This window comes from Carcharhinus amblyrhynchos, chromosome 3, assembly GCF_965287045.1.
Source record: "Carcharhinus amblyrhynchos chromosome 3, sCarAmb.v2.hapA, whole genome shotgun sequence".
Classification (NCBI taxonomy): domain Eukaryota; kingdom Metazoa; phylum Chordata; class Chondrichthyes; order Carcharhiniformes; family Carcharhinidae; genus Carcharhinus; species Carcharhinus amblyrhynchos.
The window spans coordinates 92,817,721-92,930,523 of record NC_137326.1 but is presented as its reverse complement, the minus strand read 5'-3'; the positions used below and the strand labels follow the sequence as shown (position 1 = coordinate 92,930,523).

The 112,803-nt window shown below is 42.6% G+C and overlaps 1 protein-coding gene across 1 annotated transcript; it reads right to left on the bottom strand.

Annotated features, from left to right (window-relative positions):
• Positions 1-8,736: 8,736 nt before the first annotated feature.
• prss59 (serine protease 59, putative) lies at positions 8,737-71,399 on the bottom strand. Its single transcript, XM_080186403.1, has 9 exons — positions 71,214-71,399; positions 66,798-66,979; positions 64,556-64,788; positions 54,805-54,940; positions 36,711-36,825; positions 31,218-31,419; positions 27,516-27,606; positions 23,830-24,026; positions 8,737-8,846 (listed from the first exon to the last, which is right to left on the bottom strand). Exons 1-9 carry the CDS (start codon positions 71,397-71,399, stop codon positions 8,737-8,739), a joined length of 1,452 nt encoding a protein of 483 aa, XP_080042529.1.
• Positions 71,400-112,803: the final 41,404 nt, after the last annotated feature.

Here is a 112,803-nt window from a genome sequence, read left to right as displayed (position 1 = left end):
CACCCGTGTGAAGGTTTACGCAGAGGAACACTATTGATCACAAGTCCATAAAGTAGTGGTCTCCACATAATGTCCTAGAGGCCCTATGGGCAAAGGTGATGATGTGTCCTGGCGGATGGTTCCCTGAGCAGACTGTCAGAATCATTTGGCAGAATGCAAGACCTGGCTTGGCTGACGGTGAGAAAGGTCCTCCCCATCAGATCCTTCTTATAAGCCTGGAGTCCCACCATCTGCACATTGCCCTTGTGGTGACTTGTAGCGGGGAAGAGACTGTTGGCCATCTCCTTACGGAATGTAGTTTTCCAAAGATGATCTGGAGAGAAATGAGGTGTTTTTTGTTAAGGTTCATCCCGAGCAGCTCCATGATGCAGAATTCTGTGCTCTACGCGTTGTTCCCAGGGATGCACCCTGAGACAGACATCAACTGTTGCTGGAGGATCATCAACTCAGTGAAAGACACTCTTTGGTCTACCCAAAATATTTTGGACTTCCAATGCAGGGAGTTGGCTTCGACCAAATGTTGCAGACTAGCACATTCCAAAGCCCAGAACCATGGCCTGAGGAATGCACTAAAGCTTGGGGCAGCTGCCACAGAGACGGAATGGGGAAGGTCACTGTCTATGTCCTTTTCAACCATATTGAACTGAGGGGGAGCAGAATCCCTTTGGGCTGAATGACTCACTGAATTTGTACCGTGAATATTACACATATCCCAGCTATACTGAAGAACCTCAGAGTGCAACTTGTTCCATGCAGACAACCTTTAAAAACCTTTGCACCATTTTTAAGTACCATTGTAAAATGTCTGTAACATTTTCTTAACTGTATTGAAACATCGCAGGGTGTCACTAGATGTATGTAAAGAACCAGAATATTATTGCGCTGTGCATGACGGTCATTCTGGAAGGTTTGTAATGTTCTGGCAGAGATTATGAGTGAAGTATATTTTTGGAAAAAAAAGCAACATGTCAATTGACTCATTAATGAATCAATTCACATCCATTATCATGAGCCCACTGCAACTTAGCAGTGACTCAGGAATTTAATCAATGCTGCTTGACATTCCTGCACTCTTGGAAAACTATCCTGTGGCCTCTCGGGAGAGAGAGGACACTTATTATCAAGTAATCTGTCAGCAACAGGTCATTGCCTGACATTTTCTGTTTTTGTTTCAGATTCCAGCATCCACAGTATTTTGCCCTTACACAAATCTCACTTCCCCAAAACAGATACCAATGTCCTGGGAATCGAAAATCCACTTATCAGCACTGTCTCTTCAGCCAGACTTTCAGCTGCAATTTGCTATTTCCTCACTGACATGCGGCATCAGCAGTAACGTAGCAATTATGATGTTTACCGATTGTGATTATCCAGGAATGCCCTACATCAAACAGAGATTTCTTCAAATAATCCAACCCAGCACTACTCTCTGGCACGGTGGCATAGTGCTTAGCACTGTTCCTCACAGTGCTAGGGGCACAGGTTCAATTCCCAGCTCAGGTCACTGTCTGTGCGGAGTTCGTCCATTCTCCCTGTGTCTGTGTGGGTTTCCTCAAGGTGCTCCGGTTTCTTCCCACAGTCTGAAAGACGTGCTGGTTAGGTACATTGACCTGAACAGGCGCCAGAATGTGGCACCTAGGGGAATTTCACAGTAACTTTATTGCAGCGTTAATGTAAGCCTTACTTGTGACCCTAATAAACTTCAACTTTAACAACCTGAATCATCTACATCTTCAAACTGGAAGCATTAAGATTATGGAATTCAGTCTAAAGCCAATTAAATCACCAAACTACTCTTTTAGTTTTTTTTTCTGGACTTTAATTTGGTGAACAATGCCGCTGAGTGCCATGGCCTCCTCATATCTCCAGCCACTAGATTTCCAGCGTCATCAGCTCAGCGCTAGAAATTGGCGCAGACCTGATTAAAATAGTTAAAATCAAATTTACATCTCAGCAGCAGGCCCAGGATTGAAGTCTCTGAGCCTGCTAGCCAACCCACCCCTGCGAGATACACCCCCACCCTCCTCCTCCCCCCACACCCCCCATGCCCCCCACGCACACCGCCCTCCAACCCCCCTCCTCCCACGCACCCCCAGGAGTGGATCAATCCAGTGGGGTTTACAACAGCTCCCTACTAATGGGGAGCTGGCGATCTGACACGGCTGGAGTGAAGGGAGGCCAAGGAGGTCCCCCAGGAGGTCTGGGTAAGGGGGGGTGCCCCTGGGCATTGCCAGTCTGCCCCCTGTACTGCCAACCAGGCATGTGGCCTTTGTGGGGGGGAGGAATTTATGAGGGTGGGAGATCCTACTGCCACTCTGCAGTTGGGATCGGTGACCGAGGGAGAATGGACATTGATTGTGGCTGGCCATTGGGGTGTCTGGGGGATGGCAAGGGGGTGGTCAGGGCTGCTAGGGGGAACCAGGACTGAAGGGAGGGGTGTCGGGGCTGCAGGGGGTGGTTTGGACTACGTGGGGAGGTGGGGGGGGGAATCAAGGCAGGCCGGGGATGGAGGGGGGGAGATTGAGGCAGGCCGGGGGTGGTGTGGTGTCGGAGCTGGCCCGGAGACATCTGGAAGGCCAGTGATCTGACAGTGGGGTCGCACAGCCAGTGATGGGCATTTGCTGTGCTGGCCAGCGATCAGGAGGCCAGCAGTGCAGAGCTACAACATATGTGCCAATCTCCACTATGACAGATCAGCACATATGCAGTGACCCTCTTAGAGCTATGCTGCCAGCCTCTTGGGCAGGAAAGGCCCCGCTCCCAGATTTTATCGTGATTCACCCTAGCACACTGTGTAATGCAGAGTGTGGCAGATTCATTTTGAAAATCCCACTAAAGCAAACAATGGGATTTACTCCAGTTTTTACGCAAATACGGCACTTAGAATATTTTTGTAAGAATACCGGCCAAGGAATATCCTGGAGTTCCCAAATGGAACAAGACATGCAACCCACAAGACTGAGGTGCCCTGCCATGCCTCTATTTGTGAGACTAACTAAACTTAGCAGAAAAAACCTAAAAATTAGTTTTAAAAACATCACACTAGCTACACATCAATCAACATCTTCCCTTGTGTTGATATCACTATAAGTTTTATTCCACCTCACTCCTGTATTTGCAGATTTGATCTGATTTATTATCGTCACATGCATTAGCAGCATGCAGTGAAAAATATTGTTTCTTGCACGCTATACAAAGCATACCATACACAGAGAAGAGGGTGCAAAATGTAGTGTTACAGTCATAGCTGGGGTGTAGAGAAAGGTTGGCTTAATATGAGGTAGGTTCATTCAAAAATCTGATAGTAGCAGGGAAAAAGCTGTTCTTGAGTCGGTTGGTACGTGACCTCAGATTTTTGTATCTTTCTCCTGATGGAAGGAGATAGAAGAGAGTGTGTCCATGTGTGTGGGATCTTTGATTATGCTGGCTGCTTTTCTGAAGCAGCGCAAGTGTAGACAGACTCAATGGATGTGAGGCTGGTTTGCATGATGGACTGGGCTTCGTTCATGACCTTTTGTAGTTTCTTGCAGTCTTGGAAAGAGCAGGAGCCATACCAAGTTGTGATACAAGCAGAAAGAATGCTTTCTATGGTGCATCTGTAAAAGTTGGTGAGTCATAGCAAATGTGCCAAATTTCATTAGCCTCCTGAGAAAGTGGAGGCGTTGGTGGGCTTCCTTAACTATAATGGAGGGATCAGGACTGGTTGTTGGTGATCTAGACACCTAGAAACTTGAAGCTCTCAATCATTTCTATTTTGTCCTCATTGATTTAGACAGGGGCATATCTTCCATTACACTTCCTGAAGTCAGTGACTATCTGCTGCTCTGGTTCCGAACCCTTTCAAATCCCTAATCTCTCTAAACTCTCCAATTCAAGGGAGCACATTAAGAATCAGGATGGGATCAATTTGTGAGTATAATTTTATCGATTGAAGGTTGAAACATCAAATAACATGAGTCGCTTTTGAACAAATTTTGCCTTCTTTGTGTTGATAAAGATCAAACTATAGTGTCAATCGTGACAATTCATTCATTCTGATATTTATCATTTTTGTGAAGAAATTCAAAATGTTAAAGAAAAAAATGCATTAATATAACAAGTTATCATGTCCACTTTTAAAATACTCCATTTGATTATTATTATTGACCTGCTGTGACTTATAATGTAAGCAAACGTGGAAGCTAAGATTTCATAAATCTCAATGAAACAAATGACCATTTTGTCTGACCTATTGAATATTTCCAGAATTTTCTCTTGTTATTTCAGATTTTCAGCATCTGTATTATTTTGTTTTGCTACCGGTGTTTAATTCCATGCCAGTTCTCTTTCAAGAATGCCCATCTTGAAGTAATTCTATTCTTCCTTCCTGAAGGATTTGTTTTTCATTACTTTTTTTTCATCTTCAGTCCTTTCCGTTGTCCTATTTGTGTTTGATCAGTAATCCACTAAACCTCCATTTTCACAACCACATTCCTCTCCTCTGCAAGTTTCCTCGTGGCTGATTTGCGGTTATAAAATCCAGCCTCTTTTTAATTAGTTTGACTGGCTTTTGGCAGATTTCTTGCCTGCATTCAAAATTCCTCCACAGATGGGTGCAAAAATGCACCTATAGGCCTCCAGTGTGACCTGGCAATAATTGTAATTACTCGTAATTGATTACTCTATCTTATACATTTAAATTTTAAATCCCTCTTCCCCTGTCAGAGATGTGCCTTTCGGGCCCAGAATGATGGGAGGTACGTTGTATGTCTGCCTGTCACGAGCAATAATGTGGAGATGCCGGCGTTGGACTGGGGTGGGCATGGTAAGAAGTCTCACAACACCAGGTTAAAGTCCAACAGGTTTATTTGGTAGCATAAGCTTTCAGAGTGCTTTCATTATGAGAGTGGGTGAGTCTTCGAATTCACTCCCTAATGACAGTGCAGATCAACCCACAGCACATGGACTGCAGCAACTCACCTGATGAAGGAGCAGTGCTTCAAAAACTCATGCTACTAAATAAACCTGTTGGATTTTAACCTGGTGTTGTGAGACTTCTTACCGTATCATGAGCAAGTCATTGGAAAACACTCACTTGTGTTTAAACAGACAACAATGACAATCTGCATTCATTAGAGTAAAATAGTCCAAAGTGCTTAAGAAACATTTTTTGATGCCAGGCTAAAAGAGATATCAGGATGGATTTCGGTTTTAAGGAGCATCTTATAGGAGGTCAGCACATTTGAGAGATAGAGAAGTGTAGGGCTGGTGATTCTGCTGCTGGGAGAGTTGAAATTCACAGACGCTATTCAGGAATACCGCTTAAGGGTGGATTCCCACACAGTCACAATTTTGAGGCTGGTGGGAGATAAGAAGCTTGGGGGGGCGGGGGGAGTGAGGGTGGGGTCTTGGAAATAAAGGAAGTTCAATCTTGGGTAGATGGTGGAATTTGAATTCAATAAAAAATATCTGGAATTACGAGTCTACTGATGGCCATGAAACCATTGTTGATTGTTGAAAAACCCATCTAGTTCAATAATGTCCTTTCGGGAAGGAAATCTTCTGTCATTACCTGGTCTGGCCTACATGTGACTCCAGAGCCACAGCAATGTGGTTGACTCTCAACTGCCCTCTGAAATGACCTAGCAAGCCACTCAGTTGTATCAATTGCTACAGAGTCTCACCAAAGAAATGAAACAGGATGGACCACCTGGCCTAGGCACCGGAGAAGACAATGGCAAAACAAACAGCCCTGTTGACCCTGCAAAGTCCTCCTTACGAACATCTTGGAGCTAGTGTCAAAATTGGGAGAACAGACTAGTGAAGCAACAGCCTGACATAGTCATTCTCACAGAATCATATCTTACGAACATTCATTCAATCTCTCCACCACCGATGCTCAGTAGCAGCCATCTGTACTATCTGCAAGATGCACTGCAGCAATTCACCAAAGATCCTTAGACAGCACCTTCCAAACCCACGACCACTTCCATCTAGAAGGATAAAGACAGCAGACACATTGGAATAGCACCATCTGCAAGCTCTCCTCCAAGCCACTCACCTTCCTGACTTGGAAATATATCGCTATTCCTTCGCAGTCACTGGGTCAAAATCCTGGAATTCCCTCCCTAATGGCATTGTGGGTCAATCCACAGCACATTGACTGCAGCAATTTAAGAAGACAGCTCACCACCGCCTTCTCAAGGGCAACTAGGGATGGACAGTAAATGCTGTAAGAAGTCTCACGACACCAGGTTAAACTCCAACAGGTTTATTTGGTAGCAGAAGCCAATAGTAAGTGGGAGTTCTGTTCACAGACAGAGCATATAAAGACACAAACTCAATTTATAGAATAATGATTGGAATGTGAGTCTTTACAGATAATCAAGTCTTAAAGGTACAGACAATGTGAGTGGAGAGAGGGTTAAGGACAGGTTAAAGAGATGTGTATTGTCTCCAGCTAGGACAGTTAGTGAGATTTTGCAAGCCCAGGCAAGTTGTGGGGATTACAGATAGTGTGACATGAACCCAAGATCCCAGTTAAGGCCATCCTCACGTGTGCAGAACTTGACTATCAGTCTCTGCCCAGCGACTCTGTATTGTCGTGTGTCGTGAAGGCCACCTTGGAGAACACTTACCCAAAGATTAGAGGCCGAATGCCCGTGACCGCTGAAGTATTCCCCAGCAAGAAGAGAACAGTCTTGCCTGGTGATTGTCAAGCAGTGTTCATTCATCCGTTGATAGCACAAGCTAGTGACTTGTGCTACCAAATAAACCTGTTAAGACTTTAACCTGGTATTGTGAGACTTCTTACTGTGTTTACCCCAGTCCAACGCCAACACCTCCACATCATAGCTACCAATAAATGCTGGCCAGCCAGCAACACCCATGTCCCATAAATGAATGAAACAAAACCCAGTTGGACAATGAAGGAGGCATTGGAGGAAGATGAAATGATCCACTGTGTCAAATGTGCCAGATACTGAGCAGCATGATGATGGATAGTTTATCCCAGTCTTGTCACAAAGAATGTCAATAGTGACTTTGATAGGGGTTGATTCAGTACTGAGGTAAGAACAGAAACCTGATCAAGGGCTTCAAGTGTGGAATTGTGGAGAAGAGAACAGATATAGAAGGCAACAGCTTGTTCAAGGAATCTGGACTGACAAAGGTGGCTGGAAATTGGGTAATTGTATGCAAGGACAGAAAGGTCAGGGAATGTGTTTTCAGGAAGGAGATGATGACAGCTGTTTTGAAGGAAGGTGGCAAGGCAGGGAGATGGGGGGTTTAGTGGTGGGTAGGAAGTGGAGTATATGCAAAAACTAAATTTTGGTTTGGAAAATGGAGGGTGGGTTTTCCACACCACCCACCTCCTTCCCTGCAGCATGTTTTGCAGTGCCAGAGGCAGCCTGCCATTGGCAGACAGTGAGATCTTCTGACTCCTTCCTGTCAATAACGAAGGAGCTGCACTCCAAAAGCTTGTGCTACCAAATAAACATGTTGGACTTTAATCTGGTGTTGTGAGACTTCTTACTGTGCCTACCATAGACCAAGGCCGGCGTCTCCACATCATGCTGTCAATGGGATTTCATGTTGCTCACACCTTCCGCTGCCAGGGGAATATCTGGAAAATCATGCAAGAATGGCCGGAAAATCCCACCTGGGGTTCATCTTAAATGCTGGATTGGTTTATATTGCAAATTAACCGCAGACCTAATGGAGCTTTCAAAGAATAGGAAAACAAATATAATTTACAATTAATGAACGCTTTCAGAATCTAAAATTGTGTCTTACCACCATGTGACATTTTATATCAGGAGACAGAATATCACTAGTATAATTGCTTCAATTGTGAGGTCCAAAAGATGTTGCTGTCAGCTTAATTTCTCTTATATAAATAAATATGCTTAACTTGTAACAGTCAAAAGTTTGTTCATATGATTTATACAAAGAAACGTTTATTGCACAGCAACTCAGAACAAAATACGGCAACAATAACTGGACTTGTCTGCCTTGTTGGATGTGTTGAAACAGCCGATTCCTGGATGCATGACTCATCTCAACATGTTATTCTCGAATTAGAATTGGAAGCTAACCTTTTACAACCAAATGGCTTACAATCTGTTTTATCCTGAATCCCTTCCATGTTCTTAGATATACCAGTGCACATTATCCTCGATTACTTAAATATCTACCCTATTTTTCTTCCTGGTGTCTAACTACTGAAAACCTGGTCGACAATTTAGATTCCCCTTCGTCCAGACAGCAAATATTTTTTCTGATTAAAGCGGGAGATCAAAAGACCTTCATGCCCATATATGTAATTTTAACCTCTCTCACATCTGGGGCTTTGATTATACCATCCTCATCTGGATAATATGAATTTCTTAGACCCAAAATATCAAACTATAAAAATTGTAAAAATGTACAATAGCAGAATAGCACACGCTGACTGTTTGACAGTTCCTTTACTTGTAGAATTCTGCAAGTATGGGTTAACACGCTTTCTGCTGACCAAACCATAAATCAATATGGTTAGAAGATATATTGAGAAAAGCATTTTAATATATCATTACCAGTAATAATACAGTTTATACAGAAAGGCATTGCATTAACAAATTTTGGACAGGAAAAATGTAACTAGCACTTTTTTGTGACATTCCATACGACCACATCGAGCGGAGAAAAAAAGTACAGCTAAATCCCTGAAGTTCTGAATCCTTTTATAAAGTTTCATTCTCACATAGATAAAAGATTTCATTCTCTAATCCAGGTTTTGAGTCGTTGAAAGATTTCTTTTCTTGCTTCAACGAGTTGTGGTAAATCATTTTGTTTTTCTGGGTACATGTCAGCACAATGGGCTGTACCTGTTTGAGTGATTAAGAAAAGGACACAAATATGAAAATCCCAGAAAAACATCTTACATGCATTGTACTTTCACAGAACTCTCATTTATATTTCCTGATTTAAAAACATGCCCAGCATATCAAGCATGCAGATATTATTTTAATGTCAATTTATTTTAATGTCAATAATGTCAGTGAACGTATACATGCAAGCATCACTTATAAAACACCTATTTGCCTTACTGGAGCTCATAATATTTTAATAAGTCAAACAAGATGCAGACTTATATTCAACAGTTAGTGTGTTAGGCACAACAAACCCATCTTCAAGATTAAAAAAAACTAAACACATTTTCTATAAAGTTTTTAACCAATCCTTTTTTTGACAGTGTTGTGAATCTTGTTCAGCTGCTTTTTTCATTATAGCTGTTAACTATTTTTCGGAAGTCTTTGGTTGTTCTTTATTTAATCAGTTTGGAAATTAGTGTTGAGTTATTCAAATTTTAGTCTCCCTTCCTAAGAACTGGATAAGAGCATCTGAAGCATCATACAGATCAGTTCAATATTAAACCTACAATAAAATGATTAAATATACCACGTTGCATATTTCTACATTTCTGTCTTTAAAGTTTATTTATTAGAGTCACAAGTAGGCTTACATTCACACTGCAATGAAGTTAATGTGAAAATCCCTTAGTCGCCACACTCTGACGCCTGTTCGGGTACACAGAGAATTTAGCTTGGCCAATTCACCTAACCTACACATCTTTGGACTGTGGGAACAAACTGGAGCATCTGGAGGAAACACATGTAGATTCAGGGAGAAAGTGCAAACTCCACACAGACAGTGACCCAAGCCAGAAATTGAACCCAGCCCCCTGGCACTGTGAGGCAGCGGTGCTAACCACTATGCCACGGTGCCAGCTCTTTATTGCAATACTTTAACACTTAATTGATAACCCCATATGAACAATTATAATTTTGTTGACATAGCCCTGAGCACCTGTTCAGCTAAACAGCGTTACATCTGGAATCATTTTTTTTTCTGCTTTTTCTCATCTTGGTTGGCTAACTCACAAAGTGAAGCTGAAAGTTGTAAAAGGACCTGATCCAGGATTACGTTACATTGTGGATGATGAAAATGTGAAATATTTGTAAAATGATTACAGCAGACCTGAGATGTGCAAAGCTATCAGTTTGAGACAGTACAATCACCTGGAAACAATTTTAATGGGAAGAATAATTTCAGGTCAAATGAGCAAATGCTGTGTTGGGGATAAAAGATGGGTTTGTCTGCACAGTGATTAGCATTGCTACCTCAAAGGACCCAGGTTCAATTCCTGACTTGGGTCACTATCTGTGTGGGGTTTGCACATTCTCCCGGTGTCTGCGTTGGTTTCCTCTGGGTGCTCCGGCTTCCTCTCACAATCTGAAAAATGTGCTGATTAGATGCACTGGCCATGCTAAATTCTCCCTCAGTGTACCTGAACACATGCTGGAGTGTGGCGAATGGGGGATTTGCACAGTAAGCAGTATTAATGTAAGCCTACTTGTGAAACTAATAAATAAACTTTAACATTATGGGGCAGTGAGGCTGTTACAATCCCAGGTGATGTTATGACTGGACAACCGGATCCTAGAATGGAATCTTGGCTCAATAGACTGTAATATTTATTTTTTGTTTAGAGACATGGGTGAACTGAGCTACAGGACTGCAAATTAACTTTTAAAAAGTAATTAAAACATTTATTAAATATGAAAAGATTACTATAGTACAATATTTTTCACCCCACCTATATCTTCACAGAGGTACACAGATTTTTAAGGACAACTCAGTTTATAAACTATATCTTACAATAACATGTTCTTCGGAAGTATACAGTCCAAGTAAACCAACGGGCCAACTGTAGTCAGACACACCACACTCTGAAACCATGTAGTAGATGCTACCCATTACACGGTCTGTGGATTCCTTGTCAAATCCCTTCAGGTGCTTGTTACACTGTGAGCATTTTCTCTACTTTTCATTTGAATTCTCCTGAAAGGACCTTGTTTAACATTTTGTTCTTCGCTCCTGTAATGTAACTGTCTTCCTGAGATTTTCCTTCTGTTGCAACTCCCTGGTTTCTGGACTTTCTTTTGTGCTTCTGGGGAGTCTGCTTTTTCCAACAGCTCCCTTGTCTTGTCAAACCTTTATGGGTGCAGTATAAACTAAACTCAAAGTGGCCCTTGTTTGCTCAGCAACAACATAGTCTTTCTATGAACCCTGTTTGTTTTCATGTCATCAACCTTTAATTGCAATGCAGGCACAGTTTAAAGTGGGCAAAACCTACAGCCAAGCGGGCATTTTTTTAACATGAAGCTACCTCAAAGTTTCATCCTTTCTTGTGCAGAAACATAAAATTACTTAAAGCTTTATCTTGTTTCTAATACCCACAACTGTAACTATAGATAAGTTAAATCTGTTTCCAACAGAGGCAATGAGACAGAATGCTGCACACTCATGAATTGTAAGAATCTGAAATTACAATACGCAAGAAACAATACACATTTCTAATACTGCAACCAAATACAGCGTCACTCCATTGATCCCACCATGTGTCAAGACTGTTAGGACAATCAAAATCACAGATATCATTGTGATAGCTATCTACCTAAAGCTGAATAACATGCAACACATTTAACTGGGCGATAAAAGGATGTGGCATCAGCGAGCTAGACAACATGGGCCACTCAGAGTCTGGTCTTCTACCTTGCATTGTGTAGTTTCTTCCACAAAGATGAGATAACAGATCTATGAATGAATGAAGATTATCAATTAACCTAATGCAATCAATACATTTTGTGAGGGGAACTGTAAAACACTTGCATCAGGTTGCATAAGGATTGAGGTAAGTGACAGGGGTGAATGGATAAACGAGGAGGTAAGGAATTGCATAGAAAGTAAAGGATGGGTGTTGCTGAAACATAAGGAGTGATGAGATGAAGCAACTGAAGAGAGGAGAAAGGGTTAAACCACAGGAGGTAGATGTATCAGCAAATGCATTAAACTTAATTTGCTTTGGTTAGTTCATTAAACTGTTTCCTGTGTAGCATCCAAGGCCAGGTACAATTGTCTTTCCGTTCACTTCCTTGGTCACCTCCATCCACACTGTCTTGATATGAGCCATAGTTTCCTTTATCCCATTCTTGGAAGGAAACATGTTCCTCCTGCACCCGGCTGCAATGTCAGGGAAGTATCATTGATTGAGGGTGCTGCCATACATTATAAACAATGTAGAAGCTCCGTTTCTACATTGTCTCTTTAATTAAAGTTGAGACCACATCATTTTGACATGTCATACTGTACAACTTGGAGGTATTGAACTTGAAAGTCAAAGCTTATTGCCTCAATCAAGTAGAAATCAAGGAATCCAACCCACAGTCTTGATTTCTAAGTTTTGCCTATGTAATTCCACCCCCTCCCTATTATCTCCCTCTGCTCCCACCCTAAGTACATGATGCATGTCAAGCACTATTCAAAAGCCAAACAAATGGGGACATCATGAAGAGATTAAAGGTATACTCCATTAATGTTATTACTGTCCACACTGCATTATAAATCCATACTATGGGTACCCCAGCCAGTCTTAGTTGGAGGAGTGTCAGAGAGTTCCTGCAGTAATACAAAAAGTGACCCTTAGCCTGTTGACCACTGGATCACAAAATCATTGTCCCTCTGGTTTACCAGGGGAAGTTCCAGCTTCTAGATGGCCACTTCCATACTTAATTGTCTTTCAACCCTTCAGTTAACTTTCTTTTCTTACTACCATTCTTACTTCTTTGTTCTGAATGGAAGAAGGCATAGAAGAGGAGCAACAGCTGTAGCCTTATAACCATCAGTAACCAGATGACTAGAGTGTCTCAGAAGACTAGGAGTGTGAGAGAGAGACTGTGCTCAAAAGGCCAACCTAGTACTTAGGCTCATCTTCATTGGCTTCTCTATGGAGTCATAAAGCAGGAGGTTTCACATCAACAAGCAGGTTGTCACAGTTGTCCACATCTCCTGGAACATGATGAGCTACCTGCTGGACCACTGAATTCTTTGACTGGACATCAGCTGTATCTCCCTGTCTAAAGTACACAGCAGTTTATCCAAAGCCCTTTTTGCCAGTACCAACATATCACCTTCCTCATGAATCTCAACAGTCAGCAGGACAGAGCTTGTTCCCTTATGTATAAGATGTGGTTTACCATACTTATATGGGTATCACCAGGGCAGGAGTCAACAACATTTTTTAAAAAATTCAAGGGATGTGGACTTTGCTGGTTTGGGTGATGATATAGCTAGATCATAAGTGGGGGTGATGTCTACTGTGGCTGAAAAGCCAGTGGAAAGTCAAACAGCTGAGGTGTTGCAGGAAACATATCCTGGGATGTTTTCCGATTGATAGCAAAATCACAAAACCACAGGTTGAGACAGAAGAAGAAATCAAGGAGTAAAGATAAGGAGACTGAGTTTCAGTTATCATTCAAGTGAGCTGCAATGATTGGAGCTCAACTATAGTGATGGTGTCAAAACCAGATGGCAGACAATAATTATGTACAGACTATAGAAGTCAGATTTGTATCCTATTTCTCGACTGAAAGGTGGGATAAAGCACGTTTTATTATCAAACTGAATTCACTTAGGGGATACTGAGAAGTATCTTTGTCAGAAAGGGCAAAGGGCGTTTCAGCTTTTGTGAAGCCAAATGATCTGCATCAATTTAAAGTCATACCATTTGGAATGAAGAATGCCACAGCAACATTCCAAAGACTAACAACAAGGTAATTTCTAGACTAAATAATTGTGCAGCATACATAAATGACCTGATGGTTTTCAGTCAGATTGGAAAGGAGCATTCAAAACATTTAAAGGAACTATTTGTTCAGCTACAGGAAACAGCTTGGTGGTAAACTTGGCTAAAGGTGAATTCGCAAAAGCCCAAGTCACATTCTCAGGCCTAACTGTAGACATGGAATGATGGTCCTGTGGAATGTGAAAATGGAAGTTATTAGGATGTTCCCAATACTGTTAACAAGAGAAGTGCTGAGATTCCTGGGCCTGAGTGGTCTGTACAGGAAATTCTTGCTAAATTTTAGCAATGTGGTTGCTTCATTGACTGAACTGTTGAAAAAACACAGGGAATTTCAATGGGTGTCTGAATCTCAGGAGGCATTTGACAATCTGAAAACTGTATCAGTTTTGGTGACACTGAATTCTCCAAAGCAATTCAAGGTGGCCATCGATGTAAGTGATGTGGGCATTGGTGCTGTACGGTTACAAGACAATGATGAAACAATAGAAAGACCTGTTGGTTATTTTTCAGAAAATTAGCTATTAATGAACTATTAATTATTAAATTAACTATTAATGAAAAGAAATATTTGACCATCAAGAATTAAGTTTGGTACCGGCATTGCAACATTTTAACATTTATGTTGCGAGCCAATAATCAGGGACAATTATTTACACTGACAATATTCCGGGTTTCTGGAGAAGTTTAAAGATAAAAATGCAAGATCGTTTAGCTTGTTATTACAATCCATTAATTTCAAGATTATATGCGTGACAGGAAGAGAGAAAGTGATTGCGGATGTTTTATTTTAATTTGATTTATTATTGTCACATATATTAGCATGTAATGAGAAGTATTGTTTCTTGTGCACTATACATACTCGTCTTATCATGACTTCAATGTAAAAGAAGAGGGGAACGTATAACATTGGAAAAGAAAGATTAAACTGAATGATATTACTGTAAAAGTTGCAATGTAATAGAGTACTAATAGAGTGCAAATTAGAGACTTCGGAAAAATGAAGACATCTTTTCATTTTTTGGTTCATTTTTAAGGGTGAGGTGTGATGATACTGTTATTGACATATTTTATATTTAAGGAGACAGTTGTAATGTTCAAGTGTTTCCTATAGGCAATCAATATATCTGGAGGGAATATTGTTTAAATGCTGGAGAAACAGGATAATTACTCATTTTAGCCATGTAGTACTTACTTAGGAGAGGGCTAATGTTTCTTGATTCAAAGAATGGAAAGTGGGTTTAGGTATGCAGGGTATGTGATAATGGGCAGAATTTTCCCTCAAAAATTTGAAGTGTTGAATTTGTGTGAAAATTAGAGTAATTCATGCTGATTTTTTTGAGTGGGAATTCAGAGAAGAATCTCTCACACTCTGTGCACTGCAGAGGCTACCAGTATGAATATCATTAAATTTCAGGGGGTGGGGCCTTTTTCGATGGAGGCGCTGAAATCAGTGCCGAGTGGGCCACTGCACATGCACCAATCTGTCAGTGCCGAGATCGCCACATTCTCAGTAGCCCTGCACTGACAGGACACACCAATTGCTGGCCAGTCCTGTGACCCCACTTCCTTTCATGGCCTGATCGCTGGCCTCCGATCATATCCAGGCCCAGCCCCAGCCTCCCCTCCCCTGGTCTGTCTCAATTGCCAGCCCCTCCCCAACAGTAACTCCACAGTCCTGACACCCCTGCTGTGCCGACACTCCCAGCAGGCTGCACCACCTGGCTTAGCCCTCCCTCAGCGATCCTTAGGCAGTGGCAGGGGGACACTCCCCTCCCATCACCCCGTAGGTTCACCTAGGCCTCACAGCCCCATCCCTTGGCACTGGCTAATGCTCAAGGGACAGTGCCAGGTGCCCCTGGACATTGGCATATTTCCCCTTGAGCACTGCCAGGACAGGCTGGCACTGCCACAGTGACCATGCCCGGGGCACCATCCCTCTGCCACCCGGTTTTCATGGGGAGGCCCTGATTGCCCTCCCCTTTCAGCCCACTAATTTCCCGAAAATGAGGAGCTAGTGTAATCCCTGCTGGAGTGAAACACTTTGGCAGAGCAGGAGACGCTAGCGGGCATGGAGACTTCAATTAACCTAATACAAAGTATGTGGAAATGATACTTGCATCATTTCCGTGTCTCCCCACTGATTTCTGGAATGGAGCAATTGCTGCTGGAAATCTGGCAATGGGAGATGCTAACAGAACGCAACAAATTGGCTGATGGGGATTCTCCCAGCCCACTGTGCTATAAAATTAGCATAGCAGCAAGGGAGAATCACGACCAATGCGGTTAATGGGAGGAGCTAGATCTGTAGCAAGGATTTGGGATGATTTAATTTCAGTTTAGAGTTTGGTTTCCAGCTGGGATTGTTTAAAGATTGAAGTTTGCCAGCTACTCTGAAAATTAAAACCTCTCTGAAATCCTCAAAGGTGATAACCCAATTTATAGCAAGTATGCTGGGGTTTGCCAACTGTTGTTAACCTGTTATTTGAGTCTAAGAGGACAGATGCTTATTTGGAACTGAAATAGTGATAAATTAGAAGTTAGCATTGTTTCCTTTCATTTAATCTAACTATTGTTCAACTCTTAAAGGTTAAGCTTCATTTTGTTAGAGTTATATTTAAACTATGTTATGAATAAAACTTGTTTTGAAAAGCCTGGGTGGGATTGTTGTTGGTGTAGACACAATGGGCTGAATGGCCTCTTTCTGCACTGTAGGATTTCTATGGTCTCTTCTATGGATAAAATATCCCTAAATGGTGAGTAGATTTACTCCTGGACCAAAGCATCCTGTCCTCACATTTATGCCAAAGTAGAAAAATTGTTAAGCTCTAGTCTGGTTTCATAATATAGCTTGGGGTTCAGGTCCAGAACCTAATACCTTGTGTAAGTGTTTGTGTGTGTGAGGCCCACTATTTGTTCCCCTGAAATTTCTCATCACTGTCACTGAAGAAAGATAGAAGGATGAAGAGTTAGGATAGGAAAGGAAAGCTGCATTTGATGTTGACTATACAGGTTAAAGTTGTTAACTTTATTGCATCTGTTCTACATTAAATGAAGTGCTGAACAAAATGCACTTAGGTACACCTTAATGATGTAATAATGTCCTTCCTTAATGATCATGTCCCTTGCCTAGGCTAGTGCTATCCAGGGTTTCTTGTCATAGCTTAGGTGAGGCCAATCATTTTGGGGATTCCTCCACATGTCCTCTTCTTCTCTTTAGATTTGAGAATAGTTTCTTCTACGAAAAGGGTGTGTTGAGAAATGAGTGGAGATGTATGGGGATGGTGCAGATAGTATATGTGGTGAGAAGTGTAGGAAAAGCAACTTGGGATGATGATGAGGTGGTGATGAAAGCAGAAGGAAGTATGTGACGCAGATCACTGCTTCAATTTCAAATCTGGGCTTAAGTATATTAAGAATTAAAGTGTCTTCTCTCCATCTTGATTTATACAGTATTATTTGAGAAGCTGTAAAATATATACAGTCGCCCTTCCTTGTTTTTTAATTTTTGTTTAATTTATTAACTTCTAGTCTAACTAAAAAGAGAATATACTGGATGTTGTATTGATGCCAATGTCAGCTACATATTAACAAACCATTTGGATTCTGGTCTCACCTTCGACAGAAACATAGGCTTGGATTCCACACCTGCCTCCCCTGGCACTGCTGCCCATGGGTTTTCTGGTGGTGGTTTTCTTGTCAAGGTAAGTCCCCAAATAATCTATTCTCTTGAAAACGTAGGCAGGCTAAAGTAGTAGCCAGCTACTGTGGTGGCACTGTATAGATTCCAAAAAAATAGGAGTGCAGGGCGATATTCTATTTGCCCTATTTAGTCACAACTAAAATTATTAAATTGAGCACTTTAACAGCAGCCAAGTGCTAAATACATGTCAAAAGGAACTATTTGCCTGCAGGCTAAAGATTATCAACAGTCTTTACAACAACAGTTTATGTATTTGTTAGTGTCACAAGTCAGCTTACATTAACATTACAATGAAGTTAGTTACTGTGAAAATCCCCTCAGGTATCGATTAAATAATAGATTCCAATTTATAAAAGTAAGAATGACTTATTTTAGTGGTTACATCAGGACATGATTAATAAGAATATGAGAATCACCATTAAATGCTTCACAGATTTCTATGAAATACTCAAATCTATTATAATGGACGTTATTCCTTCAGCAGCATAGTTCATGTGCTTAAAATTCACTAATAGAAGAAAAATCATTGTTGGCTAATAGGGATAGTATCTGTGAACAATGACTGGCTTGTTCATTCCCACCTTGCAGAAGTAATAGTAAAGTTTCAGCTTTCAACAGAATATAAGACAATTTGCAGTGAAAGATGTTGCTGTCCAGTATTTAATCATCTTTACTGATGATTAAACTGAATCATTCATCAACCAAAAAATTGGTAAAGGTTTTTTTTTAGGAGAGAATAAGAAAGTTTAATGCCTTGAAATTGGATCAGTGGGTAACATGAATCAACCCTTAATCCTTGCAGAATGCAATCAAGTTGATAGAATAACATAGTAGAAATCCATGCAGTTAGCACTAGTTTATTATTCTGCATTCTTTGTTCAAAATTCTTTAAACAACAAACTAACAAAGTGGATCCCTATTATGATATCTTAATGTGTTGCAGAGAATTTGGAGTGTCGTTTCTATATTTACTTTTGTCACTCAAACATAAAACCTTTGCAGAAATTTAGCACAACCATATGGATCCTGATATTCCTTCAACCACAAAAGCAAAAGCAAAGTACTGTGGCTGCTGGAAATCTGAAATAAAAAATGATTCAAGTCACAGAACCAGAGTTTTGTGAATTTTGTAGGCACCCTATGGTGGGTTTAATGGTGGGTGAGGGAGGATATAAAGCAGTGGGAGCCAAAAAGACAGCTTCTCACTGGTATAAAATGAATGGTGGAAAAGTGCGTTCCTGCTCATCATGGTAGGTCACCATTCCCACCAGAGGTCTGCAGATGAAGGCCTGATAAGAATCATTGCCGTTGCCCAATTACTTATATCACCAGCAGCTTTTCACGCCAGTCTACAGCATGTCTGGACCAACATGGCTTGCAAATATAAACTTCTCTGCAAGAAGGCCCGGGGCAGCTTGCAGAGATCAGAAGGGAAGGTAAAGTCTCCAGCAAATGGACCCTGGAACATCATGTGCAGCAGTACGCAGCAGAGTATTACAATGTGAATATTCTAAATTCAGGAACATTCTGGAAATGGATCTTCTCCATGTTGATGTCCGGGTGCCTTTTAAATATGGTGCCTGGATTTGATGGTGGAGCCTGTGCACCTAGCCCACCCTACCATGCAAAATGTTGAGAAACCCCCAACTAATAGTTAGGTCAGCAATACAACACAAATTCCCACTGGCGACCATGGAAGAGACTCTCTCCATTTCCTCACCGTGATGGGACCTTGACCCAGAATGGAAAATTCCACTCTCTCTACAAATGCTGCTGGATCTGCTGATTACATCCAACACTTGCTCTCAATGAATGTCTCAGTTGCATGTATTGTCAGTGCCTTCATACTCATATTGTCATGGAGATGACCTTTGAGAAGGGAAAGGTCCACAGGAAGACACTGTACGATTGGGTTGCAGGTTTGCCTAATTATCCCTGAGCTTCACAAACGCAATCAGTCAGCAAGAATTTGAGAGAGGAAGGGAGTGTAGAGAGATAGAAGCAGCAAGTTTCTGCTGTTCATTATTAAGAGTATGGGAGTTTGTGCTTGAATTCAAGAGACAAAGTTTGTGAGGATTTAGATGAGGCTGGAAGATTCATCTGGTTTTGGCTAGTGAGAGGGATCTCTAGCGATCTCATCCCTCACCATGAGAGTCAGTCAGGGATTGGGATTCACCTGGCTGAAAAAAGGAAAAAAAACAAGCCATCAGGAACTAAGAATAGCTCTGGGCTGTTTCCTGAAAGTTTTTATCAAGACTTGAACTTTTCAAGCATTGTCTAACCAAAGATACCGAAAAGTAGCTTTACAATCATTATACTGTGGTAGCTGATGAGGACATATATAGTGAGATTTGCAATCTGAATGAAGTTGATGAATGTATAGTAGAATTTTCAGCAAAAGATGAACTCAAAAAAGTCATACACTTAAATCACACTTTTCTCTACCTCAAGGAAACTCAAAGCACTTTCAAACCAATGAAGTACTTTTCTAATATAATCACTGGGCTTAGTTTTTCAGGAGAGAGAATTTCCTGCCTGCCGCATGAAGAGTTAGTGAAAAAGGCATCCATAGTGAACACACAGTTGTCCTGCAGCCAATTATCATTCCCAGGAATGCCAAGTAGCTGGAGTCAGGATTTCTGTCAGGAGGCAGGTTTACCTCAGACACTCTGTAGTCCCAGTAGCACAATATTGAGCAGTGTGCACTGCTGAATTTGCATGCAGAAACTGTCTAAATGTCTGAACTCTAGGACCAGATAAATGTGGGACTTCATAATAGGTACTCGAGTAGAGGCTTGAGCGCAGTGGGAGAAGTGGATGAGGGTCATGATATTAAGGCAGGGAGGGGGCACCCAGCAAAAGGGGTTGGACATTAGAGGAGAGGGGAGTGGGTGAAGATGGTCAAATGCAAAAAGATCCAATGATAGATGCAACATCCTCTTTTCCCATCTGACGCCCAAGCAGGGAAATGTGCTGGTCTTCCCTGAACTCCTCCAGCCCACTGAAAGATTATGGGAGGGTGGGATGTGGCCCTTAAGTAAGCAATAACTAGGTTTCAAATGAGATGAGGGTGGCTGCCATAGGTCTTGCTTGTACCCTGTAAAACTGCAAATGGGAAAAAGGCTGCCTGAGGAATTTTTCACTCTCCCCCTCCTTCACAAACCCTCCAGCAGTGAGAGTATATATCTGCCTCTGCCCATTGTCCCAATCCCCAGCCCCACCCTTGTCTATAAACTGTCCAGCAGGTGACCATATATGTATGCCAATAGTTTCCACCCCCGCCACCTAATACACCTTTGCTTCAATTTATGAATAAAAATCTCCTACAACCAGCAACGAAATGAATGATTAGACCATCTGTTTTAAGTATTGGTTGAAAGAGGAATGTTGGCCAGGAAGGCTCCTAAGTGGTAGCACATGATCTTTTACATAAACCTGACAGTCCTCATTGGGCTTCAGATTAATTACCCATCAAAACATGGCACATCAGTTCGCATGATATTTTCTAAATATTGCACTGAAGTGATATTTCTAGATTGGGGTAATGAGTGGGAAAATTAATGATATGAAGAGGGAACAGAATTCGGGATAAGACAGGACCTCAGGGAATCCCAGATCAGTGGTGGATTAACAGTTATTATAGGGACCCATGCTCTGCTTCATTTTGCCCCCCCACCCCGCCCCAACACCAACCAGCTCCCCCAGCCGGGATCAACCCTTCTGCCATTGAGTAATAAATAGTTTAATTGAAAAGGTCCGATGTTTGGCTTTGGCACATCTGGCCTTTTAGAAATTCTTATCCTCAGTCTTCCTCCCATTGGTAGAGAAATTCAGGATCCACCAATAGGAACAAACAATTAGCATGTGTTCTGCTAAACTGAGAGGGAGATGAGCAGTAAGTGAAAAAGAGTTTAATACTGTGGGCTCCGCTGAGACAGACCAATCGGATACATTCCTGGTGGAGAGATCTGAAATCAGCAGGAGCGATCAGAGGGGAGGACTTTTTTCTTTAAATATCATGGTTCTGATTCAGTGAGATGTAGATATATTTAGAAAAAACTATTACACTTTTTGCAGTAGGTGTGACTCCTGAGCACATAAAATCACATTCTTACAAATACAAGTATATAATAATCTCATTGAGAACCTCCCATATGCAGACATGTACATCAATACACACTGACTATCATATAGGCATATACTAATCCAGCGGAGTGGAGAGCAGTGAACTTAGCCTTACTCTGTACAACCTTCCTCCACAAATTCCCACTCTGAGGCAGCAATGCCCAGAACAATTGGAGCCTTAGTGCAATTTTGGCTCCAGTTGCAGTTTCTCTCACACAGGAAAGAGCCAGTAGAAGCTGACAGGTGGTGAAACAGGCCAATTGGAGCCAGCGTTAACCACTAGCACCAGCCAATCAAATGCTGTACTGACTATGATGCAACTTCAATGTGAAACGTAGCAGCCAATAAAAAGACACGTTTCAGGAAATAACCAAGGAGTCCAAAGAACCAGTGAGGAAACAAGAAGAGAGATACAGAGAAGTGAATAATGCTGTTAGGTAGCAAGGTGAGCCATTTCATCATCATTAATCATTTTTGGGGCCCCTATAATTTGGGGGCCTGTGCAGTGGCACAGGATAATTCATTGCAAATCCATCTCTATTCAAAATGATGGAAAATATCAAGGTGTAAATAAGCCACATCAACTCCACAATACACTCAAAATTATTGATGCAATCTGTCTACCAGTAAATGACACCCCAGATTTCATAAGATACCAAGTAGTGTAGTTTCTGCTTTGGAAACACACAGCCTTGCACTTGATAAGTTACAGTTCAAGCTTTTGTTAAAATGTATTTAAGAACATAAGAAATAGGAGCAGGAGTAGGCCATCTAGCCCTTTGAGCCTGCCCCGCCATTCAATAAGATCGTGGCTGATCTGTCGTGGCTCAGTTCCACATTCCCGCTCTCTCCCCATAACCCTTAATCCCCTCCCTTATCAAAAACCCATCAACCCGCGTCTTAAAAATATTTAGCAAGGTAGCCTCCACCACTTCAACGGGCAGAGAATTCCAGAGATTCACCACCCTTTGAGTGAAGAAGTTCTTCCTCAACTCCGTTCTAAACCGCCCCCCCTTTATCTTGAGGCTGTGCCCCCTAGTCCTACTGTCCTTTCTGAGCGGGAAGAGTCTCTCCACCTCTATCCTATCCATCCCATTCACCATCTTATACGTCTCAATGAGATCTCCCCTCATTCTTCTAAACTCTAACGAGTACAAGCCTAGTTTATTTAGCCTCTCCTCATAGCTCAACCCCCTCAACTCCGGCATCAGCCTAGTAAACCTCCTCTGCACTCCCTCCAAGCCCAAAATATCCTTGCATAAGTACGGCGCCCAAAACTGCACACAGTACTCCAGTTGCGGCCTCACCAATGCCCTATATAGCCGCAGCAAGACTTCCCTACTTTTATATTCAATCCCCCTCGTTATGAAGGCCAGCATCCCATTCGCCTTCCTGCTGCACCTGCAAGCTGGGTTTTTGCGACTCATGCAAAGGACCCCGAGGTCCCTCTGCAACGTCACCTGCTGCAGTTTTTCGCCACGTAAGTAATAATCCTTCCTACCATTATTCCTACCAAAGTGGACCACCTCGCACTTGCCAACATTAAATTCCATTTGCCAGTTCCTGGCCCATTCGCCCAGCCTATCTAGATCCTTCTGTAGACTCTCCACACCCTCCGTGCAATTTGCCGTTCCACCAACCTTGGTGTCATCAGCAAATTTCGACACCATACACTCGGTTCCCTCCTCCAGATCATCTATATAAATGGTAAATAGCTGAGGCCCCAGCACCGACCCCTGGGGCACTCCACTAGTCTGATCAAAAGTGTCAAATCTTCCATGGATCTTTGCAAGCATGCAAAATGAGATTATAATCATTTCTTTTGTTATGTTAAATTATTCATTGATCTATTTAAGAGTAGTAATTTGGTTAATTTTAATAAAATGGCTGTATATGGGTTTATCACATAAGCATATCCCATCTGATGTCCTGTTCTCTGTGAATAACCTTATTTTAAATAAATGACTAAAAAAAAATGAACCTATCACTAGCCAGTTTCATTAGAAATACTTTACGATCCGTAAAAAGAATATTCACCAGCCTACTAAGAAACTGAACTCAAACTGAAGGTTCTCTTAGATAGCACATTGTAGCAATGGAAACGGCCATTTTCATTATTTTGATCTGGGGAATGGCCAATTGTGTGAGCGGAGCTGGCTTCTGACAAAATGATTTTTAAATCAGTGTTAAGGTTAATGAAACCTGATTTATACTGGTTGCAACTTATGCTTGAATATTTGCACTTGTTTGGCTTCTTTTACCCAGATTGTGGTGCTACAACTAGTGCGAACTAACCAAAACTCTAGGTCATTATGTTTCATATCTACAATTTCCTTACCTTGAATGTAAACAGCTTTTGGATCTTTGGTAATGCCCAGAATATGCCAGGGATCCATTGAGCCATTCGGGAAGACTATCCGACTCCCTTTGTTGTGAATGCCTCCATAGTTTTCATTGGTGTGCTCGACAGCATCAGCAACGACAGCGCTGTTAAATTCTGGGCCAAATAAATCTACACATTGCTGAAGTTTATAACTAAAAGAGAGAAACAAATACATATATTTATAAAATTGCTGATCTTACTAAATAAAAAAATTAACAGTATTAACTCTGCTCCATAGTGCCTGTATTTTCAGTGCTCCATGGCATATCTGTCTATACTTTTGGTGCTAGCTAAACCAGACTCTACTCTGGCAAGGACACTGCTACATTTTCAGAAGCACCCCCACAATTATGCAGAGCAGGCTAATTGTGACCTCAATCATTTGCCAATTGGAACTCAATTGATTCTCAATTTAGGAGTGGTGATGGCCTAGTGGTATTATTACTAGACCATTAATCCAGAAACTCAGCTGATGTTCTCGGAACCTGGGTTCGAAACCCGTCTGGTGGAGTTTGAACTCAATAAAATATATTTGGAATTAAGAATCTACTGATGACCATGAAACCGTCATTGATAGTTGGAAAAGGCCATCTGGTTCACTAATGTCCTTTAGGGAAAGAAATCTGCCGTCCTTACCTGGCCTGGCCTATATATGACTCCAGATCCACAGCAAAATGGCTGATTCTCAACTGCCTCTGAAGAAGGGCAACTAGGAATGGGAATAAATGCTGGCCTGCAAGCGATGCAGTGAATGAATAGCTGAGCTCACATTCAAGAACAATATTGTACAATCTTCCCCACCCCATCCCCCGAAACCACCAACACCATTTTAAAGGAATCATCAATGACTTCCAGCTTAGTTGCTGATTTCTGCTAACCATCACTGCAATTGTGGACATGTTTGGTGTTTAAAGTTTCCAAATATCACAGGAGGTGGCACGGTACATCCTGTAGGATTATGGCTTGACTTCTAGGACTCTGCACAAATCACTTGCTCTCAGACATGGGTGCAATAGTTTGCAATCCCATTTAAGTACAACATGACAGAGACATTAGAAGGTGCAAAACAGAGCACAATAAACTGTTGCAAGAAGAAAGAGGAGGAATGGGGGAAGAACCATCAGCAAGAGGCCATATCAGTTAAAGGTAGTCCGGGAACAATCTCCTATCACATATTGGCATAGTGGGTCTGATGTTTCAGCTTCACTATGGATGTCTTCACTGAAATTTGCTACGTGCTGCAGCCACAACTGTACCCACAAAGTAGGGCAAGGATGGCATTGCCAGTATCAGGCATGATAACTTTGGCATTCTTATGGTGCCAAATTCCATTGACTATACATTCATTGCATTGTGGATACCTCACAATGGAGTACATACACAACTGAATGGGACTCAGTTCAGTTGGTATGTGACCAAACACAGAGGTGTGCAGGTCAAAGTTATGGCAGTGGTTATGATGCCTTCATTCTGTGGCAAACTTCTGTGTCAGCTGCTTTTGAGTCACCACAACTAAAGATGCAACTGGGTGATAAAGCTATCCTTTGATGACTTGCCTTATGACTTATGAAAGGGAGAAAGTATGAAATGAGATTTGAGAAGGAGCATAAGTCAGGAACATGCTTTCATCCAGGATATATTAGGCGTTGCTGCTTGCAGTTGTGTCTATCACTGCCAGCCTAATAACTCACAGCATCATCTCCTTCAAAGATTTAAGGGGAGGTGGCATCTCTATCCACCCCTGATTCTTTGCTGCTGTCTGCTGTTTTGTGTGACTTAGTCCCACAAAAGAGAGCTAAGAGTATCATTGAGTGTGTTGTGTGATGTTTTGCTGATGTACCTGTCAAAGCTGAATAGCCAGTAGTATGTGAAAGCTCAGTGATATGGGTGCAAGGTTGGCAGCATTGGACAGTCTGTCTGGGTGATGCGGAATGTCTAAATGTTAGATATGATTGGTGAGTGATGAGCAGTGTGAGAGGTTGGTGGTTAGAAAAAAGAGGGAGAGAAAAAAGAGGGAGGGATTGGTGGTATGTTAGAAACATAGACATAGAAACATAGAAAATAGGTGCAGGAGAAGGCCATTCATCTCTTTGAGCCTGCACCATCATTCAATATGATCATGGTGATCGTGTACTTTCAGTATTCCACTTCCACTTTCTCTCCATACCCCTTGATCCCTTTAGCCACAAGGGCCACATTCTGTCCCTCTTGAACATATTTAATGAACAGGCCCCAACAGCTTTTTGTGGAAAGAAATTCCACAGGTTCACAATTCTCTGAGTGAAAAAGTTCTCCCCCACCTCAGTCCTGAATGGCTTCCCCTTATTCTTAGACTGTGACCCCAAGTTCTGGACTTCTCCAACACTGGGAACATTATGTGCGTGGGCTCACAAAAGGTTTATAGTAGCACAGGTAGTCAAGGCCAAATCCTTTTAAATTGACCTCTGTGGCTGGGTGCTCCCATTTCCTTCACGGTGTGTGCCTGCTGGGCCTCCTGGCTATCAGCTCCTCTCCACCTCTGCAACAGAGAACCCAGGAGCCCGCTCTCTGGTCTGCTACTCCATTAGTGGTCCAATTTCTTCTCTGAAACATCTTTGGAAACAGTTTCAGAGGTGAAAGCTGCTTTTTAGAAGTGCAGGCTAGTTGTAACTTATGCCAGCCACACAAGAACCTGCACCCCCCCAGAACATCCCTCCTTCCCCCTCCCCCCACCCCCACACCTCCCACCACTCCCCACTGAGCCAGTCTGCAATACATTTAGTGTTAGGCTACACACCATTATCATTGAGATCAGCAGTCTCACAAAGTTTGCAAGCTACCTGCACCACCTTGACATGTGCACATTGTAATCCCTGCCCTCACTGGCAAGCTTTGTTGATTTTTTTTTTAGTCCACTGCACTCAATGCGCATATCCTGCGGCTTCAATATTTTTTCCTGACATCAGTAAGATCAAGAAGAATTTACAAGAGGGAAGGATTACATTTATATAATATCTTTCATGACCTCAGGATGTACCAAAGTGCTTTACAGCCAATGATGTCCTTTTGAAATATGGTCACTGTTGCAGTGTAAGAAATGAGGCAGTCTATTTGCACACAACAAATTCCCAGAAAAATAATGAATTAAATGATCAAATCTCTTTTGATGATATTGGTTGAGGTATAAATATCGGCCAGGCACCAGGAGAATTCCCCTGCTGTTCACCAGGGACCCAGGTCAGATTCCCAGCTTGGGTCACTGTCTGTGTGGAGTTTGCACATTCTCCCTCTGTTTGCGTGTGTAAACCTGTTTTGTTTTCTTCACTTCTTTAACATGCTCACAAATGCTTACTGAGCATTATCAGTAAATCACTTTTTTTCATACTTGAGGTTATTTATTTGTCAGTTGTGCCCTCCATAGCTGGATCATCAAACTTACCAAAATCAATCATGGCATATTACTTGCTTGAGGAGCATGAAGACCATTATTGTTGAGGCAGCACGATTTCATGCATTCGTCACATACAGAATCAAATTCTTACCAGTAAAACACATCTGTGCTTTTGTCACATTTTAAACATGAATTTGTGTATAAGTGTTCCTCATCCAAGTTATCAGTAGAAATAGACTGTCAGCAACAAGTCATCTAGAATCCAACTTACCTCAGAGGAAAGCCAGAGAAAGGCTGCATTGATGAATCAGTTGACTGATAATAGCCAAATTCTGTACATGACTGATAGGCCCACTGCCTACCTGGAATGAGAAAAATGCAGTTCAAATGTGTAAGCAGATAAAAAATATACATTTGTCTAAACTCCACCTGTGGTCTGATAGTTAAATCCAAAAGTTGGAGTAATACTAAACCAAATATCTCAGGTTTGACTCCGAAGAGAGGGTGGTGATGATGGTCAGCAGTTAAATGCTACAATTGATCTCAGTGCCCGTGAGCTAGCAAGAGGGATAAAAAGGTTTCCTGCTTCTGACCAGAATCCAAAGAAGCTTCCTACAAATGCACATTTGTCAACATTTTAATAAGGACAGTATCAAGCGCATCTGTTACTTCCAAAAGTTGAGCAGTTTGCCAAGACAAATTGTCTAGATTTACAAATGTGGAATAGCCACTCAGGTGTCTAATGGCCGAGGAACTGAATTCCAGAATTAGGTGGCATCTTCAGTAAAATAAGGGGAAAAATCTGAGGGGCAAAAGAATAGGGGGGAAAACAGCAGTTACCACTTGCAGTGTTGGTATGTTCTAGTTTCACAGTCTTTTCAGTGACTTTGTAATATTGACTTTTAAATGTGAGAGTGAGAGTGAAACAACAACATTTTAAGCACAAGGTTCCTGACTGCGGTTCTGGCATACCCACATAATGCAGCATTTCTGAAACACTAGTATCATTTATATCATGCAAATTCTCAAGCTGGTCAGGCACTCAAAATACAAAAATGAATCATGAACTCAGGAAATGTGTACTTTAATTTATAACATATGAAATGTACCATGAAGAATAGTTGAACATTGTACTGTGATTTTCAGCTCCTGCACTTTAGGCCACTCTCCAAATTTTCCCATCCCTCCTACCACGATGGCTGTTGCTGTCGGGACTGGAAAACTCTGCCCCTTCCTTCTATGTTTACTGTCACTTAGACTGTTACTGGTTTTGCAAGAGCTAAATCAATAAAGGGCTTTAGTTTATAACGAAAATATCGTTATAACAACTTTCTTCTACAACCTTCCTGTTGCCTCAGGAAAACAGCCAGCATAATCAAGGACCCTACGCACCCTGAACATACTCTGTTTCACGTTCTTCTGTCAAGAAAATGATACAAACGTTGGAGGTCACAGACCAACCGACTCAAGAACAGCTTTTTTCCCACGGTCATCAGACTTTTGAATGGACTTATATTAAATTGATCTTTCTCTAAACCCTAGCTATGACTGTAACACTACATTCTGCACCCTCTCTTTTCCTTCTCCCCATGTACTCTATGAACTGTATGCTTTGTCTACTAGGCGCAAAAGAAACATTACTTTTAACTGTATACCAGTCCATGTGCCAATAATAAATCAAATCAAATTCTATTACTTTAAAATGATAATTTTGAGAAAGCTGCTCTTACTGTTTCCACTAAATAACGAGAACTGACTCTACCATAATGAAGCAGCTAGTAAGTGTTAAGTTGCATTTAATGGGAAATAAATTATCAAAAGAAATATTTATTAACAATGCGTTTTAGCTTTGAGTTGTTAATTAACATCCCTTGTGCAGTTATTCACCCAGCAATGCTCATAGTAATAGTTCATCAGCTCAAAACTGTTTAACAATTTAAACGTATTAATTTTGGAGTCAGATCCCTAAAATTTAACTTTAGAATCTCACAATGTACACAAAGTATCTCATCGCACAGTAATTCACACTCCAAAGTAAAAACCTTAAGGTCTAACATCAAGATCCAATCTAAAATTTAAAGTTATGAATCGATTAAATGAATTAAATTAAATCTCCCCTCAAAGTATAAAAAAATTACAAATGAGAAAAATGCAGCATGGTTGTTGAAAAAGATAAACCCATGAATTATCAGGCTCTTTACCTTAAGCAACCCGAGCATCCAATTATCTTGGATGCAATATTATATTCTGTAGCTGTGTGGTGCAATGTGTAAAACATAGCAACTATGTGCACCTTGATGCGGCTACCATAGTTGCAGAGGCTAAACAAATAACATTTTATTTTCTTTACAAATGATACAGCCTAATTCTATGTCAAAAATAGTTCCCCTGTTAGGGCCTCTATGGAACATATTCAAACGTATAAACTGGCTTGTACATAACTGCAGATGGCCAGATATGAGTGTTTAGTCAGCTCTTCACCTATCAGGAGGTAGTGAGCAGCTTTCCAAAAAAAGAGTTTGCAAAAAACAAACAGCAGTAACACATGGGGCAGAATTTTCTTTCCCCCAAAGTGCTAGCTCAGGTGAGGAAAGCAGTGTGCAACATATCAACTGAAATGCTGGCTTTTCTCGCTATGCTTTGCAGGACTTTGATTAAAAACAAGCTGGAGGTGGGTCCCATCCCACCCCATCACTCTGGTGGAGTGTGCTCTGAAAAGCATGACCCAACAATGTCTGCTTTCCAGAGATTGGGGCACCATGCTTAAAGGTTGCCCTGATCTCCAGCACTAAAAATAAAAACAAAGGAACTGCCCCCTCCTACCCCCTTGGACATGAACAACACCTCCCTAAATGCACACAGAGACGTCATCCCTACCCACTTGGGAACCCCCTCTCATGCAGACAGTGAACCACCCACCACCAAACCTACCTCCCCTCCCCCAACATGGATCTCACCAGAGGAAGCTACGTGTAGAACACTCCCAATTCTTGGCCAGAGAGGGACAACATTTCCCCCCCCCACCACTAAATGTTTGTGTCACCCCTCCCCACACCATGCAGGCATCTGGTGACCTAACTGCTCCCCCCATCCTCACCAACATCAGCTGCCCCTCACTAAATAAACAGCATGCTGCTATTGGGTCAACCAGGGCATTCCCAGCCTTCAGGGCCACCCCCATTCAGGCTTCCCACTTCAGGTCTTGTAGTGCCAGGGCACTGCCAATGTACAGCCCAGGCATGTCTCTTTCCTCCTGGGGCTGTACTTACCAGTACAGCCCCGTCATGGTTTCTTTGCCAGGTTCACATTGCTCCAGACCTGTTATAAACCTCACCAACCTCACACATCAGCAAGGGGGAAATCCAAATGTGATGGGAATGCTACAGAGGGCAAATCCGCTAATGATATCGACGTGACGTGCATTACATCACTGGCAGGGGAAAGAGGGTATTGGGGACAATTGCGTTGTGAGATCTCACTGGTGAAATTCTTGTTTTTGGCACTCCTGAGATTTTGCACCCACATCGCTATATAGGTCCATGTTTAATCCCAGCCATGGTACTGTGACAGGGTTATTAAGTAGATGGTGTTCATCACTCTTGCAGGCCATCAACACTGCTTCCCCCTCTCTGGTTTTTACAGCCTTTGCCCAGCATCTGGCTGCTGGAAATGAAGTCCTTAATCATAACTTCCAAATACTGCCAGTGCTGTCGAATCCATCCTACAATACAACATTCAAGATCCTACAGCATCGCTGTTCTATAAATGTGATCAAGGCCACAGTATTGTGAATTAACTAGCACAGCTCCCACAACAATGTGATACAGATTAAATCATTTAAAAAATTCCATCATTATCTCAATAAATAAATGAAATAGAAAAGAGTTCCATTCCTCCACTATTTTTGAATGCCAAAACACTATAAAACAGATCTTGATAAAAAGCAGTTTTTAAGTATTGATTGCTTTCCTACTTCCATCTGCTGCAGGTGCAGCCCAGGAGGTGTTCAACATATCAGATATAAACTTGCTGTAACTTGCATCTACACATTTCTCTTCATACGTCTGCAGTAGGAGGCGTGAAATCATCACATATCTGTCATAAGGTATGCCCAGTGATGCATTCTCCATTATAGAACATAGCACGTCAATGGTGATGTTAACGCCTTTTGGGTCCTGTTTACAAAACATCCAGATAAATTGTTATTGGCACTTAAAAGAAAATGCATGAAAAAGATTAAAAGAAGACAACTGTCTATCTCATTCCCCTCCCATCACCATCATGTTCTTTTGCAAAGAGAAGGCTGAAAGTTAGCCTAATAAACTTCTTCAAAATTAGGAAGAAGTTTGCCAGGGTAATTGTAACGAAGATGTTTCCACATGTGGGAGTCAAAACTCGAAGCCATTCTTCTTTATCCAAAGAATTTGCTATCATGTGGCATCGTTGAAGTAAACAACACGGATACATTTAAGGGGATGCTGGATGAGCATATCAGGAAAAGGGGATTAGAAATACATGCCAATGTAGTCAGATGAAGCAAAACAGTGGAAACACCAACTTGAACCATTTGGGCCAAATAGTCTGTTTCTGTGCTGAATTCAATGTAATTCTCCTTACTAATGCTTCCCTCATTTCTTCTCATCTTTGCCACGGTTCACATGAGAGCCAGATTATTCCATAACCTCTTAACATAACCTGACCAAAACAAAAGGTCATTAAAATCATTACTGTCAATGTTCAAATGCTTCAGTCGGAGTAGAGAAGGAGGTAGAAGGGGGGGAGGGGTAGCATTATTAGTCAAGGATTGTATCACAGTGTCAGAGAGGAAGTTTGATGAGGACTTGTCTGTTGAGGTAGTATGGGCTGAGATTAGAAATAAGAGAGGAGAGGTCACCCTATTGGGAGTCTTTTACAGACCTCCTAAAAGTTCTAGAGAGGTTGAGGAAAGGATTGCGGAGACGATCCTGGATAGGAGTGAAAGTAATAGGGTAATTGTTATGGGAGACTTTAACTTTACTAATATTGATTAGAATAGCTATAGCTCTAGCTCATTAGAGGGGTCAGTTTTTGCACAAAGCATGCAGGAAGGTTTTTTGACTCAGTATGTAGATAGGCCAACTAGAGGTAAAGCTATATTGGATTTGATGCTGGGAAATGAGCCAGACCAGGTGTTAGACTTGGAAGTTGGTGTGCATTTTGGTGATAGTGACCACAATTTGGTTACGTTCACCTTAGTGATGGAAAGGGATAGGCATGAACCTTGGGTCAGTAGTTTTAGCTGGGGGAAGGGTAATTATGAGGCTATTAGGAGAGGATTAGGAAACATAGGTTGGACTAGGAGACTACAGGGTCTGGGAACGTCCGAAATGTGGAGTTTTTTCAAGGAGCAGCTACTGCGAGTTCTTGATATGTATGTCCCTGTCAGGCAAGGAGGAAATGGTCGGGCTAGGGAACCGTGGTGCACTAAAAAAGTTGATTCGCTGATTAAAACGAAAAAGGAGGCTTATGTCCGGATGAGACTTGAGGGCTCAGGTAGTGCACTAGAAAGCTTTAGATTGGCTAGGAGGGAGTTAAAGAGTGAGTTAAGAAGGGCTAAAAGAGGACATGAGAAGACTTTGGCTGATAGGATTAAGGAGAATCCTAAGGCGTTCTATAGATATGTTAAGAACAGAAGATTGGTTAGGGCAAGATTAGGGCCAGTTAGAGACAGCAGTGGGAAGTTATGTGTGGAACCGGAAGAGATTGGAGAGGCATTGAACCAATATTTCTCTTCGGTATTCACGCAGGGGGACATAAATGTAGCTGTGGAGAACACTGGGTTACAGGGTTATAAACTGGACAGTATTGCAGTTGATAAGGAGGATGTGCTAGATATTTTTGAGGGTTTGAAAATAGATAAGTCCCCTGGGCCGGACGGGATTTACCCTAGGATTCTCTGGGAGGCAAGAGAGGCGATTGCAGAGCCTCTGGCTCTGATCTTCAGGTCGTCGTTGGTCACAGGTATAGTGCCAGAAGATTGGAGGATAGCGAATGTTGTCCCATTGTTTAAGAAGGGGAACAGAGACTTCCCCGGGAATTATAGACCGGTGAGTCTTACTTCTGTTGTGGGCAAGGTTTTAGAAAAAATTATTAGGGATAGGATTTATAGTTATTTAGAGAGTAATGAATTGATTGGAGATAGTCAGCATGGTTTTGTGGAGGGTAGGTCGTGCCTTACTAACCTTATTGAGTTTTTTGAGAAAGTGACCAAAGAGGTGGATGGGGGTAAGGCAGTTGACGTGGTATATATGGACTTTAGTAAGGCGTTTGATAAGGTTCACCATGGAAGGCTTCTGCAGAAAATGCAGATGTATGGGATTGAGGGTGATTTAGGTAATTGGATCAGGAATTGGCTAGCAGATAGGAGACAGAGGGTGGTGGTTGATGGTAAGTATTCGTCATGGAGTTCAGTTACAAGTGGTGTGCCTCAGGGATCTGTTTTGGGGCCACTACTGTTTGTAATTTTTATAAATGATCTGGATGAGGGTATAGTTGGGTGGATTAGTAAATTTGCTGATGACACCAAAGTCGGAGGTGTGGTAGATAGTGAGGAAGGGTGTCATAGTTTACAGAGAGACTTGGACAAGTTGCAGAGCTGGGCCGAGAGGTGGCAGATGGAGTTTAATGCGGAAAAGTGTGAGGTAATTCACTTTGGCAGGAATAACAGATGTGTAGAGTATAGGGCTAACGGTAGGACTCTGAATAGTGTGGATGAACAGAGGGATCTAGATGTATGTGTACATAGATCCCTGAAAGTTGGGAATCAAGTAGATAAGGTTGTTAGGAAGGCATACGGTGTCTTGGCGTTTATTGGTAGGGGGATTGAATTTAGGAGCCACAGCGTCATGTTGCAACTGTACAAAACTCTGGTGCGGCCGCACTTGGAGTATTGTGTGCAGTTCTGGTCCCCACATTATAGGAAGGATGTGGAGGCTTTGGAGAGGGTGCAGAGGAGGTTTACCAGGATGTTGCCTGGTATGGAGGGGAGGTCCTATGAGGAGACACTGAGGGATTTGAGGTTGTTTTCGTTAGAAAGAAGGCAGCTAAGAGGGGACCTTATTGAAACATATAAGATGATTAGAGGTTTAGATAGGGTGGACAGTGATAGCCTTTTTCCTCAGATGGAGAAAGCTAGCATGAGGGGGCATAGCTTTAAATTAAGGGGTGGTAGTTATAGGATGGATGTCAGAGGTAGGTTCTTTACCCAGAGGGTGGTGAGGGATTGGAATGCCCTGCCTGCTGCAGTTGTAAATGTGCCTAGTTTGGGGGCGTTTAAGAGATCCGTGGATAGGTTTATGGATGGAAAGGCATTGGTTTAGGTTAGAGGGTCATTGCTTTTTAATTGGTCGGCGCAACATCGTGGGCCGAAGGGCCTGTTCTGCACTGTAATGTTCTATGTTCTAATGGTATGCACATTCTCTAGGCATTTCAATCAGCTAGCACTAACTCTCCCTCCATTTCACAGAACAAGCTGGTGTACCATATCCAGCAACAGATGAGGAGAGGAGGAAGGTGAGCATACATTCATGTCTTGTCATGACTCCTGGAGAAGGTCCCGAACACTGATAAACATTTGAAAGGAAAAACGTTCAAAGAGAATGGAAAACAGGCAAAAAAATTAGGCTCGGGCAGATAGCAAAATGGGCTTTGACTTTAGTTCTCTTAAAATGGTAAATGATAACATTATTGTCCTTGGTCTTTATGAGGGAGAAGAATCAGCTCAGGTGAAATGCTTAAGTGACTCAGATTTGATAAAGGTGGGATTATATCTCAATGTGAGCATGTTAAGATTGTTTAGGGGTTGTTGAGCCCAAAACCCCACAATCCAATAACAGCAGATAACTAATATCTTTCAAAATCACCTTTGATTCATAACTCTGACAGTAATGATTTTAATGACCTTTTGTTTTGGTCAGGTTATGTTGAGAGATTGATTGGATTAACATCCCTGTTTCTAAACCCATAATTTGGCTTTGAAAATTGACTGACCCAATTACGAACAGAAGGTATCGCAATTTATAAAACAGTTATATCAGACTATTTTAGAAATTGTAATGTTTATTCTCAGGTTCCTTATTGCATCTTCACAGACCTTTAAGTATGCTAATCAACAGTAATGATTTCAGCGCTTCCACACATGTAGTCACCAGAGAGAATATTCAGCCTGAGTCAACACACATTATTAAAATGTGCAAATTGCACACACGACAATACCATGGTTAGCACTGCTGCCTTACAGCACCAGAGACCCATGTTCGATTCTCGGCTTGGGTCACTATCTGTGTGGAGTCTGCACGTTCTCTCGGTATCTGTGTGGGTTTCCTCTGGATGCTCTGGTTTCCTCCCACAGTCTGAAAGATGTGCTGGTTAGGTGCATTTGGCCATGTAAAATTCTCCTTCAGTGTACCCAAACAGGGGTGTGGCATTTAGGGGATTTCCACAGTAACTTCATTGCAGTGTTAATGTAAGTCTACTTGCGACTAAATAAATAAGTAAATTTAAACTTTATTAACAGAATTTGAGTCATCATCATTCATTTGCCTGTCCTGGTGTTGAAGCATTGTGCTAGTTCAAGTCTATTGGACATTTATAATCTGGCATCTATTCCAAAGCATCATCATATTTTTAATTCCTAAGAGCTCTGGATATACGATTTCATGAAAATGGAAAATTAGAATTAGAATTTTTTAACAACCCTAAACATTGCTGGTTTAGATGCGGCATTTGAAAAACAATGTGTCAGTAAGACACGAAAAAGGTATGTAAAAAAAAGGTTGCTTTTGGCAGAGCAATACATCTATCAAAGTGATTTTTAAAACATAGGTTATTGGTGGTGACCGCTAAATCCAATTTTCTTTTTATCATTTCACAGCAAATATGTAGGACTCCTGGCAGAGGCAATTCAACGAGCAGCAAGTTAAGAGTAGCAAGGGGTGATACAGTGGTTAGCATTGCTGCCTCACAGCGCCAGGGACTGGGGTTCGATTCCTTGCTTGGGTCACTGTCTGTGCAGAGTCTGCAGTTTCTCCCTGAGTCTCAGTAGGATTCCTCTGGGTGCTCTTATGGCAGTAATAAATAAACTAAAAAAGGTGTTTTATAAAGATCTTGGTATGTTTAAAAGTGACGTTTAAATAGCACAGTGGGTCACACTCTGAACAATTACTATAATGTTAGTTCAGAGACTTATGCTGATGTAATAATAACGTATCATGCTGAGGCTGAAAAAGATGAAAGAAAATAGTTTTGTCAAACTCTAGATGAATCATAAAGTAGCCATCAAACAGTTAGTGATATGCGATGCAACTAGTTTTGGTTGAAGACAAACCTGACCAGATACACAGCCACGCATTTACCTTTCAGAAAATCCTGTAATCCTATGTATATGAACTAGTACAAATAAATATTTCATTTTTATTGCTGCACTCACCTCAAAAGCTCTGTTGTCCTTATTATATTGGACCACATCCATGAAATTCCCAGCCAATGTCTCCAAAAAATAAGCAGCATCCATTTTGGAATTTATTCTAAGTCTTTCACATAAACTGAGAGGGGGGAATAGTAATGGATTTACAAAATATATATATTTTATAATCTGAAGAAAGCAAAATATCAATTCACATAAACAAGTTCTACTTGACCAATCATTAACCATTTTCAATATTAAATGTTCTTTGTGCCTTTCAGTTAGATATTTATAAAGGTTTATTTGAATATTTTGCTGCATTTCAATTCAAACTTTTTATACAGGTACACAGAGACATATAGAGACTAAATCTACTTTAAGCGGTCAGCTGGGTTTCTGAGATGCAAGGGAGACATCCAAGCCATACGATACAGAAGAGTCAGCACTCACTGTCTGATTGTCCACCAAGGGTCTCAATTAATGTCCACCTACCTTCCCATGATACTTTTAATGGGAGCAGCAGTGGGAAGATGGCAAATCTACACTTCCACCCAATTAAACACCATCTTCAAACAAACTCACCATAGGGGTTGCCATTAAGTTCCACCCTCGATTACTGCATTAGAAAGAAGATTTTACTAAGAGTCATCAAGCAGAAGAAACACTGAGTGGAGTCTTACAAGAATTTGTCAGAGTGTCCATTCTGGCGCAAAAAGTGGTGTGATTCCCGTTGAAGGTGCTGCCATGATTTCTGACTGAATCTGATGCCTCATTAGTAAAAATTTTTATGCACACGAGAATCATATCATGCTTGTGATGTGATCCCTCTGATTCACCTGCCCTACCGCTGGGGAGTGCCACATGAATGGCTCCCAGATGTATCACAGGAATAACAGTCAAGAGGTCCGCACTTCGCTTTTTGGAGGGAGCCCTGGCTCATTGCAAGTTCAAGTGACACCTCCACTGACTCTACCACACATCCTTTCATCTCCCCTGAAGGTTGTGTCCTCATCACTTCTCTGGTCCCATTCGCCACCCACACTTGCAAGACAACCTTATCATCTGATCTGGCATGCATCTTGCTTTACACTCTTTCCAGCTGTCTTCATGCAGGACAAGATGATTCACAACAAAAGGGAGAGATCCTAGACTGGTGGAGGGATGCCTGAGCTGAAGGTATTCACAGACTTTGAGAGGGATCCATTCAGCAAGCTGGTAAAGGCATGGGCTATCCCAGTGCTGATGATGAGATCAATGGCAGTCATCCAAGTGAGGATCCTGCACTGCAACATCCATCAGACAACCATGCTGTGAGTGATATTTCTCAGGTCCCTGCCATGAACTAATGACTTCTCCTTTCTTTCACAGGCACATCAGAAACAGCCAAAGAGGTCCACCAGCCAGGTCTTTGACTCCAGCCCTGACAGCAGCACAAACCATGAAATCACAGGCTCCAAAATAGAAGAACCATCATAGCACTCACCAACATTCTCCACAAATGTTTGTCTACGAAGACCCGCACTGTCTGTTCAGCATTTTGCAGCTACCTCGCAAAGCCCATTAATTCCTGTGATGCCCAGTCTTTAGTTTGCACAAGATCCCACACCACCTCACCCCATACCACATTACTGAGTGCCAAGAGCTTTGAGCATTTGACTGCATCCTGAACTCATCTCAGGCACAGGAGTTGTCCTGACCTTCACTGCAAGGCTCTCTGCTCAACTCGGTACATTGGGGGGGCACTAATAGTTTATAGTTTCTTCAGTGCGGGAGACATTGCACAGCCATTCTGACACTCATCAGGGATGAAACACTGGGGTGTACACAGGGGTTCCCATAGCTTTGGCATCAAATGATACGGTGGAGTCTCTGTGGCTGAACAAAGTTAATATTTATTCTAGAATTATATAGGCGACCTTTCTACATTTGCCTACTTTCACCCATGCCAATTAAGTGGTGCCTAAACTTTCTACCTCTCCTCACCCTCCCACTATGTCTACGTGCTTGCCCAGGATTCACAGCTAAGGTTGGAGAGGCCTGTGACTTCCGTGTCCTGTTGCCTGAGATGACCTTTGCGGGCATGCCCTGGGGGGGCCTGGACCTTATGGGCCCTGTTCTGCTTTTGGGCAGCATGGATGTTGCAATGCTGCTCTAGGTGTGTGGGCCTGGAGGTGTGTTGCTCACAGGGACAGAGGAGTCAAATGTGCTGGACATCCCCAGGATCTCTTTGGTGGAAGGTCCCTAGCTGTGTCTCAGACGATTCTTACCCCTTCAGGTGCCTGATGACCTCCATGCTTCACCATGGGATAGAAGGGCAGCTGGAGTGAGATCCAGAAGCACCACAAATCTCTGACGCAGACATTCATGAATTCTCACCAGTGCTTGCACCATGCAGTTGAAGCCCTGCACCATGGAGCTCATGCCCTCAGACACGGAGGCCATGAGCTGGACCATGGTGCGGACATTCCCTACCATGGAGTTCTGTGCCAAGATCTTCACTGCAGACACCACCCTTGCAGCATTGGACTCATCGCGCTGAACTGATGGCACCATCTCTTCACATAGAATGTGATGGAACTCTTCCAGTCGGCCTTGCAGTCTGAGGAGTGCTGCTGTCATCCCTTCCTAATGCTTGTGACTCTACCTTTGCAGCTCTCGCAACTCTGGAATGACCGGGTCCAAGGGCACATCATCGTCCTGCCTCCCACATCCTTCCACGTGCCAGTTTCCTGGGTTGCTCATTCCTCCACCTGCTGTGGCTCTTCAGCTGTGAGGCACTTACCAGTGAATGACCCAGAGTCCTGCCTAGTTAGTGATCCCATCGAGGTGTGTGTATCTGCGCCAGTGCCAAGGTCACAAATCCAGCATGGGGGATGTTGGCAGCAGCGATCAGTGCTAACGCCCTGCAGAAGTGGACAGCCATCCAGTGCCACCAAAGTATGAATGATCTCCTCCATTCTGCCAGGGAACTCACTCTTCTCAGGATTCAAATCTTACACTCACATTTCTATCACATAGGGGACTCTCACATTGCAAGTTCAAGTGACACCTCCACTGATTCTACCACACATGCTTTCATCTCCCCTGAAGTTTGTGTCCTCATCACTTCTCAGGTCCCATGTGCCACCCACACTTGCAAGGCAACCTTATCATCTGATCTGGCATGCATGAAACTCTGAAACTCCCTGCTGGTAAGTGAGGTCTCATTATCTGTCACAAGAATCTTGAGTATACCATGCATACTAAAAGATTGTTGGAGTTTTTCTAAGGGGTAAGAAGTCGTAGAAGCCATTCGGTGCATGCCAATCATTCTGAATCAGTGATGAGAATTAAAAACATGTAGCCCATAAACGGCCCTGCGAAGTTTGCATGTACTCACATTCAGGGTCTCCCTGGTCATTCCCAAGGGCGCAACAAGGCTGTTAGTGAGGCTTTCTGGTTTTCCTAGTGGGTTTAGCACCACTTCACCAGGTTTTCAACATCATTGTCTGTGCCAGGCCATCAGCCATAACTCCTCGCAAGCACTTTCATCTCAGAAATTCCTAGGTGGCCATTGTGCAATTCTTGAAATATTGGTCACTGGCCTGGATGCAGGCAACAACCTGGATACCCCACAAGATGATGCCAAAGATGATGCCATCTTCTAGACTCAACTCCTAATATTTAGAGAGATAAGGTTTCAAATCCTCTGCAGGGCATCCTTGTGGTCCACCTAGGATGATGTGATATAGTTTAGCCAACATAGGGTCCTTTTGGATGCATGCCTAGATTTCTTTGATGGATACTGGCAGAGCATTCATGAAGTCCAGAGTTATGGCAACTTGATCTATCTTTGGAAGAGAAGGTAGTTGGTGGGTAGTGGCAGGCTGCTCAAGGCATTTGTGTTGGCTATGTGCCTGCTTAGATGGTGTTTTAAGGTATATTCATAATAGTGCCTAGCATTGGATCCAGGCTGATGGGAGGAATCAGCACAGGTTTATGGTCAGTTACTATGGTGAAATGCCGAGCTTAGACATATTGGTAGAACTTTTTCACCGTGAACACCATGGTCAAACCTTCTGTTTCAGTCTCGGCATACTTCCTCTGTGCATCCACTCGGGTTCACGATGCGTATGCAATTGGACATTCTGGGTCCTATTTTAACATTTTGAAACTAAGTGCCGAGGGACTTGAAACTGGGAGTGTTTCAGATCCAACTTTTAAACCCGTTCTCAGGTGCCCCCATACGCACTCTGTCTCAAAAAATATCAACGAGTCCAAATCGTGCTGCACAAGTCTGTGGGTGGGGCTTAACATGCCCAAAACTCTGTAGCGCCAATCAGCACCTCCAACTACGCATGTGCAGAAAAGCAAAAAGGTAGAATGGGGTTCTCCTGCCAGGTCAGATAATGCCACCCCCACATCATTACTGACCCCCTTTTCCCCCCACCTCCTCCGCCACCCTGATCGACCGCCAACCCTCCCACCTCCTCACTGATCTCAGGCAGAGTGGCAGTGGATCCCCCCCCTTCCCTCTCACTGATCTCAGGCAGTGTGGCAGCGGATCCCCCCCCTTCCCTCTCACTGATCTCAGGCAGTGTGGCAGCGGATCCCCCCCCCTTCCCTCTCACTGATCTCAGGCAGTGTGGCAGCGGATCCCCCCCCCTTCCCTCTCACTGATCTCAGGCAGTGTGGCAGCGGATCCCCCCCCCTTCCCTCTCACTGATCTCAGGCAGTGTGCCAGCGGACACCCCTTCCCTCTCACTGATCTCAGGCAGAGTGGCAGTGGATCCCTCCCCCCTTCCCTCTCACTGATCTCAGGCAGAGTGGCAGCGGATCCCTGCCCTTCCCTCTCACTGATCTCAGGCAGAGTGGCAGCGGATCCCTGCCCTTCCCTCTCACTGATCTCAGGCAGAGTGGCAGCGGATCCCTGCCCTTCCCTCTCACTGATCTCAGGCAGAGTGGCAGCGGATCCCTGCCCTTCCCTCTCACTGATCTCAGGCAGAGTGGCAGCGGATCCCTGCCCTTCCCTCTCACTGATCTCAGGCAGAGTGGCAGCAGATCCCTGCCCTTCCCTCTCACTGATCTCAGGCAGAGTGGCAGCGGATCCCCCCGCTTCCCTCTCACTGATCTCAGGCAGAGTGGCAGCGGATCCCCGCTCTTCCCTCTCACTGATCTCAGGCAGAGTGGCAGCAGATCCCCGCCCTTCCCTCTCACTGATCTCAGGCAGAGTGGCAGCGGATCCCCGCTCTTCCCTCTCACTGATCTCAGGCAGAGTGGCAGCGGATCCCCCCCGCTTCCCTCTCACTGATCTCAGGCAGAGTGGCAGCGGATCCCCGCTCTTCCCTCTCACTGATCTCAGGCAGAGTGGCAGCGGATCCCCCCCACTTCCCTCTCACTGATCTCAGGCAGAGTGGCAGTGGACGCCCCTTCTCTCCCCCACACTGATCTCAAACAGAGAGCCGTCAGACCCCCCCCCACCCAATCGATCTCAAGCAGAGGGCCATCAGACACTCAGCACTTACCTCCTCTTGCTAGCTGAAGCACCCGAATTGGACTTTAGTGGAACATGTCTGTTTTGTGCCGATTCTGGATGGGTGAACGCAGTAGTAAAGGAGAAAATGTCAGTAAGATTGGGCATGTAGCCCACTAAGTCTATTTAAATGCATTTAAATAGCTGCTACACCCATTTCGGGTGCAGTCCCGATCACGACCATTTTCCAGCCTTGCTAAAGGGGAAATGGGCACAGAGGCAGGCACAGATTGCTCTAATCACCTCATGCTTGACTTTACCCAGTTTTTGCGCCCGAAAACAGGTGCAACTAGATGGTAAAATCGGGCCCTCTGTGTGATAATACTGCTCCTATCCCGTAGGAGGTGGTATCACAGATTACAATGAGTGGTTTCAAGGAGCCATAATGGGCTAGTATATCTGTTGACAGCAATTGTTGTTTGACATTTGCAAAGACTTTCTGTTGTGGCATTTGCCATGGCCATTTCTGATTTTCTTTTAACAGTACATGGAGGGGTGTCAACAGGATCGCCAAGTTCATATGAATTTCCTATAATAGTTTATGAAACTTAGGGAAGAACTTAATTCCATTGTACTCCTTGGAGTGAGAGCCCTTTTTATGGCATTCACCTTCTCTTCGACAGGATGTAATCCATCCTTGTCCACTCTGTACACGAGTTAACATTACCTTGTTGATCTGGAAGATACATTTTTCCCTTTTAATTTGATGGCAGCATCAGAAAAAAGCCATAAGATCCCCTCCAAACTCTCAGAAATGTACCTTTTCCGTAGCTCCTGAGATTAAAATGACATCCAGGTAGATTGCCACTCTGGGCACTCCTTGAAGGACGTTCTTCATCACGACTTTAGGCAGCATACTAGAGGACATGCCCCTGTCTACATCAATGGGGATGAAGTAGAAATGGTTGAGAGCTTCAAGTTTTTAGATGTCCAAATTACCAACAACCTGTCCTGGACCCCAATGCCGACACTATAGTTAAGAAAGCTTCTACATTCTCAAGACGCTAAGGAAATTTGGCATGTCCGCTACAACTCTCACCAACCTTTACAGATGCATCATAGAAAGCGTTCTTTCTGGTGGTATTACAGCTCGGTATGGCTCCTGCTCTGTCCAAGACCACAAGAAACTACAGAAGGTTGTGAACGAAGCCCAGTCCATCACTCAAACCAGCCTCCCATCCATTGACTCCGTCAATACTTCCTGCTGCCTCAGAAAAGCAGCCAGCATAATTAGGGATCCCATGTACTTCAGAAATTCTCTCTTCCATTTCATCCATTGGGTAAAAGATACAAAAGTCTAAGGACTCATAGCAACCAACTCAAGAATTGCTTCTTCCCTGCTGCCATCAGACTTTTGGATCTTCCTCGCATTAAGCTGATCTTTCTCTCCATCCTAGCTATGACTGTAACACTACATTCTGCATTCTCTCCTTTCCTTCTGTATGTATGGCATGCCTTGTCTGTATAGTGTGCAAGAAACCACGTCACATATTCCAATAATTAGAGCAATTCTTTGCAGATGAATAAAAGATTCATCTGCATAAACAAAGGCAGTTGCAGCCAGGAGATAATCATAAGGTAAATATCATTATAGCAAGTGGGGTGTAATTTCCAAACTTTTCATGCTGCATTATTTTAGCAATTGCCTTGATCTAATAACAGTTGTCTTTTTAATAGATATGATAAATATCTCCAAAGTATTTATGAGGGCGTAGTGGCATTTCATTTTGTAAAATGATTCAAAATGTGAAAGTGTTATCATATCATCCAAAAATGTGGCAATTTAATGACTTCACCATTCCATAGCTGCAGACCCAACCCTTAATTGCAGTTCATGAGGGTTTGCCAAATCTTAGCCACATTGTTAGATCTGGCCTTCCATAGGAAGAAAAATGATACTCAGTCTTACCAATGAACTAGAATTACACCTGTGTGTGAAGTTGCAGTCTCGGATCTATTCACAGATCATTTCACTAGAAGGGAATTATACACTTTTAACAGGAGGGCAGGAGAGAAGAAGAAAAACACATTATAGTGTTTATCCTTCCAGTTGCTTGATTGATTATGACTCAGTCAGTAAACAAAGGCACAGCAGCTGGTTCCCATTGTATGGACCAGCTAAATCTTGCAAGAAACTTTCCCTTAGAAGGAAGTGGCATTCTAACCACAGTCCAACAAAATAACTTCCATACGACTAATGTTCTAAATTGCGACATTACAGAACAGTAGCAGAGAACCAGATCCATTACAAATAAATCCACTCCTGGTAAGACAGGAAAACAAGTTTGCCTCCCACACTGGTAATGACAGGCTTGTTTTCCTGAACTGTAGTCACAGTTGTACATTTGATTCAATTGGAGAAAGTGGAGAGGAGGTTGTCAAGAATAAGCAATGCAATGATGTATTTTGGTTAACATGGGGAGAGTTAAGTGTCAGAGGCAGAGATTTCCAACTGGGGTCTGACTATAGGGGTTGGAGGGATGGTTGGGGGGTGGGGGGTGGGGGGGGGGGGGGGGTGGCGGTGGCAGGTGGGGGGGGGGTGGCAGGTGGGGGGGGGGGGTGGCAGGTGGGGGGGGTGGCAGGTGGGGGGGGTGGCAGATGATGAGGTGCGACGAGATGGGTCGGGGTGAAACAGAACCACCAATGTAACCTGGCCTAGCTGGAGGAGAGGCATCAAAGGCTGCACTTCTAATCTTTGAATAAACTGAGCAAAGTTAGTTGAAGTTCAGTGAACAAGTGCTATGTAGAATGATGTAGCCTCATACAGAATGATCGCAGTATAGCACTGGAACAGAGGTCAAACCAATCAGAACTGCTTCTGGTAAACATTGATTGCTTACTGTGCCCCAGAGCTTGCTCTCAATGGTTTAATTTCTACTTTTAGAAATCAATGAAAATGTAAACATCTGTGATCATCCAATGTGAGACTGCATTGGTATATGTTCAATGGGGTGTAAAATTGGCTGGGAGTGTAAAATGGGCACCTGACCTGAACCCAACCATTTTTCGCTAAGTAACTTTGGTTAGAATCAGAGCTTACAATATCCACTTAATTGTGATGTGGTCAGAACTTTAACGCATGAACAAGCAAATAATCTTTCTTCTTCTAACCGTTCTCTACATATTCCAGGGTCCATTTCCTCTCAATCTCTCTGTGAGCTGTTGCCTCTTGATTACTGTTTTTATTGTGGCTTGCTTCTTCCCAATCTCCTCTCTATTCTGCAGAATGCACCTCCACTGCAGACTTGCCACATAGCAACATGAATGCTACAGGAATATGGAACGGGTGAAAAAACATGAAAGAAAGAGAAAAAGCAAAAAAAAAGTAGAAATAGGGAGAATAAATAAAAGATAATGGAATAAAATAGAAATTTGAAGAAAAATGCAAAGAAAAAGACGTGGAATGAAAGAACAGCAAAGGAAGATAGGATGCACACGTGAGGAGTGAAGTAGGAAAAGATGACAAAAAGAGAAGGATTGAAACAAAAGACAGTGGGCAATCTAGGTCCACTAAACAAACATTTGATTTTATTGGTGACATGAGGCATGTGTAAAATAGAAACAGAGATAGAGTCAGACACTAAAGTGGTGGAACAGGAAAGTAGAATGAGGATCACTAGGAATGAAAAGGGACAAAAACTCTCTTCAGGACATCAGTTAGTCAAGGGGAATGAAAGGAGAGAGATAAGCTAATGGGAGACAGGGAAAAAAAACACAGGAAATGGCAGTGATCTCGCATTGTGACAGAGTGGAGAGAGAAAACCTGTAGCATGGAGTACAGTTAGGGAGAAGTCCAATTTTTGGATGAGGGGCATCACTGGCTGTACTGGGAGGGATGGCAACTTCTAAAGCTCAGCAGTCTCTTGTTACAAAACATTGCATCCACTAACATGCCGTGAAGAACATGCAAGATTTGTAATAAAAACGATATGTGGAGCGCATTGCAGTTCAGTAATCTCATTATGAAATTCACTCAAGCTTGTGATTTATGACATCAGGCAAATCCTTCCCTGGCTTGAAGCATTTATGCTCTAAAGTGACTCCTAAAAGCTCCACAGTAGATATAAGCATGTTCAGAGACGAAAGTAGCAGAAAAAACAAGCCTGTCAATATTGGCAAGTAAAGAAACAAAGGTATCTGTAGCCATTAAACATTTAAGGCTGGAGGCTTATATGGTCCTTGCTGCTGTAAACAAAATCCTTAAAAGGGACATGATCCAATATTGCCCATTTCTTGAAAAGTAAAGGTGAAAATATTATGCCCAACTTGTGATCATGTATCAAATATTAGTGAAGAAACAGTGCCCTCAAATGGAGTAATAAAAAAGTTCACTTTGCAGGACCACAAGTAAATATCTGAGTTTTGTACACAAAAGGACAGTTAGATTATGCAGATGCTTGTGGGCAACGGCATTCACAGTCTTCTGGGGTATTACACCAGTGGACTTGCAGCAGGCAGTGAATCAGAAACTCAGCTGTACAGCAAATCTTAGAAAATTCTGTTCAAAGTCATTTGAATCGTCAAAGCAGCACAGTTAAAGTCAACATCTTCTTACTTGAAATCCTCGTGCACATGTTCCCCAGGACAACAATTCAGGAGAAAGAATTCTGCTTCTTGCGTTCAGATCTCCCATGATCTCACCCCTGCCTATTTCTGTGTCCTCCTCAACCCTTACAACTGTCCAAGAGTTCTGGTTTCCTCCAACTTCAGCCTTTTGCATATCTCCCCGATCTTTTGCCCCACCATTGTCAGCCATGCATTCACCTGTCTAAATTTCGGAATTCCCACCCCAAATGTCTTTGCCTCTCAACCTTTCTCTCCTCTTTTCTGAAGCTGCTTCAAACATGCCTCACCTATCCAAATATTCTCTTCTTAGGCTCAGTGTCACCTTTGGTCTAATTATGCTCTTGTCAAGCACTTTGTGAGGTTTTGTACTTTAAAGGCATTATATAGATGAAAGTTGTTGTTGAATCTCAATTTGATGTTTTTCACCCCATCCTTATCCCGAGAGCAGCGACACATTAACTGTAGAGCACTGATTGTTGAGGTTACAACAGAAACATAATTGGCTTCACAATATTTCAAAATTTTTGAAACGTTTCACATTTCGTGTTGATATTACAGTTAAGAAAGCCACCAACATCTCTACTTTCTCAGAAGACTAAAGAAATTTGACATGTCAGCTACAACTCTCACCAACTTTTGCAGATGCACAATAGGAACTGTTCTTTCAGGTTGTAACATAGCTTGGTATGGCTCCTGCTCTGCCCAAGACCGCAAGGAGGTCATGAATGTAGCCCAATCCCTCATGCAAACCAACTTCCCATGCATTGATTCTGTCTACACTTCCTGCTGCTTCGGCAAAGCAGCCAGAATAATTATGGATCCCACGCATCCTGGACATTCTCTCTTCCACCTTCTTCCTTTGAGACGATACAGAAGTCTGAGGTCTCGTACCAACCGACTCAAGAACAGCATCTACCCTGCTGCTGTCAGACTTTTAAATGGATTTACCTTGCATTAAGTTGATCTTTCTCTGCACCCTAGCTATGACTGTAACACTACGTTCCGCACTCTCTTGTTTCCTTCTGTTTGAATGGTATGTGCACAAGAAACAATACTTTTCACTGTATGCTAATACATGTGACAATAATAAATCAAATCAGAATTTTCATTGGCACACTTTTCCTGAAATCATTGGCACCTCCAATCAAGGTTGTGTCCCACCCTTTAATCCCCACCAGCCTCTCAAACTCAGACCTGCATCCCTCTCCTTGACGCCAGCCAAGTCCCATCGATTCCCTGATCCTGCCTTTGGTCTGGCCTCCACAACCTTGTTTTCTTTGGGAACTTGCTGTTATCCCAGCAATGGCCACAGCTCGAATCTGGAGCTGCTGAGACCAGTCAATTGGATTGGCTGGCAGCTCTGTAAGGTGACACTTCCTTGCCAGATGGAACAGTTAACCCAGATTGGCCAGATGAGCAAATTAGCACCCTGTCAAGAGTAAAATGGCTGCAAACAGCTCGATTTTTCATAGTTGGACACTTGACTGACCTTTTAGTCAGAGGAATGGAAAACACAATGCTCTGTAAAATCCAGTTTGGTGTTTCAAATACTCTTTTCAGTGATAAATCCATTTTCAGTAGGTTTAATCAAACTGTGTCTAAAGTAATATTCATTAAAGCAATATTTTTGCGAAATTATGTTTTAAAACAATGCCCAATTTCCCTGCTTCATGGTAAGTTTTGAGTTGGGTAAAACTCAAAACAGAACACTTCTGAAAACAAGAGGATTTAAACTGTACCCAATCATGGCCAAAACAGAAAAAATTTGCTGTTCAAATTGAAATTTCATGGCCAACGTTTTTCTTGTTGTCCTGTCCATTTTTGGACTATCCAATCAGCTTAAAAGAGAAAGATTGTTGACTCTTAATTGCAGGATGCACCACTGGACTCTATGGGGACTGCTAAAGCAGTCCAGCAGGCCAGGAGACTCAAGCGGAGGCCGTATAGCAAGCTTCCAGCAGGGAGTCATGGCCTCCACGAGTCTCTGGCCACCAGATTTCCAGCACCATCAGCTCCACACTAGAAATCGACAGGGAGCTGCATAATATATTCAAAGGTTCATTTCAATCTGACTAGAGTCTCCACTCCTGCCAGGAGTGGTTCACTGCAGCTGGGTTTACAATAGCTCTCCACTTGTGGGGAGCTGGCGGCCCAGCCCCTCTAGAGTGAAAAGGAGCTACAGAGGCCCCCTAGGAGGTTGGGGGAGAAGGGGTTGCCCTCAGGGCAATGCCAGTTTGGCAGTGCCAGGCTGGCCCCAGCACTACCCACGTGACAATGCCCAAGGGGGGGCCTTGGCACTGCCCACCTGGCAGTTTCAAGGGATGGGGCATAATGGGAGCAGGGTGGGGCCTCTGGGAAGGAGATCAGTGGCATGGGGGGGGTCTTGATGCCATTCTGCAGTCAGCGGTGATGGAGGCCAGCAATCAGGGTGGCCATCAGAGGGGAGAAGATCAGGACTAAGGGGGTGGGGAATCAAGATTGTGGGAGGGAGATTGGGACTGCTGGTGGGGGAGGTGGCAGATCATGGTGGACCGGGGAGGGGTGGGTGAAGTGTGTCAAGGCTGGCATGGCTGCATCCAGGGGGCAGTGATCTGGGTGCAGGGGAGTCTTGTGGGGTCACAGGACTGGCCAGTGACCGGGAGGCCAGCAGTGTGGGGCCAATGCACATGTGCAGACCTCAGCGTTGACAGATCAGCGCATGCGCAGTGGTCCACTCACCACTATGCTGTTGGCCCCTCCAGTGGGAATAGGCCCACCCCAGATTTTTAATGAGATTCATACCAGTGCAGGTAGAGGTGGCAGAGGAACTGAAGTGCATTTGTTTCAATGCAAGAAGTATAACAGATAAGGCTGATGAACTTAGAGCTTGGATTAATACTTGGAACTATGATGTTGTTGCTATTACAGAGCTTGGTTAAGGGAAGGACAGAATTGGCAGCTTAACATTGCAGGATACAGATGTTTCAGGCAGGATAGAGGGGTATGTAAAAGGGATGGGGAGTTGCACTACTGGTTAAGGAGAATATCACAGCTGTACTGTGGAAAGACACTTTGGAGGGCTCATACTGTGAGGCACTGTGGGTAGAGCTCAGGAATAGGAAGGGTGTAGTCACAATGTTGGGGGTTTATTATAGGCCTCCCAACTGCCAGCAGAAGATCAAAGAACAGATATGTAGGTAGGTTTTGGCAAGGTGTAAAAGTAACAGGGTGATTGTGGTGGGAGATTTTAATTTCTTCTATATTGACTAGGACTCACTTAGTGCTAGGGGCATGAATGGGACAGAGTTTGTAAGAAGCATCCAGAAGAGCTTCTTTAAACACTGTATAGATGGCCCAACTAGAGAAGGGGCCATACTGGAACTGGTATTGGGGAATGAGCTCCGCCAGGTGGTTGATGTTTCAGTAGGGGAGCAGTTCGGGAACAGTGACCACAATTCAGTAAGCTTGAAGGTACTGATAGACAAAGAAAAGTATAGTCCTCAAGTTAAGGTGCTAAACTGGGGGAAGGCTAATTACAACAATATTAAACAGGAATTGAAGAATGCAGGTTGTGGGCAGCTGTTTAAGGGCAAATCAACATCTGGCATGTGGGAGGCTTTCAAGTGTAAGTTGATAGGGATTCAGGATCAGTACATTCCTTAAAGATGAAGGATAAGTATGGCATGTTTTGGGAACTTTGGATAATGAGAGATAGTGAGACTAGTTAGAGAAAAAAGAAGGCTAGGAGGCTGGGAACATACGAAGCAAGTGTGGAATACAAGGAAAGTCAAAAGAAAGTTATGCAAGGAGTAAGGACGGCTAAAAGGGGTCATGGAAAATCATTGGCCAGCAGAATTAAGGAAAATCCCAAGGCGATTCATACATATATAAAGAGAAAGAGGGTAGCCAGGGAGAAGGTTGGCCCACTCAAGTACAGGAGAGAGAATCTATGTATGGAGCCAGAGGAAATGGGCGATGTATTAAATGAATACTTTGTGTCAGCATTCACCAAAGAGAAGGACTTGGTGGATGATGAATCTGAGAAAGGGTATGTAGATAGTTTGGGTCATGTTGATATCAAAAAAGGAGGTATTGAGGTTCTTGAGAAGCATTAAGGTAGACAAGTTCCCAGGGCCTGATGGGATATATCCCAAAATACTGAGAGATGCAAGGGAGGAAATTGCTGGGGCCTTGAGGTAAATCTCTGTATCCTCACTGGCTACAGGGAAAGTCCCAGAGGATTGGAGAATAGTCAATGTTGTCCCTTTGTTTAAGAAGGGTAGCAAAAATAATCCAGGTAACTACAGGCCGGTGAGCCTTACATTAGTGCTAGGGAAATTATTGGAGCAGATTCTTCAAGACAGGATTTACTCCCATTTGGAAATAAGTGGACATATTAGTAGAGGCAACATGGTTTTGTGAAGTGGAAGTCATGTCTCATCAGCTTCATCGAGTTTCTCAAAGAAGTGACGAAGATGATTGATGAGGGTAGGGCAGATGGATGTTGGCTACATGGACTTCAATAGGGCCTTTAACAAGATCCTCATGGCAGACTGGTGCAGAAGATGAATGGGATTGCATGGGATCAGAGGTGAGCTAGCAAGGTGGATACAGAACTGGCTCGGTCATAGAAGACAGAGTATAGCGGTGGAACAGTATGTTTCTGAATGGAGAGCTGTGACAAATGGTGTTACTCAGGGATCAGTGCTGGGACCGTTGCTGTTTGTAATATACATAAATGATTTGGAGAAAAATGTAACTGGTTTGATTAGTAAGTTTGCAGACGCCACAAAGGTTGGTGGATTTGCGGATAGCGATAAGGACATCAGAGGATACAGTAAGACATAGGTTGGTTGGAGGCTTGGGCAGAAGATGGCAGATGGAGTTTAATCCAGACAAATGTGCAGTTGACAGAGGGGAACCAGTGGATGTGGTGTTTTTAGGTTTCCAGAAGGCGTTCACTAAGGTGCCTCACAAAAGGTTGCTGCATAAGATTAAGGTACACGGAGTTGGGGGTAAAGTGTTAGTGTGGATTGAGGATTGGCTATCTAACAGGAAGCAGAGAGTTGGAATAAATGGGTGCTTTTCCAGTTGGCAATCAGTGACTAGTGGCGTGCTGCAGCGATTGGTGCTGGGGCCTCAACTGTTTACCATATACATAGACGATCTGGAGGAGGGGACCGAGTGCAGGGTGACAAAGTTTGCAGGTGACACAAAGATAAGTGGGAAAGCAAATTGCGTGGAGGACACAGAAAGTCTGCAGAGAGATTTAGATAGGCTAAGTGAGTGGGTGAGGATCTGGCAGATGGAGTATAATGTTGGCAAGTGTGAGGTTATCCACTTTGGAAGGAATAATAGTAAAATGGACTATTATTGAAATGGTGAAAAATTACAACATGCTACTGTGCAGAGGGACCTGGGGATCCTTGTGCATGAATCACAAAAACTCAGTTTACAGGTGCAGCAGGTGATCAAGAAGGCAAAAGGAATGTTGGCCTTTGTCATGAGGGGGGTGGAGTATAAAAGCAAGGAAGTCATGCTGCAATTGTACAAGGTACTGGTGAGATGGCAACTAGAGTACTATGTGCAGTTTTGGTCCTCTTATTTGCAAAAGGATATATTGGCCTTGGAGGGAGTACAGAGGAGGTTCACCAGGTTGATTCTGGAGATGAAGGGGTTAGCTTATGAGGAGATATTGAGTAGATTGGGCCTGTACTCGTTGGAGTTTAGAAGGCTGAGGGGAGATCTTATAGAGACATATAAGATAATGAAGGGGCTAGACAGGGTAGAAGCAGAGAGATTATTTCCACTTAGAAAGGAAACAAGAACTAGAAGGCACAGCCTCAAAATAAGGGGAGTCAATTTAGAACAGAGTTGAGGAGGAACTTCTTCTCCCAGAGGTTAGTGAATCTTTGGAATTCTCTGCCCATTGAAGCAGTGGAGGCTACCTCGTTAAATGTGTTAAGTCACAGTTAGATAGATTTCTGACCAATAAGGGAATTAAGGGTTATGGGGAGCAAGCGAGTAAGTGGAATGGAACAACTATCAGATCAGCCATGATCTTATTGAATGGCAGGGCAGGCTCAAGGGGCTAGATGGCCTACTCCTGCTCCTATTTCCTATGTTCTTAATGCATTTTGGAAGGTCTAATACTGATAGGAAATATACAGTAAATGGCAGAACCTTAAAAGTATTGATAGGCAAAGGGATCTGGGTGTACAGGTACACAGGTCACTGAAAGTGGCCACACAGGTGGAGAAGGTAGTCAAGAAGGCATATAGTATGCTTGCCTTCATTGGCAGGGGCATTGAGTTTAAAAATTGCCAAGTCATGTTGCAGCTTTATAGAATCTTAATTAGGCCGCACTTACAATATTGTGTTCAATTCTGGTCGCCACACTACTAGAAAGATGAGCAGGCTTTGGAAAGAGTACAGAAAATGTTGCCTGGTATGGAGGGCATTAGCTATGAGGAAAGATTGGAGAAACTGTTCTCACTGGAATGACGGAGGTTGAGGGGGCAAAGTCGACAAGATTATGAGGGACAGGGACAGAGTGGATACTCAGAAGCTTTTTCCCAGTGTTGAAGAATCAATTACTAGGGGACATAGGTTTAAGATGCGAGGTTTAAAGGAGATGTACGAGGCAAGTTTTTTTTACACAGAGGGTGGTGGGTGCCTGGAGCTCGATACCGAGGGAGGTAGTGGAAGCAGATATGATAGTGAGTTTTAAGGGACATCTGGACAAATACATGAATAGGATGGGAATAGGGGAATATGGTCCCCAGAAGAGAAGGGGGTTTAGTCCAGTCAGGCAGCCTGGTCGGTGCAGGCTTGGAGGGCTGAAGGGCCTGTTCCTGTGCTGTAATTTTCTTTGAGCACTGCAGAGCGCAAAAAAGAACAGAGTGTGGGAGATTCATTTTGAAAATCCCACTGAAAATAAAACAAGGGGATTTACTCCACTTGGGAGAATCCCGTCCAATGTTTATGCTTGAACATCAGAATCAACACCCAAGAGGTAGAAAGGTATTAATCCCCCTTAATTCTGGAATAGCTGACCGAAGGTAACATCTAAGTAGGTCTTTTCTGTCCCGGAGACCTACCTCCATGTAGCCCGTAGGCCAACTGTTTTAGATAAATGGGAAATATCCCATATCAAGGAGAGGTCATCGTTCTGACTTCTGCACACATGTGCACACTCATGAACACACACACCACATTGTAAGGTTTATTGCGCTGAGAGGGAGAGACAGCATCACACTAACTCCAGGGATCATATTGAAAAAAGAGGATGGCGTAGAATGAGGAGTCGTAGTAAAATCAACGTTCAATATGTTTAACCAACGCAGAGCAGCAAACAATGAAGCCAAGAAAATTGAAAAGCGAAAAAGCTGTTGGAAATATTAAACAGAAGATGCTAGAATGGACAGCAAATCAAACAGTATCCATAAAGCGAATGGATGAAACAACAGTTCAGGGACCCACATGAAAAACATTCAAACACAAGGCTGATTCCAGCTATCGAGGCTCAAGTTACAATGAGAAACCTGGGTTTTCACATTTTGGAAACCAAAATATGAAAAAAGTATTCTATAGAGGAGTACAAAATAGTCCATAGAATGGGAAGGTAAATCAAAAATATCACCTTTTGTGAGTAGGAAAGTGATCACAGGTACAAGATAATAAAAGGGAACTTCAGGATTAACATCCAAGACCATTCTAATCAGACATGTGAATGCATTCTCAAACAGATCAAGGCAAAGTAATCATTTAAGAACCAACTGAACACTGCATGAGGAATTTTAAGCTATTTGGACTGACTGATCAACCTCACCAGTCATTATGTTCTGAATTTTTGAAGTTGTTGATTACTGTGATGTAGAATCGGTCCTGTGTTATCCTTTGAAAGGGTTAGCCTGACAGCAGATTGATGTTTCTCTACCGAATATTCCAACATTACCCGCCTGAGTGTGTGACATTTACAGTGCCACCTGTTTTTAAATATGTTCAAGCAACTTCATAAAATGCTTCATGTTACATGTTTTTGTAACCTACCATACTTACCGGAAATCTCGTGTTATCTGTCTATGCTTGCTAGCATTTGCCAGCATCTTTATCAATGTGTCAGAGGCATCCTTCACCAGCAAAGGACATGGGCTATTGAAACTTTCCAAGGAATAATTCACCACTTCCAAATACTCTGAAAAATATTGAAAATGAGGTCCCAAATTTATTAATATTTTCTCCTGTGACAATCATTCAGAAATTTCAAATGTTTACTGAGTCTAGCAGTAAACTCGGGAAAAGAATCTTTGGCTGGAACTCTACCCCCTTGCCCGCCACGGAATCGGCGTGGGCAAGAGTCCGACAACGGAAATCTCTGTTGACGTTGGGTGGAGATTTCCATTCTCACCTGAGCGAGACTGTAATATCCCACCCTATGGGTGGGAATTTCCTCCCTCTCAGCGCCTTGTTTCTTGGCGGCGGGAAGCAGCACCTCGCCCATTGGACGCAGGGTACGATGTCCTGCTATTGATAATGGGGTTTCCCATTGAACACACCCCTCGCTGCAAGGAAACCCACGATGGCGGTGCACTGTCCGCAGGACCATAAGATCCCACTGGCATAAATGGCAGCAAGGTTTCAGAATGTAACTATATATTTAATTAGTCAAGTTAAAATCTCTAGATCTACAAACGAAACACGCAATCAAATATTCCACAATGTGTCAGCTAGAGATTCAGAATAATGATAACCAAGCAGGTTCTAAAACCTACCATATATTAAGATCCATTTATTACAATCAGTCACAGGATTCATTCTAGCGCATAGTAACCTATTTATCAGATAGGAATCATTTATTCACACCAAATAACCAAAAATGGTTTTATGTATAAAAAAAGAACCAGATGAGTATTGTGGTAGCAAATGTTCAATTTTTTTTGGATCAACCTCTCAAAGTCAGGTTAGATGTGTTCTTTGCGCTCTGACAAAGGGTCATCCAGACTCAAAACGTTGGCTCTATTCTCTCTCCACAGATGCTGTCAGACCTGCTGAGATTTTCCAGCATTTTCTGTTTTTGTTGTAGATATGTTCAATGTTGGAGAAGATTCTTTTGGTAATGTTAACACCATGTCAAAAGAGTCTCATGCTTGTAATAGGGTTAATTTTTGGCCTTCTTATTCATCATTGATATCTTTCCGTATACTAGCTGAGCTAGTGCCCAGTGATAGGTCATCTTATGCTGTAAATCCATATCTTGAGAAAATGGATTTCAAATATCGAAAATGTCTTCCTTTTAAGAGATGGAAATTTAATTTTCATGGTTCTCTTACAGCTAGTTACTAAAAATAGTGCAGATAGGAAAAAGCACAATCAAGTATGTGAATCTTACTCAGATTTGCTCAGTGTAAGACAACTGACAGCGCTCTTTTGAAAGCAAGTAACAGCATGGTTGCTTGCGACATGGGGCAAAATGACAAACTATCACTGAAAGGCGTTGATTGCACAGTGGAATGGGAGCCAGCCAACAATAGTAGACTTTGTAAAAATATGCTTTTTCTGCTCACAAAGATGTAGCATGTCATTTCTGGTGAATGAAACAGTGTCTTTGTTCAAGGTATCAGCACTGGCTCAGTTATCGCACATTTGCCTCGGAGTCAAAAGATTGAGTTCAAGCCACATTGCAGAGATGCAGGAAACAATACAGGTTGGCACACGTGTGCACAGAGAGTGCTGTACAGTTGAAGGAGCTATTGTTGGATAATCAAGGCCTTGTCAACTCTCTCAGGTAGATGTAAAAATTTCCATGAAATTATTTGAAGAGCATGGGAGCTTTCTGTTGCTCTGGCCAATATCTATCACTCCAGTAGCACCACTAAAAATAGATTTCATGGATGTCCATCTTAATATTGTTTCTTGGATCTTGCTGTGCACAAATTGGCTGCCCCATTTTCCTACATTATGATAGTGACTACACTTCAAAAGGTGTTTCATTGACAGTGATATGCTTTGGAACATTCTAAATTTGTGAAAGACATTACATAAAATTGAGGTTCTTTTAAAATCCCAAGTTGGTAACACACAGACTTCATCTATAATGAAACCAAAAGAGAAAATACTGGATTGACAAAGCTTTGACAAAGGGTCATCTGGACTCAAAATGTCAGCTTTTTTCACCTTACAGATGTTGATTTGATTTAACTTATTAGTCACATATATTAGCATACAGTGAAAACTATTGTTTCTTGTGCACTATACAGAAAAAGCATACCATTCATAGAGAAGGAAATGAGAGAATGCAGAATGTAATGTTACAGTTATAGCTAGGGTGTAAAGAAAGATCAACTTAATGCAAGGTAGGTCCACTCAAAAGCCTGATGGCAGCAGGGAAGAAGCTGTTCTTGAGTCAGTTGGTACGTGACCTCAGACTTTTGTATTTTTTCTCAACAGAAGAAGGTGGAAGTGAGAATGTCTGGAGTGTTTGGGGTCCTTAATTATGCTGGCTGCTTTTCCGAGGTAGCGGGAAGTGCAGACAGAGTCAACGGATGGGAGATTGTTTGTGTGATGGATTGGGCTACATTCACAACCTTTTGTAGTTTCTTGCACTCTTGGGCAGACCAGGAGTCATACCAAGCTATGATACAACTAGAAAGAATGCTTTCTATGGTGCATCTGTAAAAAAGTTGGTGGGAGTTGTAGCTGACATGCCGAATTTCCTTAGTCTTCTAAGAAAGTAGAGGCGTTGGTGGGCTTTCTTAATATAATGTTGATATGGGGGGACCAGAACAGGTTGTTGGTGATCTGGACTCCTAAAAACTTGGAAGCTCTCGAGCATTTCTATTCTGTCCCCATTGATGTAGACAGTGGCATTTTCTCCTCTACACTTCCTGAAGTCGGTGACAGTCTCCTTCGTTTTGTTGACATTGAGAAAGAGATTATTGTCATTGCACCAGTTCACCACATACTCCTGTACTGTGTCTTGTCATTGCTTGAGATCCGACCCACAATGGTGATGTTGACAGCAAACTTGAAAATTGAGCTGGAGGGGAATTTGGCCATCATTGATGTATAAGGAGTATAGTAGGGGGCTGAGAACACAGTCTTATGGAGCATCAGTGTTGAGGATGATCGTGGAGGAGGTGTTGTTGCCTATTCTTACTGATTGATGCTGCCAAACCTGCTGAGATTTTCAAGCATTTTCTGTTTGAGTTTCAGACTTCAGCATCATAGTAATTTGCTTTAATCTACAATGAGTTCTTTCTATCATGCCCTAATAATATCACCCCACCTTTGTAACAATTCTTTTCATTCCAGTATTCTTACAAGCTTCAGAGGATGAGAATTGCAAATTGTCTCAAATTAATGGTAGCTTCATTTTTGAATGAGGCCGCTCTGAACTCATTGAAAAGATAGGCATTTTCAGCACATTGAACTAGATTATTTTCATCTCATTAATAAATAGGTGTCGGTCCACCTTGTTGTCAAACGAGGGGCATGCACACGGTGGGTCGTGCGTGGGCTGCTCTTGGAGGTTCCGAGAGTAGTCTAGTACTTCGTGTCAATGTGTGTGCTTAATCCTGGACCAGCAGACGGGCACCACAACAGCTCAGTGACTATCACTGCTAGCTGTGCAGATACATGGATTTGGGCCTGTGTCTGTGGGAGTTTGCGCATTCTCCCTGTGGTTGCGTAGGTTTCCTCCGGGTGCTCCGGTTTCCTCCCACACCCCAAAGATGTGCTCTTAGGTTGATTGGTGTACCAAATTGACCCTACACTATTCTCCCCTGAATCTGGCTACATTAGGGGTACCATTCACATACAAACAGGCAGGGTAGGTGTAGGAAAATGCTTTGTTGAAATGGCGGCGCGGGCTCGTTGGGCCGAAGGGCCTGTTTCCCATATTGGGTTGTTCTTTGTTCTTTCTTTGTTCTTTGTAAATACTATATTCAGATTTGGGCCTGGACATTCGCTACTGTGTCAGGAGCGCAGAAATGGGACATTTCTTGGATCTGCCAATCCAACCTGAGGGAAAAGATGCCCAGAATTTGGAACAGGTGCGAAGACTGCTGGAACAGGTACGGAGGCTGCTGGAACAGGTGCAGAGGCTGCTGGAACAGGTACGGAGGCTGCTGGAACAGGTGCAGAGGCTGCTGGAACAGGTACGGAGGCTGCTGGAACAGGTACGGAGGCTGCTGGAACAGGTGCAGAGGCTGCTGGAACAGGTACGGAGGCTGCTGGAACAGGCACGGAGGCTGCTGGAACAGGTACGGAGGCTGCTGGAACAGGTGCGGAGGCTGCTGGAACAGGCACGGAGGCTGCTGGAACAGGCGCGAAGACTGCTGGAACAGGTGCGGAGGCTGCTGGAACAGGCACGGAGGCTGCTGGAACAGGCGCGAAGACTGCTGGAACAGGTGCGGAGGCTGCTGGAACAGGTGCGAAGACTGCTGGAACAGGTGCGGAGGCTGCTGGAACAGGCACGGAGGCTGCTGGAACAGGCGCGAAGACTGCTGGAACAGGTGCGGAGGCTGCTGGAACAGGCACGGAGGCTGCTGGAACAGGTGCAGAGGCTGCTGGAACAGGTGCGAAGACTGCTGGAACAGGTGCGGAGGCTGCTGGAACAGGCACGGAGGCTGCTGGAACAGGTGCGAAGACTGCTGGAACAGGCACGGAGGCTGCTGGAACAGGTGCGGAGGCTGCTGGAACAGGCACGGAGGCTGCTGGAACAGGTGCGAAGACTGCTGGAACAGGTGCGGAGGCTGCTGGAACAGGTGCAGAGGCTGCTGGAACAGGTACGGAGGCTGCTGGAACAGGTGCAGAGGCTGCTGGAACAGGTGCGGAGGCTGCTGGAACAGGTGCAGAGGCTGCTGGAACAGGTGCAGAGGCTGCTGGAACAGGCACGGAGGCTGCTGGAACAGGTGCGAAGACTGCTGGAACAGGTACGGAGGCTGCTGGAACAGGTACGGAGGCTGCTGGAACAGGTGCAGAGGCTGCTGGAACAGGTGCAGAGGCTGCTGGAACAGGTACAGAGGCTGCTGGAACAGGTACGGAGGCTGCTGGAACAGGTACGGAGGCTGCTGGAACAGGTACAGAGGCTGCTGGAACAGGTGCAGAGGCTGCTGGAACAGGTACGGAGGCTGCTGGAACAGGTACGGAGGCTGCTGGAACAGGTACGGAGGCTGCTGGAACAGGTACGGAGGCTGCTGGAACAGGTACAGAGGCTGCTGGAACAGGTGCGGAGGCTGCTGGAACAGGTACAGAGGCTGCTGGAACAGGTACGGAGGCTGCTGGAACAGGTACGGAGGCTGCTGGAACAGGTACGGAGGCTGCTGGAACAGGTACAGAGGCTGCTGGAACAGGTACGGAGGCTGCTGGAACAGGTACGGAGGCTGCTGGAACAGGTACGGAGGCTGCTGAAATGGGTAGAAATGTTGGGGAGAAGTCCTGTCCCTGTGCATTTTGTTGAATTTATTAAAGTATTGAACAAAAAAAATCATTCCAGCCCCACCCTTCACACCCCTTCAACTCCACACATTCTCCATGCCCATTTATGCCAACCTCTCTCCCTTTACCAACCTCTTTGTTCCCTCAAACTTCTATGCCAACCCATGGCCCATCATCCTATATAGCATCTACCCTCTCAATACTAATTCACTTAGTATCCACCATGGGCAATCCTTAAGGGCCATGCTGACATCAAATAAATTTATGTGTCTATAAGCCCGTTTAATAAATTGACATTCCTTCATCTAATCTTTCACAAAAACAAACCTTTCTATTCTATAATCACTTGGATTCTAGTCAATCAACTTGTTCATTTAATAGGCATCCTGCTATGATAATGTTAGGTTCTAACAATCAGTCAAGCAGTAAGAAACTTATAATAATAGATTTTTTAAAAATTTCCCACCTTTTTAAAAAATTTATAGCCAGTAGAATTAAATGCACAGTGGTTAGCATTGCTGCCTCACAGCCCTCATTGTCTGTAACTTCAAGACTTAATTATCTGTAAAGACTCACATTCCAATCGTTATTTTATAAATTGAATTTGTATCTTTATATGCCCTGTTTGTGAATAGAACTCCCATTCACCTGACGAAGGGGCAGTGCTCTGAAAGCTAGTGGCTTTTGCTCCCAAATAAACCTGTTGGACTTTAACCTGGTGTTGTGAGGCCTCAGAGCACCAGGGACCCAGGTTTGATTCCTGGCTTGGGTCACTGTCTATGTGGAGTTTGCACGTTCCCCCTGCATCTGCGTGGGTTTCTTCTGGGTGCTCTGGTTTCCTCCCACAGCCAGAAAGATGTGCTGGTTAGGTGCATTGGCCAAGCTAAGTTCTCGCTCAGTGTACCCGAACAGGTGTCAGAGTGTGGCAATTGGGGGAATTTCATAGTAGCTTCATTGCAGTGTTAATGTAAACTTTACTTGTGACTAATAAATAATAAACTTTCGACAGTTCTTTAACAGCTTAGACAGTTACAATGAGTTTATACATTTTTATGCACAACCACATCTACTTATAATAGTTCCAAAAGGCATCTAACATGTCACACTGGTTAGCACTGCTGCCTCACAGCACCAGGGACCTGGGTTCAATTCCAGCCTTGGGTGACTGTACAGGGTTTGCATGTTCTCCCAGTGTTTGTGTAGGTTTCCTCCGAGTGTTCTGATTTCCTCCCACACTCTAAAGATTTTCAGGTTAGGTTGAGTGGCCATGTTAAATTGTCCCTTAGTATTAGGGGGATTAGCAGAGTAAATATGTGGAATTACGGGGATAGGGCCTGGATGGGATTGTTGTTGGTGTAGGCTTGATAGGCCAAATGCCTTCTGCATTGTAGGGATTCTATGGACTATGGTCCCAAAAGCTGCCTTGTCTCTCTCAAAAGTGTCATGGGACCATGTCCAAAGGGATTCCTTACCTCTCTGAAAGAATATTCTGGCCATCCAAACTAATCCACAGGTTTAAGACCTACTCTTCCCAGGTCTAATCTGCACACGTCAGGTTTGAAATCACACAAATCAATTCAACTGTTGATTTATATGCACAGTTACCTCCATGACTGTAGATGTGCATTTTAGAACCTGCTCCCATGTGCCCCTCAACCACCCCCTCCTACCCCACAGGAATAGCAGAGGCTGGGTTTGGGCGGGATTTCCAGATTCAGGTCTCTGCCTGCATTTTTGCGCAGGTGGAGAGGTTCTCATGTCTTGGTGTCTGGAGGCAATGCAGTAATCTCATATTCCACCTGATACAATTTTCTAGTGACCCATATTATAAAGAAATGTATAAAATAAATGGGAGTAATCTTATACCTAACAGGCCCACTTAAATTTAAGGAAGAATCAAAAAGCAAATTGCAGTAATGTATAATGTCAGCATTACTGAATATTTTCTAATCAACTCAATGCAGTGAATGCAGTGGTGCAAATAATATAACGGCATATTGCTGCCACTAAACTTGAGAGTGGTAGCTTCACTTGGTGTTGATGTTATATGATATCCCATTTACATGAGCTGACTGAAATCCGAATTCCCATACTGGATAAAGATCTACCTGCACATGGGTGTTTGTTTGAACACAAATGCATCTGATAACATGGACTGCAAGTCATTTTAACAGAGTGTATTTAAAAATTACCAGTAAAATCTGCAACTGAAACTCTAATTGTTTTTTACCCTCTCTCTTTCTCGACTGCCTCCCCAAAAAGTAATTTTGTTTTGTACAGCTGACTTCCTGCTCCCTACTTGAGTTGCTCTCTCCCAATTCAGACAAAAAGCTCATCACACCCGATATTGTTACTGAAGATAAAGGGGAAAGCTGCATGCACAATAAACGTGTGCTAAGCAGTGATATACATTTCTAACTAATTCCTGTAAATTGAGAATGTGCAAATGAATAGTTACGTTAGATAATGAGTTACACTGTGCTATTTTATATTAATTTAGGAAGCAGCAATGAGCAGCAAGTCTTCAGTTAAAGGAAAGACAATATAGCACTTTTCATGAGTTCAGGTCATCCTAAAGTATTTTACAACCAATTAAGCACTTTGAAGTGTTGTTACTATTGCAATGATAAAAATACAACAGCCAATAAGTCTATAGCAAAGTATCACAAACAGTAATGGTGTTAAATTCAACACGCGGATTTGCTACCTGGATCCACTACAGTTTGTCTACCATCGCAACAGGTCCACAGCAGATGCCATCTCCCTGGCCCTGCACTCAATCCTGGAACACCTAGATAACAAGACACTTACATCGGACTCCTATTTATTGACTACAGCTCAGCCTTCAACATCATTATTCCCACGAAACTCATCTCCAAACTCTGTGACCTGGCATGGGGTCTCAGCACCTTCCTCTGTGACTGGATCCTGAACTTCCTAACTCACAGACTACACTCAGTAAGGATAGGCACTTCCACGATCATCGTCAGCACTGGTGTGCCATGTGGCTTTGTTCTCATCCCCCTACTATGCTCCTTATACGGTGACTGTGTGGCCAAATTCCCCACCAATTTGATTTTCACGTTTGCTGACGATACCACCATAGTGGGTCGGTTCTCAAACAATGATGAGACAGAGTACAGGAATGAGATAGAGAATCTGATGAACTGGAGTGGCAACTATAATCTCTCCCTCAATGTCAACAAAACAAAGGAGATCGTCATCAACTTCAGGAAGCATAAAAAAGGACATGCCCCTGATTACATCAATGGGGACAAAGTAGAAAGGGTCAAGAACTTTAAGTTTTTAGGTGTCCAGATCACCAACAACATGTCCTGGTGTTTTTCTCCCCCCCACCCCCCCACCCCACCATGCCAACACTATAGTTAAGAAAACCCACCAACGACTCTACTTTCTCAGAAGACTAAGGAAATTTTGCATGTCAGTTACGACTCTCACCAACTTTTACAGGTGCACCATAGAAAGCATTCTTTCAGATTGTATCACTGTTTGGTATGGCTCCTGCTCTACCCAACACCACAAGGAACCACAAAAGGTCATGTTGCCCAGTCCATCACGCAAATCAGCCTCCCGTCCATTGACACTGTCCACGCTTTCCACTGCCTCGGCAAAGCAGCCAGCATAATTAAGGACCCCACGCACCCTGGACATTCTGTCTTCCACCTTCTTCCGTTGGGAAAAAGATACAAAAGTTTGAGGTCACATACCAACCGACTCAAGAACAGCTTCTTCCCCACCACTATCAGACTTTTGAATGACATTTTGTATTAAGTTGATCTTTCTCTACACCCTAGCTATGATTGTAGCACTACATTCTGCACTCTCTCATTTCCTTCTCTTTGAATGGTATGCTTTATATAGTGCACAAGAAACAATACTTTTCACTGTGTGTTAATATATGTGAGAGTAATAAATCAAATCAAGTGACCTTATCAGCAGTTTTAGATAAAAAGCAAAATAATGAAAAAGAGTCATAACATTAATTCAGCTTCTCTCTCCAAGGATGCTGCCAGACCTTTGAGTTTTTCCAGCATTTTCTGTTTCACCAGTTTTACAACCATACAATACAGATAAACAGGAAAAGGCTATCTGACCCATTAAATCTGTCCACTGAATTAGGGATAAATGTTGACCAGAACATCAAGAAAGTAGTGCCCTGAAATCAATAGTGCCTTGAAGACAATGAAACAGTGGCTCAATTCATGATATAGTGGGTGAAGTTCAAACACTGCTCTGCTGAATAAGGGTCAAAAAAAACAGTTAAGGTTCCTGTTCCTACCTCCATTTAGAGTCAGCTTCCTCAGAAATGGAGTGAAGAAATAAGCGTGAATAATGGCATGGCAGCACTCACCCGGAAAGTTGACGACAGCTTGCACTGGTGCACTAGATGCAACAGCAGCATGGACCAGATGTGGGTACTTCAGTCTGAACCACGCTGCAAGCGATCCTGGGTAAGAACCTCCAAAAGCAATCCACTTGTTAAACGTCAGGTTCATTCTCACATCCAATGTAGCTCGAAAGTGGGCAAGGTCTGCAAGTGCCTGATCAGAACGGAGGTATTGAAGATTTGAAATGCTCAAATCCCTTGAAGAAAATTTCAACAAACACAGCATAAGGGTCAACATAGGAATGTAGGATCTGAAGTGGGGCAATTTTATGCTTTCATCTATACTGCTTACAATCTGTGTCATCAGCAAACTTAGATAAGTGTTTTTCCATTCTGTCAGCCAAATCAGTAATAAATGTGATGGTTTGTTAAATAGTGAATATGTCCTACAAATCCTTGTAGGACACATTCAGTTACACCCTTCCAATTAGAGTACCTTCCCATTGTCCCTACGCTTTGCCTCCTGCTGTTCAATTGCTTAAAGATGTCAACAATTTGCTTCAATGTTCACTAAGGTTCCTATTTTACCGGAAAATTACTTTAACAAATACCTTCTGGGAGATAATAAAGGTAACATATGGATAGACAATGTCTTTAGTCATCTCTTTAAAGAATGCAAACAGGTCACACTTGATGGACCTGTCTTCTGATCAGCTAAAAATGTTCATGGTTATCAGTCAACCAATCTCTAATTCTTTAGGGGGAGGCAATGATCTAGTGATATTATTGCTAGACTATATTAATCCAGAAACTCGGCTAATATTCTGGGGACCTGGATTTGAATCCCGCGAGGGCAGATGGTGGAACTTGAATTCAATAAAAAAATTGTAGAACTTGGAAGGATGAAATACTATAAGTTCATAGGGGTGAGTGGGGGTCAGGTTGCCCACTAAGACCAAGCTGAGGAGGAAGTGAGAGCAGGTGGCCAGGGAAGTCAATGTTGGCACCGTCAGCAGTGCCACAAGAAGCTATCTGGCATAAAAACAACAGAAAATGCTGGAAATGCTCAGCAGGCCTGACAGCATTTGTGGAATGAAGAGTGTTTCAGGCTGTGATCTTTTATCAGAATCTATTCCCCTCAATGTGCCTCCCCTCCTCAGTGACACCTACAGCCCAATCTGCATTGCATACCCGGAGGCTACATTTTAGTCCCACCTCTTGGCTTGCACATTATTCCATAAATGCCCTGAATGGTCTGAACAGAACATAACAGCACTCAGCCACTGCACTCCCTCCACTCCCCCCAAATTCCCCATCCCACCTTCACAAGCCCTAGATTGACCCCAGTCATTGGTTTAAAGAAACCATTTGCTGACAAGCCAGCAAGGAGAATGTGGGAAGCTCTCAGTGAGCTGAACAGGAAGTGCTGCTCCTTTCCCACTAAGAGCAAAATCCAGGCCATTTAGCTGAAGCAATGATGGATAAATCATCTTGCACCAATTGACTTTCTACTTTTATGATTAACTTACGATCTTGCCATTCACCCAAAATAATCCAAGCAGAAATTCTTGCCATTAAAATAGAATAGCAGTTGTAAGACAGGGAATACACATTAATGAAGAAATTGATTCAAGTGTATTAAGATGTGAGGTGCAGCAACAATTATTGTACCACTTGAATTCTGTCAAGTTTCTCTCCACAATCTAATGGAAAAAATGAAAGAATTGCCTTTCTCAATGTACTCGGGAGTAATGCATACATGATTAACACAGGGGCATGGAAAGTATTACCATTCTAAAAGTAAATCAATAAATAAATAAATAAATAAGCAATAAATAAAAAAATAATTAAGTAAATAGGTGATGAAAATATAAGGTTGGCAATGCCGTAGTGTTGGATAATAATACAGTAAAGTATTACAGAATGGGCATTAATTGCATTTGTTTCTCCACTTAACCCTTTTCCTCAGCTAAATTACACAGGAAGGTGCAGGGAAAGTAGTGAAGAACCACTGAGGAAAAATGGAGGCAGTGAATTTCAGAGGAGGCAATTATGAATATGTGGCATATGGTGGCTGCCAGGAGCTAAATAACCTCCAGGAAAATTTGTGATCACCTGGATATTGACTGCATAACCCCAATCAGCTCAGCTTCCAATGTTAGACCAGGCAAATAAAAAAGATGAAAATACAAAATAAAAGCAGAATCTTACTCAAATATCGTACAACAGCAGTCAACAATAAAACAAGAACAGCTTTGTAACTTACTCTGTTGGCTGACTTTTTCCATAAAATCGATGTTCTATAAGTATGCAGAGGGCACTCAACTTTTCAGCAAATGTTAACCAGGCGCCATAGTCCATCCATGCAGGGTTTGCAGTTCCCTCTCCACCAATCATCAGAAAGACAGGGCCCCCAGTCCGATAAAATGTATCATTGATATAAAATCTCTGGGAAAATGAAAGCAAAGATGGACCAGCACTGATTTGCCAGTTTTATTTGAATTTTACTCCAAATGTATACACCACTGATTATTACCTGCAAAATATTATATTCAAAATTTAATTCCTAAATGAAAGAGCAATGGACCAGACCAAAATTTTGCATTGTTACCAGTAACAGCAAAAAGTAATAATTATAACATTCCGTCTCCTCCTGAATTCCTGTCACTTAATGGAAAATTATTCCAATAAAAAATAAAAGACCAAAGTCATAACCAAAATGATTTGACCAAGAGGTTGCACTCTCAAGGATATTAGGTACATCAGTCATCAAGTGTTCATATTACTTACAGATGATTACCTGAAACTGCTGCCACAATAGCTTGAAAGGTGCTCCTATGAAAAAACATGTACCTGACATAGACAACACCAGAATTTTTACTAACTGTACTTTCATTGTGGGCTTTTCCAATGGTAGTACATCAAAAGCTCATTTTAAGAAACCTGGAATAGCATAGTTTTGTTAAGTAATTAACAGGTTACCACATATTTATTTGTTGCGTGTGCCACTTAGCCCATTGTAAACAGTTGGTCAAAAATTTCAATACCTGTCCTTATTGTGGACAGAGTTTAACAGATCTTGCAAGTTGGCCTGTGAGCCACTGTTCAACGCCTGCAACATTCTGCACATGGTCAAGGAGTGCTTGAGAAGGTGCACAAGATTCTGCATATGTGCATACTGTCCAAGTAAAGTTAGCTGTACGTTACCTGCTGTTGTTTTATGATGCATCATTAATTTACCCCGCAATATTTCAGTAAAGTTGGCAAGATGACTCGCATCCGAAAGGAAAAGGCAAACCTTTGAAGTATTAATTCAAAATGGTAAAACCTGACTATACTGCTGAGAAGGCAATAATTCTCGCAAATTCACTCAACTGTCCACTGATAACTAGGTGTACCAGCAAGAAGGGCAATTATATGATATTAGCTAATGGCCAAACTGCTACTCCTCCAAGCGATATGAAGATTTGTAACTTTTGGATAATACCCAGGGCATTGTTCAAAACTAAATGAACTCCCCAGTGAAGTCCATGTAGACCTTCTAGGGATGGGGAATAAATGCTGGCCAACCAGTGACACCAATGTCCCATGAATGATTTTTTAAAAAAACTTCCTATAAACACAGGCATTCTTGATCCAATCCATGGATCAAGGCTTACTGTCCGAGTGGGACTTTGCACAACTTATTAAAGAGACTGACAGTGAAAGAAAGACAACAATCATCAAGTTCTGGTGTGACTACAATATTGTTCAGGCAATTGACAACATTGCAAATCTTGGCAGGCAGCAAAATAGTAACCATGAGCGTGTATGGTACAAGATCCACCCTGAGGATGTTCATGAACTCTGCACCTTTGGTCAAGCTATTGAATCCATGAGCAAAGACATGGGGACTATTGTCAGCAAGGTAGGATTTTCCGAACTGGACAAAGATAAGGAAAAGAAGTTGCTGGAGTTCCACAGTAAAGAACTAGTCAACAAGGAGCTGATGCAATGTGAGCGAGCTCTATCGGGGGAACATGGAAAGGAGGAAGCATCACAAAACAAGCAAATTACTTGGTGATGCATGTTAGAGGCTTTCAAGTTCATTGATTGAGCTCTGAAATGTTGTGAAGATAATAATTCTTCTTTGGAAAGAAGGTCAAAAGAAAATTCAGCAAAGAGTGAAAGGGGCATTAGCTGCTACAGGGAGTTTTACCAAGTAAAGGAAAAATACAAGGCGCACCAGTCCATTTGAGCATTCCTTAAACCAACAATTCAGTGAGCTGATCCAGACACTCAGCTAACAATACACTGTGGCATAGTGGTTAGCACTGTTGCGCCACAGCGGAAGGGACCTTGGTTTGAGTTCCCGGCTTGGGTCACTGTCTGTGTACAGTTTGCACATTCTCCCTGTGTCTAGCAGGTTTCCTCCACGTGCTCCGGTTTCCTCCCACAGTCCACAAGATGTGCTGATTAGGTGCTAAATTCTTTCTCAATTGTACCCGAGCAGGTGCCAGCGTGTGGTGACTAGGGGGTTTTCACAGTAACTTCATTGTCGTATTAATATGAGCCTACTTGTGACACTAATAAATAAATTTTGAAAAAACCGTGACAAGGAAATCCTCGATACACCTAGCCAGCACGTCTTGTGGACTGTGGGAGGAAATCAGAGCTCCCAGAGGAAACCCATGCAGATATGGGGACAACATGTAGACTCCAGACAGACAGTGACCAAAGCTGGGAATCAAACCTGGGTCCCTGTTGCTGTGTATTGTTAGCTGTGTATCTTGATCAGCTTACTGAATTGTTGGTTTAAGGAATGCTCAAATGGACTGGTGCGCCTTATATTTTTCCTTTACTTGGTAAAATTCCCTATAGCAGCTAATGTTCCTTCTACTCTCTGCTGACCTTTAAATTTCTTTCCAAAGAAGGATTATTATCTTCAAAACTTTTCAGAGCTCAATCAATGAGCTTGAAAGCCTCTAACATGCATCATCATGCGTTTTGTTTGTATTTGGCTGAGAAATAAGGTGTATTTCATGTTTATCTGATATATTATTACTAATGAAATACAACACTATAGTTAAGAAAGTCCACCAACACCTCTACTTTCTCAGAAGGCTAAGGAAATTTGGCATTTCAGCTACGACTTCCACCAACTTTTACAGATACACCATAGGAAACATTCTTTCTGGTTGTATGACAGTTTGGTATGGCTTCTGCTCTGCCTAAGACTGCAAGAAACTACAAAAGGTCGTGAATGTAGCCCAATGCATCATGCAAACCAGCCTCCCATCCATTGACTCTGGCTACACTTCCTGCTGCCTCGGCAAAGCAGCCAATATAATTAAGGAATGAATGCAACCCAGACACTGGGAAAAAGATACAAAATTTTGAGATCACGGACCAACTGACTCAAGAACAGCTTCTTTCCTGTTGCCATCAGACTTTTGATGGACCTACTTGCATTAAATTGATCTTTCACTACACCCTAACAATGACTGTAGCATTACATTCTGTACTCTCTCATTTCCTTCTCTATAAATGGTACGCTTTGTCTGTATAGCATGCAAGAAAAATATTTTTCACTGTATGCTATACATGTGACAATAATAAATCAAATCAAAAATCAAATATTGGGGCCAAAAATCTTGGACTGGACATGCATTTCCTGATTAACATTTTAAATGGGAAAACTTGCTTTGATGTAAGTAGCTTCAATTAAAGCAATGGTTTCCAGAAATGCAACAATTACTTAAAAAAGGACATTCCTATATAAAACAAAAGTTGACAAGGTCACGGGACTTAATGGCACAAGAAAATAGAATTTGACTCAATTACAATTTACTATCAAATTATCATTGTCTTCTACCCATTTAAATTCAAGAGGGGAAACTTATGCATATGTATTCCAGGATTCACAAAGGCAATTTAAAAAAGTCTCTACACTGTACTTGGGTGGCACAGTGATTAACACGGCTGCCTCACAGTGCTAGGGTCCCAGGTTTGATTCCCAGCTGTGTGGAGTTTGCACGTTCTTCTTGTGTCTGTGTGGGTTTCCTCCCACAGTCTGAAAGACATGCTGGTTAGGTGCATTGACCCAAACAGGTGCCAGAGTGTGGTGATTAGGGGAATTTCACAATAACTTAATTGCAGTGTTAATGTAAGCCCTATTTGTCACTAATAAATTAACTTTACTTTAAAACTATTCATTGAGGTAAAGTTTCTGCCCAGTCATAACCAACATTACCCCATGCTCAATACTGCATTACAAAACTTATTTTCCTTATATGTTTATTTTAAAAATCTCAGTTAAAACACTGGCTCTGTAATGCAAAGTTTGTATATTTTCATTGCAATTCCAATAATGCTGGATAAAGCTAAAGTCGAGTTTTAAGTGATCAAACCATATATACACATATATATTTATATCACATTTTGTAAAATATCTTACAAAAATTGCCTGAGGCGAATGTTTTGGGAACATAAATACTTGTCATGTGACTTTTTGCCAAAATCAGCGATATTTTCTGAAAATATAGCAGAGAAAATCCCATATCCTCTGATCTATTCAGTCTACATTGTATATGTAGATATTTGTAATTTTTTTTAACAAGGACCAACCCAGACAGTTTATTATTCACCCACACCTTCCATATTTCTGGAGTCCGTAAACTCTGGTTCATGCACTAAAGGTTACCTGTCTCCACACCCTCGCATCCGCCGCGTTGAAATGATCCAATCTCTGGACGAACCATTGCTCGGATCCTTTAAAATGCGTCCTGTGCCGTAAAATTCGGAGGAACCTCGAATTATGGAAACCTAAAGCACACCATTCACAGGAAAACAAAAGAACAACTGACAGCACAAGGCGAGCCATTCTCATCACCGCCACAGCCAAACTACAAACTCCGGGTCATGGTCATTATACGAAGACTTTTGTCATTGTGATGAGACCTGATGAAAAGCAAAAACTATTTGGATCAGCTGATGATAAACAAGCCACCAGGACGGTGGCATCTGGCAGGCGCATCGTGTACTTGCATTTCAACCTACTACTAGTGGCTTACAACGTAACACTCCGAGGAGAATTGGCGGTCAAAGTAATAATCACAATTGTACTGCTTCGGCATCACAACTGACCGAGTGACATCACAAAGCTGTTGGAATTAAGTTAAAGGAATAAGTAATACGTTTGTTAAACACTGGCTCATTAAATCTATCCCATTCCTTTCTCCTCAAAAGTAAGGTTCAGAATTCAAACTTGGACTCTGACCCTCTTCCCATTTGGCTGCACCGGTGAAAGTGACTATGGATTCTTATGGAACACCTCTTGAGATCAGTCCTCAACTATTTATTTAACTCCTAACTTCTCAATAGTGGTCTCCTGAATATCAATACTTTGGCGGTTATCACACAAGAAATCAAATGGAGTTTTAAAATATCAGATCCTCCTGTTTACCATATATTTTGTCTATGGTCCTTCTTTTGTATGCTGTCCTTTGCAGTATTTGTATCATGGTCTTTGTCTATGATTGCTCTGCTTTGAGCTTGGACTCTCTCAGCAAAATGTATCTCTTGGTCTACTCTGATATACATACGCTGCTGATGATGATTTTTCACAATTTCTGCATTTTTACTTACATCCATTCCTTTCCTTAGCATCAGTTTCTCATCTTTTGGTAGACTCGCTCTCAACAACACATTACCTACTCCTTTACCTGTCTTTAACCAGGTATTCTTTTTGCTGCTTGAATTCACATGCTTCTGAAAGCTATGTTACTGCAGTCATGTACTATTCAATGGTTTCTTGTGCACCTTGTACTTTGTTGAATATGTAGAGAGCGATTCTCCCATTGCAATGCATGCTTTTTTGGCGGGCCAGGCCAGGAGATGTGTGTGTCGACATTTTGCGGGTTTCCTGTGACCGTTTATGACCCACACGCATCTCGCAACCAGAAAAAAATGGCATCACCAGGTCTGTGCTAAAAACTGGTGTGCCACTGATTTGCATCACTTACATACTTTAGCATGCCATTAATTGGATCGACATGGCGATCTCTATCCACGTTAGTGTCTCCCACCTCTCTTTGGTGTGATGTCACTTTAGCTCAAATCAGAGTAGGTATATAAAACTCTCAACCTGACGTGGCAGCCTTGAACTGACGTGAGAAGGTAAGTGCTGTGAATGGAGTGTAGGGGTGTTGCAGATAGACCCTGGAGATGCTTGATGGGCTTCCTCCAGCTGTCTTCTGGTGCTGGCTCATGAACCGGAGGGGCAGGGGTGGAAAGCTTTTATTTTCTCAGAGCTCTCTGGGTGAGCCTCCCTGAAAGAGTTCTGCTCAGCCTTCCCCTCCAGGACAGCACTGCAGCTCAGTGTGGGAGGCACCCTCAAGGAGTCCCATTCACCCTACTCCTCTAGGGCATTTTGCAGTGGGGTAGGGTGTTAGCGTGGATAGAGGATTGGTTGTCAAATAGGAGGCAGAGAGTGGGGTCAATGGGTGCTATTCAGATTGGCGGTTGGTGACTAGTGGAGTGCCCCAGGAATCGGTGCTGGGGCCTCAGCTATTTACCATTTATATAGATGATCTGGAGGAGGGAACCGAGTGTATGGTGTCGAAATTTGCTGATGACACCAAGATTGGTGGAACAGCAAATTGTGCGGAGGGTGTGGAGAGTCTGCAGAAGGATCTAGATAGGCTGGGCGAATGGGCCAGGAACTGGCAAATGGAATTTAATGTTGGCAAGTGCGAGGTGGTCCACTTTGGAAGGAATAATGGTAGGAAGGATTATTACTTACGTGGCGAAAAACTGCAGCAGGCGACGGTGCAGAGGGACCTCGGGGTCCTTGTGCATGAGTCGCAAAAACCCAGCTTGCAGGTGCAGCAGGTGGTCAGGAAGGCAAATGGGATGCTGGCCTTCATAGCGAGGGGGATTGAATATAAAAGTAGGGAGGTCTTGCTGCGGCTGTATAGGGCATTGGTGAGGCCGCAGCTGGAGTACTGTGTGCAGTTTTGGGCGCCGTACTTACGCAAGGATATTTTGGCCTTGGAGGGAGTGCAGAGGAGGTTTACTAGGCTGATGCCGGAGTTGAGGGGGTTGAGCTATGAGGAGAGGCTGAATAAACTAGGCTTGTACTCGTTAGAGTTTAGAAGAATGAGGGGAGATCTCATTGAGACGTATAAGATGATGAATGGGATGGATAGGATAGAGGTGGAGAGACTCTTCCCGCTCAGAAAGGATAATAGGACTAGGGGGCACAGCCTCAAGATAAAGGGGGGGTGGTTTAGAACGGAGTTGAGGAGGAACTTCTTCACTCAAAGGGTGGTGAATCTCTGGAATTCTCTGCCCATTGAAGTGGTGGAGGCTACCTCGCTAAATATTTTTAAGACGCGGGTTGATGGGTTTTTGATAAGAGAGGGGATTAAGGGTTATGGGGAGAGGGCGGGAATGTGGAACTGAGCCACAACAGATCAGCCATGATCTTATTGAATGGCGGGGCAGGCTCGAAGGGCTAGATGGCCTACTCCTGCTCCTATTTCTTATGTTCTTATGTATGGTCAGGGACTTCACTGAGTGCTGGGTTTCTAGGGTGGGGGAGGAGTGCACCATGTGCTGACTGAGGCCTAACCAGATGAAGCAGCTGCTGCTCCAGGCTGGGGTACAGAGGTTCAGGCAGGGACTGTATGGAATCTGCTATCACTGAGCACACACCTGGTGCTGGCTTGCAGTCTGTCCCTGCCCTGTGACATGAATCAGCAACACATGCCTGTAACTGATGCTGCAGCTGCACACGTGGCATTTGTCATGATAGAAATCTCACAACCCTAATTGGGTCATGCATGGGAACCATGGATTGTGTGGTGTTACCAGCTCCCACAAGTGGGGGTTTTGGCCCACGTGAGGGATTGGGGTGGTGCTGGATCTATGCAGCCAATGACATTAATCTGTCATTGTATGCTCTTCCAAACCCCACTGTGCAGATGGATCACAGACTGATTTGGAGCCAGCCATTATGGTGGCAGCGGAGGAGGAGGTGGCTCAGGAGATGGCGGGTGTGTAGAGACCAGTCCCTCAGGAAAGAGGGCAGAGGGCTGCCACCGAGGGCCAGAAGGTAGGTGACCAGGCTCCTGAGAGGGTGCACAGAAGGTGGAGAGTATCGAAGGCAAGAAGGTACAGGCCCTGGAATTTGTTCGAGGTCCTCTTGGAGGAGATGTGCCATCACCGGCTGTGCCTCTCCAAAGCTATGGTGCGGCACCTTTGTGAGGGTGCTTGCACACCTGGCACCTCAGAGCAGGGGCAGCCACCCACTCCCTATGGATGAGAAATGAATGACTACCCTGAATTTTTTCGCTTCTGGCTCATTTCAGACACCCATTGCTGATCTTGTTGGGATCTCCCAAGCCTCTGTGCACAGATGTGTGTGGCAGGTCACAGATGCCCTGTATGCACGTGCAGGGCAGTATATAAACTTTAGTGTGGGCCGTGCACAGCAGGAGGCCCGGGTTCCAGGCTTCACTGCCATTGCTGGGATTCCCAATATTCAGGGAGCAGTGGCTAGGACACACATCACCTTGTGGGCCTCACATGCAGGACCGCAGCAATTTGTCAACAGCAAAGCGTTCCATTCCTTCAATGTGCAGATCGTGGGCCCGATTTTACCATTTTCATTCTAAGTGCTGAATCTGGGCGTAATGAAGATTAGACTTAGAAATCTGCTTTCAGGTGCTCCCATACACACTCAGCCTGAAAAAAACATCTCCAGTCCCATTCGTGCTGTAGGTGGGGTTTAGCATGGCCGAAATGATCGGAACTCTGAACTGCACGTGCGCAGTTGGAAAAAATTTGAAGAAGTGTGCCCGTGTCAGATCGCTCCCGGGCTGTAGAAAGCAGCTCAGGAGAGAAAAGTGGGAGCAATGGTGCACACAGACATCACTGTCCCCCCTATCAACCCCCCCACTACCCACACACATCACTGTCTCCCTTATCCACCCAGCCCCCACTACCCACACACATCACCGTCCCCTTTATCCACCCCCCCACTACCCAGACCAATCGCCACCCCTGTCCCCCCCTCCCCCACCGATTGCCTGCAGAATGGCAGCCGACTCCCCTGCCCCTGCCCCCCCCCCCCACCACCGGAGGTCCATCTGCCCCCCTCCACCCCACCAGTGAGCGATTGGGCCACCCTCCTCCCCAACCCCTGCAAACAATGATCTGGCCTCACTCCCCCCTCCCTAAGAGAATGGTCAGGCCTCACTCATCTCACTCCCCCCCCCACAAAGAATGGTGTGGCCTCACTCACCCCACCACCCCCCCAGAAGAACATCTGACCCACCTCCCCCTCCTCCCCCACCAAATATACATCTGAGCCGCCTCCTCCTCCTCTCCCTGAACCAGACTCACTCCCCTCTCCCCTCCCCCAACCAGAGAATGATCTGACCCACCTCCCTCCTCCCCCCCCCACCACTGATCTGAGTCACAGAGCCGTTGAGAGCACTGAACTCGCTCTTCAGAAGCTGGAGTGCCCGATTCAGACTTTTATTTAGCAGGTCCATTATAGCACGGCTCCGGATGGGCAAACACGGTGGTAAAGGGGGAAATGCTGATAAAATTAATTCAATTAAATGCATTCAAATACATTTAAATCATTGTTGCGCCCGTTTTGGGCACGAAGTGAATCGCTGCCATTCCCAGGTTTCAATAAAGTGGCAATCTGAACAGATACAGGCGTGGATTGGGTTAATGGCCTCACACACGAGTTTACCACATTTCGGGCATGACACGACAGTAAAATTGGGCTCTGTGTGTAACTGTCTCACGTGGATCATGCAGGTCGACACATGCCATCTAGGGAGTGTCTATGACAACTTTGTCCTCGGGCAGGCAGACATCCCTGGGCTGTTTGAAGACCAGCCCAGGCTCCCGGGATGGCTAGTGGGCGACAAGAGTTACCCACTAAGGGTTATGGCTGATGGCGCCTGTGTGGAAGCCCAAGACCAAGGCAGAGACCCGCTACAACGAGGCTCATGCAGCCACCAGTCCATGGTAGAGTGATGCATCGGCCTGCTTAAAATGCGGTCCTGCTGCTTGGACCGTTCAGGGGGGCCTTCCAGTATCACCCTGTGTGTGCTTCACACATCATCATAGTTTGCTGCGCGCTTCACAACATTGCCCAGCAGTGAGGAGACCACCTGGAGTAAGAGGAGGTGGAAGAGTGGTGAGGAGGCAAGGTGAATATCCCACCATATGAAGACCTGGAGGAAAGAGGGTAGGCGGCGATGGCAGGTGCCTGGCAGGGAAGGGCGCCTTGATTGCAGCCAAGGGTCGGGTGGATATTGGGGAAGACAGGGCAGGCACTCTAACATGTGATGAGTCTTGCAAGGCACGACAGACAGCACCTCTATACGTGGGAATGGAGACAATTCAGCTTTGAGTGTGGGGACAGGGCTGGGGAAATCAGAGACACATTAGTCACAGCTGTGAGGTGCAAATAAAAGTTACTTTGTTCTTAACATTAAGGATGAATAATCCCTGACTACTGGTGACCTTTACTCGTGCGCTCTTAGTGAACTGCAACTTTCTGACTTTGGGTGGTCTATTCCTTCTTCTCAGTGCTACCCCAGGATGCACATTGGAGGTGGCGGTGTCCAGCTTTGATGCACGCCCAGTTGCCTGAGATGCCCTTGGTGGACATCCCCTGGGTGGTCGGGACCTGGAGGGCCCTGGCTGACTTGCAGATGGCACTGTTTCGGTGTGTGTGTATGGGGGGAGTGGGGAAACCATTCAAGACACGCATTGCCCACCATGCACTTCAATATATTAATGCTTGCTATCCACCTTACGTTCCCACAAAGCATACATAACCAGTGGGAAACTGCACAGACTGATGGGCGTGTTCCTGACTTGTGGCAGCTGACCAGCCTTGAACAGTGTGCCATGCTTTCTGGGGAGGTGATGGCCCAGTGGTATTATCGCTAGACTATTAATGTAGTGGAGAAGTGGCTGTGAGCCTTGACAACTTAGCCCAAACTCAGAGGGCTACTGTTTCAGTGCCACCCTGTTCATCTAGTTGGCCCTGAGATGCGCCAGTGAGAGGAAGGGGGGGGAATCAAAAGGTCTTAGGATGTCCTGAATCTCCTGGGTGGAAGGGTCTGGCGTTAGGCTCAAGCCCTTCCTCCTCCCTTGGGGTGCCCGGGGTAGCTGTACTGAGCTCCAGAAGTTCTGGCATCACTTGGCTCTGCCAGTCCTGGAAGCCCAGATGCATCTGCCCCATGATCTGTGATTCTTCAGCTCTGGCCCTCAGAGACTGGACCAAGCTCTGAAGCCCCTCTGCTACAGCACTCTGTGAGCGAGGCAGGCTCTGGAACCCCTCAACAGTAGCCCCTTGAGTTTGGGCTAAGTTGTCAAGGCTCATAGCCACGGTCTGCTGTGCCCCACTACGTTAATAGTCTTACGATAATACCACCGGGCCATCACCTCCCCACTAAGTATGGCACACTGTTCAAGGCTGGTCAGCTGCCGCAAGTCAGGAACACCACCACCAGTCTGTGCAGTTTCCCACTGTTTCTGTATGCTTTTTTCCTGTGGGAACATAAGATGGATAATAAGCATTAATATATTGAAGTGCATGGTGCGCAATGCATGTCTGTGCCTCGGGTGTTGTGCTGGCAGTTTTGGGGAAAGCAGTCACCACTGAAGGGTGCTTGTTGAGGGGTGAGGGGAAGGGGTTAGATTCTGTTCCTGGGACGTAGGTGCCTTGTTTCATGCCCTTCAGGTGTCTAAGCATGGATTGAGATCCGTGCCAGGCATCTGCGGGGTTCCAGGTAGGATGCTCACTCACCCTTGCTGGTTGAAGAAGGTCGTACAGTTTTCTGAGACACTGCCGGCCAGAGTGTGGTGTCAGGCTCCTGGCATTCACCACTTCTGCCACCTCCTCCCACAATGTCATGGCAGCTGCACCTCTTGGGTGAAAGCACTGGGCGGGGAGGATCTGCTCATGCCTCTCCTCTATAGCATCAAGCAGGTGCTCAGTGAATCTTAGTGCTACTTCCCTTGAAAACATCTTTGTGGTGTGACTGGCTGTATGTCCATTCCTGCAACTTATATATAGCTTTAGCTTATTAGGGGAGTGCAAGTGCAGTGACTTTGGCCAGTCAAGGGCCCGTTGGCAACAATCCCCTGTGAGAAATTTTGAAGGCTGCTTTCAATTGAGTCCCTTGGGGTGCTGACTGGCTGCCAATCAATAAGCCGCTGTGCAAAGGAGGTTGTAAATCGCAGGGCTCCAAATTGATAAGCTGCTGTGTCCAGAGGGGGTCAATACTCCAGAGAGGGCTTCCATTCAAGAGAAGGAATGTGTGCAAGCTGGGGATGTGCATGGCAACACAATGCAACTTCTCTGCAGTATGTACAAAGGATGAAGGGATGAGGTACCCACGTTATCCGTGGGGGCCTGGGGTGAGCAGACAGCCATGTATGTGTGGTGGGGAGGGGAGAGGGAAGCGATGTCTATATGGGGAGGGGGTGGCAGTGATGAGGCCAGCGATGTCTGTGAGGAGGTGGCGAGGGCAGTGATCTGGATGCTGGAAGGTCTTTTCAGTGACCTACCAGCGACGTGCGCATGCATGGGTTCCTGCTCATCCCACTGATTTCAGGCTCTTTGGTGTGAATAGGCTTCACCTCCCAAGCATTTAATGAGATTCACGACTGTGACCATAGCATTGCATAGAATGGGGAGATTTGGGTCTGAAGTTTCACTGAAAAAACAATCATTTACACCAGTTTTCTTGCCAATTCAGTGCATTTTGGAGAATCCCCCTGTAGAGTCATTTAGAAGATTCACTTGGAGTTCAAAGCATTCATTCAACGCTTTCAAAATCTCTGTTGTCTTTTTCCTTTGTTAACCTGTTAGATTGAGGATGGTGTACACTTTGTAGCAGTACCTCCCTAGCAGTCCGAGGAGTGTGACTGCTCTTATTGACTCAGACTTGTTAATTAAGTCTATTGCAATCTCATACTTCTTTCATTGTTGGTGGAAAAGCTGCCAGTTCTGCTTCAATTTTACTGAAGATGGCATTGAAAAGTTTCCTGCTGCCATTTTACTCAGTAATTTACTTGCAGCATTTGTTTGCTTTTCTTTTGTCCCTTTTTCAGCAGCTTCTTCTGCAAATTTGGATCTTTGCGTGTGCCTGGGCTCTCAATGTCTTCCCTGCAGCAAATGCAGGATTTTAAATCTCTACTTTAGCTCCACGGGGGGAATTTTCCCATCCTGCCCGCCAAGGGAATGGTAGCGGACAGGACATAGACTATGGAAACTTCCATTGATCTTGGGCAGGATTTTCCGATTTTGGGGCGAGCACAGCCAGAAAATCCCACCCTGTGTTTCGAGTTGAAGGACAGCTGTACATTAAAAAGCCTCTCACTGAAACAGACACTAATAATGAACTGCCTTAAGTTTGACTCCAGAAATTTAGCCTCAAGGTACAGTCACATGACTCCAGAAAGCCAGATGTGACATCAGACTGATTACTTTACAAAATCCAAAGTTTGAAAATCTCCACCAATAGAAATATCTTCTGTACATCTGCCCTATTAAATCCTTCAAAACTCCTATCTGGTCACACCTCCACTCTATTTTTGGAGAAAACAGCTGCACCCTGTTCAAGTTTTCCTGATAGATATAACCTCTCAGTTCTGCTTTTTTTTGTACATTTTTCCACTGCATCTTCTTTGTGTCTCTTGTTGTGGGAAATTCACCATTTCAGAATCAGACTTGGAGGTTCAACAAACAGTTTTATTTGGACAAAGTTTTGGAAGAAGTGCTGGCACTCTGCAGTACAGGGAGCCACCATCTCAGCTACACAGTGGTAGTTGGGCATCTTTTATACTTCTTAGATAATAGACAGTACGGACATTAGCCATTAGCACAACATTACAAGTTGAGTAGACAATACAGACATCAACAGTTAACACGTTGTTATACACAGACAAGTACAGACATTGACAGTTATCACATCATTGTACATAGAGTAGATACATTTATGCATTTATGTCCCCATCAGTGGCTGATCTTGTTATCAAACTCATTGTTCTGGGTCTGCTTTTATCTCAAGTTTAAGGCGCCTCTAGGTCTGACCTGTTTCCTGCAGTAATTTAAATACTACAGGTTTTAACTCTGTGTAATGTCTGCGCTCGAAGTCAGTGCTTCTTAACGTCCCTTCCCAGAGTCCATTTTGTGTGCCTGGTAACCATTTTGTGTCCTTTACCTTGATTTCACCCCAACACTCTATATCTTTATCAATAGTGTGGGGATCAGAACAGTTCACAGCAGAACAAGTCTGATCTAGCCAAAGTTTGGTACAGGTTTAATATATTTTGTCTGTGTTTCATCTTATTCTGTTAGAATTAGAAGGGAATTAGGGCAACCAGTTTACATGTGCTAATGTCCCACAAACAGTTTAATAAGATTAATAAACATTTGATATATTTTGGTGTGGACTTCTAGTACTGACTTTGAATGGGTAAAAGAGTATGATTTATCCTTAATTTGCACTGAGAGTTTGTTGATTACTTAAAGCAAAGAATGAGAAGAAAAATACATAGAGAGCTTTTCTATTTTGGGGACAATCAGGAAATAGCATCTAAAATGTGTTGAATTGTGCTGATTGGATAGGTTTCACGGACTACAAATTAGGTGCAGCATACTGTGAAGAGCACTAAAATTGGGGTGCTGCACACATAGAATCCCTACAGTGCAGAAGGAGGCCAATTCAACCCATTGAGTCTGCACCAACAACAATCACACCTAGGCCCTATCCCCATAGCCCATGTATTCACTCTGTTAATCCCCCTGGCACTTAGGAGCAATTTAGTATGGCCAATCCACTTAACCCGCACGTCTCTAGAGTGTGGGAGGAAACTGGAGCTCCCTAAGGAAACCCACGCAGACACGGGGAGAACGTACAAACTCCACACAAACTGTAACTTGAGCCTGCAATTGAACCTGTGTCCCAGGTGCTGTGAGGCAGCAGTGCTAACCACTGAGTCACCGTGCCATCCTTTTGATGAGACAGAGCAGCATCAGAGAAGGAAAGAAAAGGAAGCAAATCCAACACTCTGGATGGCATTACCTCATGGAATATAAGAACATAAGAAATAGGAGCAGGAGTAGGCCATCTAGCCCTTCGAGCCTGCCCCGCCATTCAATAAGATCATGGCTGATCTGTCGTGGCTCAGTTCCACATTCCCGCCCCCTCCCCATAACCCTTAATCCCCTCTCTTATCAAAAACGTGTTGGAAACAAGCAGCCGGCCAGACCGTGTTGTTGAACAGTCATTCCAGTTGCTGTGACATACATTTTCAAAACCTCTCTTTAGGTGTTGCCTCTCTCCCCTTTAGATCTGCTATCACCGCTCCTCAAAAAAACCCCTTAACTTTGCAAACTATCATCTCACTTCCAACCTCCCTTTCCTCCTCAAAGTCCATAATGTGTTGTCAGCTCCTAGATACATCCCATCTTTCCCAGACCTCTGTGTTTTAAATAGCTCCAATCAGGTTCTCGTCTGCCACAGTATTGAAACAGCTCTTACCAAAGTCACAAATGATGCCCAATGTGACTGTGATAAGGTAAATATATTCCCGTCATTCTTCTCAAGATGTCTGCAGTCTTTGATGTGGTTGACTACACCATCTTCTCCTACATCTCTCCACTGTCATCCAGCTGGTTTCTCATGTGGTTCCATTTTTCAAAAAGTCTATCTAATCATTGCCAACCATCTCTAATGGCTTATCTTCCTGCTCCCACACCATTATCTCAGGTGTTTTCAAAGAATTTATCCATTGTCCCCTCCAGTTCTCATCTATACGCTGTCTCTTGACAACATCATCCAAAGGCATACAGTTAGTTTTCACATGTACACTGGTGACGCTCCCAGCTTTTCCTCACCAGAAGCTTGTTCACCTCCTCCACTATTGCTAAATCATCAGACTGCCGATTGACGTCCAATACCGGATGAGCAAAATTTTCCTCTAATTATATTGGGAAGACTGAAGCCATTGTTTCTAGTCCCCACCCCAATCCCTACTCCCTAATCACTGATTCCATTCATCTCCCTTGCATGGGAGTCTGACAGTAAGCCAGTCCTTTCCCGTTTCACATCTTTGGTGTCACACTTGATCTCAATTTAAGTTTCCAGCCTCATATTTGTGCCATTACTAAGACTGCCTATTTCCACTGCTGTACCACTGTCTGACTTTGCCTCTGTCTCAGCTCATTTGCTGCTGAAAATTTCACCCATGCTTTCATTATCTCTAGACTCAACTATTCTAATGCATTCCTGGTTGGTCCCCCACATTTTAACATCTATATAACCTTGAGGTCATCCAAAACTCTGCTGTACATATCTTAAATCATAGCAAGTTCAGTTCCCCATCACTCTGCTTCCTACTGTGCTCACTGATCCACCTTGGCTTCTAGTTAAGCAACATTTATAGAACATAGAACATTACAGCGCAGTACAGGCCCTTCGGCCCTCGATTTTGCGCCGACCAGTGGAAGCAATCTAATGATCCTCTAACCTAAACTATTCCAATGTTACCCATATGCCTATCAACTGACCATTTGAACGCCCTTAAAGTTGGCGAGTCCACAACTGCTGCAGGCAGGGCATTCCATGCCCTTACTACCCTCTGAGTAAAGAACCTACCTCTGACATCCGTCCTATAACTACCACTCCTTAATTTAAAGCTATGTCCCCTCGTGTTAGTCATCACCATCCGAGGAAAAAGGCTCTCAGTGTCCACCCTATCCAATTTAATTTAATTTGATTTAAAAGTTCTCATTCTTATTTTCAAATCCCACTATGGCCTTGCCTCTCTCAACCTCTGAAATTTCCTCCAGCCCCATAATTGTCCAAATATCAATTCTCCTGTGCATTCCCACTTATTATTATTCCACCATTAGTGGCCATGCTTTCATTTGTCTAGGCCCCAGATTGTGGAATTTCAACCTACACTTCTTCTTGATTTCCTCCTTTATGACGGTCTATAAAACACGTCTTTTACCAAGCTTCTTATTTCCTTAAATATCTCAGTCTCATGTTTTGTTTTGTAGTACTCCTGCGAAGTGTCAAGAAAGTCGTGGCTTCAGTGTATTAATGTCTTTTTTCCCTCAAAGGGGTTTTGGTGCAGCCTGAATTAGAGTATTGGCATATGCTTGAGTACTATTCATATGGATTTTTTTCTTTATGGTTATCATATTATTCCTTCTACACTATTTTCATGTTGTAATAGAACACATAATCTGAGACATTACACTAATTACACCAATAACACTGCAGAGTGATCTTAGTAATACATGTTGATGCAATACAACATTATTTTCACAGCTTTGGGTAAGATTCATTTGTTCATGTGCTTGACAGCTGATTGATCCTGAGTGAGTCAGATTTTGAGCATTGCTGAAGAAATGTACAATAGCAGAAATTTTCTTTAACTTGGTTAAAATGAAAACCGTTGCAAGAGAGGTGGAAACAGAAAAAACTTACAAGAACATTTTCCATTGGAGTGCTAAGAGCAAAGCGTAACAGCTTATCGTCAGAAGAAAATATCTAAAAATTTAGATCTCTGAAACTTTGCAAGTGGCAATAAATTCTGGGATAAGCTGCCCAAAACACATCAGTTCAGATTTCCAAGCAAAATGTCTCAGATTCAGATCCCAGTGATTTCACTCAAATCTACCCACTATCACTTACTATTCTTCCCAAGGTCACTAACAGTCTTAGAGGTCAAAACAATTCATTATAAAGGAGGAACAGTGGAAATTCCATCTTGCCACTGCCATAGGTATACTGTTCGTGATCTTAACATAAACCTTCCCTGACTATACATAAATTTCGCAATCCCAACTGTCATCAAATCACATTTAGGACAAAATCGCATGAAATATAAGAACTTCCAATTATGGAATGTGGAGAAAAAAATTTTAAAAAAGCTTCGGAAATATGTTTTCCTCCCATCATCTAGATTTACAATAGTTTGAGTCAGTAACTGAATTTCTAAGCCCTTAGGCAAGCTTGGAAAGAATTGGTTTAACTTTATTACACCTCTATAAAGGTTTAGCTGTTTCTGCGAATGGTAACTTTAACTCCTTTTATTGAAACAGTTTCCTCCTTGGTGTCCACATCACGCCGCATTGTGCCACAAACAGTCAGGATCTGAAAACATACCAAGGTTAGCAATGATTCCAGTTCCAGAATACATCCGTCCTCATGTGAATTTGATTCAGATCATAAATATAATAAGAACTTAACATACAATGTCACAGATATACTGTATTTAGCATGCTGGAAAGCATGGATTTGTGTCTTGAGGTCCACTCCTCTTGGCTAATTTTAAATGTTAAATGGAACATTTGAGCTTTTTATAAAAATACCACTTCCCACATTGTTGCACAAGTTTGGCTGTCAATGTGAATTCAATTTGGCATTTGTTGATCTGTTAGATAAGTTCTCACATCATTAAGCTTCAATGCATATGGAAACCAAATCAGCATCTGGGGCATCTGAGTTTTAATGGACAGCGCGATGGCACAGTGGTCAGCACAGCTGCCTCACAGCACCAGGGATCCAGGTTCAATCTCTGGCTTGGGCCACTGTCTGTGTGGAGTCTGCACATTCTCTCTGTGGTCGTTTGGATTTCCTCTGGGTGCTCCGGTTTCCTCCCAGTTTCCATTGGCCGTGCTATGTTCTCCCTTAGTGTACCTGAACAGGTGCTGGAGTGTGGCAACTAGAGGATTTTCACAGTAATTTCATTGCAGTGTTAATGTAATCCTACTTGTGGCATTAATAAATAAACTTTAAAATAATGTTACATTGCCCTGTTCTCCACTCAAAACATTTTAAACTGAAACCAGGCGCTAATGCTTATATATAATTAGAGCACACAGGCAATTACTGTTTTCTTCTTAATAGCAACAATTAAGCATGTATAGGAAATTATATTTCCAATGCACAACCATATAAAAGCATTGCACCTTATAAGGCTGGCTCCATGGTCCTTTTCCAGTCACATTCACTGCGCGGACCCGGAACAAGTACTCGGAGTTGATATTCAGGTTAGTAGCAACAAAGTTTGTGCGTCTGATTCCAGAGAAAACTCCAGCTTGATACTGAGGTATAGCCATCTCCCTGTCAACAGAAACGATCTCTTGGAACTGCAGTTCAAAAAAAAATACAGTATGTTCTTCCACTGGAAACATCCACTTCACCTATTTAGGACAAAAGTGAAATAGATGGTAAACTAAAGTAAATATTACTTGATATGCTTTGATATAACAAGTAAGTACATAATCATGGATTTGAGGATTAAAAATAACTATTATTTTCTGTCCATCTACCACTGTCTGGCATGACCTCCAAATGGGAGGTGAATGCAATTTTAGAAGACACAAACTTGACAACTAGTGGTCCTGCAGTCATTTTACTGAGGCAGAGTGGTATAGCTTATCAATGCTCACTATCTACACTACGGTGTAGAATAAATTCTGTAGCATATTGCAAGATTGCAACCGTACCTCAGCAACAAAAATAAAACTGTAACATGGTGATTTATGCATACGAATCTGAAACTTCTCCAACTGAGTCAAAACTGAAGCAATCACAAAGCTACAAATGAGCACTGGCACATGCTAAATAAGACGTAGTTCGTTCCATACCAATTTTTGGCACATCTGAGGTGCTTCATGAGTTTGAATCCACAAGTCCCTATTTAGCTAATGTAACTCAATACTTCACTGTGGAAAAGCACCATATGGAGGAGAAATCCAATAGGAGACATCCCCAGGATCAGGGCCAATTAGGTTTGGAGGGGGCAGGAGGACCATTTGGCCTGGGCTTCAAGCTCAAAAGAGGCCTCAAAATTAGACATCTTAATTTTTTGGCATTTAATAAAAACCGGTTGCAAAACTTATGTGCATAAGAATCTTAACTAGGAGCAATTCAGCCCCTTGAGCTTTCTCTGCCATTGAAAACAATCAAAGAAATAACATAGGAAAGTGAAATAAGTTTTGCTGTTCTGCATTGTACACCAGGCTGTGTCTGTGCAGCCTATCCTTCAGGCACACGAAGGGAGGAGGGGGTGTAAGTATATGCATACGTAACGGCAGCAGAGCTAACACATAGTTGATGTTGTTGTAATATTGATTTGCAGTAACTCTTTATAATGGGTAGTTTTTTGACTTAAGGTCTTAAGAATGAAAACGTGCTTTTTTGGATTACAAGACAAAAGAATTGCTCCTAAAATAATCAAACATGGACTCTCTGGGTTGTTCACGAACATCACAATTGCTTTGTGAATTCTTGTCAGTTTTCCTGCATCAGTGGCTTCAGGTGAATGCATTTTTAATGTGTTGAAGCAGGTAAGGAACTTTCACTGTTCGACTGTAGGACAAAAGTCTTTGAATGGTCTCACAATGCTTAATATCAACAGTGACATTGCATGAAAGCTAGATTTTCCCTCAATGATTAGTGCATTTGCACAGAGAAAGGCTAGAAATGCATTTGTTTAAAAAAAACAAATTATGTCTCACTTTTATAAAAGCAAATTACTGCTGATGCTGGAATCTGAAACCACCAGAGAAAACACTCTTTTCTCTCCTTACAGATGCTGCCAGACCTGCTGAGATTTTCCAGCATTTTCTCTTTAGGTTATGTCTCATTTTTTATGCTCTACATACCTTCCATTTTTTATTATGGGCTGAGGGCCTCAAAAACTGGAAGTGGCTCAGGGACCTATTTCTTCTCCAGCTATGTTTTCCCAATTGCTTTCTGTGCATGTGCCTGGAGGCCTCTTGGCCCCCTTTTTATACAGGGCATCTCTCCTTTGTACCATTCCACCAAAACTTCCAGTATACTTTCTAAGAGCCTTGTTGCTCACATTCATGTTTGTTAGCCACTGTTCAAACACACAGTACTTGTAGCAGCCACACTGGACCTCTCCTTTACATAGCATCAGACTTTCATGATAGCAGGCTCCTTGCTGATACCTACAGCCAAACAGTGTGAGGACCATTGAGTGCCTGCAGGAATCATTGGAAAAAGAACAGGCGGCATGAACAAATCGCACTGCCTACCACTTTATGAATGGGCACAGGTTAATCATGTACTGTGATTTTTGCAATTGCTTTCAGGTCTTTTCCAAGTTCATTCACATTAAACTTGCAATGTTCTCTGATTACAAAATACGTAGACAAATAGAGAAGAGGAGATCTGTACGGTTCAAAAAAATTGAGAATTTGTAAGTAAGTAATAATAATGTTTGTATCAAGTTGCTAAATTCGCTTCACTCAACCTAATTTCTTTTAAATTAAATGCCATGATAAATTAATCAAAATGCTACTAAGCTAGATGCTAAGATTTCATTATATATAACAGAACTTCAATTAGTCTATCTGTACAAGTCAAAAGTTACCTTAGCTGAGGTTCCATCCACAGTGTGCTTGTATATAGTAGGAGCTTCTGAGAGCTCATGCCTTAAGGTATCCATTGGTTCATTTGGAAAACTTTGTGCTGATATGTGTGCTGAATCATAATTTTCTGTATCAAACTGTACACGATTATCATACAACTGAAGTTTCCCAACATTGCATGTTAGGATAACATCGTTCATCTGAGAGACTCCCAATGGAACGTTTCTTGTACCTTGGCTTGGAGTAATGTTCTTCTTTACTGCGTTTACATGTTGTTGGTTCTTGTGATCAGTGCTGATCTGGATGCCATTTTGTGGTCTCAATTTAGAACAGGTTTGTTGGCTATTTCTTAAATTTCGTTTCTTTGGAAAACCAATTCTATGCAAGTGATCTGATGAATGACACTTAATGGAATCCTTGATAGGTGCATTGGTGTTAACTTCAAGATTGGTCGCCAACTGTGAGTAACATCGAGTAGGCTGGGCAGACGTTATATTGGATCCACTTTGAGCATTCTGGTTACTTCTTATGAAACTTTTGCTTTTCGATAACAACTTTCGATTCTGGCAGTAAGGTCGGCTCCCAAAATTATGCCTTGACTTTGTATTATGAAGGACATTACCTGTATTCCAGGGTTGCAAGGATTTGGAAATATCAGCATTGTCAAAAGAAGCACTTTGTGCACTATTAGAAGTGGCCTCAGGTGAGAAAACCATTTCTTGTCTACTGCAGTCCATTTTGTGTCCATTTGAACTGTGATGTTGTTGATGTTGGAAACTATGGGTGGTTTTTTCAGAGCATTCTCTGTCAGATGAAGAATCCAAACTTTTGCAGCTAACGTTATTTCCAAAATCACCATGTGACTTCATTCTCAGAAAGGTGTTGCATGCATTTTTGGATTCCTGACTCTTTGATGAACTATCACTGACAAGACAGTTTGAAGAAATGCTTCTTGCACTTTCCGAACAAGTAGCCTTACATGAATGTTCCACTCCATTCTCCACAGAGTCTGTCTGAGATGGCTCTGCATTAGGAAATAAACAAGGTCCATTTAACTGGTGAAGTGGTGCAACGTTTTCACCACTCTCTCTTTCTAATAGCAAACAGGAACTGTTGTAGGAAGAGCTAATTCCAGTGTCACTGTCTGGCATCACTTCAGAAGTACTGACTGTATGATTCTGAGACAAGTCTGCATTGTCTTGATCATTTGGACGTTTACTATTTGTTGTTTCAGGATAGGATATTGCATTTGAAAACTGTATTCCTTTCTGGCTTAAGTTTACATTTCCACTGATAATACTCTCAGAGCCACACTGCTGCTGACACTGCCAAGTAGACATAGGCTGTGTATATCCAGAAATGCACATTAACTTTGTTATTTCAGATGGACTTTGGCACTCACCCGATCCTTGATGTCTTTCAATACATTCCATCTTGGTTGGCATATTGCAAGTTATATTGCAAAGGTCAATTCCATTTGGATCACCGAAGGTGTTGGTTATATCCCTGAATTCCTGGTTCTCGATGCAGATACAATAAATACCACCTGAAGGAACGCTTCCATCAGATTTAGAACTGCACAAAGGAGGCAAACTATGATTTATACTGACTTGAACCTCACTGCCATCTTGTTGGATGTGATGATCAGAAATTGACTGAGATTCACAACATGCCATACTGGGTGCATTTGAAATTGCATCTATAGTAAGGGTACATTGCTTGCTATATTTGCTGGAACTTGTAACATAAGTAGATGAGTCCACATCAGTTTCACTTGAAGTGGCATCCATCTGAGATGTACACGGAGAGCTGCATAGGCTAGAACATGCTGCTTGACTGCCCATGTCTATGTTGGTTGAACTTAGGGTGACATTACTCTCAGATGCACATTTTGGTCTACACTGGAGAGAACTCGTAGTATTTGTATGAGAACCTGCATTGGGTTCATCCGAGTTGACAATAGCTGTACAAGAACGTGAAATACATGAGCAAAGGTCCAAATTAGGAGCACTTAAGGTGGCATGAACTTTGGAAGTGAATGATGGACAATGTAGGCTAGGCAATATCTCTTGTACATTGCAAGTAGTTCTCATCTTTTTCATTTTATTTGGAGCATTCAATACTTGAGCCTTTTGGAAATCTCCACCAGACAAATATTCTGACTCACTATCACATACTTGCAAAGGAAGTGCATTAATTGCGTCCCTTAAGTGATCTACATTTAATTTGAAGTTCTCAAAAGGAATTACAGCTAATGATTTACTGGGAGTCACATAAAGCATACTTTCAGTCAGCCGTTTGTTTATCTGTGCAGATGTTTGGAGGAATATAGCTGGACTAGTTTCTTTGAAGGCTTCTATTGTATATAGTATCAACCCTTCCAACTTTAGCATTAACTTTGATGCTGATTCAATGAAATTGTCAACTTCAATTTGTTTTTTTGTATTCTCAATTTTCATTATGTCTTTAATTGTTTGTTCTTGCAGTTTAAGCGCTTCTTGTAATGAATTAAACTCCTTAGTCACTTCTGCAATTTGTTGCGTCTCATTTAGCTCAATGGTAGTTTTCATTATCTTCAGCTGCTGAATACATTTTTCATAATTGGCTTTGACTAAAACAAAAAAGCATTTATAATTAGAGGATTTTAAAAATATTCCAAACCACAATATTTTGAATTTTCAGAACCTGCTTATCATAAACAAGGCACAACTATAGAAAACTAAAGTTACAGTTGACAGTAGAACTCGAGATATATTACACAAATACATTGTCTAAAAATTTTCTTTTAGTTCATAATTGTAGTTCCAAGTAAAGCAAAAATAATCTACCATAATTGAAAGTTACATTTATTAAATGAATTAACTGAATGGAGGTGAAACTGACATTGGACAAAAATAGAATGTGGGCAATTGTGAGTTTGCAGTTTGATTTACACTAGCCTGATTTTTTATCAGTTTCAATGGAAAGTTTCGCTAAGACTAATTTTACCCTCAATTACATACGTTGCAGTTGCTTTTGCAGTGTTACTTCCTCTATAGGCCCTAACTAATTTAACAAGTGCTACTGATAAATCCAACCAGGTGTTCGTTTTCAGGAGTAAGTACCTTCAGTGAATTGAGAGACATTATTTTGCATTTCTGCTAGTTCACATTGAAATGCGAGATCAAGAGAATATAAACGATGATTCTTGTGGGTGCTCAATTTGCATTCATCACAGATTGGCAATTTATCCTGTACACAGTAATGTTTCAGGTTTGTAAAAGGGTGGTAGAAACATTTAATCTGATTGCCAATATATGATGACGGATCTATCAAAACATGAGATAGAAACGCTTTATTCTTGTGGATTTTTCGAAGACATTTTTCACAGAAGTTCAGATTGCAGTTGACACACTTCTTCATAGCAACATGATTGTCTTTTTCATCACAAAGTTGACAGAGGATCTGCATTTGCTGGGGACTTATTCTACCCTTTGTCTTTCGCTTTTTCTTCTTGACTTTTTCAGCACCACGTGCTTCCTTTCTGTACCTTGTCACCGTACTGTTTAGCAGATAGTTCTCAGGGAACTTAACTTCATCTTCTTGGTTGAAACAGAAGTTTTCCTTGCACAGAGGGCATTTAACACATATTTGACCCCTTTTCTCATGCTTTATTTCTTTGCTGAGACAGATGTCACATAAACTGTGTTCACAAGGCAGCAAATATGGGTTGTTGTAAAGCTTTCCACAGGCTGGGCAAGTGAGCTCTTGATATAATGTACCAATGACTTTCTTTTTTTTCATTTTGATCAGTCTTTATTTTCTTGCATGGCATTTATCAGGATGGGTCTGCAAGAAATAATGTTACGTTAGAGTCTTGGTCATAAGAGTTCTACAACACAGACAGAGACCCTTCAGCCCATTGTGTCTCCAACAGACTTCAAGAACCTGTTCCCAAGAGGTTAGTCATTGATTGAATGAATTTTTTTTTTAAATTTTCAGTAAATTATTCTGATTTTCTGACACCATAAAGCACTTAACAAGTTTAGATAAATCCCCAAGCTAGAAATGTAAAAATACATTTTGATAACAACAGTTCTTAAAGCATTTATTGGAAGATGGGAAATTAAAAGACAACAATTTATTGTAAAGATTTTTGTGATATGTTGTTTGTCCTTCATAGTTGAAGATAACCATGATATCAAACAGAATTCATTAAGTTCAGTTTTGGATGCAATGTGATCGAGATATAGATCTGAGTTAGGATTTTCAGGGCCCTTTCAACATGGGCACAAATGCCATTAGGGCTGGTATTCTTGCAAGAGGTCCATTTTGGTATTCGTGCTGGGGAGTTCTTAGAATGAGATCTTACCCAACCTCCTTCTCCACCGGCCACATAATCAGGTTTACACCCTCCTGACTATCATCAATTTCAATAAAGAAGCTGTACCTTCTGGGGACATCAGAAATCCCCCCTGCCTGCATTCCAGAGGGGGCTGCAGAGGCCAGCGTAGCCCTCAAGCTGTAGGTTGGTGCTGCCAGGTGGCAGGGCCAAGGGGAGGAAGATTACCAATGACATTTAATAGATGGGGGCGGTGGGGGAGGAAAGCGGGGTGGAGGGGGTGGAATACAGGTGACATTGAATCGGGGAAGGGGTGGGGCAAGATCCTGGTACCTATTGGCAGGAGGGGGCGGGGTTGGTAGTGGACTGTCTCTCAATGTTAAGATCAGAGCACCCTTTAAAAAAGGTGCCCCTATCTCTATGGAGCCCACCTTGTCTGCGTCTTTAGGCCCTGTCCCTCAGGACTGATGGGCCAAACACACCCTCCCTTCTTATTTTTTAAACAAAACGTCAGACGAACTGGAATGAAAACCTGGCTGTGTTTCTGGGGAGAAAAATGCCAGTTTTCAGTCAGAATGTGAGATTTTGCCTTTTTTTGGGAAAATTTCACTCCTGGATTTTGAGCAGCGATGATCATCATCAACCACTGACTGAAAATTCCCCTGATTCAAAACTGCTAGGCATTTCTACTGGAATCTTCCAAATCTGGCTTCCACTGAATTGTGCAGCAGTGTCTCCACTGGGGGATTCCTCTGAAGCAGAATGGAATCAGGTGGAAGATAGGACACACACATCTTTTGAGGCACTAGCTGTGTGCAGTATGGTACATTTAAATGTTCAGTTTGAATGTTAGTGAATGGATGAGTGAGGGAGATAGGTAAATGAGCAAGTGGCACGGGAGGTAAGTGGGTGAGGTGGGTAGAGTGAGTAAGTGGGTGATCGGATCTGGAGGGCTAATTGGGTCAGTAGATAATCAGGTGGATAGTTGGGTGGTGGGAGAGATGATGTGGAGTCAGAGGGAGTCAGTTCTGGAGTTTGTCCAGGTTTAAATCTGTCTAACCTTTCTAGGCTAGCTGTTCAGGCAAATACCATTGAACTATCCAAAGTCTCCAACTCTTGCTCAGAGTCAGAGACATTCCACAAGATTCCACAAGGAGAGCAAGGGAATTGCCCATCTGAAGTTGAAATTTCCCACATAATTCACAAAGAAGTTGATGTGTCATGACTTCCAGTGGGTCCTGACATGCATCTTCAGTTATGCATTTAGTCTCCAGCAATTGAGAGACTGGAAGATTTAGGCCATAGGAAGAAAGTGAAAGGGATGCAAAAAACTGTTGCCACCAAATGTGTCAAAAATCACATTGATATGTTAGGTTTCAAAATCTCTTGCATAGAATTCACTATTTAATAGGAGAATAATTTGAGAAACGAACATATCATATTGAAAGCAGATAATTGACTGAAATTATAACCATTGTCGTAATCAATGAGATGTGAATATCTCCACTTGAAATGGTGACAATAACCCTCATGATATTTTTTCATTTCTGACACTGATCTACGGGTATGCTTTGTTACTCACTTCTGGTCATGACATCTCCTCCCTTTGTATAATAGGGATCTCTCAGCATATAGGAAACACTTTCTATGGGACTAACTTATGTGATGTGGTCATGTGATTAAATGTCTCACTTTGGATGCCATTCTTGTACATTCAAAGCAGGCGTAAGAGCAAAAAAACTAGCATTCCTTCTAAAATAATGAAGTTAAACACATGAAAACATTTACAAAACCATCTCAAATAATGAATAAATCAACAAGTCCATTCATCAGCCACATTTAAGATCACTCAAACAGTGTCTAACATTTACAACACAGAACAACTCCTGATTACTTCAGACTCTTGTTACCATATCAACCACACAACAAAGCCAAGTATGGAAACACTTGTGCAGAGCAAGGCAAAGAGTGAAAATGCTACAGACATCAAAAAAGTCAGAGAATAAAATAGATTTGACAGAAAATGACAAATTTTACAAACCTCTTCTGTTGAGCCAAGGACTTTTCCGATTAAGACTTACAGCAGATACTAGAAATATAAAATTCACAAATCCTGTCAGAGATTACCACACAATATAAAACTACACAACAAACAAGAACCATTTTGATCATTAGCCTCAATACAACATGCAGTAAACAAGCCATCAGACACACTGAATCAACAAGTTGCAAAGAAAGAAAACTACATTGGAGAATTTATTGAGCAACTGAATTCTCAAACCAACAACAGATATAGCAGCAGGTACAAAAATTTTCTTCCTGGTTTATGTTTCATTTACAGCCTCTTCCAATCCTCAAACATTTACATTTTTAACTATTCATAAAATTGCCAATATGATTGCTTCATTATAAAAATCCACCTTTGTTATGACACCATCATAGCGGGTTGGCTCTCAAACAAGTACAAGACAGAGTACAGGAATGAGATAGAGAATCTGGTGAGCTGGTGCGACAATAATAATCTCTCCTTTAGTGTCAACAAAATGAAGGAGATTGTCATCGACTTCAGGAAGCAAAGAGAAGAACATGCCCCTGTCTACATCAATGGGGATGAAATAGAGAGCATCGAGGATTTCAAGTTTTTAGATGTCTAGATCACCAATAACCTGTCCTGGTACCCCCATGCTGACACTATAGTTAAGAAAGCCCACCAACACCTCTACTTTCTCAGAAGACTAAAGACATTTGGCACGTCAGCTACGACTCTCACTAACTTTTACAGATGCACCATAGAAAGCATTCCTTTTGGTTGTATCACAACTTGGTATGGCTCCTGGTCCGCCCAAGATCACAAGGAACCACAAAAGGTCATGAATGTAGACTAATCCATCATGCAAACTAGCCTCCAATCCATTGACTCTGTCTGCACTTCCCAGTGCCTCAGCAAAGCAGCCAACATAATTAAGGACCCCACGCACTCCAAATATCCTCTCTTCCATCTTCTTCTGTCAGAAGAAAGATACAAAAGTCTGAGCTCACAAACCAACTGATTCAAGAACAGCTTCTTCCCTGCTGCCATCAGACTTTTGAATGACCTTGTATTAAGCTGATCTTTCTCTAAATCTTAGCTATAACTGTAACACCACATTCTGCAATCTCTCATTTCCTTCGCTATGAACAGTATGCTCTTATAGCATGCAAGAAACAATATTTTTCTCTATGCTGGTACGTGTGACAATAATAAAACAAATCAAAAAATAGTTTCACAAACAACGGTCTTTTCTCTAATCTACACATCTTCTCCAAGGCTGCCAAATTAGTCTCTGTTCATCAATCCCATCGCTCTCTCTAGTCACATTCCAACAGACTCTGATGATCTTGTAGATTTTGTTATTTAGGCTATGGTTTTGCCTCATAAGTTTCATTGATAAATTGTTACTCACTGCGGGCAAGCTGAGAACCTATTGACTTTCCAAATTGGAGAAGGACAGCATACCGCAAATCTTCAGCTATAGGACCTTCATGACATCATCAAATATCTTTGCTGCCAATATAAATATAAATCATGTCCATGAACAAAACTGGTAATATCAATGTTTTAAGTTAGCTGGAATTATATGCTGAGTCCACACATGCTGAATAATACCTCCCAATGCTGCTGTTACCTGTATCATCTAAAGAACCAATTTTGAAACACTAGGCTGGGATTGGAGGCTGCAGTGGTGCCCATAAAATGGTAGGAAAATCCCATAAGGCTGGCCCACAACATGACCTCACCTCCACGCTATTATGGAGGAGTCAGGCTGACGGTGGGCAGGTTGGCTTTTTGCCCACCTCTGGCCTCTGTAAAGCAGGAAATGGTGGGTGGAGGTGGATTTGTGTCAGAAATCTGATTTCGAGGCTTAAACCCTGCACCCGTCTCAAACCCACACAGTTTTTAGGGTTAAAATTCTCCCCATTTTTACCCATTAAATAAAATGCAAGCTAATAAAAGAAAACACCCTTATGAAGCCACTGCAGAAAATATTGAAGTGAGTGGCATTAATTTACATAACAAAATCAACTCTTACAGAGTAAAGCCTTCTAAGACACTTATCAAACAAAATTTATCATCTCACATATTACTTCCAAGAGATAGTTTTAAGGACCATCTTTCAAAAGAGAGATGGAGCTGCAGGAGATGGAAAGAGGGATTCGAGAGGATCTACAGGCAGCTTAAGGCACATTCACCACTGGGGAGCAATTAAAATTGAGGATGTATGAGAGGCCAGAATGAAGAGTGTAGAGATGTGAAATATTGGAGGAGGTTACAAAGATAGTGAGAGGCAAGACCGTGGAGGAATTTGAAAGTAAGAATGTGAATTTTAAAATTGAGATTTTGCCTCCATCTAGGCCAATGGACATAGTGGTGATGGATGAACAGGATATTATGAAATTGAGTTAAAAATAACATAGTAAATTTATGGCACAGAGGAGACCATTTAGCTCATTATAACTGTGCCAGCTGGAATGTGTGATCCGACCTAATCTCTCTTTCTGGCTCTAGCTGTGTATGTTATGGCACTTCAAGTGCACATCCTAGTCATTTTAAAATACAATGAAGGCTTCTGTTCCTACTGCTCTTTCAAGCAGTAAGATTCACACTCCCACAGCACTATCCGTGAAAAATAACTCTCAACTTCCCTCAAATACATCTGCCAAGTAGGTTCTCCCTATCTGTTTCTGGCCCCTCGCGATTTTATATATCTCGATTAAATTTCTCCTTAGTCTCTGCTGTCCTAAAGAAAACAAGCCTACCCAACTTCAGTCACAGCTAAAACTCTCGTGTGGAAACGTTCGCAAAAATCCCCTCTTTATTTCTGATAAGCACTTGCTTTTGAACTATTTTTGATTTGGTTGCACCTGTTGCAGCAATTCTGGGTGAGTTTCTCCCAGGACTCAAAGTTTATATCAAAATTCCTCAGTGAAGCCTTCAAAGTGTCTTTGTGACATTCTCTGATATGAGACTGTACCCCAAGCTCAAACTCCATAGAAAATTTGCTTTTGCAAACAAATGTCAGGCATTCTGGTTTACATGGCCAGACCAACTCAGTTGTGACTATCTCAACGTGGTTTGGGTGCTTGGCATGTCAGCTTAGACAAGCAATCTCAATGTCTGGTATTTTTGTCCTGCCACCTGGTCTTCAGAGCTTCTGAATGAAGCTGAAGAGAAAGTGGTTGAGCATTTTTTGCTGGTTACTGGTATGCAGTCCAAGTCTCAAATTCATTCAGTAGGTTGAGCAAGACTATTGCTCCACAGATTTTCAGTTTGGTAGGCAGACTTACTTCTCTTGATTCTAAGGCTGAGTTCAAAGTCTGCCAATTCTTTTATGTCATTTGTTGTCAATACAGACAGCTCAAGAGAGAGTGCTGTGGAACTAAGTGAACTTATCCACTGAATTCTTACAATTTTCAGTCATGGCCTGAATTCTTGGACGTGAGACAGGACTTTCCTGGGTAGACTAATACATCATTTCAGTTTTCTTTGTGTTGAAATATAGGCCAGAAGTTTTTGTGTGCATTGGCGAGTAAGTTCTGCTTCTGAACTGGCAGCTATTACAGAGTCACTAGGAAACAGAAAACCACAAGAACGTTCTTGGAGACTTTAATCTTTGCTTAGAGTTGCCTCAGACTGAACAACTTCTTATCCGTGTGATATCCATTTTTCATGTCAGGATCACCATTATGGAAGGCATCAGAGAGGTAGAGAAAAACATATTCAAGAGAGTTGGTCCTATTTATGCAGTCCTATTTAACTCTATTAGCAATTGGGAATAATTTCCTATCATCCAGGATGTGCACAAACTGGTAGGGAGCTGTGAATCATTGTGATGCATTTCTCGAAGTAGCCAACCTTCTCCTTGAAGCTATAAAATGTTCACCCCATCTAGCCTCGCTTCATGCTGCTTCTAGCTTATCATCCCTCCTTCACATTTATGATTTTTTTTTTATAACCAATACTGCAAGCCCCGCTCCCTCTCTTTTCCTTTATGAAAATTCTGTAATGAGAAACGTTGAACTGATGTTCCGGTGATTTTTTAAGCTATGTTTCAGTGATCGCTATAATATCATACTTCTAAACATTCACTAAACTCCATGCAATGAGGTATACACCGTATGGTCACTGAGCAATTCCATTGCTATCAATTTTCCAGCCTTGGTTTCCTCTGCCCTCTATACCCGCTTATTAATCCCCATTCTCAATTCCAGCTTTGCGTTTTCACCCTTCTGAACCTACATTCAGGTTCCAATCTCTCTGGGATGCTAGTTTAAACCCTTCCCAATAGCACAAGCAAGCATATCTGACATCGTACAAATACTGCAGATGCATTGTAGCTGAAATTTTAACACAGATTCTGTCTCTCCTGCTGAGTATTTCCAGCATTCTGTTTTTTTTAATCTTCCTTACATAATAGTGAACCCTGCCCTGTTCAAGTCTAACCTACCCAACTTGTACTGGCTCCATCCCCCACAGAACTAGTTACAGGCGGCAGGGTTTTGGATGAGCTCCAGTTTATGCAGGGTGACAGAAGGCCCAAGAAAGCACTGGAATAATTACGTCTAGAGGCAATAAAAGAATGGGTGAAGTTTTCAGCAGCAGGTGGAAATAGGCAGAATAAAGAGACAGTAGAAGCAGATACAGAGCCAAATGTTCAACTCTGGGTCAAATACAAGTTGCAAAATAAGAAGAAAACCTACACTGATACATAATGCAAAAATTATTGGCCTAAAAATATTCAGCAATGTAGTATTTCTTAATTAGTTTACATCTCACAAGAAAGAAATGTTAAGCATGGTGACAGAAAACAGTAATATATTGGTTTGTAAAAGAAAAGCAGTTTCTACAGTGAGAATTAAACTCTCAATTGTGCGATACCATAATTTTCTCCTGAAGCAACAAATTCACTTCACTCCTTTCTGACTGAGTTCAGCAGTAGCACGTCACTCAGGGGTACATCTTTAGCTGTTTACATTCCTCGTATCAGATTTGCTTTAACTTCATAACATCTTTGCTGTCCTACCACCGTTTTCATTTCAGCTGTTCTTCCAAAGTTATTTTTCACACCGTCTTCAGTTCAAAATACTATATTACCAATTTTACAGTCGCCTTTCACTCAACTCTCTTCAATTTATATCCAAAGCATCATTGGCCATGTGCTATTATGTCATCATAATGTAAAAGGCATATTACACTCAGTAACCAGGAGGGGCAAAATTTGTGATTAAAAAATTCTAAATAGCTACAATTTTTTATAGCTCTTAAAATTCCATGAAAAGTATAAATTCTTCTCAATTTAATAAATAAACATTGTAGATATTTTATTGAATTTATCATGTTTATGGATAAATTTACGCTTACTGAGCAGACCCAATTGAGAAAAGTGAATAGTACTCATGAAAATGTAGCGGCTGCTTTCTCACATCAAGCACAAGGTAGTCAGCGTATACAAGGAGGTATTGATTATTGGAGGGCTTCTGAGCTAACATGTAAGATTGCGATTAGATTATTCGGTAATTACTGTCAATTAAAATATAAACTGTTCGTGAATCTAACTTTAATGTGCTATTTATCCATAGATAATCAACAGAAGAATGTTTGCAATTATTAGAGATGATTGGAAATGCATGTTTTAGAAGCTTAAAAATCCTTTAGTACTGAAAGGATTGTTTAACAACAGATTGCATATGGTAGATTGGGCGCTTTTGTGATGTCAGAATGCAAAGGTCAGATGACAGCCTGATACGAATGTTATCATCCATACACCAAACCAGAAACAGCAGCAGCAAGAGTCAAATCTTATTCCAAATGTGAAATGCATTGATGAGTGCACCGACAAACCAGGTTTAAATGGCTAAAGTGGGATAATTGAAATAATACAACATTAAACATTAATAGCCTTGAGAGCCTTTGTGAGCATTGACAATTTAAAAAGTACAAGTTAGAGCCCTTTCTCAGCATGCTGGTGTAGGAAAGTAACAATCACAAACTTAATGACCTTCACAGCATGGGTATCATAAAAACTTTACAGTGCAGAAAGAGGCCATTTGGAGTATTGCACCTGCACTGACTGACAGAATTTCTTTCTCAGGCTCACACTATCTCATGGCTAATCCATTTAACCTACACATCTTGAGACACTAAGGGGCAATTTAGCATGGCCAGTTGATCTAACCTGCACATCTTTGGACTGTGGGAGGAAACCAGAGAAAACCCACACACACACGGGGAGAATATGCAAATTCTCAATGGCCGGAATTGAACCCGGGTCCCAAGTGCTGTGAGGCAGTAGTGCTAACCGCTGGCCATGATTCTCTCATCCCGCTGCACTTTTTTTTTAAAGCGGAACAGTCTGGAAGATTGGTGCACCAGCAGATTCGTGGGGTTTGTTCCCCACTACTGCCTCCCAGCGCCAAATTTCCAGCGGTGTCTGTTCTGCACTGGATATCATTGAGGAGGCACAAAGACCATTAAGGTAGTAATTTCAGTACAATTTGAATGTGATTAGTGGGCCCAGGACTGAAGTCTCTGGGTCCACTAGCATCTCCCTCACCAGAGTGTTTCACTCCACTGATGATGACAGCAGCTCCCCACTTTCGGCGAGCTATTGGCCTGACAGTGCTGAATAAAAGGGGGGGGGGGACAGCAATCAAGGCCCCTTAGAGTGTTGGGTGGTAGCAGGGGATGCTCCCTGGGCATTGGCACCCTGGCAATGACTGCCTGTGCCCCCAGCACTGCCCAATGAGTGATCAGTGGGTTGGGAGTTCCTGCTACCATTCTGCGTAGGGATCGGTGCAGGAAGGAGGGAGGCCAGTGATTGGGACAGTCAACCTGCTGGTGGGGGAGGCGGGGTGCTGGAGATAGGGATAGGCCAGGTGGTGGTTGGGGGGGTCAAAAGTAATCAGGATACTGAATGGCCTCTTTCTGCACTGTAGGGTTTCTATTATACCCATTCTGTGAAGGTCATTAAAATTTGTGATCATTACTATGCCATATCAACATGTTGAAAAAGGGCTCTAATTAATGTACTTTTTGAAATATTAATGCTCACAACAACATTTGCCTACTTCAAGGCTATTAACGTTTAATGTTGAATTATTTCAATCAGTGTGGAGGGGGGAGAACCACTGCGCAAGCACCAATCTCATCACTGACAGATCAGCACATGCATAGTGGCTCACTCAGCGTGCTGATTTCGGCTTCTCCAGCATGGATAGGCCCCACTCACTGAAATTTAATGATATTCACACTGGTGGCCTTTGCAGTGCACACAGTGTGTGGGAGAGATTCTTCTCTGAACACCCACAGAAAAAACCAATGTGAATTACTCCAGTTGTCATGCGAATTCGACAGAATTTTTTTGGGAAGAGTTCTGTTCAATGACTGCCAAGAGAGATAATGCTATCCTTGTTCTCCATAACTAACCTCAAATTGTTAGGGATTAGAAAACCACAGCAAAGTAAAATTTTCACTACTTTTTAATTGACAACAGTTACCAAATAGACTAATTAGGGAACTCAGCTGAATTTTGAATTAGATGGCAGGAGTTCAAGCAGTTGATGAATGTAATACATGTGAAATGGACTCAATCTGCCTAAATCAATTAATTACCTTTTAACCTTGTTTTTGCGAGAGTGCAAAAGGTTTGAGTATATATCATCAAGCCAGGAGCACTGGTGTAGTACAGTGTAAAAATATTTCACATTATTTAAGTGCATAATAAGGAGATAATCACATTTCACTAATTTCAGATGTTAAGTCCCATAAGCAGCTTATTTTACAAAAGGACAGAATAACCCAAATGTACAAATAGATACCAAAACAATATATTTTCAATGCTGAAAATCTGAAATAAAAAACTCCTGGGGATCGTATCCCACAGGTACTTTAGAAGATCATTGGGGGACCTGGAGGCTCCTACTCAAGAACTGCACAAGAATTGCTCAGGAAGTTTCAACTTCTTTTGGGCAACTAATCTGTACTAGGAATCATCCTTAACACATTGAATATGGATACATTAATGATTCCAACTCTTAGCAGAATAGTTACCCAGGAAAATTTAGAAAGATTGAAACTAAGATGGGGTGGGGTGGGCAGTTAGTACTATTGTCACCCAAGAGTCAAAAGTGGTTTAATTCTTCTAACTTTTCCTGTGTAATTATTCAGCCAGGAGAGTTAGAACCATTTGAAGTCTCTGACTAAAGCAGAGTTTTGGATGGTTTCCAATACAGGGTAATTACTCATTGGAAGTCTGAACTTCCCAGGCAATTCCAATGCAGTCCTGTGTGGGGAGCTCTGGGGGGGGTCTTCCAGCACATCTTCTGGGGTACCTCCTGAACATGACCTTCCCCAGAGAAGGCAAGTTCTGGGCCAATAAATATTAGTGGGAATTGCGGGAAATCTGGCATTATTATTTTTCAGATTCCCAGCATCAATAACATTTCAAACATGAACTAGATGGATGTTGATGTATGAACAATTGATATTCAGCTTTGTAAGAACAGATATCAGAGGAAAACGTAAATGTGGTGATTATTCCTTTAAGGGCCACATAGCAGAAGAGGGTCACATGGCTTGGGGAACCAACTGGGGCTGAGAGTGGGGTATCACTCCACAGGACGGAGTCTGGAAGGCACATTGTGGTGGTTGCGGGGGGGGGGGGGGGGGGGGGGGGTGGTGGTAACTGCCAGTGTCTGTATTTTTGTTAATAAATACCTTTTGTGTCCCTGAAGAAGTCTGTGAATGTACATCACTATAGTAGTGTACAGTAATAAAACAAATCCAGAACAGTACTTTCAGATATGCTAAAACAATAGGACAATAGACCAATGGAAGAGAGAGTTAGAAAGGGCAAGTTAAAGACAGAGACACTTACCATGAAGGAAGCTTATGCTTTGATATGAGACTCATTTAATAAATAGACAAACACTATAATGAGTGATGCTGTTCTCAACTGAGGAGCCCGCTTTACTTTAAGTCAATCATGTGATCAGTAACCTCTCAAAAAAGACTGGTCAGCAGAACTGCACAGGCTTTTCAAGATTCTATGGATGGACATCAATGTATACTTGTTCTTAGGCTAATCATTCTTATGGGCTTAGGGGGAGGGCAGAGAACGGGGAGAAGGACAGGGCAGAGAATGGGAGGAAGAGAATGGGGAGAAGGGGGAAGAAGAGAACGGAGAGCTGGGACGGAAGAGAATGGAGAGCTGGGGAGGACAGAGAATGGGGGGGAAGAGGGGAAGAAAGAGAATGGGGAGGCGGTGGGGAAGCCTGTACCGGCATATGAAGCCTGGTTCCTGGCGACTGTATATTTAGGTAAGTTTGAAAGAAAGATAGAATTTTTTAAAGCAACCTCCAGCTGATCACTGGCAAAGGCTGCATGTACATTTGAGAAATTGGAGTAAAATGGAGTTAATACCTTCTCTGCTTCATGCTGCAGTTTCCCAGGAGGATCCTCAAATAGGTAACAAGCCTCTTACTACCTCGAGCATAAAATTCTCGTCAATGGACCAAATCCTCTGGCTCTTCATGCCGGCGCGATCTTCTGGTCTCACTGACGTTGCACCCCGGCTGTGGCTTTTCTAGTAGCGTGGGATGGAATCAATGGGAAATCCCATCGATTGCAGCAGGAACAGAAGATGCTGCCACACCCTGCCGCCAAAAGAACACATTGCAGGGAGGTCAGTGAATCTCACCCCCTATTTGAATGCTGTACTGAGGGAAAGTCAAAGGCCTGGTGACAGCAATGTTTTAAACATAGAAGACAGGAACAGGAGGAGGCCATTTGGCCCTTTGAGCTTGCTCCGCTATTCATTATGACAATGGCTGGTTATCAAACTCAATAGCCTAATCCTGATTTCTCCCCATAACCTTTGATCCCATTCACCCAGTGCAAATACATTCAATGTTTTGGCATCAACTACTTCCTGTGGTAAGGAACTCCACATGCTCACCATTCTTTGGATGAAGAAATGTCTCTATGAAAATGGTCTACCCTGAATCCTCAGACTGTGACATCTGGTTCCGGACTCCCCCACCATCAGGAATATCATTTCTGCATCCGTCCTGTCCAATCCTGTTAGAATTTTATAAGTCTCAATGAGATCCTCTTCATTCATCTGAACTCCAGCGAAAACAATCCTGATCTAGTCAATCTCTACCCATACATCAGTCCCACCATTCCCAGAATCAGCTTGGTAAACCTTCACTGCATTCCTTTGAGGGCAATTTATAGCTATTCAATTCAGTAGTAATCTGCCTTCTTGTTTTTGCTTCCAAAGTGAATAACCTCATATTTATCCAAATTACACTGCATCTGCCATTGATTTGCCCGCTCACCTAGCCAGTCCAGATCACTCTGAAGGACTTCTGCATCCTTGTCACAATTCACCCCCCCACCCAACTTGGTATCATCTGCAAACTGAAATATTACATTTTATTCCCTCATTCAAATCATTAATATATTTTGTGAATAGCTGGGGTCCCAGTACCGATCCCTGTGGCACCCTACTATAACTGCCTGCCAATCTGAAAAGCACCCATTAATTCCTACTCTTTGTTTCCTCTCTGCCAACCAGTTTTCTATCCATCTCAATACACTTCCCCCAATCCCATGTGCTTTAATCTTGCATGATAATCTCTTATGCAGGATTTTGTTAAATGCTTTCTGAAAGTCCAAATATATTACATCGACTGGCTCCCCCTTGTCAACTCTCCTAGTTACATCTTCAAAGAATTCCAACAGATTTGTCAAACATGATTTCCCTTTCATAAATCCATGCTGACTCTGTCTGATTCCGCCGCTGCTTTCTAAATCCTCTGCTATAAAGTCCTCGATAATGGATTTTTCAAAACTCAAATGAACAAAATAACTATTCTCTCCCCAGGGATCTAATTGGTAATCTGCATGAAGGTGTGGTTACTTGAAAAAAATGGCAGCTGGCTCACAGACCAAAATGAACTTGCAGCTTTAAAAAAACTCAGAAGGAAAAGTATTCAATATTCAATGCCCTTCTCATCATGTTTATAAGCATTTTCCTCATAAAAAGAGCAAAATAGAATGTAACTTCCAAATGTGTTCCATTACAAAACATACAGGAAAAACTTATGCAACATATTCAAAAAATCTAATGTGCACTCACCCATGTTCATTCACTTCTTACACAGAACTTATGCACGGAAAGCTTATATTCTTAATTTATATATTCCTCCAACAAGATTGCATTATTGATAACACATCAGCAATTATATTATGCCTCCCAGGAATATGAACAATCTTTATGTTATGAGGCTGTAATAGCAAGCTGCATCTGAACAGTCTGGCATTGAGAGTCTTACATTTTCCTTCAGAGACCAAGGGATTACAATCAGTATATATTAGGGACTTTTGCAGGCATGATTGACATACCTCAAAATGTTTTAAGAGCCAGTAACAACAGAGATTCCTTTCCTACCGTAGAATACTTCTCAATGCAGATTTAGTTTTTTTTTAAAACATAGTACCCCCCCCGGCTTCTCTATGCCCAATTCATCTTCTTGCAATAAAACCACTAGCACTGGCTGCTACTTTCAAGGGTTTAGTGAAGTTAGGGGCCTTTAACACTGGTTCATTATTTAGAATTGCTTTCAGCTTCACAAAAGCTATCGGCACTCTTGACCATACTACTAAAGTTTTATTTATTAGTCACAAGTAATCTTACATTAAAACTGCACTGAAATTACTGTGAAAATCCCCTAGTCGCCACAGTCTGGCACCTGTTCAGGTACACTGATGGAGAATTTGGCATGGCCAATTCACCTAACCTGCATATCTTTGGACTGAGAAAGGAAACCCATGCAGATACGGGAGAATGTGCAAACTCCATACAGTGACTGAAGCTAGGAATCGGATGCAGGTTCCTGGTGCTGTGAGGTAGTAGTGCTAACCACTGTGCCGTTTGCCTTCTTTCACAATAGATCTGTTAGGGGAGTAGCTATCATGCTGAGGTTTGGCACAAACATATGATACGTTGGTACATCGCTTAAAATTTCATAATTTCTCCTTTAATTTTAGGAAATTCATTGTTCTTAACAACACCTGTCCTTGCCCCATGCAATATACTAGGGACAGCACAGTGGTTAGCACTGATGCTTCACAAGTCCCTGGGTTCAATTCCTGACTTGGGTCAGTGTGTGTGTGTGGAATTTGCATGTTTTCCCCAAATCAGCGTGGGTTCCCTCCAGGTGCTCCAGTTTCCTCCTACAGTCTGAAAGATGTGCTGGTTAGTGCATTGACCCAAACAGGCAGAGTGTGGCGATTTGGGGAATTTCATAGTAACTTCATTGCAGTGTTAATGTAATCTTACTTGTGATTAATAAACAAACCTTTAGTAGTATGGTCAAGAGTGCAGATAGCTTTTGTGAAGCTGAAAGCAATTCTAAATAACAAACCTGTGTTAACTGCCCCTAACTTCACTAAATCCTTGAAAGTGGCAAACAGTGCTAGTGACTTGACATTAGGTGTGGTTTTATTGCATGATGATGAATTGGGCATAGAGAAGCCACTGGGATACTAAAAAAACTAAAGTCTGCATTAAGAGATATTCTACAGTAGGAAAGGAATCTGTTGCTACTGGCTCTTAAGACATTTTTACTTTAGATGTGTTAGTTACACTTTTGCACTAACTTTTGTACAGTTTGAGATTTATTGAATATAATTGCTTAAAGAGGGCTTCTAATTGTTTTAAATGATCTATCCAAGTGTCTCTGTAAATCAGTATAAATGTTCCAAAAACAGTGACCCAGCCTTTTTGGACTTGAATTCGCCAGAAAACTGTGAAGGAACCATGAGCTAGCTAGGTAACTATTTACATTGTGTAGTTTGCCATCCCACTGCACCAAAAGACAACCCAATATGGTGGTCTCTTCAACATTTGTGTTGATTTCTCACTTAAGTCTGTAATTCATTTGCTGGATACCTCTGATCTCGCCCGTGGCTGGGGTTTTCCAGTGCTGCTGCAGTGAATGGCATTTTAGTTGAGTGCCAAATTCTCCATTCTCGCTGGCAGTGGGCCAGCCACACATGCCCACAGAATTCCACCCTTTATGTTTTTTGGTTCAATTAAGCCAGTACTAAGTTTTAGGAACAGCATATATCTTTAAGTTTACCCTATGTTTGTGCATTAAGTAAGGTGGACCATAGCTTCAAATTTGGTTTTTTGTAGCTTAGTTTTGGAAAGTTTGGAGGACCGCCCATCAGAAAAGATCAGGTTTTCTGGATTTGTTTGTATAATTTCATTAAGAATGCCCATCTACAGCCATTGAACTAAAGAGCTGGATTACAATGGGGTTAGTACTCCAGTGATTTTAGAGAAAAAGCACAAAGTAGAAAGAGAGAAGGTGGCTCAAGGGGAGGTGGTGATGCAATGATAATGTTACTTACCTAGTAATGTAGAGGCCCAGGGCAATTCCCTTGGGAAATGGTTTCAAATCTCACCGCAGTTAGTGAAATTTGAATGAAGTTTCCATTTTGTTCACAAATGCCTTTTAGGGAAGGAAATCAGCCAAAATTACCTGGTCCCATAGCAACGTGGCTGACTCTTAACCGTCCTCTGAAATGGCCCAGCAAGCTTCTTGGGTGAAGGGAAACTAGGAATGAGCAATAAATATTTGCCTGGCCAGGAATGCCCATGTCAGATGAAAGAATAAAGAAAAAAATTGTGCAGTTGCCTAGCAACAGGGGTCCAGTGACAGAGAGAAAGACAGAAAAACAGTTCAGAATATGTACATCAGAGAGTGAAGTAGGAGTAATAAGAAATACTGCAAGGCTGCTGGGGACTGAGTTTAGGCATCTCATGCATTTGAAGTAATAGATTTAAAACACAATTTTAGGTGTCTTTGGGAAAGGTATCCGCTGGGCAAAATCATTTTCTTGCATTTGTGTTACAATCTTTCCAAACTTTGTGTCTGGTTCATTTTTCCATGTTCAATAAATCATAGAATCCCTACAATGCAGAAGGAGGGCATTCAGCTCATCAAGTCTGCATCGACCACAATCCCACCCAGGCCCTATTCCTGTAACGCCACATATTTACCCTGCTAATCCCCCTGATAGTAGGGTCAGTTTAACATGGCCAATCCAACTAACCCTAAATGTTTCTTTTATGTTAAAAGCTCATCAGCAGAATCCTGTGAATGTTTAGTAACCTTCCCTCAGTTTTAAAAAAAGAGCAAACTTAGGGCCTTTCAATCCAGTTTTCACCCTGGCAATCTGACTTATCCAGTATCAGTTGGGATCGAAACACAAGCTAAAAATAGACATAAAATGTTGTTACAAGACTATTTGGGGGCAGCACGTTGGTTAGCACTGCTGCCTTACAATACCAGGGACCTGGATTCAATTACGGATTTGGGTCACTATCTGTGTGGAGTTTGCATATTCTCAGTGTCTGCATGGGTTTCCTCTGGGTGCTCCAGTTTCCTCCCATAGTCCAAAGATATGCAGGTTAGGTGGATTGGCCATATTAAATTGTCCTTTAGTGTCAGGGGGAAACTAGCTAGGGCAAATGCATGAGATTACAGGGATAGGGCCTGGGTGGAATTGTGGTCTATGCAGATTCGATGGGCCAAATGGCCTCCTTCTGAACTGTAGGATTCTATGAATAATATTACTGTCAAAACGTGTGCACCAGTCGTGTGGTGTTAATATTCAGGATAATCTAAGGCAAAGTAATGACAAGAGTAGGTTAACTCTCTCGGTGTTTTCTGTATTATATGCGGGAGGACGCAAGTCTGCACTTGGATTTCATTGCCGATCATGGATTTAAGGTGGAGGTATCATATGTTTTTGAATGTTGTAATTTCCAATGCCAATGTTAATCAACAGCGAAGTTCAAACTAGGAAAGTCCCTGAATATTATGGAATTACAGAACAATTTGGCTATATCTTCATTGTAGCTAAAAGATCAGGACAGGGAATTTATCTAATGAGGGTTCAATTCCTGAATCCCTAAATTCTCTCTGATATCTACAAAGTTCAAGTCAGGAATGCGATAAAATATGCAGCATTATACAGGTGAGTAACAACACTTGAAGAAGCTACACACCACCGAACACAGTGCAACTTGTTCACTTTAAGATCGTGATGTGGATATGCCGACGTTGGACTGGGGTAAACACAGTAAAAAGTCTGGTGTTGTCACACTTTTTAACCACACTTTAAGATCCCCAGTTGTTGCAGGATGCAATATCTTTAGAATGCAGAACAGCAGTTCACCTAGGTTATTTCAGCATCACCCCTTACCCTGCTTCCTCATATTCCCACCAACTATCTTTGCCATCAATAGAAAGAGTTGCGAGATCCTGAGGCAACATAGTCTGCAAATTCCACTACCACAACAAACTCAACCCCCAACCAAACATGCAGCTGCCCAAGTTATACTGACTGCTGCAGTTCAAGCAGACCTACCATTAAGGCGACTGGAGACAGGCCTTGTCAACGTTATCCAAATTTGAAAAAGGGTAAACTTTGCTAACATCACATATTCTGATAATAAATAAACATCCAAACTGTAAACCTGTCTTTTCTATTTATAGTTGTTGCCTGAGCTATGAACTTTGTATTTTCCAATTCATTTCAGTTTTCTGGGGGTTTTTTTGTGTAGTATAGTATAATTGCCTTTTGATACATGCACCTAGAGGTCAGATCAAAGTTGGTTTTCATCATGTCTGTCTTCCACCTGACAAACACGAGCAACATGGACCAATTTAGGTGTTCAAAATCCCACACCAAATCTGCACCTGCTTATGGAAACCACTGGGTTAGTCAAAGCAACTTTCCTTTCTTCAGAAGCTGCCTAAAATGTCTGATTGGCCCCTTGGCATAAGTTGTTGAAAAACGATTTCCATTTATACATATAGACCTCTCAGCCTCAGCGATGGCCCAAAACTCTTTCAGCCAATGCTGCACTTTTTGAAGTATATGGCAACCAATCTATGACTTTTAAAACTAATCATTAATGGGATATAGTCATTGCTGGATGGACCAACGTTCACAGCCCTTCCCTAATTGCCTCTTGAACTGACTGGCTTGCTAGGCCATGTCAGAGGGCATTTAAGAGTCAACAACATTGTTGTGGATCTGGAACATGCAAGGATAGCAGATCTCCCTCTCTAAAGGACATTAATAAACCAGATGGACCTTTAATCACAATCAACAATGGTTCCGTAGTCATTAGCCTTTATTTCTAGATTTTTTTTTATTGAGTTCAAATTTCACCATCAAACCCAGGTCCCTAAAGCGTTACCCTGGGTCTCTGGATTATTGGTCCAGTGATAACAAGACTATACCACCATCTCTTCTGTAACAATCCCACAAACAGCAATAGGATAATGAGAAGACATTTTGTTTCAGTGTATTAGTTGAAGATATCTATTGGTCAGGATGTTTGGGGATAATGCCTTGCACTTTTATGAAACAGCACCACAGGATCTCTTGCACTATTCTGAGAGGGTAAATGGTGCTTGGTTATTATCTCAGCCAAAAGATGGTGAAGGAACAAGGGAACAGTGGTGCCCCAAGCTGGTTGGATTCATAAGTTCCAATGACTGGTGGATCATATTAAACAGTATTTCCCCTTGGTTGCTAAGAATTACACTTAAATCCAGTTTAAGGTTATTAGTAGGGATTGCAGTGTGGCTTTTCGCAGTTCACTGTTCTCTGCTGCATTCTCCAAGGCAATACCTTTACCAAAGGCCCACTTGCCAAACGATCAGCACACTCTTCTCACGCAGTCTTTTCATGCTGCTGGTTTATCTTGTGAGCTGTCTTGATGAGTGCAAGAGGAAAAACTTCAAGAGGACACCTCTTTTTTCAGCAACTAAATTCTCTCCACCAAACATTTACTTCTGAAATACCTCAAATTTTTCTTTCTTAAAAATTTCAAATGTGATGTTTTACTGCATTTGTGTGGAAAAATCAACAATGAAAAACATATTTACCTGTTTAGTGGCAACCTGATCCATAGCATTTTCCTATATTGCACACAATAGCATATGGATTTATCTGAGAAGAATTAAAATAGCTGTTGTTACAGTCATCGTAATGCTATGAGGTGCCACTGAGTTAAAAAGAATCAAATTATAGGATTTCTTTGAATGCCAGTAATGACATCTTTGGTGGCAGCTAAATAATTTTCTGTATATCAGACACTTGGCATTAGAGAATTTATTTTGCCACTAACTCCCCAGAATGCTTTGAAGTAGTTAATTAGAGATGTTCCCACAGATCCCTAACAGTGAGTATTAATAAATAACATTGGGATGAATTCTATGCAGCCTGCAATAGGGGAGAATGTAGAGTTAGGTGGGCACCAAAATATCAATTTCCCAACAGCAGATTGAGATGCAAAGATTAAGTCAGCGATCTTACACTGGTCTGTGGTGAGTTTTCCTTTGCAATACATTTACATTCTACGAATACTCATTAATGTGAAAGTATTTGAATTACATCTGACTTACAGGGTCAAGTCAGTGGCACGCAGGAACCTTGAGACATTCAGTTCATGTTTGTTCAAAAGGTGGCATGCAACAGTCAGCTCTTGCAGTAGTGTTTGAGATCATATGATTTTCTTGTTGAACCCTGTGGCATAAGGGAAGCAGTAGGGGATGAGTCAGTAGTGAGGGGAGGCAGGGAGCGTGGTTTGGTTCATTGGCATGGGGGAGTGGGAGGATGGCTCAGGAGGACAGGAGATGGGGTCAGGAGACATGGAGGAGTGGAAAATACAAAGGCTTGGCCTCCAGAATGTGGCCAGTCAAGGTAAAAAACTAAGGGGTCTAAAAGTTGATGTCAGTGTTGTCCTCATGAGAATCCACCTCAAGATGTTGGCAGGCAGAAATCCTCACCTAAACATTTTGATTATCCCACTGAAAGATATCTCAGACAAGTTCTTTACAATGCACAGAAAGGAGGGCCAGCTGATCCTGCAAATTCAGCCACGTCCCACAGAGTGGCAGATATGTTATACCACAAAATGACCATTCAACAAAAACACATGATTTCTTCCATATCCCCAACTCCTCTGTAACCAACAATGCATGCTAACCATGAGGTGCTCCTGTATAATTAGCTCTCTGACTGAGCCTATCCCAACAAATAACAGTGATATACACACGAATAACATGATGTAATAGGAAATATTTGCAAGTGAAATTTAAATCTGGAAATCACACTTGCTGCTTCAATGAGTCTATGATAGTGGCAATGGAACCAGACAGGAAACCTGTGACTCTGATAAGCCTCCGTTTTTGTCCAGGAGGCACTTTTAAAGCCCGCCCATATTTGCGGTCTTGTCAGCTGAGGGTGGGTTTCATCACCGAAAAGTTTCCCCGCTGCTTGATCATATGTATCTCATGCATTCTGCTGGTCCTTTAAATTTAAATTGTAATTGTGTGGGAACTGGGAAAAAGGAGAATAGAAGTTCTGTAGAA

Bases quoted from the DNA above. Each gene is read 5' to 3' on its own strand.
- prss59 (XM_080186403.1), bottom strand. From the start codon at position 71,399: ATGAGAATGGCTCGCCTTGTGCTGTCAGTTGTTCTTTTGTTTTCCTGT. The intron at 31,420-36,710 runs GTGAGTGCAGCA...TTTTGTAAACAG, and splicing joins AGGACAACAGAGCTTTTGAG to GACCCAAAAGGCGTTAACAT. The intron at 24,027-27,515 runs GTAAGTTGGATT...TCTCTCTTTTAG, and splicing joins TTCTCTGGCTTTCCTCTGAG to TTATAAACTTCAGCAATGTG.